This window comes from Macrobrachium nipponense, chromosome 26, assembly GCF_015104395.2.
Source record: "Macrobrachium nipponense isolate FS-2020 chromosome 26, ASM1510439v2, whole genome shotgun sequence".
Classification (NCBI taxonomy): Eukaryota; Metazoa; Arthropoda; class Malacostraca; order Decapoda; family Palaemonidae; genus Macrobrachium; species Macrobrachium nipponense.
The window spans coordinates 61,941,524-62,058,316 of record NC_087215.1 but is presented as its reverse complement, the minus strand read 5'-3'; the positions used below and the strand labels follow the sequence as shown (position 1 = coordinate 62,058,316).

Here is a 116,793-nt window from a genome sequence, read left to right as displayed (position 1 = left end):
CACACTGAATACAAGAGAAGTTGACAAAGTTTTATGTACAAAAACAGAAGGGGAACGGGGAGGGATTACACTTGTTAATATAGACAGCGTGTTTTTTAAGCAAAGAAAAAAAAAAGACAAGGAAAGAGGATCAAGGGACAATCCAGAAAAAATTCAACACAATATCCAATCACACTGTAATGCCACAAGAACCTCTATTCTTTCCTCATGACCAAACCATTTCATATGACTGGCCTCTCCTTTTATCCATTCTCACTTCTTTTACTTATGTACTGATCCCCAAATTTATAAACCTTTTCAATTTCTCTTATGTCACCTATCCTGCACTACATAAGCAATACATGGCAACAGCTGTATTTTTTTTAGCATGAAAGGATCTTCCCAAACTTCTGCATACAAACGGCAGATCCTTCTTAGCTTCACCTAATCTGTGAATCACTTTGTTCTATCATCCCACCAGCTCAGTGGCGGACCTAGAAATCTTTCATAGGGGGTGAAGGGGGTGGGGGGTACTTAGAATTTTCATATAGCGTACACAAGTATGGTACATACATATCAATACTTATATATGTGTGCACATGACCATGTGCGCCATCCTTAATCCAGCCACTGCACCAGTATCCATTATAGATCAGCCTACAAATGCCTATTACAACCAGCCATTTCCATCCTTCCACCATTCACTGGCCATCTTCCTGGTTTCCATTTACCTTCGTTGCCTTAGTTCTCCTCATACCTATTCCCCAATATTTCCTCTTGGTAACACCTTTTACTCTTTCGCTGGCTCATGCAGTGTTAGGACAACGCTTTATCTGCAAATTCATTGTACATATTCCTACAATCATGTTATTCTTACTTCCATCCGAGAGAGCGTCCAGCGGGCTTTCCGCCAATGTAGATGTCATGTAACATCATATTTTGTATACTTTTATATTCATAACTATATATATGCCTCCAAAGAAACACAAATCAGCTGTCGCCGACCCATTTTTTACTCTCCCGCGGGTTGGACACCACATTTCTGCCCGCATGTTGTATATATGAATTTCCCTTACCTACAATAAAGTCAGTACACTTCTACCTGCCTCTTTGTTCACACCCTCACAACTGGTGACCTCCTGGTTTGGACGGTGACCCAAGCGGTTTTGGCTAAGCCATTAAGGGACTAACTACCGCTGCTCACCTTCAGAGATCTTTAGCAGACTCACACGGCGCCTCAATTTAGATCTCTGAAAGCCCCTGCCGCGGAAAGCCAACGCCTCTAACGGACTAAATACGGCATACCTTCCCCAGGTGTGTTTAGGCATTCCTCAAACGGTTTGGCCCCCCATTTACGACTCCCGTCGACTGTTTCTGTGAGAGTGGACAATGGAAGCAGACAGTTCTGCGCGAGCCACCCAGGCCTCCTCAGCCTCGCGCACAGCCGCTGCTCAGCCTGTCAGATTGCCCCCTTTACCAACAGAAGACCCACCCAACCGCCTGGTTCCGGCTTGCAGGACTCCCGGACGAGGTGCTGCAGGCTGATCTCGTCATATCAGCCTTTCCAGGAGACGTATACAAACGAATAACCTCCTGGCTAACCGCACGTGCACAGAACCAACTCAGTCACACTCGGCAAACTCAAGACGAAACTCGTGAGAGCCTACGCCACTCCCATCGCTGAAAGAGCTGCCCGTGCCCTCGACCTCGTCACAAACCCAATGCAAGGTGCCAACCCGGAGGATGCTTGGGACATTTTGATGGGCCTCCTCCGCCTGCCTGACGCTGGTCCCGACAGGAAGAAAATGGAGATCTGCCTTGGTCATGAAATATTCCTTCGGCAACTTGAGCCAGATGTCCAAGGACAGATAACCGACGCCTATACCCTCCCCAATAACAAGCTCGTGGAGAAAGCAAAAAAAACTAACCATGTCAACCAAGTCTGTGAGGCTCGCCCCTCACCCATCTCCTGTATGCCTAGCAGCAGAAAAGGAAGAAGAAGGAGAGGACGCGACGCAGGGGATCTGCACCATGACCCAGAAGAAGACCTCCCACCTGCAGCGGGGCGAAAACTCCTGGTGCTACTGCCAACGAAGATTCAGAAGGCACTCCAAGAAATGTGAAAGCCCCTGCACCTACCAGCAGTCAAAAAACGGCAACGGCAGACAAAACCAGACTCACCCGTGGCAGCGGCCTCGTCGAAACCACATGCCGTAGGATTCTACATCCGCCACGCAATATCCGGCCAGAGGATGATGGTAGGCACAGGAGCGGTGCATTTGATATTCCCACCGTCAGGAGAAGACTGCAGCCGTGGCTCAGACAGCCCAACCACCCTCGTCACCGCCAACAGGACCCTATCCACTCATACGGCACGAAGTACCTTGAAATCTCCATCTTGGGGCATAACTACGTCTGGTCCTTCACCATCGCAGACGTCAAGGTTCCGCAACTGGGGCAGACTTCCTGGCGCTCAGTGGCCTCCTGGTGGACGTGGGCCGCAAGCACCTCCTCGACACGGGGACATGCCATTCCCTACACTCACAACGGGTCCGGACACCCCCACAATTTGTACCATCGCCCCCCACAAATATGGTAACCTCTTCCAGGAGTTCCCTGAAGTCCTCAAGCCGGAACTTCGTCAGGTAGCTGGGGCGCCACCCAACCACGGAATATTCCACCACATCACCACCACGGCTTCCCAACGCACACAAAGTTCCGACGACTCCCTCCGGGCCGCCTTCAGGACGCAAAAAGGGCGTTCTCGGAAATGGAATGAATGGGTATCTGCCGGAAAGCATCAAGCCCTTGGGGCTCGCCCCTCCACATGGTGTGGAAACCTGACGGCACCTGGAGGCCCTGCGGAGACTACCAAAGACTTAACCTCGCAATGATTCCCGATCAATACCCCCTGCGAAACATGCAGGACTTGACCAGGGCCCTCTATGGAGCAAAAATCTTCACAAAAATTAATCTCTTAAAATCTTACTTTCAGTTTCCGGTATATCCCAAAGGCGTTCCCAAGACTGCCATCATCACGCCTTTCGGCTCCTGTCTTCCATTGCTCCACAATCGGCCTGAGAAACGCAGGGGCCACCTTCCAGCGCCTTATGGACAGCATCCTGGGGGACCTGCCCTTCTGCATCTGCTACATCGACGATATTTTGATTTTTTCCAGGTCTCCGGAGGAGCACCTACATCATGTCAGAGCAGTTCTGAAACGCCTGCAGGAAAACGGGTTGGTCGTCCGATTTGGCAAGTGCACCTTCGGCGCCGAGAGGGTGGACTTCCACGAACACGAAATCTCCACAGTAGGCGTGTGCCCCATGGCCTCGAAGGTGGACGCAGTGAAGAAGTTCCTGACCCCAACTACAGTCAAGGCCCTGCAAGAATTCATTGGATGGTGAATTACTACCGCTGGTTTATCCCCGACGTCGCCCAAACCATGTCCCCTCTAACAAAGGTCCTGAAGAGCAAACCAAAGAACCTGACGTGGGAAGCAGAGCAGATACAGGCCTTCTGCAACGCGAAGATGGCCCTCGCCAAAGCCACCACCTTGTCCCACCAGGACCCCACCGAGCCCCTACGCCCCACTACTGACGCCAGTAACGTCGTTTGCGGGGCCGTCCTCGAGCTGATGGTCCAGGGCGTCCCGCAGCCGCTTGTCTTCTTTAGTAGAAAACTGTCGCCCGCCGTGACGAGGTACAGCACGTTCGACCACGAGCTCCTGGATGTATACCAAGCAGTGCGCCACTTCCATTACCTCCTTCACCATCAGGACAGACCACCGCCCCTTGGTGCACGCCTTCACCAAGGCAGGTGATGCCTGGTCAGCAAGGCAACAGAGACACCTGGCAGCCATTGCTGAGTTCGGCTGCACCATCCACTGTGAGAAGAACCATGTGGCTGACGCCCTTTCGAGGATAGAGATAAACACCGTCCACCTCGGGATCGATTACAAAGACCTCACCCGGGAACATGCCACTGACCTGGAGACTGCCACATACCGCACAGCCCTCACCTCCCTCAAGTGGGAGGAAGTGCCCTTCAGACCCTCAGGTACGACGCTCCTCTGCGACACCAGCACTGTCCGCCCCCGCCCGTTGATCCCGGCTTCCCGCAGGAGGGCTGTATTCGACGTTATACACGGACTCTCGCACCCTCTCAGGCCGGACGACGATGTGCCTCCTGGCGGAGAAGTTCGTCTGGCATGGAATTCGGAAGGACTTTCGAGAGTGGGCCAGGAACTGCGTCCCGTGCCAGTCAAACGAAATAAGCCAGCATACAGAATCGGGCTAGGGGGAGTTCCCTCAGCCGAAACGAAGATTTGGCTACATTCATGTAGACATTGTAGGTCCCCTGCCCCCGTCCGAAGGCGCAAGATACCTCCTGACGATAATCGACTGCTCCACCAGGTGGCCAGAGGTAACGCCGATGTCAGATGCAACCACCATAGCATGCGCCGAAGCCCTTCTCTCCAGCTGGATCAGCCGATTCGGAGTGCCAGATGATATCACGACGGACCACGGACCTGTCTTCCTGTCGGAGCTGTGGACCTCCCTGGCCCGCCTGATGGGGATGTCGCTCCACGCCACCACTGCCTATGACCCAGCGGCTAACAGCATGGTGGAAAGAGTCCACCAATCACTAAAGGCATCCCTAATGGCGCGCTGCACCGGTGAGGACTGGAAAAGTCAACTACTGTGGGTCCTCCACGGCCTCCGGACCGCCCTTCGGGCGAATGGCGAGGCATCACCAGCAGAGAAGGTTTACGGGGAACCATTGGCAATCTGAGGTGAGTTCTTCCCGACCAACGCCGACGACGCAGACGTCTCCAACGCCAGGCTTCGGGAATCCTCCGGAAAATTCACGCCCTGCCTCAAGACCTCCAGTAGAACCAAACACTTCCTCTCGAAGGCCCTATCGTCCTGCAAACACGTCTTCATCAGGGAAGATGCCCGCCGCTGACGAGGCCCTACCAAGGTCCCTTTTGCGTACTCCGACGCACCAACAAGGCATACCTCATCTTCATAAATGGTCGTGAGGATTGGATCACAATTGACAGACTGAAAACCGCCTTCCTGATGAACGAAGACTGCGCCGACGCAGATCCCGTAGAGTGCCTCACACCGCCTTCCCGACACGGATCAACACCGTTAATCATCAAACCACCCAGACGTGGCCGCGGCAGCCCTCAGAAGACGGTCGAACCCGCCAAGGATCACCCCAGGAGAGGCATCCCGTCTCTGAACGCCCCCGAGGACTCCGAGGCCGAGGATCTACCGAAGCAGCTGGTCTTGCTCACCCAAGGGTGCCTCTGCCGGCCCTCACGCTTCCGTGAGTAGTAATCAGAAGCTCATTAATATCATCCAACACATATGCCCTAATTATTGTCTTAGGGGGAGGTATTTGTAAGGACAATGCTTTATCTGCAAATTCATTGTACATATTCCCATAATCACGTTGTTCTTACTTCCATCCGAGAGAGCGTTCAGCGGGCTTTCCGCCAATGTATATATCATGTAACATCATAATTTCTGTACTTTCATGTTCATAATTATATGCCTCCAAAGAAACACAAATTGGCTGTCGCCGACCCATTTTTTACTCTCCCACGGGTCAGACACCACATTTCCGCCCGCATGTTGTGTACACGAATTTCCCTTACCTATAATAAAGTCAGTACACTACTACCTGCCTCTATCCCCAATCAACATTGTATCACATGCAAGCATCGCAAGCATCATGGCACACTTCGTTTTCTCATTCCACAACAAGAAATAATGGATGGAAACTAGAACTGAAGAGATACAACACATCCCATTGTGGGAACTTCTTTACATACAAGATAAGTGACACATGGAAAAAACTGCCACCAGAAGTTGTAAATAGCAACAGGACACTGTGAATGAACTGTAAAACCTGCTCCTAGAGATAAGTGAGCACACGGTGTCTCTTCGGATGGACCAGAAAGTCTTTGAGAAATCCTAATCTTTGTAACTCCTTGTAACAACTTTGAACCAACATAGAATATCATTTCTCTAACTTCAACCTCTTGATTGCCTTCTCTGCATCCTCGAGTCACTTTTCGAAGCTTTCTCAAATCTAAACAAACCCCTTTCACTCTTGGCTCATTAAGCTCTACACCTCTACTCTCTTCTACACTGAACACCGATAAAATCATCTGTATTATTACTATTATTATTATTATTATTATTATTATTATTATTATTATTCATGAATAGTTTAACTGTATATCTAGCTATATATGACACACACACACACACACACATACACACACACACACACATATATATATATATATATATATATATATATATATATATATATATATATATATAAATGGTATGCTTAGAGTTGCAATTGTATTCATGTTTCACCAATTAAATATCGAGTGAATAAGACCCGTCCACCGTGATGAGGGTTGGCCTGTCGTGATATTCTACCCTATATATATATATATATATATATTATATATATATATATATATATATATATATATATATATATATATATATATATATCTAGTATATATGTATGTGTATATATATATATATATATATATATATATATATATGTGTGTGTGTGTGTGTGTGTGTGTGTGTGTGCATTATTGCCGACATAGTCATATGTTTACTATTTACACGTCCATACCGAGATAACGTGTTTTTTCACACTGCAAATTTGCCGGAGATAAGAATTCTGATAACGCTTCATTATCTCCTGTTGCTTTTTCGCTCAAGGAATACCGATTATCATACAGATAATGTAATAAATGTAAAATACTAAGCTTAAACATTACACTTTCCGACAAGTCCTCTAAACAAAAATAAAATTCTATAATTTCATGATCACAACTCGGAACTTCAGAATGGGCACAGGCAATAATAGTTTAGTTTCCCATGGGACTACACTTTCTCTCATAACAGAAAACGAACATTTTATGGCTGGACTTTATATATATATATATAATATATATAACATATATATATATATAGATATATATAGATATATAACATATCATATATTAATATAGTATATTATAGTATTCATATATAGAATACTATATATTATATATATAATATATATATAACTATATATCATATAATATAATAGATATTATAATATATATATATATGTGTGTTGTGTGTGTGTGCGTGTGTAGTACATCTAGAGAAGAAAAATGGTCACTGCTCCTCGTATAATACTAGCTTTGCCGTATATCTCCAAAAAAAGCTTATCAGATATTTTCACTCAATTATACCTAACCTACGCAGATCCTTCTACATAGGCCACTACTTTAAAATATTTCTAAACTTATACTCGTATACTTAACCCGGTTTTAAATGGTGTACAAACAATTGTTGTATGTTGAACTACTGTAGCCCGACCTGTATAAATAACCACTTGACATTTTCTTATGTTCAAGGATTACAAAATGCGTTCCAAGGCCCGAAAGAACTCTCTCTCTCTCTCTTTCTACGGTTTTAATTATGATATAATGGATTTAACTAAGTATGATATTAGCTCCTATTCATCAGGGAATAATGTTCTCTCTCTCCTTCACTGGAGTTCTAATTGTGCAAGAGTGAACTAACTTTACTGACTAGCCGTATATTCTTTTATTACAGTCAATCATAAACGTAAATTCATTCTCTGTCTAAAATTTATATTTTAAAATAACAAATTTAACTAAATGTGACACGGCTTTTATATGACTCTGAATGTACTTACGGTAGTTTTTGGTAAAGGTCTAGGCATAGTCTAAGTTTAAGCCAGGGCTATATACCTATAGTACCACAGCTTATAAGAAGGTAGTAAATCCGCGTTTTTAACTGCACGAATATATATAAATTGGATGTAACTGTATGTGGGAGCATATATATACATATACATAAATACACACACTCATATATATATATATATATATATATATATATATATATATATATATATATGTGTGTGGTGTGTGTGTGTGTGTGTGATGTGTGTGTGTGTGTGTGTCGTGTGTGGTGTGTGTGTGTGGTGTGTGTGTGTGGTCAGCAGCACAGTCACTCCTAGAGAATCTTATTCTTAACCAGAAGAGAGTATAGCCTTAAGTCTATGCAACATTTCCACATTTACTATCAAATGTCATACGTTTTATGATTAAATCACGTTTTCAAGACTTACTTAATGAAGCAATGGCACTAAATATAAAACTATTGACGCAATTTTAAATACAGGAAACCAGAAAAAAAATCATAGCTTGAAAGTTAGTACAAATTAGAAGGTAAAATTTAGAAGCATAACCAAGAAAAGATATAAGAAATATATAAGAAATAGAGGAGCAGAGTTATAACACCATCTTAAGTTGAAGCAGGAGGTGTTTTGATCAGTAAGAGACAACGAGGTTAAAAGGAAATTCCAATTTAGGCTGTTTTCTCTGGAATAGAAGTTAAATTGGTGAAGGAGTGGTTGCTTCATTTAATAAACAGATGACATACACTCTTTGACTCTGTGTGTTTGGTAAAGATAAACTGGAGAAATTAGTGAAGACTTGTAAGTGTTTATGTAAATGGGTGATCATATTTGAGAGTAATTGTGACAAATGATTGCAGGATGAGAGAATACGAAGTCTAGAGCAGAATAAAGCAAACAGGAGGCTGCAGAATGGCATAACAGATTTGCCAAAGACTCTGGAAGTCCATCGAAGCCAAGGTAGGAATGTATTCAAGGACTGCTGAGCCAGCTCTCCTTTATGGAAGCAATGTTACCAGCTCTGGCTAACTGCAGCATGAGAACAAAGGTGTATGTTAACCAAAATTACATTTCGGATAATTAAATTCATATATTATACAGGAACTCTGGACCTTTCCTAGATAGTGACAAACAGGCTTTTAACGTGGTATGTATTCACCTTTGTGACGTGTTTAGTACTTATTTGGGATGTCCGTAAAAAATATAAACAAAAGACTGTCAATATCATAAAGATAATGACTCCCTAGAAATATTGGTCTTTGATAGCTACATTTGGCGGGTCACTATCTAGGAAATATCTGAGAGCAGTTATAAGTCAACGGAGTATTGTAAACACGCTAAATTTAGAAAATACTAGAGATAAAAAGAAGGTAATTAAGACTCATGGCCTTACACTGATATACTAGGCCTACAGATAGGGTACTGTAAAGGAAGGACATAATATCCAAGAAAGACGAGAGTGATGGAGGTGATTGTTGATATGGGCCGGGGAAGGGGGTGTTTGGGGTATGTGTATATATATAATATATATTATATATATATAGATTATATATATATATATGTGTGTGTGTGTGTGTGTGTGTGTGTGTGTGTGTGTGTGTGTGTGTTAGGAAATTGGGTACTTAGAATCTTTGTGGTCACTAAAAACATAGCTTCTTTGGTGACTATATATGTATGTATGTGTGTGTGTGTGTAAAATGAATCAATTTCCCTTAGTAAGAGGTAGGTTATTACCAGTTGAAATCACTGTTAAAGTTGTCGCCTGTTCAAACTAGCAATGGTAATGTCGTGAATGAATCCCTTGTGCAGAAAAAAATGTCACAATATCAGCCACTTCATTTCTCACACGCATAGCATTGCGTCATCTACATTGATAACATAAATGTAACTCTTTTAGACCTTTCGCCCAACACTTGATCGGGTTCCGTTCTTCTTCATCAATTTACCGTCCTCCACTTTCTTCTTGTGAACAAACAACCCCAAAATTCCTATTTACGTAGGTCTACCTTTCTATCTATTCCAAGCTTTCTGGTATTACATCTTTTTCTAGCTCCACATTTCTCACTAGATCCGCTATTCTACCATCGCCATTTTTCTCATACAGACAATACGTACATGAAGAAATTCATCAACTATCGAACCGAGTTCGTAAAATCAAGGTAGAAATAAATTTTACTGAGCCAATTCCTAAAGGTTAGAAACCCCTCAGATGGAGTGAGAGGCCAGTTGGGTACATAACCTATGACAAAGGATTTTGACCTGAGGAACCAGTGTGTGACCTATTCCACCTCATTCAAACTTCGCTTCCATGCATATTGGTTAACGATATCTTCATACAACAGAGTTGCTTGCAAAGACAACTTTTCTATCCCTTGGTTCTGCCTTAACTTAGTCTCCCATTAACCTTTACTGTTTCATTTTTTCTTTCTTTCTTTCTTTCTTTATGTCTTAAAGTCTACTGCATGCTTGTTTCAAAATCTAACATGTGCATATAATCATATCCTACACTTAATGAACAAATTATACAAGGCGTGTACCATTTTCTTTTTCTTTTTGCTTAATCTGAACTCCTGACGTCAAAATTACTAACAAGATCTAGCTCGAGTAAACGTTTCAAATCGTAATAAATTTATGCAAAACAATAACTTAATCCATTGAGTAAAATGACTATCAGCCTTCCTAAAAAAAATTTTTCAACGAAAATTACGTAACTCTACTTCAAATAAGAGCAAATACAAGCTCAATAATTTTAGACGTGTTCAGGTGTGTTTTGTTTGACTGACAAGAAAGCACATGATTTTGTCTAGTCATGCTTAATGCTATTCTGTTAAGTAGATAGATGTGACGGTTATGCTTCATCTATTCCATAGCTATAACAGGATGCAACTTAATTATAACTTATATTCGCCCACTTTTCAACAAAATTCTGAGAAAATCGGACTGTAGAATAACAAACTTGAGTAACTCGCAAAATGACGTCACGAGAATACTGCACACTCATTGGTTGTTTTGAAGGTGGCGCTCATGCATCTGAGATCGATGCTGTTTTGGTAAAATTTCCCTAAATGCAGGGAAATTTCTTTGCCTTCGATCTGATAGGTTTTTGCGTACTTTACGATAATTGCAATTTGTCCCAAAACCCCTAGCCATACATTAATAACAGCAAGTAAGCAACTTTCAATCGCTGTTTCCATTTACTTCAATATATGATGCGCCTAAAGTTGAAACGGTTTATCGAAGAAACGCTTGGAGAAAGTAGCGGTAAATCAACGAAGGGGGAAAAAGTTTATGGCGTCCTTTCACAAATTAATCACAGGATCTTGCAAAATGTATCATTTAAATATTCTGCTTTATCCATCAAAACGATGAGTTGTATATGGTCATGAAGAAAGCTTACGGGGTTTATCAGTTAACACAGTAATATGTTCCATTTTGCACGTATTCGGACGTCTTCACCAATGTAATCGAGATCATAATAGATAATAACTAATCAAGTTACCATGAATTCAGGTTGGCAACGGAAGCATTTCTGATCAATTTACACATATATCGATCTTTATTTCTATAATATGTTATACAGTTAATGAAAAGTAGTTCAAAAGAAAGTGTAACCTTGACGTCATACATGTAAACAAACTGGGCCGGGGAATGATGCCATTTCTAGACGATAATTTTCTTTCTGCATTCGTGTCCGCTTGATACTTATTTTCACGAACGTTGTGCACTTGAAACATTATTTTGTCAAACTACTATTTATACCCATCCCTTCTATAAAGAAGACTTTATTGGCCGCAAGACGATGGTGAGAGTTCACAAACAGCCCGAATGACAACAAACATATTTCATCGCTGCCTTCGGTCTGTGCAAGAACAGAGCGATTTGAGCGTCACCTAATACTCACCTTCTCCGGAATACCGGGAGACCCCAGTTACATCCAAGCCGCCATATTCAAAAGACAATTAATTAAGCTGACGGCATCATTCAACGGTAATGCTGTTTATGAGGTTAGGGTTAGCCCTCTGAAATAAGTTTCTTATAAAATGCTTTTGAAATCTTGTTATGGTCCTGCTGACATCAGATATTACTTTCTCAAATTCTCAGTAGTCAGTAGTAGCTGCAGACGCGTGGGTACTGCGGCCAATGAACTAGACGTGAGAGGCATTTTTTTCCCCAGCAATATTAGGCGCAACGGCAATTCCCGTAATTTGAATCGTATGCAGATTAAATGTTCAAACGAAACCACGACCTACACAAACCAAATTTTGTAATACTATTTATATGTATTTAATGTATGCGAGAGAGAAAGAACTGAGTGGTGCAAGAATGGAAAGGTTAGGATGTAAATCTGGAAATGCTTGTGAAAATCATTGTTGGGGATGTCATCAACATTGCCTCTATCGCCGTGAGGCACAAAAGACCACTGAAATTTCACATATCTTTCTGTGTTTTCAGTTCTACATAGTTACACTCACCTCCAGTCTCTCTTTTCATAGCTCTCATCTAAGTATAGGTCTGGCCGTCTGGGTCTTTAACCCTTCTGGTGCCCTCAACAGCCCCAGACCCTGATGACATTATCGATATTCTACGTGGGCTGGTGAGATGCAAAGACGCCAGAACAGCATGATCGAAGCGTGGAAAAACAAGAAGTTTAATTAACTCAAACTGGAGTGCTGCTGAACGGTAGTAACGAAGTGATATAGTGGAAGACCAGGATTTGTAAGGTATATCTGGATATGTGATTATTGGCTGGCCAGGATTGGTAAGGTATGTCTGGATGAGGGAAAGGTTTCAAAGGAATGGGTAAGAGGAATAACTGTTCGTTCATGAGTAAATGCAACAACGTGGTTTGTAAGCATAACCGCATAACATTAGGAGACTGACTAATGTGCATGGTAGAATTTTGGTTGTATAAGAAAGACTAATATTGGGAGCATTGTGTTATTTGGACAAGGAAGAGGCTGTAAGTGTTGGGATTCAACATGACCTTTTTTTTCATATAATGCTCGTAATTTCTGTTTTCCAATCATTCCACCAAAGCTCCAAGCTCCCCTATCCTGTTCTCTATATTAATTAAAATTTTTTGTCATACACATCATTCGTAACTCATATATTACATTCGTAATGTAGAGGATCGTCCAGATCCAGAGGTCTTAGTTTTCGAGCGATGACTTCTATCAAATTCTTCACACTACATTATATGAACAAAATACATGTGCGAGCGAGCACGCACACTCCAATAAATGGGCGCTGGGGCTTAGGCTACTATTAGCCTCCTCTGTAATTATTGTTGCCTGTGTTTGTAAATTCTTGTGATAAAGTCACAACATGGCATATCCATACGTGGACCAATTTGCAGAAAACATGGTGATGAAATACATCAATGGAACTAAAGATGTTTATCTTGAACGCTCTCTTCCGTTCTAGGCTGAGTTTGTCTGTTGTCGAACCCGTTTCAGTATTATTCAAACCACACGTTACATTACTATTACTGATATTTAACTCTCTCTACCATGGTCACCCATCTTAACTACTAACAAAAAAAAATGCAGTCAGTGTCTAATTGTTTTCTTTTAACTTTTTATAGGTTAGTACATTTTGTGATGGGTCATGCTTGGTTGAGTGATAAATACCCACACAATCCTCCTGGTCCTGAGGTCCACACCAAGCTTTTTGTTCCCTTTATAACCTTATGCAAAAGCTAAAGGCAATTTTGAGCAAAGGGCAAAATGGGAGGGTAAATGAAGAACTGCAAAAGAGCAATGAATGTAATCATGGATGATGGAAGAATGGAAACGGTTGAATGGCAGAAAAATGTTGCAGCTTTAGAGATGAATTGTTTGCATAGTAGATGCAGCATAAAAAGATTTGAGAAATGTAAGGATATGAAGTGGTAATAATGTAATCTTGTGTGGAAAGAATGTACCAAAGTATTCTGAGATGGTTTGGTAAGTCTTATGGAAAGAATGGATGGTGATAGATTGGTTTATAATTCACAAGTATATGAGGAAGGAGGCCAAGGAAAGCTAGGAAGTGTTAGATAGATGAGAAGAATGTGTGCTATACTGCTAGTAAGCCTACAGAGTAGGTGTTTGAAGGGGCTGGTGTTGTATATAGGTCTTACTACAAATGCCGTCATCCTTGATTAAAAAATATCTCTCTCTCTCTCTCTCTCTCTCTCTCTCTCTGGAGCTGGGGTACCGGAGTAAACATTATCGCGTCAGGTATGATAACAAATGAGAAAAAAATTCAAAACGTATTCTGGGAATCAAAATATGATAATAACAAATAAAAGTTCCGTAAGAATTAAAGTGAAAAATAATTTAAGCTAAAGCTAGTGTAAACAGTAAAATGAAGCAGAAATGGACAAATACCTGCACGAAAGTCTTAGACCAAAAGCGCAATCAGCTCCGTTTATCTTCCGCTACTACTGACAAAATGTTTGAGTGCCACGGAGACTTGGCGCACTGACTACTAAAGCCTGGCGCCATGGACCATGGTATGTACAGTGGTTCGACTGGAGAGAATAGAATTTAACCATACTATCGTCACTTGTTCTTACGAGTTCACGAATAACACTATGGCGTTTTACTAACGACCTACTTGGATTTAATCGAACTGAGTATTCGCACACGCGACAAGATATTCGTTTATAAAAATGAGTGACGTTATTACTATGCAGCTCATGTCAAAAGAAATATTAAACGCTAAGCTTTTAGATGTTTTGACCATCTGTGATGATCAGTTAGAACAACTTAGCCAATCTTATATTCTCTCCTGGCAGGTGAACACTTACACAATGCGAAGCAAGCGATCTCTCAATAAACGAGACATTTGTCGTCATGTTTTTTATGAAATTTAGACAGCTAATCCAAGTACTGGGGCACTCTTGGGTCATTCAACCCTAAACACAGTTAATGAGGGAAGTTGGGATGGCTGCACAGCGAGATCCAAGGAAAAGAGACGGAGTCCAGGAATCTAAAGGTGGAACTGGGAGAAAACCCACCACAATTGAACTTAAGATGTTTTAGTCAGAGGTGTTGGACAGCAAGAGTGAAGAAAGGAAGCAGAGAGGTTCGCTGTTCAGCACTACGTCCTATAGAGAGTAACCAAGAGATAAAGGAATGATCGAGTTGCATATTTAAACGCACATTATATAAGTTTAAGTAAGGCAGTCCCCAGGTTACAACGGGTTCGGGTAATGACGTTCCAAGGTTAAGGCGCTTCTCAGTTATATTCATCAGACATTATTTCCAGGGTTACGGCGCCTACAATGCTCATCTGGCAGATGACATAAGACACCAAAAATGCAAAATAATCAATATTTGAAGTTTTTTTTCTATAAAAAATGCAATAACAATGCAGTTTACATAGTTTTCAATGCACCCAAAGCAATAAAAGTAGGTTTTCTTAGGATTTTTTACGACGATTTTCGGCTTATGACGCATCTCAAGAACGGAACCCTCATCGTAACCCGGGGACTGCCTATCTTAGTTTTACCAGACCACTGAGCTGATTAACAGCTCTCCTAGGGCTGGCCCAAAGGATTAGATATTTTTACGTGGCTAGGAACCAATTGGTCACCTAGCAATGGAACCTACAGCTTATTTTGGGATCTGAACCACCCTATATCAAGAAACGAATTTCTATCACCAGAAATAAATTCCTCTGATTCCGCATTGGTCGAGCCGGGATTCGAACTTCGGACACATTTTATATATAATAATATTATAATATATAATATATATATATATATATATAGATATAGATATTATATATATATAAAATATTATGTATATATTATCTATTATATCTATATATATATTATATATATATGTAAATATATAATTATATATATATATTTATATATGTGTGTGTGTGTGTGTGTGTGTGTAGTATATGTACTACACATATCCACAGGTGAAAAATAAGAGGCGGGGTATAGGTCCTGACCGGTTTTGACTTTATTTCCAAGCCATTGACGAAGGACTGATACATAGTATTAGAAGTCACAAATATACTACATACTACAGAGACAGTACTGACGAACATACACACAACCGTTTGAGACTACCACTACTGCCCTCTTACTGTGTTTACAATTATAATAATCCTATTTCCATACATCTCTACTGCCTACCTTAAAATTTAAACAGTTTACAAATTTCTTTTGATATTAAAGAATCAAGTTTATACATTCCTTGACTGCAAAAAAGAATAGACAACATAAAAATGTGTGAGATAAGCACAGCGAAATAGTGGCATTCTTGTACATGTTAGTGAGAACAATATGCTATTAACTGGGAAGGGGCAAAAAAGGTTGTGTGTTCTAATAATGCAATGGAAAGGAATATCATTGAATCTAGCTTTATAAAAGAAAATTACAACAATAATATGAACATCAGTCAAGGAATGTATAAACTTGATCCTTTAATATCAAAAGAAATAGGTAAACTGATTAAATTTTAAGGTAGGCAGTAGAGATGTATGGAGATAGGATTATTATATTTGTAAACACAGTAAGGGCAGTAGCGGTAATGAGATTTCCAACCCCGCCTCCTAGACACCTGTCAGGTGTGAACTTGTTGTTTCCTACGGTAGGTACGTTTATCGGTAGTGTCCCTTGAGAATTTATTATAAATCTTAGCCAAATGATTTTTGAAGGCCAGTCCTACCTTGACACTGCCTGTGGCTGGATCTGCAGTCCCAAACGGTTGTGTGTATGTTCGTCAGCACCGTCTCTGTAGTTTATATATTTGTGACTTCTATTACTATGTATCAGTTCTTCGTCAGTGGCTTGGAAATAAAGTCGAAACCGGTCAGGACCTACACCCTACCTCTTATTTTTCACCTGTGAATATGTGGGATAAATGAATCACGTGCTAAAGTAATTATAATCACACACACATACATACATACATACATACATACATACATACATACATACACATACATATAACATACATACATACATACATACATACATAATAATAATATATATATATATATATATATATTATATATCTATATATAGATATTATATATATATATATATATATATTTATATAAATGGATTTATGTGTATGTTCCAGCATAACTCTGAAATGCACTGAGTAATTTCAACCAAACTTGGTATGCATATGCCTTATCACCTGGAAAAGGATACTGAGGAGGTAAAACATCATTGGCACCAAAGGAGTAGGGGTGTGGGAAGGGGTGAAATGTAAAAATAACCGAAAACGACAGATATTAGTATCTAATCCATAGTTTTCGAGGTCGCTGAGATATATAGTGACACTTCCAATGCCCTTTAAGTCCAAATTCAATTGCAATAGTGTGAGTGGGAAGGGGTGACATGTAAAAGTAGCCAAAAACTTACAGATATTAGTGGAGTGAGGGAGAAATTGTGAGTCTATGAAATGACTCAGGGGATAATGTAAACAAGGATTTGGAAGATAAATTGACTGAATGATCACATAAAATGGTGTGGCAGCTGCTATGGTCATCGGCGTAAGATACAGATGATATGGACTACCTTCACACCGTACGCCTATAAAACTATATCAAAACCGATTAAATGTGGTCATACTGAAATTATAATTCTCCAGTGTTGAGTCACTCCGTGAGATGTAATTCCTAAAGAAAAAGAAGGGAACACACTTTTTTTATAAATAAATGTTGCAGGCACAGAGAAGCTGTCAAAATGCGGTTGCTGTCTCATATAAGTGGAAATGGTATGTCTACGAATTTTGGCGCGCGGATGACAGAAGAGAGGCAGAAATGAATTGTGCGTTGGTTGAAATGATTAGCATGAATGCTGAAAGTATCGTGAAAGCATAAAAGCGATAAGGAAGATCGTAGATGCTAAGGAATTATGCGTTCACAAGGGCTATTAAAAATTTACCGGCAGGAGAGCAATTCAGTTATTAATTGGGTTACGTAAGGCACTTCAGGGAAACTCCTGCAAGCACTGAAAGACGCGAATAATTGTTCCTTTGTGCAATGCTTAAGAAAGACAATGTCATAACTTTTTAATATTGCTTAGCATGTAATTTTTTTCACTGAGTGAGCGACACAAAGGCCCAATTAAAGTGTCGATTTAGTCAAGACCGAATGAATTTAGAGCGACATTTAACTTTTATATTTACGAGAAGATAAGATTTAAGACAAAATTCCAAACGATATTATGTTTAAGATACAAATGAAGAAAATTGGACCATAAAGTTTCGTGGTTATTTGATCCAATGAAGAAAATGAAAGAGATTGGGTAAGTGGAAAGGTCGTGTAGTACAGAAATGATGCCATGGATAGTGTTATAACCAATAAGACAAAAGGCCACGAATACAAGGCAACTTGGATATGCAAAAAATGAGAGGGTACAAGTGCTTGAGGAGTCTTTAAGATTGTATAAGTGAAATAGTGTGGGAACAACAAATATATCCAATGCTTCTCTGCAATCTCCGAAAGGAATGATTTACGAGTAAATTATATATATATAATATATATATATATATATCTATATATAGATATATATATAATATATATATATTATCTATTACTAAGTCGTATATGCCTCCTTGTTTTTCAAAATGTATTGTTTTCTGACTAAATCATCTGCTGATCACATGTGGGGGTTGGCTGCGGGCATTTTTTCGTTCCTGTAGAGTGAATTGGACCTTATGCTAATCCTGTAATGTCAGTTTGGATACTAAGCCTACTTGTGCTATGTTTTTGCTCTGCTATGATCATCAGTTGTGCCTCATGTAAAGGGTGTGTACACCGAAAGATCTTGTCAATTCTCGTCTTTTCATTTTCCTCCGTGGCATCACCTTTCTATATATATATATATATATATTATATATATATATATATATATATATATAGATATATATATATATATATACACACACACACACACACACACACACATATATATATATACATAGATATATAATATATTATATATATATATATATATATAGATATATAAATAGATATATATATATATATAATTACACAGCAACACATCATCCACCTTTGAAAGGTTCAATCAGCCAGAGTGGTACAGACAGAGCTCAGTCACATTTACTAGGTCTATAGAACACCCCGCGCATCAGATGATTTAAAAGAATGCTACTTTAATTTTTTAGAATTAATTTTTGGTTAGTGATAGTAGGTACTGTCTAGAATATGTATTTTCTCTGTCAATAGCAATTTTCGCAGATAATCTGTATCTTGAATTTAGACGTTTTTCTGTATGATCTTATCGTGAAGGCAACTGACTGAAGAGGAAATGAGAGGGATGTATATACTTTCCCTGTCAAAATTGTATCCCGGGATAGGTCGTACTCTAAATTCAACTTCCTTTCAGTACTTTTAACTGGATGGTAGAAAGACAAAAAGAAACCTCTATATGTTAATTCTCATTTATTTATTTCGACGGTAAATAAATGCTTCATAACGTTTCTCCGGGAATAATTTGTACCCCAAATACTGAACGCTTTGCGTGCAGGGAAATCTCTAGGGTGGGGGGGGGGGGCGATGTGGGATTTTTATGTTTGTAACGATGTACTGAGTTAAGATGTAATTGGTTATTGCATAAAAATTTCCCTTTGGTCATTTTCATCTTAAAATCAAATCGTTTTCGGAACACCATGCGCCTAGGATGTGCTTCACGGTAGGAGGTGCGGGGAAGGAAATAGGGGGAAATAGGGACGAGTTGCAGGGGAGAAAGTGCTGGTGTGTGCGAGTGTGTATGTGAGTGTGTGTGTGCGTGTGTGTGTAGCTGACGAGAACAAGAGTCGGGAAGAGCGAGCGAGAGTAAAGAGAGAGAGAGGCGCCAACAACACTTGTGGTGGAAATCGCCCCAACACCCACCCATGCCATTAACATGGAGAAGAGGATAGAACTCGAGAAACGGGGCAGGAACCCGGCCAAGGTATGTGCAGAACAAGCTCCTGTTATTGTATGTGTGTAAATATCCGTGTAGATATGTAGAAATATATATATATGGAGAAGGGGCGACGCTTACGTCGTAAGAGGAAGGGAAGGTAGAGGATCGGGACGGGATATGGATGGATATTTGGCAGTTTTGATACCGTTTGGCATGGGCTAAAAGACGTTGATGGGGCGTCTTCTTCTGGGCTTTGGTTCCTCATAAGCAAAGCAATCGTTGCTTGATGGGGAATGGCTACAGAAATTAGGCAGAAGTCTGTAAAGTGAGCGAGAAATTGGGATTTCGGTCGACGGAAAACTTCTTCAGGCTGGGTGAGAGGGGTGTAGGTCGCAAAGGTTACTCAGGTTATCATGTGGCCATGAGGAAATCCTGTCATTGAACGATATTGGTTTGTTCAGGGCAAAACGAACGTAACTGTAGCTCACTGTAGCTGAGAACTGTAATGGATGATCAAAGTCTAATAACGCCCTCGTTTTACTGGGTCGTTCTTTTGCTCCCCGTCGGACGGTCCACCACACTTCCAAGCTGTTTGTCAAAATTAGGTAAAACCTCGTCGAAGTCGTTTATAATTTTGACGTTTTATCACCCAGAATGTGTCCTTTAATCCTTAGGCTGTGAATCCTGCAGAAGGAAGGCATTTACCTGAAAATATTGGGGCAGAAGTGCTGGTGGTCGTGCCAGGGTGGCCATGTGAATGAACCATCCCTGTTGTAACCTGTACCCCTGACCTGGGATGCACCATATGCAGGCCCCCTAAATTGTTATTACAGATTCAAACCATGTGTTTCGTTAGCGCAGATATAACCAATAACACGTTTAGGATTATGAAATTGCTTTGGCAAAAATGAGGGTTACTCCTTGGCATGGTCTTTGTAGTTTTGCAGCTGGAGTTTACGTTTTCCTTGTAATATGGGGCCCATTGGCTAAACTATGTCGAATAGCATGTCTGTGGGGGTTAGACTTCATGTATAAATGGATGATTTCTTGTTTGTGTCCATAATATCACATTTTTTGTAAGGCATTGGGGTACTTGTGTTGAACATGTGGAGGGGTCCATTGTCCACTTCTCCGGAGCTAGCGTAGCCTATAGTTTTAAACAATGAATATGCATTGGATATCTTAATTGAAGTACTGTTTCTTTTTTGTCACTATGTTTTCCTATGCTTTACTTATATATTGGTTTACCTGGGGCTTTTGGTAGTAGTGAGACCCAATATAACCAGTTCCTTGCATACTTCATTGGACATTTTTCTTCTGTTCTCATTCTCTTGGAAGCGTACCTATGTTTTACCTGTTTATAAGAAAACCAAAATGGTTTGAAACTGACAAAAACATAAAATGAAACATTATTATAATTGAGGCTTATTAAATTTATCATGTAAGTTAAATAGAGGCTAAGTAGGTCTATAGTATATCACATTCTTAAAGGTAACTTTTCTGTCGCAAAACCAAAGAATTGAATATATTTCACTATTTAGGTCTAATGTTCCGTTCATCTGCCTCTTGATATGATCACATGTAATTCAGTGCAGTTTATTTGTAGTCTAAGTACTTAGGGTATCATATTTGAAATGGAAACTAATCAAGCATCATTAATCTTGCCTTTGAGCATTGGTAGTGAAGACATGAGAAGCATATGGGCTCAGGAACCAAAAATGTATGACTTAGATTTTTGTGTTTTTCATTACAATTCACTTCTCCAAAGGTTCGTATCGTAAATTACTGGATAACAGTTTTAGAGGATAACTTACGTGCAAGGCTTACAGTAAACTTCATTCAAAACAATTTAAGTTTGTTTTTGAGGCTGTATGGGTTTCCTGGATACCCACAGGCCACACTCCAAAAATTAATTTCAGCACATTCATTGTAGCCTAGTTTTCGGTACAGTACTGCTCATGTGAAATCGAAACCCTCATCTTGAACATTATACTATACAATTATGAGAATTAATCTTCCCATCATCACAGAGATCCATTGTTACTTAGACCATGTGACCTCTTTTGGCCATTCATAGAACAAGGTTGCACTTGCTTGCTCCACCAATTCAGTATGGTTGTTGTGAGATGGACTCGTTTGTTTTTATGTTTGTTCACACTAATGTAGTATGGTAGTTCTGAGTTTGAGTCCTGAGAGAGGAATACTAGAATATTTGCCCTTGCCAAAAGGACCACCCCTCTCTCTTGAGACAATAAAGAAGTGTATGATTTACAGTGCTCCTGGTCAGGTAAGGTTCTGTGTGGTCAGGAGCCAGTGTTAGGATACCCCTGCCTAAATATTGATTTTCTGGTGGATGATAGTTTTATTAAAGATATTTTGCTGGAAATACAGCAGTTCTAGAATTATAGAGTTGTCCCCCACTTCAAAAACTGGATTTACAAGAAATATTAGTATCAGAGTTGTTTGAAACAAAGAAATGCACTGGAAATCCCATATTTCAACCCAGTAATCATGTGTGATCACTTTGAAGTCTGCATTCATAATCCTGTTTTACCTAAGGAAAACCAGCAGCATGTTAAAGCTATAAGATTCAGGGTAGTGTTCCTTGTTTTGAGGAAAAATAAATTGAAAGGATTTGTCATGTAGTATACCTTGCCATTAGCATTTGTAGTATGGTTACACTAAGCTCAAGATTAGGATAGGTCATTTTAGGTTATCTGTCTTAACATTTTAATTAGTGTGTCTTAAACTGTTGAATGTGCTTTTGAAATGTTAGTGGTATTGGACTAGTCCACATACTAGTTTTACTGTCTTGCCTCCATGTTGTTACGCTGTGTCTGATGGCTTGCTCTTTGCTGATGTTAAGAAGTAGTGCTGTATAAGCCAGTATGTAGTGAACTAGCATTGGTATATTGAGCTGAAGCATGGCCAGTAATGATAGCACAAGAGAAGTTGGATGTGTTACAGATGAAAATGCATAGATGGATCTGCATAGTGATGAAAATGGGTAGGATCAAGAATTGGAGAACAGGTGAAACTACAAAAAATGTGGCAAAACTCTCAAAGAAGGTCCAGGAAGGAAGACTGCAATGGTATGGTCACGTGATGAGATGGGAAGAGAATGATGCCACTGGAGGTGCTGGATGGGAGAGTGAGAGGAAGACTTGAGTGAAGGTGGGTGGTGGTAGTTAAAGAGGATCTGAAGGACAAAGAGCTGTCAGAGGATGATGTGTATGATTGAACCATGTGGAGAAAACCAGTCAGAAAGAGCAAACCCTCATAGAAATGGGAGAAGGTGCAGAGAAAAAAGAAGATAGCTGTTAGCATATCCTGCAGGTACTACTACATGTTACAATTTCTTTTAAACATACATACATGAATTCTGAGGATTTTCAGTGCTTTGCTACATGGGAATAGCATATGTTAGTTAAATTACAAATCTTCCCCACAAACTGCATAAGTTTGTGGAGGTGTGAGGATTGTGTTTAACATAAAAATTGCTGCTGTAAACCAAACTGCACATTCTTTGAAATGTGAGTTAAGTCAAAGATCTGGGATTTAGCTAGTTTACTATGGGAAATGTGCATTTTAGGCTAAATGTTTGGTATCCTGTTTTCTTGTCATGGGTAGTTAAGCAGTTCTTGGTTTGGTTTTGAAGCAATTACCCATTGTTTATCACATCAAAAAACACGTCTCGCAAAAAAGCCAAAATGATATTAAATTTTCTAGTAGGTAAACAAGGTCAGTCCATTATTTTTAGAAACTAATTCAGGTATTCACCTTGGCTATCAAAATTTAGTACACTGTCTCTTGACCTACACCTGAAAGAATGCACAAAAAATTCTTATCTTGCCCTGCATCTAATACTGGATTGTCCTTCAAAAGGTAATGGAATGGTCTGTGGGTGGTTTCTTTGCCTTGGATATGTGACTGGAGAAATGAATAATATTTATTTTTGAACAGATCAGGTAATACGTCTTGCAAAATATGATGGTAACACCTAAAAAACTTGTTTTATAAATCAGTGTGTAAAAATCAATACTATGGGAAGGCTTCTACAGAACTATTCAATCAAATGATCAGGGTTTTGCAATTGCTGAATTGAAAGTAGTTTACCAAAATTCTTCTTGAGGAGGTTGCAAGTTTTTGTAATAGTAGGGCACCATTTAAAATGAATAACCCTTCATGGGGGCTCTGCTTATTCTAATTGAATTTCACCAGGCACCTAATACTGCAAGGGCCATGGGTGAATAGTATTGATGAATGTAGCCAAGATGCACAAGAGACATAGGAAGCACTGTCGATCACATGTTATCCATACTAGAATTCAAAAAGTTCCTCCAGGAATTAAAGAGGGAAAAACATGGATATTCAATAAGATTTTGAAGACTTACCTATTTGAAAACAGCTTTGACACTTGAGAAGGAAGTTCATGAGGGACATTGTGGTCTTAGTAAGTTACTTGAAGTACATAGCTTTCTTTTCTATTTACTTAAACCCTCAAAAAGCTCATTTTTTGAGTCGGCTGTAGTTGAAGTGTATTCCTTCTCACATACACAGCTTCCTGCCTTATCAGTCATTTTGCCTCTGATTTTAAGCAGACAAATGTCACCCAGTTGATGTATATACTATTCTGCAGGTACTTGATAATGTTTTGGACTGGAAAGTGGTGGTGTTTTTACTAGTGTTCAAAATCATGAATGTAGTATGAGGACTATCGTGAAGAATTTAGAGAGGAGACTCAGTAGTTTTCAGGTTTATGATACAGTCCTGTAGTAATAATCATCCACCTTCATATTTAATCCCTATGTTTAGGTCATGAATGTAGAAAGTGTTCTGGTAAAGTTTGAGTTGCTGATGACCTCCGTATAGCTTATGTAGGTTATATGAAAGGAAGTAGGAAGGGATTCAAGTAGTTGGAGGGTGAGGTATGGAGGAAGATTTAGGCAAAGGTTAGCCAGTGTTACTTTATTTAAGCAGTAACCAAAAATGTACAAGCTACATTATATATATTTTCTGGGAGATTGCTGTTTTGAGAAAAGTTATGGTTCATTTTTAACAGACTGGAGTTTAATATTACTAAAAGATATTGAAGGCATTACAATAGATTCTCTACACAGTTGATTGAAAATGTAAAAGTTGCTTCCAAGGAAAATTCACCCTTATCAATACATAAGATACTACAAAGAAACCAGTAGAATCATAAGTACTAATCCTCAGATAAGCCTATCCCTTGTTCTTCTAACTAGCGTACCCCTCAAATACAGAATTCCTGAGGGCTTTTGACAAAATCTCAGAACTGATAATGAAGCACCCGGTAGGAAAGCAACATTCAATAGAAGATAAAAGAACCTTCATAATGGACAACCCATGCAAAATTTAATAAAAAATATGGTCAATAATATCCTAGAAGTAGGAATAGCACTTGCATGGACTTACAGTACAGTCTGAAAAAATCAGAGGGGAGGATGCATATCTAGGTATTTAGGGTTTCTCCAGCAGTATTCTTCAGAAAATGTGCAAATATAATACCTGTAACAAGAATATATTAACATATTAGGGAGGTATTTTGAAACACTTTGATAGTACCAGCAGCCTAGATGAACATTTCCATAAAATATTCAAAATGATACCATAACTGTTTTAGATACAGTCTGAAACAGTTATGGAATATTGCAGTAAAGTTCACCAGAAGGGCAAGAGGTGTATAATCTCCACATAAAGTAACACTCCCATATGATAAAAGATTGAATCTACTTGGAAATTATAATGATTAGGACAACCCTTAGCAAAATCACATTACAGTCGCCTTTGGTAACGAGCTTCTTAACAGAAGGATGGTCAATGCCACAGTTATGCCTGTAGAGCGTCTGGGAAGAAGCTTGGGCAAGGCTAATAACTTCTCTAACCTTCTGCTAATGCAGATGTCTTTAAAAACATTCACTGTAATGTAATTGATAGATTAACATGGCATATTCAAAGGTCTTAAACTGTAATCTCAATATTGTACAGTTTGTGTCTCAAGTTGGATTCAGTGACCCATTTTGATAATCATATTAACAGAGGCTGTTGAATATTTCCAGATAATTACTATTTACTTTGATGTTCTAAAGGAATTTGACAAGATTACACAGGAAGATACTGTACTTGCACCCCACTGGCCCAAAAGGGGAAGATGTCATTCCTCTGTGTGTATTTCAGTTGGTTGTGCTGCCCATGGTCAGTGCATTTTTCATATTTAGATGAGCCATTCAGTATTTTTCATTCTTAAGAGCTTTGTAGTTCACTTTGATGTGCAATGATTAGCATTAAGTGCCTTTATTGCTAAATTAGTATCTTTCTGCCTTTATCCGTTGTATGCATGTCCTGTTGTGTCTGAGCATTAGCTTTTTAAATCCATATGATTTCTTGAAGTCTGTATATAAGTTTTGCTTGCTATGGGCATTTTGGGAGCTTTATAGTGACAGCTTGCCATTTTGTTACTCCTTATTAGGGGTTACAAAACTTTTGTGAGTCTGCTGTGTATCAGTACATATTATTTTTACTTGCCTGTTAATGAGAGGTTTTGGAATTTTTGTTGCGATTTCTATACTTATAAATTTTTAGTGTTTACAGATTTATTTTACATTAACCAGTATTTAAATGCAATGTATATGTGCTTGTCACTTGTGTCATCCTTAGACGTGGACTTGACTTTTGGTACCCCTCCTGTAGGGGTCAACTGCATTGAATCCCCTCAATATGCTTCCCTTTTAGGGGGTAGTGCCATCAGTGAACCTCACTCTGTGCACTTTAGGCATTACTTAACCCCTTCTTTACCGGGTGGGTGAGCAGAATGTAAACATTGTGTTCGCTGCCGAACTGAATCTCTCGGTAGTGACTCGAGTTTGGAGGGGTGCCCATCGTAAAAATATTTGCCAAAATACACTAATCAAGACAGGCTAATGAAATTATCAGGTATTATTAGCACTATAATAACGCATATTCTCTGTTAGTTTTATCATCCTACAGGGAAAATAAATGATTTTATGAAAAAAAATGTGAAACTCAGTGTCCCTTGTACAAGGGACACTGGTGGTCGATGAGAAAACTACGGTCTTGAAAAGAAATTCGGTCTTACAGAATGTTGGTATATTGCACCTGGAACATGCACATAAAGTATTATCAAAATAGAACAGTAAATAAGCACGTAATAACAAAAAAAAAAAAGAGCAAAAACTAAAGCGAAAGCCCCGCCAATAAATATGGAAATCGCAAATTTTATAGTATATCTTTCAAAAATTGGGCGATGTCATTTTCTACGTTTTCTAAGATTAGTTTCATCACAGAAAACAACTTTAGGGGCATTAGGGGTATCTAAACTAATTTTTCAAGTTTCTTGTCCTCAGAAAAAATCGCTTTTTTGCTTTTTCTCTGGTTTGGTTTTTTATATATAAAGTTACTATAAGGCTTTATTTCTACCTTCATTTATCTGGTGTTCATATCTTTATTTGTATGTAATAAGTGAATAAATAAATAAATACAGTAAATGATGATACAACTGGTTTTTTACTTGGGTAGAAGCTATTACATGTTTACGCTTGTCTGGTTTTGTGATTTTTTGTTGAGACGCAGTTCATCTGTCACCTACACACTACTATAAGCAGTAATAATACTATTTTTTGGGGTTCATCATACGTCTGGCATCGTGTCATACTGTTTATTTTGCTCCAAACTCTTCAAACCGAAATTACAGAATGATTGGAAGTCCCTATCTGAAAAGAGGAGTTTTGGTGGTACTATGCGTACCACCTTTATGCACCCGGTGCGGTATAGTAGACTTCAATGGTGGTACCCACCTACCTCCAAACAAACTTTCGGTAATGAAGAGGTTAAGGTTCTTTGCAGCATCCCTTCGGGCCCTAGTAGCAACCCTTTTCATTGCTACGTATTTGCTTTTACTCAGCATATCTTTTTTCGGTGTTTCTGTCTCTACCCCCTTCTAACAATTGTTTCATAGTGCAAGTGGGAGGAGGTACTCCTCCTGTTACACCTTAAAAACCTTCTTGCTCTCAATGTCCTTTTGAGTGCTGAATGACCTCATAAGTCCCAGTGCATTACTTATGGCCTAAATTTTATATTTTATTGTAGTGTCTTACCGAACAATTATTCAGCCGTGATTTCCACGAGCGGCAGGAGACTAAATTCAAATTTAGTGCGTAGGCGTCGCCAACACTGGTGGTGATGACGTCATCTCCCTCCACTCGCGGGAGAACCAGGTACAACTGCCCAGGTGAATCCAATTCTTTTCCTGCCGGCGTCCGGTGAACATCGGTGGTCGGTGCGGTTGGATGACTTTGCTTCGCTTTTTTCTAGTGGATTTGATCTTCGGAATTGGTGAAGTACTTTTTTTTGGCGTTGTTGTTTATTTGAATATTATTTAGGCGTTGCCATGTCGGATTCTAGTCCGTCGGGAGTTAGGTTTTGCATCTCAGGATGTAAAACTAGGCTATCCAAATTAGAGTATGATTCTCACACTAAATGTGTTAAGTGTAGGGGACAGGTTTGTTCAGCAGATCGAACATGTAATGAGTGTAGTGATTGGACTGATTCTCAATGGAAGTTTTTTAGTTCATACTGGGAGAAATTAGCGAAAGACAGAATTAGGAAAGCAGCGCATAGGGAAAGAAAGCTTAGCTCTGCTTCTTCTTGCGATGCATCTGTTCCTTCTGTTTCTCCTCAAATTGTTATGTCTCCTTTAACTACACCTCCTATTCCTCCTACTAATCCCACTTCTACGGCTTCCCGTGTAGTTTCTTCCGACACCATTGCCAGTCTTAAATCGAGGTTCGATCAGAAATTTTCGGTACTAACGGATACGGTTATGCAACTTGGTAATTCGGTTAAGCCTTTTTTGGAGAAAGCGGTTTCAGGTAAGAGTGTAGTTGAGGGTGCGTCTGTCTGTCCTGACACGTCTCCTAGACAAAGGTCATTGTCCAGCTCCCCCGCACCGGGGAGAAGACATACCGGAAGTCCAAGGGAGTCGATCGGGAGTTGCCCACAGACAGGCGCCTCTCTTGTTGAACCTGTTGCGCCTCAACAGGACTCAGTTAAGCGCTGGAAAGGTATTGCGGTTACGCCTTTCGACTGATTCAGGCGATTCGTCTCCGATCGCGCGGCGCTCTTGGCGAGATTCGCCCGTTTCGCGTCCCTTAAAGAGGCGTTCAGGCGCCGATTCTTCGCCTCCTCCAGTCAAGCGGTATAAGGAGCCTGAGAGTAGTGTTGCGCCGCGGCCGTTAGCGGCTCGTTTTTCGCCCCAATCTGTTACTTTTTCGGCTCCATCGACTAGTAGAGATTGTGGTAGAGCTGTAGCTAGCCGTTCTAAGGGTGTTTCATTAGGCGCTTTCTCGTCTGTTGCGCCTGTTTCGCCTTGAATTTCGGCGGCTCCGGGCGAGGCGCAAGTAGTTATTCTGCCTCCTGCTGAACATTTAGGCTCTTCCAAGCCTCAGTTAACTGTTTTTGATTCGTCTCTGGTGCCTTTGCGCAAGCAGTTAGAGATGTTAACCAACTGGATGAATGAGTCCAAGGGTGGTTCGAAGCCTTCAGATCCGGTTGTAGTCCCGTCTACTTCTTCGGCGGTATCGGAGAATGAGGAAGAGGTAGAGGAGGAGGATTCACATCACCTTTCGTGTTATTCATGTCTCCTTAGGTTTCTTCTGGTATCTTATCCAGATTATTTTGAGAAAGCGGCTCCGCGCTCCCCAACTTCGACTTTTTTTGATGAGGAGGAAAACTTCAGACCCTCTCCTCCCAAAACTTGTTCTATCTAAAGCGGTTAGACATTCGTTGAAAGAGACGGAGAAATGGATGTCTATGAAAAGAGACCTAGGGAAGGCGCTGTTTGCTTACCCTCCCTCTAAGTTGCTTCGTAAGAGGTATAGGTTTTATGTAACTGGGGAAGCTCCTTCTCTGGGAGTTTCTGCCTCCTCCTAGGGAGACTTCTCCAGTTTAATCGACTCCTCTAGAAGATCTGCTTTCGCCGCAGCGAAAGTTTTCTTTACAGCGCCTGAGTTGGACCACGTTGTAAAGAACTAATTTAAACTTTTGGAAGTAATTAGCTTCCTTGATTGGACTATTGGCGCTTTAGCGGCCAAGATCGAAGACTGTCCGTCTCTTTCACAGGATTTAGCGGAGGATTGGATTGGTGTTCTGTCCTGTGCGGACAAATCCATTAGGGATGGATGTGATGATGAGTTAGCTTCGCTCATCGCCTTTGGTACCCTTAAGAAAAGGCAACTTTGGTGCTCCTTTGCTTCTAAAGGGGTTACTTCCCAACAGAAGTCTGCTCTCTTGTTTGCTCCTTTTGTGAAAGATAACCTCTTTCCAGACGATGTAGTGCTGTCAATTTTGTCGGCACTAGATAAATCTACTTCGGATTTGCTGGCACAGTCTACTAAGAGACCTAAAGCTCCTTTGGAGACTGTTCCTTCTGTTTACCCTTTGGCCCAAGTGCCTTTTCGAGGGAGAAAACCCAAGCGCTTCTTTCGGCCGAAGTCAAATTTGCGACCTCAGTCAAAGACCTCGGCCAAGGTTAACAAACCTTCCAAATGAAAGCTCGGTTCTTCATGCACCAGTGGAAGGCAGGCTGGCTCTGTTTTGGGAGGAATGGGAAAACAGAGGAGCAGAAGCCTGGGTAGTGCAAGTACTCAAGTTTGGCTACCGTATTCCTCTCATTTCACCTCCCTCGCTCTCACCTGTGCCAATTCCATTCCAGGCATACTCTCCGGGCTCAGACAAATTTCTGGCTCTAGCCGCGGAAGTGGAAGCGCTCATTCTCAAAGAAGCTATAGAACAGATAGAAGGGGAATTTCCTCCAGGCTTTTACAATCGCCTTTTTGTAGTTCCCAAGTCATCAGGGGGCTGGAGGCCGGTTTTGGATGTGAGCGCCCTGAACTTGCATGTCCAGAAAACAAAATTTCATATGGAGACCACTCGGTCAGTTCTGGAGTCTATCAGACAGGGAGATTAGATGGTTTCTCTGGACATGCAAGACACTTATTTTCACATTCCGATTCATCGCGAATCTCGGAAGTACCTGAGGTTCATGTTCGAAGGCAAGGTGTTTCAGTTTCGGGTGCTTTGCTTTGGACTGGCGACCGCTCCTCAAGTTTTCACCAGGGTTCTATCCCCGACAGGAAGCTGGGTGCACATATTAGGAGTAAGAATCTCCCTCTATCTGGACGATTGGCTTCTCCGGTCGGAATCAGAGAGTCGGTGCATGAAGGACCTTGGAACAACTCTGGATCTTGCCAGAAAGTTAGGAATTCTGGTCAACAAACAGAAGTCCCAGTTGGTTCCATCTCAGAGCATCCTTTATTTGGGGATGACTGAATGCTCAAGTTTTTCGGGCTTTTCTGTCCCCGAAGAGGGTCCAAGGCTGTCTGGAGACAGTTCAGGAGTTCTTGGACAAAAAGGTAAGTTCTGCCAATCAGTGGATGAGGCTCCTGGGCAAATTGACGTCAGTGGAGAAATTTGTGACGTTGGGAAGACTGCACATGAGACCGCTGCAGTTTTTTCTGAGAGCCTCTTGGTGCAGGAAGACGCAACCAGACTCGATTACCTTTCCTGTCACAGACCAAGTAAAAGAGGACCTAAGGTGGTGGCTGTCTCGGGCAAGATTGGAAGAAGGGTTAGATTTACGACCCATCCTCCCGAACCTACAGTTCTTTTCCGACGCATCGGACACAGGTTGGGGAGCCCTGCTGGGAAATCAACGTGCTTCAGGAGCTTGGTCGGAGAAGGAGAAGAAGTTCCACATAAATGTAAAGGAACTTTTAGCAATTTTCCTGGGGCTCAGACAGTTTCGGAACTTAGTAGAAGGTCAGGTAGTGGCAGTACATTCCGACAACTCCACGGCTCTCTTACGTGCGGAAACAGGGGGGGACTCGGTCTTTCTCTCTGTACAAAGTGGCCAAGGATCTCCTCCTGTGGACAAACGAAGCGAATGTTCAGCTAGTCCCGAGATTTGTTCCGGGAAAGATGAACGTCCTGGCGGACGAGCTAAGCCGTCAACAGCAAGTGTTACCTCTGGAGTGGACTTTGGACGACAAAATTTGTCAGAAACTTTGGCGCCTTTGGGGACGACCGTTCATAGACCTGTTCGCGACTTCAAGGAACAACCGTCTTCCTCTCTTTTGTTCTCCAGTTCCAGATCCTCTAGCTTGGTCGGTGGATGCAATGCTGTTGGATTGGTCGGGGCTGGACGCTTATGCATTCCCGCCGTTCGTTCTAATAAGAGAGGTGCTGAACAAGTTCATGTCGCACAGCAATGTACCACTGACGTTAATCGCTCCATTTTATACATTCAACTTCCCTGCCAGATATATACTTAGCTATAGACTCCGTCGTCTCCGACAGAATTTCAAATTTCGCGGCACACGCTACAGGTAGGTCAGGTGATCTACCGCCCTGCCCTGGGTGGCAGGACTAGGAACCATCCCCGTTTTCTAATCAGAATTCTTCTGTCGCCCGGACCATCAACATTGTTGTTGGTTCCTCTCGATTGGTTTTTCTTTTTTCACCGGCAATTGATCTTCTTGACCGACTTTTGGTGACGTATCTGGATTGTTGGATTGGCATACGCTTTTGTCGACTGTTTTGTGGACTTGATTTTGGAATTTTCTTTAATAATGTCTGACTCTGGTATGGTTGTGAGACGTTGTGTGAATGTAGGCTGTAAGGTGAGGTTGCCGAAAGCTTCGGTAGACCCTCACACGGTATGCAAGAGGTGCAGGGAGTATGAATGTTCTTTTACTAATACTTGTAAGGAATGTGAGAACTTGAGTGAGAACGAATGGAAGAATCTAACTAATTATTTAAAAAAGTTAGAAAGAGAAAGAGTGAGGAAGGCTTCTCATAGAAGTTTAAGTAGTTCTAGATCTGAACTAATTCCAAGCTTGGGATCTTCCCCAAGGGTAAGTATTGCTACTTCTCCTTCCATTGCAGCCCCTTCTCCTATTGCAGAACCTGTAGATCCAGCAAAAGAACTTGCGGATCTAAAAGCAGCCTTCAAGTTGATGGAAAACAAAATGGCTGCCATACAAGGTAAGGCTAGTGATTTTTCAGTGGACAGTGATATGAGTGTCCCCAGTGTAGTGGAGGGGGCATCTGGTCGGCTCAGCAACGCTCCTAGGTCTAGACCTCTTCCAAGCTCACATGCCCAGAGGAGAAGGAATGTCGAAAGCCGAAAGGAGGTTGTGGAGAATCCCCACCGATCAGGTGTCCCTTCGGCGGTTTCTGTGACACCCCAGACTGCCAAGGACCGCTATTGTAAAAGCGTCCTACGTGAGTGTTTCTCGTCGTCGGGATCTTCATCACCGAGACGTGATTGGAGAGATTCAGATCGATCTCGGCCTCTCAAGAGGAGTTGGAAGGCTCCGAATATTGACTCGAGCCCTGAAAACTTCCCTGAGGAGTCTCCATCGGGAGTGAAGAAGGCAAGAAGAGCCATTCTTTCAACCAGAGTGAGAAGGAGGCAGGAGGTGGAGGCTATGGACTCCTCCCCTCCTCCTTCCCCTCCTCCCGAAGAGGATAAAGAAGAGGCTACGAAGAGATTCATGATGGCGATGCAGGAACAGATTTCGTCGTTTGTAGGAGTCCTGTCAAAGGAGCCTCCTAGAAGGAAAGACACTTCCCTTCCTATTAAAAGATCCTCCAGACGTATGGAGGTATCTGCCTCCATGGATCGATACTCCTACTCGAGGTGAGGTTCCGGTACGAACCTGGATGAAACAATCAGACGTCTGGCACCGGCCAGGAGTGAGGAGTCACCCGAGGAGGCAGGAGCCAAGAGCCAGGAGTGAGGAGTCAACCAGGAGGCAGGAGCCCAGAGCCAGGAGTGTAGAGGCATATCCAGGCAAGAGGCAAGAGCCAGGAGGCAAGAACCAGGAGCCAAGAGGCAAGAGCCAGGAGCCAAGAGGCAGGAGAGTCAGGAGGCAGAAGCCAGGAGTCCGGAGTCAGGAGTCCGGAGGCAGGAGTCCGGAGTCCAGAGCAGGACGTCCAGGAGTCAGGACGCAGGAGTCAGGAGTCCAGGAGGCAGGAGTCAGGAGTCAGGAGGCAGGAGTCAGGAGTCAGGATGGCAGGAGTCAGAGTCAGAGGGGGCAAGAGTGGGGACTCGTTCCTGGAGGTTATGACTCTTCTCCAAATAGGAGCTCCTCTCCTTCAGAACTAGGAGGTCTTGGAAGGACTCTCCCTCCAAACGTGAACTTTCTCCTTTGTCTGACTCGAGGGTTAGACGAGTTGTCTGACGACGAACCTCCTGCTAATGAGGGACTTTCTAGTTATAAAGTCTTGGCCTCATTACTACTTCAAGAGTTTGGAGATTCTCTTAGTCCGGCGGCTCCTCCTTCTCCTCGTTCGCTCTTTTCGAGCTCAGCTACGGCTAAATCGTCGGCCTTTTTAAAAAGGAAGCTGCGATATCAATGAAGAAGGCACTCCATTCTTTAGATTCTTGGATGGACAAGAAGAAGGAGTTAGGAAAGACGGTATTCTGCATGCCTCCTTCCAGATTGCACGGGAAGAGAGGTATTGGTATGGGACAGGAGAGACTATGGGTCTTTCTCTACCTGCCTCTGCAGATGCCGACTTTTCCAATTTAGTGGAGGCCTCTAGACGTCACTCCTTAGGATCGGTCAGAGCGACGTGGAGCACTTCAGAGTTGAACCACTTTCTAAAGGGACTTTTTGTCACTAGAGGTGTTCAATTTTCTGGATTGGTCACTCGGAGTTCTGGCCAACAAATCTAAGGATCCGGAGTTTCTGAAGAACCCAGAAATTCTCCATAGCGTCCTGTCCTGCATGGACAAGGCAGTACAGGACGGTTCGGGTGAAGTGGCTTCCCTTTTTGGTGCTGGTCTCCTGAAAAAGAGATCAGTGTATAGATCCCTATTATCGAAAGGGGTTTCTCCGAGCCAGAGGACTGCCTTACTGTTCGCCCCTCTATCAGATCATCTGTTTCCTTCTCAGTTAGTGAAGGATATATCTCGCTCGCTAACTGAGAAGGCGACACAAGACCTACTAACGCAAACGTCCAAGAAAGGACGCCCTGTAGTGTCGACGGTTAAGAAGGAATCTCGTCCAACTCAGCAGCCCTTTCGTGGAGGTGCAGCGGCTCGTCCCCCTGCCAGAAAGAAGAGCTCTGAAAAGAGAGGAAGGTCTTCATTTAGGCCCTTCAAGAAATCAAAGTGACTTGTTGCTCCTCCAAGCACCAGTGGGCGCCAGACTCCTGAACTTTGCAGGAGTATGGGCAAAAAGGGGAGCCGACCCTTGGTCAGTGTCGGTCCTGAAGAAGGGATATGTAATCCCCTTCGACGGACAGCCCGCCCCTAACATCTACGCCTCGGGAACTGTCAGCGAGGTACAGAGACCCGTTAATGAGAAAGACTCTCCTTCAAATGGTGGAGCAAATGTGGGAAAAAGAGGCCATCGAACTTGTGCAGGATCCACACTCCCCGGGATTTTACAATCGCCTTTTTCTAGTACCAAAGGCATCTGGGGGGGTGGAGGCCAGTTCTGGACGTAAGCGCTCTGAATCGCTTCGTACAGAAAAAAGAACGTTTCGCATGAAACGTCCGCCTCTGTAATGTCGGCTCTTCGTCCAGGAGATTGGATGGTCTCTCTGGACCTACAAGACGCATATTTCCACGTTCCCATTCACCATTTGTCAAAGAAATATCTTCGCTTTGTAATAGGAGACAAGATCTTTCAGTTCAGGGCTCTGTGCTTCGGTCTGTCTACAGCCCCACAAGTATTCACCAACCTGATGGCGAATGTAGCAAGATGGCTTCACCTGGAGGGTATACACATCCCTCTACCTGGACGACTGGCTGATCAGGGCCAAGTCGAAGATTCAGTGCTTGGAGGACTTAGAAGTAACAAGGAACATGATAGATTCGCTAGGGTTACTCGTCAACCTCGAGAAGTCACAACTGATCCCCAGCCAGAACTTGGTCTATCTGGGGATTCAGATGGATTCTCGGGGTTTTCGGGTATATCCTTCGCGAGAAAGAATCGCTCGAGGTTTGTCGAGAATCTCGAGCTTCTTAGAGAGAAAGAACAGCTCAGCGAGGGATTACCTGAGCCTTTTAGGGACCCTGTCCTCATTGGAAAAGTTCTTCTCGCTAGGGAGACTTCACCTTCGCCCTCTTCAGTTTTTCCTCAAAGAGTGTGGAGTTGGAAGACGGGTCAACTCTCGGACATCTTCCAACTTCCACAAGAAGTAAAAGATCATCTGAAGTGGTGGATCCCTCCGCTTCAAAAGAACGAAGGCGTATCGCTTGCTCTGCAGAACCCAGACCAAGTGTTATTTACCGACGCTTCGGAGTCGGATGGGGAGCGACGCTAGGGCAAGGGAGGTGTCAGGCACCTGGACAAAGGAACAGGTGTCCTGGCACATCAATTGCAAGGAACTTGTGGCCATACACCTAGCCTTAAAGTTCTTCGAAGAGATAGTCAGAGACGGGGTGATATAGATAAACTCGGACAACACCACGGCTCTGGCTTACATCGCAAGCAAGGAGGCACGCACTCTTTCTCCCTCTATCAGTTGACAAGACACCTGTTAACCTGGACGGAAGAAAGAGGCATAACTCTCCTCACAAGGTTTGTTCAAGGGATCAAGAATGTGAGAGCGGACAGACTGAGCAGGAGAAATCAGGTCCTTCCCACAGAATGGACTCTTCACGAAGAAGTGTGTCGAAGTCTTTGGTCCCTGTGGGGGAGACCTCACATAGACCTGTTTGCGACGTTCCTCTCCAAAAGAATAGAGATCTTTTGCTCTCTAGTGGAAGATCCGAGAGCCTTCGCAATAGACGCGTTTCTCATGGATTGGTCGGGTGTGGACGCATACGCCTTTTCCCCCGTTCAAAAATCCTGGGGGAAGTGCTCAGGAAGTTCGTAGCTTCGAAGAGCACGAAGTTGACACTCATAGCCCCATTTTGGCCAGCCCAGGAATGGTTCACGGAGGTACTGGAGTGGATAGTGGACTTCCCCAGATCGCTTCCAAACAGACACGATCTACTCAGACAACCCCACTTCGAGAGGTTTCATCACAACCTCCCAGGTCTCGCTCTGACTGCCTTTCGACTATCGAAAGACTTGTCAGAGCGAGAGGCTTTTCTCGCAAGGCTGCGGGCTCTATCGCTAGAGCCCGCAGAGCTTCGACGAGAAGAGTATACCAGTCGAAAGTGGGAAGTCTTTAGGAGGTGGTGTAAGGGTCAGAAGCTGTCCTCCTCCAGTACCTCTATAGTGAATATTGCCGATTTCCTCCTCTTTCTGAGAGAGGAATCACACCTATCTGTCTCGACAATAAAAGGATACCGAAGCATGCTGTCTTCAGTATTCAGGAATCGAGGCCTGGACATTGCTAACGACAAAGATCTACACGATCTAATTAGATCTTTGAGACTTCGAAAGCAGCTACTCCTAGAACACCTAGTTGGAATCTAGACGTGGTCCTGAAATTCCTTTCATCGGATAAATTCGAGCCTTTACATCTGGCGTCCTTCCGCGACGTCACTAGGAAATGCTTGTTCCTGGTGGCTCTCGCTACAGCCAGAGGACGAGCGAATTACACGCTCTGGATTCCACGGTGGGGTTCAAAGGAGATGCTGCCATCTGTTCTTTCCAGACAATGTTTTCTGGCAAAGAACGAAAACCCGTCAAAACCTTGGCCCAGAAGTTTGAGGTAAAAGGCCTATCTAACCTGGTAGGCAGAGAGATAGAGAGATCTCTCTGTCCAGTGAGAGCTCTTAAATACTATTTAGAGAGAAGAGACAGATGGGAGCTTGTCAACAAGGTCTTTGGTGTGCGGTGAAGAACCCCAAAGACTCATGTCCAAGAACGCCTTGGCTTTCTTTGTGAGAAGCGTTATTACGGACGCTCACAAGAACTGCTCGGAGGAATCCTTCGGTCTTCTAAAGGTCAAGACTCATGAAGTGAGGGCAGAGTAGCAACGTCTTTGGCGTTCCAAAGAATATGTCTCTAAAGAATATCATTGAGACTACATATTGGAGGTGCAATTCAGTGTTTGCATCTCATTATCTGAAGGATGTGAGAGTGACCTATGAGAAGTGCTTCTCTAGTAGGGGTCCTTTTGTATCAGCAGATACAGTACTGGTCTTGGAGCAAAGACTGATCCTTAATTTTGTGTTTTTAGCGTACATAAACCCTCTTGTCAGATATGTGCTTGGTTTTCTATTAGCAAGCTCACTACTGTCGCACGGGAGCAGAGTGTCATTGCTGGTAGGGGATCAAGGTTTGTATGACTAGTGGGGGAGTACAAAATTTTTTTTTGTATATTTTGTAATGAAAGTGTAATTATGTTTCGAGTTTTTGGTTGTTTGTAAGGAGTTCGGGGATAACTCCTTACAATCTTAGAACTAACATGGATGTTAGGATCAGGTGATCGGGATCGGTTTTGTGCTCCTGAACAAGGTGTATTGTCATGTAGTGGAATAGCACCCAATGACAAAGGCCTTTAGGCTCTGCCGAGTAAGTGGATAAGACCCCATTGGCAGACCCACAAGAACTCTTAGCCATAGAATCAATATCTCGCTGAGGCTCTTGAGGCTAAGCAGACTCCAAGGCAGTAGCCGCGAAGTCTTCAGCCTAATAAGGTAGGCACCAAGGTTTATTAATACCTACAACATATGTTGTTTACCTGTCTATTTCAGTTGTTAGCTGTCTCTTACCCACCACCAATGGGTGCTAATCAGCTAAGTATATATCTGGCAGGGAAGTTGAATGTATAAAAATGATATTGTCATGTTACAATAAAGTTTTATACATACTTACATGACAGATATATACGATTAATGGACCCACCCAGCCTCCCCGCAGGACACGGTGGTAAAGATGAAGAATTCTTGATTAGTAAAACGTTTTTTTTTTTTTTGGGGATGGGTTCCTAGTCCTGCCACCCAAGGGCAGGGCGGTAGATCACCTGACCTACCTGTAGCGTGTGCCGCGAAATTTGAAATTCTGTCGGAGACGACGGAGTCTATAGCTAAGTATATATCTGTCAGGTAAGTATGTATAAAACTTTATTGTAACATGACAATATCATTTTTGGCCCAGGAAAGAGTGGTTCCCGGACCTTCTCCAGTTGTTAGTAGACTTCCCCAGGCTTCTTCCTCCAGAGAAGTGGCTTCTCAAACAACCTCACTTCAAAAGGTTCCACCAAAACCTGTCCGCTCTAGCTCTGACAGGGTTCAGACTGTCCGGAATCTTGTCAGAGCGAAAGGGTTTTCAAGAAGAGCTGCAGGAGCTATCGCTCGTTGTAGGAGAGAGTCTTCTAACAAACTATCAAGGGAAGTGGAGAATCTTCAGAGAGTGGTGTAGAGGTGCTAAAGTCTACTTCTGTGACCTCTTTAACGGAGATAGCAGATTTTCTTCTATTTCTTAGGGAGTCTAAGAAACTGGCTCCTTCTACGATCAGAGGATATAGAGCCATGCTTTCTTCGGTTTTTCGACATCGGGGTTTGGATATTTCCTCCAATTCAGATCATTAGGTCTTTCGAAACCACTAAGCTCCCTCAGGATTCAGTGGCTTGGAACTTAGATGTGGTGCTTAAGTTCCTCATGGGGCCACCGTTTGAGCCTTTGAAGTCGGCTTCACTCAGGAACTTGACTAAAAAGACTTTTTCTTATTGCACTAGCTTCTGCAAAGCGTGTCAGCTAATTGCATGCTTTAGACAAAAAGTGTCGGTTTTCTCTCAAGGCAATGCTGTGTTTTTGTTCCGGTATCTTTGACCCTTTCTTAAGCCAAAAACGAGAAATCCTTCTAGTTCCGTTGGCCTGAGGAGTTTTGTGGTTAGGAACTTATCTGATTTGGTTGGACATGAGGAGGAAGAAAGGCTCTTATGTCCAGTCAGGGCAATTAAGCAGTATCTTCTTGCCACTAAGGAGGTTAGAGGCCAATCTTCTAAGCTCTGGACCTCTGTTCAAAATCCCTCTCGTCCTCTTTCTAAGAATGCTATATCGTTCTTATTAGAGAGCTTATCAGGGAAAGCTCATCGCAGTCCGAGAACGACAATCTTTCCGTTCTGAGAGTTAAAGCTCACGAGGTTAGAGCAGTGGCAACTTCTTTAGCATTTAGAAAGAATTTATCTTTAGCTTCGATTCTTCAGAGTACGTTCTGGAGATCGAATTCGGTTTTTGCGAGCCATTATCTCAAAGAGATAGAAGCGGTTTTCGAGAATTGTAGAACGTTAGGGTCCAGTGGCGGTTTCTGGCATGGTGTTGGGAGAAACGGCACAGGGGTGTCGTACCTCTATGGTAACTTTTCACCTTGAATAGGTTTTGTCAGTTCAAAGGAAAGCTGGGGGTACTGAGTACCTGGGATATCTCACCAGTCTGTTAGGTCAGATTTATAATGGTTGGGTATATATGTTTTTAAATCGGTGTTGATGACAAATGTTTTATTGGATGAATTGCTGGTCTTAGCCCAGGGCAAGGGCAATCTTTGTTATTACTATCCTCCGTCAGTCAGCCTTGACTCGCTTGAACTACGGAAGGATTCCACTCCTGTAGAGGCTAACTTTGGTCAAATTCCAATTCCTCTACAATAGTAAGAAAGCACCGACCAGAGGCAGTAACAGTCTGCTGTAGCTCTCTTACAAGGTAAGGTACAACAGACACCTCGAGTGTTTACTGGTATTGTAATAAATGTAACCCATTTAGAAATACTAGTGGTCCACTGAATCCCACCTTCCCTTAAATGTGTAATCAGCTGTATAATTGTTCGGTAAGACACTACAATAAAAATGAAATTTTCATTATTAAAATGAAGTTTTATTGTATACTTACCGAACAATTATGATTATACCCACCCTCCTCCCCTTAGGTGGACGGACGGGCAGAAAGAATTGGATTCACCTGGGCAGTTGTACCTGGTTCTCCCGCGAGTGGAGGGAGATGACGTCATCACCACCAGTGTTGGCGACGCCTACGCGCTAAATTTGAATTTAGTCTCCTGCCGCTCGTGGAAATCACGGCTGTATAATTGTTCGGTAAGTATACAATAAAACTTCATTTTACTAATGAAAATTTCATTTCTATTCCTCCTCAACATACTTGGCCAGAGGCAAATGTGTGAGTGTTGTTGGTGCCCCAGGTGGTGAGTCTTTCGACTACTCTTCATCTCGTTGCTGGTGACCATGACTGTCAAGTCTTGAGTGTCATCTGATGATGCTACCTCCACATGTTAAAAATGCTCAGCTTGAGACTTGAGACATCTTCCATCTTATTGAACGAAGATTTGTTCCACAAATGTTTCCCTCTCTGGACAATATCCTCATTACCCTCTGGAAGGGACTCATCACCTGCTCCTTCCTTCTTCAATAGTTGCTATAGGAACAAGTAGCTTAATCATACAACAGCAACAAATCCCATCTCTATTTTTGTTCCTCCCACTCTTCTGCAATTCTGCTTACCCCTTAACTGGAGATCCTTCATTTTGGTGGACACTTCTTTCCTGGGTCAGCTCAAGGTAAAGATTGCTTCTATGGTCCAGTACCAGTTTTTATGTGTGTGTGTATATATATATATATATATATATATATATATATATATATATATATATATATATATATATATATATATACATATACATATACATATATACATTACTATACATATACATATACATATACCTCGCAGTCATCTGTTTCAATGATGTTTGTGTTTTTGCCTACTAATGCCCCCTAGACATCTGTTGAAATGCCTACGTACATAATTGCTCTGGTAAATCCTGGCACCTGTGAATGTGGCTGAATCCTGCATCAGTTGCTCCTGCTTACATGATTATATACCTATTGTCGCAGAGTACATGTCGGCATTCATGTACCCAGCTGTAGACAATGGCTGATCTTTGTTTCTTTGAGGGAGAAGTTGAAGCACTTGTGTCCTCTTCATGGCTTGTGAAGGTAATTGGGACTGGAAATAAACTTAGTAAAGCAGATCTGGCCCCTCTTACATTGGCAGTATTCCTATTTAAGCAAATCAACACCAGAGTTGGTCTACCCTTCGTGGGACAGGGTTTGTCACCTTCGACCTACAGCCAAGATTTTGATAGGTCATCTGGTATCGTTTAGAACTTGGTTCCTTACAGTCACTTCTTTATCCAATTCCTCCTATTGCAGTAAGCCGAGTGCTTGAAGGCTGCCATTGTGTCCCTGTGTTTCTCTTGAGTACATTTTTCAGGATCTTCATTAGAGGCAAGATCAGGAGAACCTGTTGAAGGGAATCTTGTTTTTTTAGCTGGAGCTTTTTAGGCAGGGAGCTTACTTGCATTCACAGGTGAAAGGAGTATAGTCAAAGGAGGACAGATGGAGGCACACAAATTGTCTACTTAGATCCCCTAACATTTGTGACCATCTTGGTAGGTCATTGCAGTGGAATCAGACCAGAAACCCAATTGCCATGGGGTACCTGGGGAATCAAGGACGAACAAGGTCAGTTTCTGCATGTTGGCAGTTGAAATAGTCATTGGGACAGAAAGGCACGAAGTCACTATTGCCAAGGTTTATTTAGGGAGTCTGCATTATTGTTAGCAGGTCCCCCCTCTGCTCCTCACCAAGGGAAGTGGGAACTGTTCATTGCATGGTGTAAGTAGAGTTCTTATGTACTCAAATCAACTGTTCCCAGTACATCCAATTTTTGTACATGCAACTTCCCCGGCAGATATATACTTAGCTTAGTCTCTGACGTCCGACAGAAATTCGAATTTCGCGGGCACACGCTGCAGGTAGGTCAGGTGATCTACCCCCCTGCGCTGGGTGGCAGGAATATAGGAACCGTTCCCGTTCTAGAAACCAGATTTTCTCTGTCGCGGTAGTGTCAACATATGTTGTGCTACCTCCTGACTTGATTTTCGTTTTTCATCGCCATCGATCTTCTGGGCTGTCTTTTGCAGGGAAGTAACTGGGTCTTTGGTTCGGCATACGCTTTTATTAACTTTTTAATGAATTTGGCTTCGAAAAATTTCGAAGAATATATGACGTGTAACTACCGAAATTTTCGTAGACACTCACATAGTTTGCAAGAAAGGGAAATATTAATTTTTATACATTCAACTTCCCTGCCAGATATATACTTAGCTATAGACTCCGTCGTCTCCGACAGAATTTCAAATTTCGCGGCACACGCTACAGGTAGGTCAGGTGATCTACCGCCCGGCCCTGGTGGCAGGACTAGGAACCATCCCCGTTTTCTAATCAGAATTCTTCTCGTCGCCCGACCATCAACATTGTTGTTGGTTCCTCTCGATTGGTTTTTCTTTTTTTCACCGGCAATTGATCTTCTTGACCGACTTTTGGTGACGTATCTGGATTGTTGGATTGGCATACGCTTTTGTGGACTGTTTTTTGTGGACTTGGTTTTGGAAATTTCTTTAATAATGTCTGACTCTGGTATGGTTGTGAGACGTTGTGTGAATGTAGGCTGTAAGGTGAGGTTGCCGAAAGCTTCGTAGACCCTCACACGGTATGCAAGAGGTGCAGGGAGTATGAATGTTCTTTTACTAATACTTGTAAGATGTGAGAACTTGAGTGAACGAATGGAAGAATCTAACTAATTATTTAAAAAGTTAGAAAGAGAAAGAGCGAGGAAGGCTTCTCAGTAGAAGTTTAAGTAGTTTCTAGATCTGAACTAATTCCAAGCTTGGGATCTTCCCCAAGGGTAAGTATTGCTACTTCTCCTTCCATTGCAGGCCCTTCTCCTATTGCAGAACCTGTAGATCCAGCGAAAGAACTTGCAGATCTAAAAGCAGCCTTCAAAATAATTGGAAAACAAAATGGCTGCCATACAAGGTAACGGCTAGTGATGTGTCATTAGACAGTGATATAAGTGTCCCCAGTGTAGTGGAGGGGGCATCTGGTCGGCTCAGCAACGCTCCTAGGTCTAGACCTCTTCCAAGCTCACATGCCCAGAGGAGAAGGAATGTCGAAAGCCGAAAGGAGGTTGTGGAGAATCCCCACCGATCAGTGTCCCTTCGGCCGGTTTCTGTGACACCCCAGACTGCCAAGGACCGCTATTGTAAAAAGCGTCCTACGTGAGTGTTTCTCGTCGTCGGGATCTTCATCACCGAGACGTGATTGGAGAAATTCCGATCGATCTCGGCCTCTCAAGAGGAGTTGGAGGGCGCCGACTATTGACTCGAGCCCTCTGAAAACTTCCCTGAGGAGTCTCCATCGGGAGTTAAGAAGGCGAGAAGAGCCATTCTTCCAACCAGAGTGAGAAGGAGGCAGGAGGTGGAGGCTATGGACTACTCCCCCTCCTCCTTCCCCTCCTCCCGAAGAGGATAAGAGGAGGCTACAAAGAGGTTCATGATGGCGATGCAGGAACAGATTTCGAATCAATTTGTAGGAGGGTCCTGTCAAAGGAGTCTCCTAGAAGGAAAGACACTTCCCTTCCGTAAAAGATCCTCCAGACGTATGGAGGGGTATCTACCTCCAGGATCGATACTCCTACCCGAGGGGTGAGGTTTCCTGTACGAACCTGGATGAAACATCAGACGTTCTGGGCACCGGCGGCCAGGAGTGAGGAGTCCCACCCCAGGAGGCAGAGCAAGAGCCAGGACGTGAGGAGTCAACCAGGAGCAGGAGCCAAGAGCCAAGAGTGTGGAGGCATCCAGGCCAAGAGGCAAGAGCCAGGAGGATAGAGCCAGGAGGCTAGAGCCAGGAGGCAAGAGCCAGGAGGCAAGAGCCAGGAGGCAAGAGCCAGGAGGCAAAGAGGCAGGAGTCAAGAGGCAGGAGCCAGGAGCCCAGGATGGCAGGAGGTCCAAGAGGGCAGGAGCCAGGAGTCCGGAAGTCCGGAGTCCGGAGTCAGGAGGCAGGAGTCCGAGTCAGGGAGGCAGGAGGCAGAGTCAGGAGGCAGGAGTCAGGAGGCAAGAGTCAAGAGCCAGGAGTCCAAAGAGTCGGGGACTCGTTCCTGGAGGTTATGACTCTTGCCAAATGGGGAGCTCCTCTCCCTTCAGAACAGAGGAGGTCTTGGAAGGACTCTTCCTCAAAACGGGAACGTTCTCCTTCGTCGGATCGAGGGTGGAGAAGAGTTGTCTGACGACGATCCTCCTGCTAATGAGGGACTTTCTAGTTACAAAGTCTTGGCCTCTTTACTACTACAAGAGTTTGGAGATTCTCTTAGTCCTGCAGTCTCCTCCTTCCTCTCGCTCGTCTTTTCGGAGCTCAGCGAGCTACGGCTAAATCGTCGGCCTTCTTGAAAATGAAGCCTGCGATATCAATGAAGAAGGCACTCCATTCTTTAGATTCTTGGATGGACAAGAAGAAGGAGTTAGGAAAGACGGTATTCTGCATGCCTCCTTCCAGATTGCACGGGAAGAGAGGTATTTGGTATGGGACAGGAGAGAACTATGGGTCTTTCTACCCTCCTCTGCAGATGCCGACTTTTCCAGTTTAGTGGAGGCCTCTAGACGTCACTCCTTAGGATCGGTCAGAGCGACGTGGAGCACTTCAGAGTTGAACCACTTTCTAAAGGGACTTTTTTGTCACTTTAGAGGTGTTCAATTTTCTGGATTGGTCGCTCGGAGTTCTGGCCAACAAATCCAAGGATCCGGAGTTTCTGAAGAACCCAGAAATTCTCCATAGCGTACTGTCCTGTATGGACAAGGCAGTACAGGACGGTTCAGGTGAAGTGGCTTCACTTTTCGGTGCTGGTCTCCTGAAAAAGAGATCAGTGTATGGTTCCCTTTTTATCGAAAGGGGTTTCTCCGAGCCAGAGGACGGCCTTACTGTTCGCCCCGCTATCAGATCATCTGTTTCCTTCTCAGTTAGTCAAGGATATATCTCGCTCACTAACTGAGAAGGCGACACCAAGACCTACTTACTCAAACGTCCAAGGAAAGGACGACCGGTAGTGGCGACGGTTAAGAAGGAACCTCGTCCTACTCAGCAGCCCTTTCGGGTGGAGGTGCAACGGCTCGTCCCCCTGCCAGAAAGAAGAGCTCTGAAAAGAGAGGAAGGTCTTCATTTAGACCATTTCAAGAAATCTAAGTGACTTGTTGCTCCTCCAAGCACCAGTGGGCGCCAGACTCCTGAACTTTGCAGGAGTATGGGAACAAAGGGGAGCCGACCCTTTGGTCAGTGTCGGTCCTGAAGAAGGGATATGTAATCCCCTTCGACGACAAACCGCCCCTAACATCTACGCCTCGGGAACTGTTTCAGCGAGGTACAGAGACCCGTTAATGCGAAGACTTCTCCTTCAGATGGTTGGGCAAATGGTGGAAAAAGAGCCATCGACTGGTACAGATCCACACTCCCCGGTATTTTCAATCGCCTGTTTTCTTAGTACCAAAGCATCGGGGGGGTGGAGGCAAGTTTTCTGACGTAAGCGCTCTGAAATCGCTTCGTACAGAAAAAGAAGTTTCGTATGGACAACGTCCGCCTCTGTCCATGTCGGCGCTTTCGCCCAGGAGATTGGATGGTCGCTCTGGACCTGCAAGACGCCTATTTCCACGTTCCCATTCACCATCGGTCAAAGAAATATCTTCGCTTTGTGATAGGAGACAAGATCTTTCAATTCAGGGCTCTGTGCTTCGGTCTGTCTACAGCCCCACAAGTATTCACCAACCTGATGGCGAATGTAGCAAGATGGCTTCACCTAGAGGGGATAAACATCTCCCTCTACTTGGACGACTGGCTGATCAGGGCCAAGTCGAAGAGTCAGTGCTTGGAGGACTTGGAAGTAACAAGGAACATGATAGATTCGCTAGGGTTGCTCGTCAACCTCGAGAAGTCACAACTGATCCCCGCCGAACTTGGTCTATCTGGGGATTCAGATGGATTCTCGGGTTTCGGTATATCCTTCGCGAGAAAGAATCGCTCGAGGTTTGTCGAGAATCTCGAGCTTCTTAGAGAGAAAGGACAGCTCAGCGAGGGATTACCTGAGGCCTTTTAGGGACCCTGTCCTCATTGGAAAAGTTCTTCTCGCTAGGGAGACTTCACCTTCGCCCTCTTCAGTTTTTCCTCAAAGAGGTGTGGAGCTGGAAGACGGTCAACTCTCGGACATCTTCCAACTTCCACAAGAAGTAAAAGATCATCTGAGGTGGTGGATCCCTCAGCTTCAAAAGAACGAAGGCTTATCGCTGCTCTGCAGAACCCAGACCAAGTGTTGTTTACCGACGCTTCGAGTCGGGATGGGGAGCGACGCTGGGAGCAAGGGAGGTGTCAGGCACCTGGACAAAGGAACAGGTGTCCTGGCACATCAATTGCAAGGAACTTGTGGCCATACACCTAGCCTTAAAGTCCTTCGAAAGATGAAAAGATAGTCAGAGACGGGGTAATTACAGATCAACTCAGACAACACCACGGCTCTGGCTTACTGGCTTCATAAGAAAGCAAGGAGGAACGCACTCGTTCTCCCTCTATCAGTTGACAAAACACCTGTTAACCTGGACGGAAGAAAGAGGCATAACTCTCCTCACAATGTTGTTCAAGGGATCAAAAATGTGAGAGCGGACAGACTGAGCAGGAGAAACCAGGTCCTTCCCACAGAATGGACTCTGCACGAAGAAGTGGTGTCAAAGTCTTTGGTCACTGTGGGGGAGACCTCACATAGACCTGTTTGCGACGTTCCTCTCCAAAAGAATAGAGACCTTTTGCTCTCTAGTAGAGGATCCGAGAGCCTTCGCAATAGACGCGTTTCTCATGGATTGGTCGGGTGTGGACGCTTACGCCTTTCCCCCGTTCAAAATCCTGGGGAAGTGCTCAGGAAGTTTGTAGCTTCGAAGAGCACGAAGTTGATACTCATAGCCCCATTTTGGCCAGCCCCAGGAATGGTTCACCCGGAGGGTACTGGAGTGGATAGTGGACTTCCCCAGATCGCTTCCAAACAGACACGATCTACTCAGACAACCCCACTTCGAGAGTTTTCATCACAACCTCCCAGGTCTCGCTCTGACTGCCTTTCGACTATCGAAAGACTTGTCAGAGCGAGAGGCTTTTCTCGCGAGGCTGCGGGCTCTATCGCTAGAGCCCGCAGAGCTTCGACGAGAAGAGTATACCAGTCGAAGTGGGAAGTCTTTAGGAGGTGGTGTAAGGTTCAGAAGCTGTCCTCCTCCAGTACCTCTATAGTGAATATTGCCGATTTCCTCCTCTTTCTGAGAAAGGAGTCACACCTATCTGTCCTCGACAATAAAAGGATACCGAAGCATGCTGTCTTCGGTTTTCAGGAATCGAGGCCTAGACATGCTAACGACAAAAGATCTACACGATCTAATTAGATCTTTTGAGACGTCGAAAGCAGCTACTCCTAGAACACCTAGTTGGAATCTAGACGTGGTCCTGAATTCCTTTCATCGGACAAATTCGAACCTTTACATCTGGCGTCCTTCCGCGACGTCACTAGGAAATGCTTGTTCCTGGTGGCTCTCGCTACAGCCAAGAGGACGAGCGAATTACACGCTCTGGATTCTACGGTGGGGTTCAAAGGAGATGCTGCCATCTGTTCTTTCCAGACAATGTTTCTGGCAAAGAACGAAAACCCATCAAAACCTTGGCCCAGAAGTTTTGAGGTAAAAGGCCTATCTAACCTGGTAGGCAGAGAGATAGAGAGATCTCTCTGTCCAGTGAGAGCTCTTAAATTCTATTTAGAGAGGAAGAGACAGATGGGAGCTTGTCAACAAGGTCTTTGGTGTGCAGTGAAGAACCCCAAACGACTCATGTCCAAGAACGCCTTGGCTTTCTTTGTGAGAAGCGTTATTACGGACGCTCACAAGAACTGCTCTGAGACATCCTTCGGTCTTCTAAATGTCAAGACGCATGAAGTAAGAGCAGTAAGTCAACGTCCTTTGGCGTTCCAAAAGAATATGTCTCTGAAGAATATCATTGAGACTACATATTGGAGGTGCAATTCAGTATTTGCATCTCATTATCTGAAGGACGTGAGAGTGACCTATGAGAAGTGCTTCTCGCTAGGTCCTTTTGTATCAGCAGATACAGTACTGGGTCTTGGAGCAAAGACTGATCCTTAATTTTGTGTTTTTATCGTCATAAACCCTCTTGTCAGATATGGTGCTTGGTTTTCTAGTAGCAAGCTCACTACTGTCGCACGGGAGCAGAGTGTCATTGCTGGTAGGCGATCAAGGGTATGTATGACTAGTAGGGGAGTACAAAATTTTTTTTTTGTATATTTTGTAATGAAAGTGTAATTATGTTTCGAGTTTTTTGGTTTTTGTTTGATGGAGGAGTTAGGGGATGACTCCTTACATCTTAGAACTAACATGGATGTTAGGATCATGGTGATCGGGATCGGTTTTGTGCTCCTTGAACAAGGTGTATTGTCATGTAAGTGGAATAGCACCCAATGACAAAGGCCTTTAGGCTCTGCCGAGTAAGTGGATAGAAACCCCATTGGCAGACCCACAAGAACTCTTAGCCATAGATCATTATCTCGCTGAGGCTCTTGAGGCTAAGCAGACTACAAGGCAGTAGCCGCGAAGTCTTCAGCCTAATAAGGTAGGAACCAAGGTTTATAAATACCTACAACATATGTTGTTTACTGTTTATTTCAGTAGTTAGCTGTCTCTACCCACCCCCACCAATGGGTGCTAATCAGCTAAGTATATATCTGGCAGGGAAGTTGAATGTATAAAAATGATATTGTCATGTTACAATAAAGTTTTATACATACTTACCTCAGACGATTATACGATTAATAGCCCACCCAGCCTCCCCCGCAGGAGGACAGGTGGAAGAGAAGAATTCTGATTAGAAAACGGGGATGGTTCCTAGTCCTGCCACCCAGGGCAGGGCGGTAGATCACCTGACCTACCTGTAGCGTGTGCCGCGAAATTTGAAATTCTGTCGGAGACGACGGAGTCTATAGCTAAGTATATACGTATCTGTCAGGTAAGTATGTATAAAACTTTATTGTAACATGACAATATCATTTTTCGACAAATTGTCATATTTATTCATTAATATGTGTAATAAGTGTTAGAATTGATTGAGGAAATATACTGACTTCCTACTTTAGGGAGTCAGTAAAGCATGTAACTAGATACGTTTCTTTTAAAAGTTTTTTAGAAACTCGTACTAACGAGCAATTAGAGTATTAACAGTACTAGTAGTGTTGCATCCTCATCACCTTCTTACTTCGCTGAAACTTCAAATTCATAATTGCAATTTGAAGACAAGGATTGTGGCTCAAAATGCGAGCTATTGAAAGGTAAGAAGTGATTACTAGTGTTCCCCATTGCAGTGGAGGGTGCGTCTGATCGGCTCTGTCTCGCTCCCAGGCCTAGACCTCTTTCAAGCTCCCAAGCCCAGGGGAGAAGGAATGTCGAAAGCCGTAAGGGGGTTTCAGAGAATCCCCACCGGTCAGGCGTCCCCTCGGCAGGTTCTGTAGAGCGTCCCAGACTGCCAAGGATAGCCATTGAAAAGGCATCCTTAAAAAAGTGCGTCTCTTCATCTTACATCCGGAAAGACGAAGAATGTATATGTTTTGATGATCTAGCGCGTTCTCTGAAAACTAAGAGAACACTGAGCAAGAGCCAGCCAGGAACTTAGGAAGCCGCGTTCCAGCAAGCTAGCGTGAGCCACGTTCCAACAGCCAGCAGCGAGCCGCGTTCCAGAAAACAGACTAGCGCGAGCCGCGTTCCTACAACCAAACGCGGGCCGCGTTCTAGCAACTGAGCGCGAGCCGCGTTCTAGAAAATTTTTTCTTGGCGCAAGGCGCCTTCAAAGAGACGAAGCGCCAGCCTGGCGCAAATTGCGCCAGAAAAACAGACGGCTAGAGCAAGGAGCCTTATAGTACAGTGGCAATCAGAACGATCCTTCCTTTGAACGTTTCGGGCAAGAGGCTCTTTCTAAAAGGGTCTAGTAGGCGCTCGGAAACTATCAGGGCGCACGGGACCTTCCACACAAGCGAACGTTCCAGGAGCGAGTCTCCTTTCTAGCGTGCGGAACATTCCAGGCGCGCGGAACTATCCAGGCGCTAGGCGCAAGGAGCCAGGCGCCAGAATATTCCAAATCTTCTTAAGAGAGAGAGGTCAGTCGCGAGGCTCCTCTTTGAGTAATGCGGACACACTCCTTCATTCATGCTCTTCCCTCGTTATGAAGAGGCAAGCGCTTTGGGAGTTTTTCTTATAAGAATCTCATCGACGTTTGGGTATGATGGCGGATAGGAAATATCTACTTCCTTCCGTAAACCCTACAGACGAACAGGAATTCTGTCTCTTCCGCGATTTATGAGGAAATCACGAAGATTTAAAGAGTTCCTGGATTAACTTCCTTCCTTAAGGAGATATATATTAACAACGAAGACAGTAAAAATTTTTCCTTTATCTGCCTCGGCAGGGAAAGAAGGTAGTTGAGTTGAGTATCTGCTGTATGAGAATACGATACGGCAAATCACACATACCGTAGTTACTTCTTTGTAGAGCAACTCAATTATCAGTATCCTTCCAGGAATTTCCTAGGAAGGACTACGCTTAAAGGGATTGTTAAGACACCACCTACTTAGCTTCTAGATTTATCGAAGTCTTGTTTCGCTTAAATATGCATTAATAAGAACTTCCTGAAGTTCGATAATTTTATAAGATTCCTTTATTTAATGGAGTAGCTGGCAACTCTGGAAGAGTAAGGCCAGACGGCTAACGGAGACTGCTATCGCGCCTTAGAGAGTCGAGACCAACGCAGTAACATGTAGGTGTCGGTCATGAGTGGTTGGTTACATGTCTCTCTCCTGCGGGATGGAATAACTAACCGTGTCTCTCCCCTACAATCGCGGTTTTAGCCTCGGATTGAGGGGGATAGTTAAGCAAACATAAATAAAATATTGTCTGCCTTTTGCTAAGAAGCTTTCAATAAGAAAGATATTACAACCTTTCAATGCTGTTTACCGTAGGTAACATTATTAAAGGATTCTAACGCAGCGGAACTCTATATTATATGATGCTCTCATGCTTACGAAAGCATGGCTTATTAGAGTACATGCTTAGTGAGAAGATGAATGTAGTAGAAGAGAATTCACTTTAAGACTACGGTATGGTCAAGTCTTATGCGCATACCGAGGTTAACTACAGAATTCCTAGTATCCTTACAAAGGTTTCCTAGATTAATGCTGTTTACCACAATGTGACAGTATTATAAAGGAGTCTAATACGGCAGAGCACGAAATAATATAATTCTCTCATCCTTTCGAGAACGCACACAACCTTTTTTAGAATCGGATATTGCTCAAGAGAAGATGGGTGAGTCGGATGGGAAACATTCTATTAGTGGCAGAAGTTGTTTCCCTGAATGGACTATACTACGTATATAAAAGTTTTTCCTACTAAGAACGGAATTAACACGTGAAGGATGTCTGGGTACCATAAGGGCACAGATGTTCTGGCACATAACCTTAAAAGAACTAGAAGGAAGCGCCAGCCTGGCGCAAAGCGTCAGAAGCGCCAGCCTGGCGCAAATTGCGCCAGAAGCGCCAGCCTGGCGCAATGCGCCAGAAGTACCATCCAAGATATTTTCTCGTTTTAGCGAGTTATTAACCTAAGAGTCCAGTAGTGGTTGGTTTGTGTTTGCTTCTCACCTCGGTGGTCGCGGGTTCGATTCTCGGCCATTCCATTGAGGAGTGAGAGATGTGGATTTTTGGTGATAGAAGTTCACTCTCGACGTGGTGCGGAAGTCACGTAAAAACACCATGCAAACAAACAAACAAACAAACAAACCAGTAGCCTCTCGGAGGCTCGGTAACGGCAAGATTCGTTCCTGATTTCGTTACCCATTTAATCGGAAAGGGGTCGCTTACAAGGAATGATGAAATGATTTTTTTTAATCACTTAGGCCAATTCCACGACTCTCTCATATCGCAAAGAGCATCGAGAATCTCTTTTTTTCGCCCCTGTTCGCGTTAACAAAAGAGAACCTATTTGGGAACAGACACGGAACGTAACGATCCTTAAAGGTTCGATGCAAGATTTTGCATGTCCGTGAGAACCTTCTCGATCGAAGATAAATAACTGTTAACGTATGTCTAACATTTATTTTTTGAAAAGAGTTTTGAGAACCTGCGGAAAGTCTTCATAGATCTCTTCGCAAGGTAGAAGACGAACAGGCTTCCTATAGACTGCTTCCTTTCCTCGAACCAAGAGAGGTAGCACTATACGACATCTTTAATTTAAAGAAGGGGAATAAACTTTGGTCTTTTTTTCCCCTAGTTATAAATTCTTAACAGATATTAAGATAAATGGGCGTCAAAGGAAGAGAGGATGAATGCCTCATTTTGGCCTTAGAGAGGTTGGATTCACAGAAGTCACGTTCTTCTCACAGCATGTTTCGTAAGGCTTTTCCAAGAGTATCTGGATATTCTATCAGAATCTATTATAAATAGACCTGAAAAACCTCTCCACTCTGAGTCTTTCCACGTGCAGACTGACCAGAAGTGGACATGAATGAGAGGATTTTTCAAGGTAAATGACAATAGTCATGGCTAAGACATAGAATTGCTGCAGATCGTGCTAGATGGAATGAGGAAACTGTCCTCTTCCGATACCTCTGTGAACCACATAGCGAGGTTTTTTTTCTTCACTTTCAGAGGGAAGAATCACCTATGTATATATCTGCTATCAAAGAACGCAGTAAAAGGCTATACTCTGTCTCTACAAGGGGAATTAGAGATAACAGAGGATTAAGATCTTTGGGATCTATACGATACCGCAATACGACAAGAGTAGGATATCATGTACTTCGAATGGAATTTTTTTTTTGTGGCCACAGATTCCGTGTTCCGACAAAATGGAACTGCTCCTCATCAAACTTCTTTGAGGAAGTTTATGAAGGAATTCTTTGTTTCTCTTAGCCCTAAACGACCAAGAAGACAAGTGAATTTTTTGTGCATTGGAATCTCGCATCAGATTCAATGGAGACTCGGCAATGGGTCTTGCCAGCATAGTATGTCTGGCAAAAGAACTAAATCCCTCTATTCCTGACGCAACGCTTTCAGATAGAAGTTTAGTTGCCCAGGCAGGGTACTTACATTTTCATCTACAGAAGAAGAGATGGTTTAAACGTTTGCCTACAGAGTCTTCGGGGTGCGATGAGGGCTCAAATGCTTCCCAGAAGGTATTCAGAAGAATACAATAAGAGCTAGAAATCAGGGTTCCGCCCAATTTCAGCTCAGTCTCTCCTTCGACTTCCAGACTCCTTCCCTTCCTTCGGGCAAGGATAGGGAAGATTCTGCAACGAGGAACCTCATCAACATGTAAGAAGAGATCTCGTTAGCAAAAGAAGTGTTCACGAAGGATCCTCCTCGGAGGAAGACTCTTCTCTCTCGTATTGTTAGATATCCTGTCGTCTACTGGGTGTAGCTGACTAAAATCACCTCCCCTTGCCAGGGGCCAAAAGCTCAAAGGGGAAGAACTTTCTTCCACCCTTCTCCAGTCTCCTGATAAAACTATGTGGTTTGTTCAGGACTCTCGGACAATGTAGCGCCAGCCAAGCGCCAAATGCCAATACAGGCGAAAAACGCCAGAGGCGGACAGTTCCAAGGAACTCTGTCATGGCCGGATACTGAGAAGGAGCGGGCCTCCAACCTGGCGCAAATGCGCCAGAGGCGAACAAATCGGACAGATATAAGAGTGTCCGATGTGGACATCGCCAGACAGCCTAGAGACTCTTCCAAGCTCGAAGCTCCAGCAAGTGTGGAGGAGCCAAGCCAGGCACGAGGCGCCAGCCAGGCTCTAGGAGCCAGCCAGGCTCTAGGAGCCAGCCAGGCTCTAGAAGCCAGCCAGGTGCCATCCAGGTGCCAGGCTCCTTCAAGGCTAGGCTCCAGTCAGGATTGAGGATCCATCCAGGCGCAAGGCTCCTTCCAGTAAAGAGAAACCTAAAGCTCTGTCATGTAAGAGGGTGGCTAGTTCCCCATTGATATTGAATACAGGTAAGGCTCTGCCATGTAAGTGGGTCAGCCCCCATTGGCACGATCCGAGAAGGCTCTGTCGTGTAAGCGGGTTAGCCCCCATTGACATGATCCAGAAAGGTTTGTCAGTCATAGGTCCCTACCTCGATGAAACTCTTGAGGCATGCAGACTCATAGACAGTAATCATGAAGTCTTCTGCCAAGCTCCAGGCGCAAGGCGCCAGCCAGACGCAAGGCTCCAGCCAGGCGCGAGGCGCTAGCCAGGAGGGAGGAGCCAATCAGGCGCCAGCCAGGCGCGAGGCGCCAGCCAGGCGCAAGGCTCCAGCCAGGCTCTAGGCGCCATTCAGGCGCAAGGCTCCAGCCAGGCGCGAGGCGCTAGCCAGGCTCCAGGCTTCACCCAGAAGAGATCTATATCAAAGAATGCCCTGGCCTTCTTTGAGACAATGTGATCTCCTAAGCACTTGACAAGTGCATTGATGATTCCTTCAAACAGCTGAGAATTAAAAGCGCATGGAGTGCGAGCTTTTCTGTATTCTTGTTCTTTCCTTAACAATATGTCATAAGGACATATTAGCTGTCACATACGGGAGATGCAACTCTGTGTTGACTTCCCATATCCGAAGGATGTCAAGATAACCTACGAGAGATCCTTCTCTCTTGGTTGATATGTGTCTGCGGATACATTGCTGGGATAGGGAGCCGATACTGATCCTTAACTAGTGAGTTAAATTTTAGTTAACGTCGTGTTTTTTCTTTGGGTTGTTTGAAAGGAGTTTGGGGATAACTCTTTTCAACTTAAGCACTAACCCTCGTGTTAGGATCAGGTGATCGGGATCGGTGTTGTGCTCCTTAATTATGCCACTAGGCATAGCTATTGTCATGTAAGAGGCTCTGTCGGGTAAATGGATAAGACCCCATCGACAGACCCACAAGAACTCTTAGCCATAGGTCACATCCTCGCTGAGGCTCTTGAGGCGAAGCAGATTCCTAGGCATTAGCCATGGAATCTTCCGCCTGAACAAGTAGGAACTAAGGTTTTATTTATTTATTACCTACAACGTATGTTGTTTACCTGTCTATTCAGTAAATAGTTGTCTCTTACCCACCACCAAGGGTGTCAATCAGCTAAGTATATATCTGCCAGGGAAGTTGCATGTACAAAAATGATATTGTTAGAATACAATAAAGTTTTGTACATACTTACCCGGCAGATATACGATGAATGGCCCACCCAGCCTCCCCTCAGGAGACAGGTGGAAGAGAAATCTGGTTCTAGAACGGGAACGGTTCCTATTCCTGCCACCCACCCGCGGCAGGGGGGTAGATCACCTGACCTACCTGCAGCGTGTGCCGCGAAATTCGAATTTCTGTCGGACGTCAGAGACATAAGCTAAGTATATATCTGCCGGGTAAGTATGTACAAAACTTTATTGTATTCTAACAATATCATTTTTTTGATTTAGGAACATTAAAAACACTTCCTGCTATTAAGGCTTAATAAATCAGTCCTTTAACAATTTGGATCAGTTTGCTTTTGTTGATTCATTCCTGCTGGCTGTTCATTTCTGTGTAGAGTAGCCTCACTAGATTGCTGTTTGAGGTCCTAGCTGCTGCTTCCTTGTTGGATAAGACTTCCAGACAGTGTACTTGGTTGGCCATACCTCCTACGAAGAATGCTTTCTTGTATTGGTGCCAGCAAGTCATTTTCCAGGCACTTTGAAGTTCTTACAAGAGGATATCTCGCAACTTGAGGTAAAGGACCAGAAAGTTTGGGTTGTTTCATTTCTTGGTCTTTAAGTATACTGGACCACTGTAATCTTCAGAGTAATACCTGGCATTGTCAAAACATGTTTTCCAGATTGTATAATTATTTGGTATACATAAATGGGATGATGTTTACTTGTGACAGATGTTCACAGCAGGTCACATTTTACTGACTGGGAGGGACTGAGTCAGTTATCCACTTTGTCTTGATTATATGACTCAAGGTTTTGGCAAACATGGCATCTTGGGTTATCTACTTTTATTCCTCATGTGCTTGGTGAATGCTCTACTATTGTTTCTGTACTGCCAGTTTATGTGAGATAATGGATTTTTCGTGCCTAAATCTACTGTCGTCTTCCATGGCTCTTGTGAAATGCAGGTTATTTTATGATGTATGGGTTTGTGAGCACAAATTGATTTTACCACGAAACACAATTTTCTACAAACTTTTTTATGGTTTTATCTTTCTTCCAGATCACAGAGCTGATTTTGGACAACTGCAAAAGCACTTCTATAGTGGGTCTGAGTGCGGAGTTTGAAAATCTCGAGGTCTTGAGTCTCATTAATGTTGGTTTGACATCACTCAAAGGGTTCCCAGCTCTTGCAAACCTTCGTAAGGTTGGTATAGTATTTGTATTCTTTTTCTTTATCTGATATTACATTTTTTATGTGCTGTAAGTGTAATAGAGGTGTCAAAGAAGTGAGTGGAATATTTAATAAGCCCCGAGTGTTTAACACACAGATAATGTACATCTTTCAATGTGTGAATTAATTCGTATCTCATTCCCTTTTGTGTTGATGTTTCTTTTGACTTTTCAGCTAGAGCTAAGTGACAACCGCATCCAAGGGGGTCTGAGTGCACTAACATGCCTTCCTAAACTTGCATACTTGAACCTCTCTGGCAACAGGATTAAGGACATTGAAACACTTGAACCTTTGGTAAGTATCAATTATACTTTGGCATGATTGATATAGTTATTTTCATTTTGTCCTTGATTTTTCATAGTTTTCCTAAGTTGTGGAAGATGCCATTGATGGATATATTTAGGGAAAATTTGCTGGTCATTGAAAGAAATTATCAATTAGGTAGATAGGCATGTAATGAAATGTAGACTTCTAACATGCAGTGTGCTTCCATATGCAGTTTTTTATTGCCTGTATTCTGTTGCAGGTACATCAGCATTGCCAGTTACCAGCATAATATATGTAGATAAATTTTGGAACTTTATTCCATAATAGTTGTCTGTTCATAAAGCAATATATAAAGCATTTTGCAAAAATTACTACGGGTCCACTTTACCACTTAAGCCAGAAGCAAAAATAAATTTCAAGGTGTAAGAAAATAGATGAAAGTTTTTTTTTTTATTGTTATTATTATTATTATTATTATTATTATTATTATTATTGTTATTATTATTATTATTATTTTTTTTTTTTTTTTTTTTTTTTTTTTTTTTTTTTTTTTTTTTTTTGTCTATCACAGTCCTCCAATTCGACTGGGTGGTATTTATAGTGTGGGGTTCCGGGTTGCATCCTGCCTCCTTAGGAGTCCATCACTTTTCTTACTATGTGTGCCGTTTCTAGGATCACACTCTTCTGCATCAGTCTGGAGCTACTTCAGCCTCTAGTTTTTCTAGATTCCTTTTCAGGGATCTTGGATCGTGCCTAGTGCTCCTATGATTATGGGTACGATTTCCACTGGCATATCCCATATCCTTCTTATTTCTATTTTCAGATCTTGATACTTATCCATTTTTTCCCTCTCTTTCTCTTCAACTCTGGTGTCCCATGGTATTGCGACATCAATGAGTGATACTTTCTTCTTGACTTTGTCAATCAACGTCACGTCTGGTCTATTTGCACGTATCACCCTATCTGTTCTGATACATAGTCCCAGAGGATCTTTGCCTGATCGTTTTCTATCACTCCTTCAGGTTGGTGCTCGTACCACTTATTACTGCAAGGTAGCTGATGTTTCTTGCACAGGCTCCAGTGGAGGGCTTTTGCCACTGAATCATGCCTCTTTTTATACTGGTTCTGTGCAAGTGCCGGGCATTCACTTGCTATGTGGTTTATGGTTTCATTTTTCGTATTGCACTTCCTACATATGGGAGAGATGTTATTTCCGTCTATCGTACTTTGAACGTATCTGGTTCTTAGGGCCTGATCTTGTGCCGCTGTTATCATTCCTTCAGTTTCCTTCTTTAGCTCTCCCCTCTGTAGCCATTGCCAATTGTCATCGCTGGCTAGTTCTTTAGTCTGTCTCATGTATTGTCCGTGCATTGGTTTGTTGTGCCAGTCCTCTGTTCTTTCTGTCTTTCTCCTGTCTCTGTATATTTCTGGGTCTTCGTCTACTTTTATTAGTCTTCTTCCATGCACTCTTTAGCCACTCATCTTCACTGGTTTTCAGATATTTCCCCAGTGCTCTGTTCTCGATGTTGACGCAGTCCTCTATACTTTGTAGTCCTCTCCCTCCTTCCTTTCGTGTTATGTATAGTCTGTCCGTATTTGCTCTTGGGTGTAGTGCTTTGTGTATTGTCATTTGTTTCCTGGTTTTCTGATCTATGCTGCGGAGTTCTGCCTTCGTCCATTCCACTATTCCTGCGCTGTATCTGATTACTGGCACTGCCCATGTATGGATGATTTTATCTAATTTCCGGCGTTGAGTTTTGACTTGAGTATCGCCTTGAGTCTCTGCATATATTCTTTCCTGATCGTGTCCTTCATCTCTTGGTGTTTTATATCTCCTCCTTCCATTATTCCCAGGTATTTGTATCCTGTCTCATCTATGTGTTTGATGTTGCTCCCATCTGGTAGCTTTATCCCTTCAGTTCTCGTTACTATTATTATTATGTGGCGCCGTGGAGGAGTGGGTTAGGTCGGCAATACACTTAAGTCAAGTTAAGCAACATTGGGGCTGGTCAGTCGTTGGATGGGTGACCGCTCTCCTCGGCGTTGATTCCTTGGGAAAGGATCTTTACCATAATTTCCTCAGTCTACTCAGCTGTAAATGAGTACCTATCCCTGATGGGGTAGGGTCCAGCTATGGGTTAAATAGCAAAACTCAGCAATGATGGAAAGAAATGAAGGAATAAACGACAACGACGTAAATGGAACCTCTGGCAACAGAGGAGCCTCGTCCGGCAACCAGGTATTCAACCCAATTGTAGGGGAAGACGGTCAGGTACTTGGAGGTCGTCATCCAGCAACTGATCACCACAACGACATTATTATTATTATTATTATTATTATTATTATTATTATTATTATTATTATTATTACAGAATTATGCAGTGGAACAATTATCTTGCTGCATGTTTTTTGGCTTAGGGGTAGTCTTTGGCAGTTGTTAAGGGGTTGCCAGTATCAAATGGTGAAAGCAGAAGTGTGGATTTCAACTTATCAGCAAGCAAGTCAGCTAGTTTTCTTTACTAGAATGAGTGCTGTTTACTCAGATCTATATTTCATGATTGGGCAAAAGAAAAAGCCCAGTTGATTATTAGCTCACCTTAAAGCCCACATTTAATTATGTAAGGCATTAATTCTGGCAAAGATGAATTGGTGGTGAGCTTAATTTGTATGAGCATAAATAGCTTAATTTGCAGGAGAAACTGGTTATCAGATTCCAACACACGTTCTTAGCAAGTATGAAGGGATATACTTCTATATAAAAAAGTAACTGACTTGTATTTATTTAGGTATGGGTATGAGAAGCTTTTATTTTGTATAGCGAAGTGAGTGTATTTGAATTACAGTGGTACCTCGAGATACGAAATTAATCCGTTCTGAGGCGGCCTTCGTATAATGAGTTTTTCGTATCTTGGAACACATTTTACATGTAAAATGGCTAATCCGTTCCAAGCCCTCCAAAAACACCCCATTAAATTTCATAATAAAGCTAAATTGACCTATAAACAATGAAATACTACAACAATTTGGACCATTCAATACCTAAATTAAGAATAAAAATCGAAAACCTGTAAATAAAGTGTATGTTAGTGTACAAGAAATATTATTACTGTAACGTAAAATGTGGAAGCTTACCTTTCGAGTGAGGCTATCTCCGATAGTGGCTGCAGAGGAGGAGGAGGACAAACGGCAGATAACGTACGTACGTACGTACACTTAACTTTACGAAAACACACAAAAAATTTAAGGAAAACCATAAAACTAAAATTTACGAAACACCTTAACAAAACTGTAACACTTAACTTACAAAAATCTAGAAATTACGGAATTTATTTTTTTTTATTTTAAATTTTTTTTTTTTTTACTTTTACGTAGGCCTTTTTTTTTTTAAACAGAATTTCAACTTCATCACCGCTTTCAACGTTCTGTTTTTCATCACTTGGTTCTTCCTTTTTGCTTTCAACTTTGTTTTTTATCACTTGGTTCTTCCTTTTTGCTTACTCCTGCTAATGCTGAAGGCCTCTTTAAAAAATAACGATCCAAGGAAGATTGCTTCTCTGCCTACTTTTACCAATGTTCCTGAAACGACTCAAGCAAACGTCATCGAACTGCGCAAGCATACGACCTGTGTGAGCCTTTTCGGGTGTCTTTTTCGATAAACAATTGCACTTTATGAAAAGCGCCTAGAATATCCTTAATTTCTGCCGTTGTCATAGGCTCCTCCTCCTCTTCCTCGCCGCTGCTAGAGAACTCCTCTTGAACGACGTTAAGTTGCATGGCCTCCAACTCTTTCAGGTCATCCGTTGTAAGCTCTTGTTGCTCCTCGAGAAGGTCGTTGATGTCGTCCTCGTCGACGACCAGCCCCATGGACTTGCCGAGTGCAACGATCTCATCAAGATCTGGTTCCAAAACAGTTTCGGGATCATCAACTGTTTCTGACTGCAGTACCAGCTTCGCCCACGTCGAATCCCTCGAAGTCTCTGGCGGATACGGCATCAGGCCAGAGTTTCCTCCATGAGGAATTCAAGGTTCGCCTCGAAACCTCCTGCCAAGCTAGGTCAATGAGTCGGATGCAAATGACGATGTCGAAATGCTCCTTCCAAAATTGACGCAAGGTGAGGTTTGTGGTATCGGTGATGTCGAAACATCTCTTGAAAAGAAGTTTCGTGTACAGTTTCTTAAAGTTCGCTATCACTTGCTGGTCCATGGGCTGGAGGAGAGGGGTGGTGTTGGGCGGAAGAAAAAGAATCTTAATGAAGGAATACTCCGCTAGGATATCTTCCTCGAGGCCAGGAGGGTGGGGAGGGCATTGTCCAACACCAGCAGACATTTCAGGGGGAGGCGCTTCTCTTCCAAAAAACTCTTCACAGTCGGGCCGAAACACAGATTTACCCACTCTGTGAACAAAAGCCTCGTTGCCCAGGCTTTTGCATTAGCCCTCCACATCACTGGAAGCTTCTTCAACACTTTGTGGGCCTTGAAGGCTCGAGGAGTCTCGGAGTGATACACCAGTAGGGGCTTCACCTTGCCATCCCCACTGGCGTTCGAACAAAGTGCGAGTGTGAGCCTGTCTTTCATAGGCTTATGCCCGGGTAGCTTCTTCTCTTCCTCCGTGATTTATGTCCGACGAGGCATTTTTTTCCAAAAAAGGCCAGTCTCATCACAGTTGAAGACTTGCTGAGAACTGTAGCCTTCCTTGGTCATCATCTCGTCGAACGTCTTTTTAAAGGCTTCGGCCGCTTTCGTGTCCGAGCTGGCAGCCTCCCCATGACGCACCACCGAATGGATGCCAGTCCGTTTACGAAATTTCTCGAACCAGCCATGCGAAGCCTTGAACTCTGGGGTTGGCGTTGAAGTCCCTTCCCCTCCCTCGTCTTCTGCCTGCGCAATCAAATCGCCGAAAATAGCACTGGCCTTGTGAGCGATTGCTGTCTCCGTTACTGTATCGCCAGCGATTTCTTTTATCCAGATGAGGAGCAGCCGTTCCATCTCGTCGTGCGCATGGCTCCTCTTGCTGGACAAAATAGTGATGCCCTTCGATGGTGTAGTTGCTTTGATGGCATCCTTCTGTTTAAGGATGGTGCCTATTGTCGACGAATTACGGCCGTATTCCTTTGCGATCACACTCAATCGCATACCAGCTTCGTACTTCTTTATGATCTCCATCTTTGTCTCCAGAGACAGCATGCGCTTCTTTCCAAGAATTTCAACTTTCTTGGGACCCATGACTACGTTAATTTACGTAAAGTTACACAAATACGTAATAATACAGTCTTCGCACAACACGATAATATGTACTGTAACGAAATCACTAACGAATTTACGTTACTAAACGAAATCGTTGGAGCGAACGAATGCCGATTGCGTACGGTAAAGTTTTGGGTGCGGAGTGGCCGAGCTAAGGGACGCCAGCGTGTACGTATAGAAGATGCATGATGGGAGGGATGCTGTCCAGTCAGAGAGAAGGATCTCATGGCTTGGCTAGCATCAGGAACCAATGGGAGAGCAGGAGGATGGTGGTGAGTCTACTAGCACTAAGATGGCGGCGTGCGGCGCGAGTTTCAAAATTGTTATCGGGCGAATCTCGGACTTTCAGAAACCTTTCGTATCTTGAAAACTTTTCGTATGTAGAGCAGTAAAATTTTTCGCATTGGCTTTCGTAACTTGGATTTTTCGTTAGTTGAGCCTTTCGTATCTCGAGGTACTACTGTAATTGTTGTGATTTTTAATGTACAAATATATAGAACACTCCATGATCTGTCAGTGTTTTAATGTTATTGAATATTATTAAAATGAAGATGTTTGTTCTCTTTGGCTTGGCCTAATAGCTATCTCACTAAATTGTTTTGATTTTCTGTTTTACAGAAGGACCTGAAAAGCTTGGTGACGTTAGATCTCTTCAGCTGTGAAGTATCAGTGCTAGAGAATTACAGAGAGAAAGTATTTGCCCTTATCCCCTCTCTTGTGTATTTAGATGGGTAGGTACAATTGAATCTGCTAGTACTATAAATGTATTTATTTTTTACTTTTTGATACTCTAATATTTTGTAGTTTCTTGCATAAATTCATTATATAAAAGCATGATATAGTACTCGATAATGCAGTATTTTTTCTATGAGATACAGACCTTTGTATTTTACGTGGGTGCACCTTCAGCAATAGTTGTATCTTGTTGAAGCTTGGTAACAAAGGTTGTTATTGGATGTTGAGAACACAAGTCTTTGGGCAGGGTGTCACTATTGAAGGTGGATCGCTGTTGTAAGTCAAGGTAAGGGTGCTAGATTGGACAGAACTGGATTTCCAAATTGTCATGGCAAAGGAATTTTATGGTCCCATGCTTCTTTCCCGTATCCTCTTCCATCCGTTGAAATAAGAGGATGACTTCTCTGGGGAGACTATGGTGAGAAGAGAATGATGTCTGTTGCTTCAAAGCATTCAAGGATTCTAATGACAGTGCACAAGACATTTGCCTCTAAAGTGGGAATATGGCTAAGAAATTGCTAGTGAAGAAGTACAAGTAGTTTTACAAGGATCAAAGAAGTAGGATTTGGAGATTGTGTGGTATCTGGAGGACATGTTTGGAGAAAATCAATAAACTGCCAGAAATGTGGGTGTGGAGGTTAGATGCAATTGGGGAATAAGCTTAAAGTGTGTAAAAATGAAGATAGGAATATGCAAAAGGGGACATTAAAAATAGAATTAGGATAAACATAGGTGTTTTGCCATATTTCCTTGTCCTTTCTGCCTCTTTAGCAACTTAATATTCACTAGGACAGAGGGAGTCAGGAGGATCTCTGGATGACCCTTCAGGATTTTGCTATAGAGTTAATTCTCCTCATGTAGGAACATTTTAAAGAGACCCAAGTCACTCCAAGGTTAGTGAAGAAGAGTCCATGGAGGCACCTGCTGAAGTCTTGGCTGTAAAATCTCTCCCATGAGCAGAGAGAAAGGGGGTTCATAATGAACAAAGTGAAGATTTGGTCATTTCAATACTTGAAGCAATGTGGAGTGTGTAGTGAGGAATTTCTGAATTTTATACATTCAACTTCCCTGCCAGATATATACTTAGCTATAGACTCCGTCGTCTCCGACAGAATTTCAAATTTCGCGGCACACGCTACCGGTAGGTCAGGTGATCTACCGCCACCCTGCCCTGGGTGGCAGGACTAGGAACATTCCCGTTTTCTAATTAGAATTCTTCTGTCGCCCGGGCCATCAACATTGTTGTTGGTTCCTCTCGATTGGTTTTTCTTTTTCACCGGCAATTGATCTTCTTTTGGACACCGACTTTTGGTGACGTATCTAGATTGTTGGATTGGCATACGCTTTTGTGGACTGTTTTGTGGACTTGATTTTGGAATTTTCTTTAATAATGTCTGACTCTGGAATGGTTGTGAGACGTTGTGTGAATGTAGGCTGTAAGGTGAGGTTGCCGAAAGCTTCGGTAGACCCTCACACGGTATGCAAGGGTTGCAGGGAGTATGAATGTTCTTTTACTAATACTTGTAAGGAATGTGAGAACTTGAGTGAGAACGAATGGAAGAATCTAACTAATTATTTTAAAAAGTTAGAGAGAGAAAGAGTGAGGAAGGCTTCTTATAGAAGTTTAAGTAGTTCTAGATCTGAACTAATTCCTAGCTTGGGATCTTCCCCAAGGGTAAGTATTGCTACTTCTCCTTCCATTGCAGCCCCTTCTCCTATTGCAGAACCTGTAGATTCAGCAAAAGAACTTGCGGATCTAAAAGCAGCCTTCAAGTTGATGGAAAACAAAATGGCTGCCATACAAGGTAAGGCTAGTGATTTTTCAGTGGACAGTGATATGAGTGTCCCCAGTGTAGTGGAGGGGGCATCTGGTCGGCTCAGCAACGCTCCTAGGTCTAGACCTCTTCCAAGCTCACATGCCCAGAGGGAGAAGGAATGTCGAAAACCGAAAGGAGGTTGTGGAGAATCCCCACCGATCAGGTGTCCCTTCGGCGGTTTTGGTCGTGACCACCCCAGACTGCCAAGGATCGCTATTGTAAAAGCGTCCTGCGTGAGTGTTTTTCGTCGTCGGGATCTTCATCTCCGAGACGTGATTGGAGAGATTTCAGATCGATCTTCGGCCACTCAAGAGGAGTTGGAAGGCTCCGACTATTGATTCGAGCCCAGACAAAAACTCCCTGAGGAGTCTCCCTCGGGAGTGAAGAAGGCAAGAAGAGCCATTCTTTCAACCAGAGTGAGAAGGAGGCAGGAGGTGGAGGCTATGGACTCCTCCCCTCCTCCTTCCCCTCCTCCCGAAGAGGATAAAGAGGAGGTTACGAAGAGATTCATGATGGCGATGCAAGAGCAGATTTCGTCTTTTGTAGGAGTTCTGTCAAAGGAGCCTCCTAGAAGGAAAGACTCTTCCCTTCCGATCAAAAGATCCTCCAGACGTATGGAGGTATCTGCCGCCAGGATCGATACTCCTACTCGAGGTGAGGTTTCCTGTACGAACCTGGATGAACCGATCAGACGTCTGGCACCGGCCAGGAGTGAGGAGTCACCCAGGAGGCAGGAGCCAAGAGCCAGGAGTGAGGAGTCAACCAGGAGGCAGGAGCCCAGACCAGGAGTGTAGAGGCATCCAGGCAAGAGGCAGGAGCCAGGAGGCAAGAGCCAGGAGGCGGAAGAGGCAAGAGCAGGAGTCAAGAGGCAGGAGCCAGGAGTCAGGAGTCAGGAGGCAGGAGCCAGGAGTCCGGAGTCAGGAGGCAGGAGTCCGGAGTCAGGAGGCAGGAGCCAGGAGGCAGGAGGCAGGAGTCAGGAGGCAAGAGTCAAGAGCCAGGAGGCAGGAGTCGGAGACTCGTTCCTGGAGTTTATGACTCTTCTCAAATAGGAGCTCTCGCCTTCAGAGCATAGGAGGTCTTGGAAGGACTCTCCCTCCAAAACGTGAACTTTCTCCTTCGTCTGATCGAGGGTTAGACGAGTTGTCTGATGACGAACCTCCTGCTAATGAGGGACTATCGAGTTATAAAGTCTTAGCCTCATTATTGCTTCAAGAATTTGGAGATTCTCTTAGTCCGGCGGCTCCTCCTTCTCCTCGTTTCTCTCTTTTCAGCTCGGCTACGCAAAATCTTCGGCCGTTTTTGAAAAATGAAGCCTGCTATATCGATGAAGAAGGCACTCCATTCTTTAGATTCTTGGATGGGACAGAAGGAGTTAGGAAAGACGGTATTCTGCATGCCTCCTTCCAAACTACATGGAAAGAGAGGTATTTGTATGGGACAGGAGAGACTATGGGTCTTTCTCTACCTTGCCTCTGCAGATGCGGATTACTTTTTCCAATTTAGTGGAGGCCTCTAGACGTCACTCCTTAGGATCGGTCAGAGCGACGTGGAGCACTTCAGAGTTGAACCACTTTCTAAAGGGACTTTTTGTCACTTTAGAGGTGTTCAACTTTCTGGATTGGTCACTCGGAGTTCTGGCCAACAAATCTAAAGATCCGGAGTTTCTTAAAAACCCCAGAGATTCTCCATAGCGTCCTGTCTTGCATGGACAACAAGGCAGTACAAGACGGTTCGGGTGAAGTGGCTTCCCTTTTTGGTGCTGGTCTCCTGAAAAAGAGATCAGTATATGGATCCCTATTTATCGAAAGGGGTTTCTCCGAGCCAGAGGACTGCTTTATTGTTCGCCCCTCTATCGGATCATCTGTTTCCTTCTCAGTTAGTGAGGATATATCTCGCTCGCTAACTGAGAAGGCGACACAAGACCTACTAACACAAACGTCCAAGAAAGGACGCCCTGTAGTGTCGGCGATTAAGAAGGACTCTCGTCTCCTCCTCAGCAGCCTTTCGTGGAGGTACAGCGGCTCGTCCCCCTGCCAGAAGAAGAGCTCTGATAAGAGAGGGAGGTCTTCCTTTAGGCCCTTCAAGAGAAATCCAAATGACTTGTTGCTCCTTCAAGCACCAGTGGGCGCCAGACTCCTGAACTTTGCAGGAGTATGGGCAAAAAGGGGAGCCGACCCTTGGTCAGTGTCGGTCCTAAAGAAGGGATATGTAATCCCCTTCGAGAACAGCCCTCCCATACATCTACGCCTCGTGGGAACTGTCAGCGAGGTACAGAGACCCGGAAATGAGAAAGACTCTCCTTCAAATGGTGGAACAAATGTGGGAAAAACAAAAAGAGGCCATCGAACTTGTGCAGGATCCACACTCCCCGGGATTTTTACAATCGCCTTTTTCTAGTACCAAAGGCATCGGGGGGGTGGAGACCAGTTCTGGACGTAAAAAAAGCGCTCTGAATCGCTTTGTTCAGAAAAAGAAGTTTCGCATGAAACGTCCGCCTCAGTAATGTCGGCTCTTCGTCCAGGAGATTGGATGGTCTCTCTGGACTTGCAAGACGCATATTTCCACGTTCCCATTCACCATTTGTCAAAGAAATATCTTCGTTTTGTAATAGGAGACAAGATCTTTCAATTCAGGGCTCTGTGCTTCGGTCTGTCTACAGCTCCGCAAGTATTCACCAACCTGATGGCGAATGTGGCAAGATGGCTTCACCTAGAGGGAATAAACATCTCCCTCTACTTAGACGACTGGCTGATCAGGGCCAAGTCGGAGATTCAGTGCTTGGAGGACTTATCAGTAACAGGAACATGATAGAATCGCTGGGATTACTCGTGAACCTCGAGAAGTCGCAGCTGATCCCCAGCCAGAGCGTTGGACTCTATCTGGGGATTTCAGATGGATTCTCGGGGTTTTCGAGTATTTCCTTCGCGAGAAAGAATCACTCGAGGTTTGTCGAAAATCTCGAGATTCTTAGAGAAAAAAGTAAAAACAGTTCAGCGGGGATGGGATTATCTGAGCCTCTTAGGGACCCTGTCCTCACTAGAAAAGTTCTTCTCTCTGGAGAGGCTTCACCTTCGCCCTCTTCAGTTTTTCCTGAAAGGGGTGTGGAGTTGGAAGACTGGGACAACTCTCGGACATCTTTCCCCGCTTCCACAAGAGGTAAAGGATCATTTGAAGTGGTGGATCCTTCCTCTTCAAAAGAACGAAGGCGTATCGCTTGCCCTGCAGAACCCAGACCAAGTGTTATATGCCGACGCTTCGGAGTCGGGATGGGGGAGCGACGTTTAGGAGCAAGGGAGGTGTCAGGCACCTGGACAAAAGGAACAGGTGTCCTGGCACTCAATTGCAAGGAACTAAGTGGCCATACACCTAGCCTTAAAGTTTCTTCGAAGAGATAGTCAGAGGCGAGGTGATACAGATAAACTCGGACAACACCACGGCTCTGGCTTACATACGCAAGCAAGGAGGCACGCACTCTTTCTCCCTCTTTCAGTTAAAAGACACCTGTTAACCTGGACAGAAGAAAGAGGCATAACTCTCCTCACAAGAATTTGTTCAAGGCATCAAGAATGTGAGAGCGGACAGACTGAGCAGGAGGAATCAGGTCCTTCCCACAGAATGGACTCTACACGAAGAAGTGTGTCGAAGTCTTTGGTCCCTGTGGGGGAGACCTCACATAGACCTGTTGCGACGTTCCTCTCCAAAAGAATAGAGATCTTTTGCTCTCTAGTGAAGATCCGAGAGCCTTCGCAATAGACGCGTTTCTCCTGGATTGGTCGGGTGTGGACGCATACGCCTTTCCCCCCCCGTTCAAGATCCTGGGGGAAGTGCTCAGGAAGTTCGTAGCTTCGAAGAACGAAGTTGACGCTAATAGCCCCATTTTGGCCAGCCCCAGGAATTGGGTTCACAGAGGTACTGGGAGTGGATAGTGGACTTCCCCAGATCTCTTCCAACAGACCAGATCTACTCAGACAACCCCACTTCGAGAGGTTTCATCACAAACCTCCCAGGTCTCGCTCTGACTGCCTTTCGACTATCGAAAGACTTGTCAGAGCGAGAGGCTTTTGCTCGCAAGGCTGCGGGCTCTATCGCTAGAGCCCGCAGAGCTTCGACGAGAAGAGTATACCAATCAAAGTGGGAAGTCTTTAGGAGGTGGTGTAAGAGTCAGAAGCTGTCCTCCTCCAGTACCTCTATAGTGAATATTGCCGATTTCCTCCTCTTTCTGAGAGAGGAATCACACCTTTCTGTCTCAACAATAAAAGGATACAGAAGCATGCTGTCTTCAGTAGTTTAGGTAATCGAGGGTTTAGATATTGCAAGCAAACAAAGATCTACCACGATCTAATTAGATCCTTTGAAACTTCAAAGGCAGCTACTCCTAGAACACCTAGTTGGAATCTAGACGTGGTACTGAAATTCCTTTCATCAGATAAATTCGAGCCTTTACATCTGGCTTCCTTCCGCGACGTCACTAGGAAATGCTTGTTCCTGGTGTCTCTCGCTACAGCCAAGAGGACGAGCGAATTGCACGCTCTAGATTCCACAGTGGGGTTCAAAGGAGATGCTGCCATCTGTTCTTTCCAGACAATGTTTCTGGCAAAGAACGAAAACCCGTCAAAACCGTGGCCCAGAAGTTTTGAGGTAAAAGGCCTATCTAACCTCGTATGCAGAGAGATAGAGAGGTCTCTCTGTCCAGTGAGAGCTCTTAAAATATTATTTAGAGAGGAAGAGACAGATGGGAGCTTGTCAACAAGGTCTTTGGTATGCGGTGAAGAACCCCAAAAGACTCATGCCAAGAACGCCTTTGGCTTTCTTTTGTGAGGAGCGTAATTACGGACGCTCACAAGAACTGCTCAGAGGAATCCTTCGGTCTTCTAAAGGTCAAGACCCCATAGTGAGGAGCAGTAGCAACCGTCCTTGGCGTTCCAAAAGAATATGTCTCTAAAAAATATCATTGAGACTACATATTGGAGGTGCAATTCAGTGTTTGCATCTCATTATCTGAAGGATGTGAGAGTGACCTATGAGAAGTGCTTCTCGCTAGGTCCATTTGTATCAGCAGATACAGTGCTGGTTCTTGGAGCAAAGACTGATCCTTAAATATTGTTGTTTTATCGTACATAAACCCTCTTGTCAGATATGCTTGGTTTTCTATTAGCAAGCTCACTGATGTCGCACGGGAGCATAGTGTCATTGCTGGTAGGGGATCAAGGGTATGTATGGCTAGTAGGGGAGTACAAATTTTTTTTTTTTTGTATATTTTGTAATGAAAGTGTAATTATGTTTCGAGTTTTTGGTTGTTTGTAAGGAGTTCGGTGATAACTCCTTGCAATCTTAGAACTAACATGGATGTTAGGATCAGGTGATCGGGATCGGTGTTGTGCTCCTTGAACAAGGTGTATTGTCATGTTAGTGGAATAGCATCCAATGACAAAGGCCTTTAGGCTCTGCCGAGTAAGTGGATAAGACCCCATTGGCAGACCCACAAGAACTCTTAGCCATAGATCAATATCTCGCTGAGGCTCTTGAGGCTAAGCAGACTCCAAGGCAGTAGCCGCGAAGTCTTCAGCCTAATAAGGTAGGAACCAAGGTTTATTAATACCTACAACATATGTTGTTTACCTGTCTATTTCAGTAGTTAGCTGTCTCTTACCCACCACCAATGGGTGCTAATCAGCTAAGTATATATCTGGCAGGGAAGTTGAATGTATAAAAATGATATTGTCATGTTACAATAAAGTTTTATACATACTTACCTGACAGATATATACGATTAATGGCTCACCCAGCCTCCCCGCAGGAGCAGACGGTGGAAAGAGAAGAATTCTGATTAGAAACGGGAATGGTTCCTATCCTGCCACCCAGGGCAGGGCGGTAGATCACCTGACCTACCGGTAGCGTGTGCCGCGAAATTTGAAATTCTGTCGGAGACGACGGAGTCTATAGCTAAGTATATATCTGTCAGGTAAGTATGTATAAAACTTTATTGTAACATGACAATATCATTTTTAATTGATGAGAGTCTGGTGAGATTGGGATTTGTGCATCCTTTGAAATTAGACAGTATATGATTAATATGGTTGTATTGAAACAACCATTAATAGGTTGAGGTTGACGCCCTTAGATAGCTATGTGTGTTGTAACTGAAAAGTTTGGTCAATCATAATAACAATAATAATTTAAGTGCAAATAAGTGAATGTTATTTAGTCATTAGTAGGATTAATCTGTAGTGGATGTTAACTGTGATGAGCAGTTAGTGCTGTAACCTTTGTGTAATATTCTTGAATGGATGCATCATTTCTGGTTTGGTTTCTGTCGTTAGCATTCAAGAAAATCTGTTATAGGAGGAGTAGATCTTTTATGTTTTTTCCACTAGTATTTGTTTTCTGGTTTTAACTTTTAAGTATTGCCTCAAAGTCTAAAACTTTAGAAATCTCTTCTCTATTTAGGTACTTTATATTTACCTGTTTTAATATTTTTTTAACCGTGCAGCATTGCCAAATTGCTTCAAGTTAGGTGCACAGTTACTGGAATTGTATCACCATAGTTGAAATCAAATGCTCTGGAAATTGAGAAATTTTAATGTAAGATATATATCTTGAAACTGAGTAACTGATTTTTTGTTTTCTCTGTTGCAGGTTTGACAAAGAAGATAACAGTGAAGATGAAGATGGTGAGTTTGATTTTCATTTAGTTCATTTTCTTTTAAGTCTCTTCATCTTAAAAATATCATTTTGTTAAGATTAATTTGGGGAAGGTTACAGCATACGTGAGTTGAATTACACTGTTAGAGAAATGTTTTCTATATACAGTGTTTTCAAAGTGTATCACCTGAGGAGTGTGTATATTTTAATTTGTTTCATAAATCTGTTACTTATGATATATTTTTTTTTTTAAAGAAATGTTCCCGAACAAAAATTCTATGAGAGGAAAAATGACTAAAGGGAAGCTTTGTTCATTACTCCTAACTTTCTTCCAAACTAATTCTTAGTTGTATGGGGAAACTTTCCAAAGTTCCCCAGACTGTCATCTTACTGCTTCATTTTCTCATCCACCTTGTTGATTTCTTTTTGTTTTGGTAATTTCATTTCTTTATTACCAATTTGTATTTTATCATCCAGTGATTTATTCTGGTTCAATGATGGAAGTGTTAAGCCATTTTCACCTTCTTTTGGAGGGGTTAGTTCTTAACAGTACACCTCACACAGAACACTGTAGGCATTACTTAAGGTTCTTTGCAGCACCCATTCAATCCTTAGCTGCAGCTCCTTTCATTCCTTTTACTGTACTTCTGTTCATATTATCTTTCTTGGATCTTATTTTCTACCCTCTTCTAACAATTTATTCATAGTGCAACCGTGAGGTTTGCTTTTAAAAACCTTCTTTACTCTTAATTTCCCTATCAGCACTGAGTGACTTCATAGGTTCAAGCAATTGGCTTGGGCCCAAATTCTGTATTCCAATTCCAGCTTTAAAGAGAGGTTAGAAAGCAGTTTTCAGGTGGTTAGTTTACTTCTTTTTTTTTTATTATTATTATAATGATTATAACCATTTGGTTGTAATCACTATGCTCTACCTTTATGTAAAATTTTTAGTTAGGAATTACTATCCAACTGAATTTTTTCTTATTAATTTGCACATATGCTGTTATTCCTGCTATCTGTTCATGCCTTAGAAAATAATGGGAGAATTTAAATAAATTTCAAATATATTTAATTTATATCAAGTAGTGTGTGTAAGGTATGTCTGCTTAGGGGTTAACACTTCTTGTAAACATTCCAAAACTCACTGTAGATGTTGATATAGAGGCTTTTCACAGCATCCCCCTCATTCTCGGCAGCATTTCTTTCTGACTTTTACTTTTCATCTATCCCCTGTGGTCTTTTCCCACTTAATTGTCCAGCTTTGATTGTACCTTGCTCCAAGATTCACCCCGTGTAAGAATAAATAATTTTTTTTTTTTTTTTTTTGGTCCTGAGAGATTATAGAAGTGAGACTGTGGCCATATTGAATTATAATGGAATGGAGATAATGTTCATTACCTGTTTAAATTCAGTGCTTCCAGAATGTCGATGAATGCAGGTAAAATAATTAATTAAGGCAAATATAAGTCTCAGCCACATGCTAGAAATGAAAACAGGTACCAGTGTCATAAATGCAAAAAAATTTCAATATGTAAATATGTTTTGCTAATGAATGACTGGTATTAATAAATAACATTAAATGACATGACATTGCAAAGTCAGTTTGTCAGTGCTTTGTGTGCTGCAAAAAAATATATATATCTATTACTATGATAGGAGAAAAGGAAAAATATAGAAATGTTTGTGCTTGGCTAATATCAACTGGCTACTTTTACCCTTCCTTTGTGTTATTTTGCTTTTTTGAACATATATTATATTGAACTAGAGTGTAGCTTTAAGATGATACAAAAATGAGTCTTAGCATAAAAATGAAGTTTTATAACAAGAAACAGATTTTCTCTTAAAAAACTTGACAAACAATGATACCTAGGTTGATGTCATGGATACTCCTGGACATGCACTATATTCTGTCTTGTAGATAGAAGAACTAAGAGCAAACGTTCATGCTCCTCATTGTTCATATATATCATATATTTGTTTTTGCACAGCCTACTTTATTTTTAGATACTTTTGTGAAATTAACAATGTGCATATATGGTCAATGTTAGACATGGACCCCACACAGTGTTTGACTCATCAGGGACAAGTGTGCTTCTCTGATATTACCACTCTTATTTGTTAAGATTAGTATAAAGACCAGTGCACTATGTAATGAGGGAACCAGGCCAAGAAGAGCCTCTATTAGGCTCAGAGGTCTGGATAAACTAATCCTTTATGTGATAATAATATTAATATGTAATGAGGAGGAAGATTAATACTCAGATTCCTCCTCAAAGTTGCCTGCCTTCTAGGAATAGATAATACAGCCTCCTGAAGAAAGTAAGAGTCCAGTGGTGCCTTGTTTTTACAAATGATGCTCCATCTTGGATAGTTACTTGCTATTTAGGTCCGTTTTAGCTGGAGAATACTTGCATCTGTTTGCTGTCTGTCATCATTTCATAGCACTACCACTGGCTAAGCAACCAAACCCATTTACCAAGACACTTGCCGCTACAATGTAGGCAAGTCTACCTTATCAAAGATTTATGGGCATAGCAGGCCCTGAGAACACTTTGGCACACAATACAAAATTTACTTTTCTTAATGTAACAAAGGTAAAGATATGAAGCACCATAGAATTTTCGTGCAGAAATAAAAAAAAAAAAAAAAAATACCCAGTACATTACAATTGGAAACAGGGAACATAACATACACTTTACTTCTGGAAGGCAAGCGAACATTACATATATCAGTTATAGGGAGCAAGACATGTTTATATGTGGCAAAAATACATTAAGAATAAAAAAAAATTACTGAAAAATAAGCAACACTGGTACATCATACACACCGAGTGGTAACAATAGTAGTTCACCTCATAGTGCTAACCTCCATGCAATTCATTGGGTATAGCAATGATATATATATATATATATATATATTTATATATATATATAATATATATATATATATATATATATCAGACATACATGCAGTCTGGTCCCGAATTATACGTGTTCGAATAGTGCGATTCCCCTTTTATGCGGTCGCTGGTTCTCAAAAATAGGTTTTCTGTATCTGTGAAGCCGTTCAAAGTCTGCGAGTCACGTGCCGTGAAACGTATCAAATCTATTGTCTTTTCAAGTATTTTAGGTGGGGGAGGGGTTTGCTGGTATGTGAGAGAAGGGGGAAGAGTGCTTGGAGGAAAAAAACTATTATTCCTCCAAGGGGGAATGCAAGAGAAAGATTTCCTGCTCGGCCATTAGCTAAGATGGAAGGCTTTGCCTCACGCATTTGTGACGTCATAGTGCAGTGTGTATGAATGATAGGTATCATCACCATTGTCATACGTATTATTCAGATCTGCGAAGTGTATTCTGAATGATCGGTATCATCATCATCGCCATAGGTATTATTCAGATCTGTGAAGTGTATTCTGAAGGCTGCTGCTCAGCCATTAGCTAAGACAGAAGGCTCCGCCTCATGCATTGTGACATCATAGCGCAGTGTGTATGAATGATCGGTATTGTCATCATCGCCATACGTATTATTCAGATCTGTGAGGTGTTTCTGATCATCCGCATCATGTATGCATCTGCCTAGAGGTCAAAGAGGAAGACCCGTTTTCTCGAAACTAAAAAGCTTCCCCTTAATTAAATTAAAGACAAAGGAAGGAGTAACTTCCAATTTGGCAGCAGTCGACAGCTTTAAATCCATCATTGCTGAACATGAAGGAAGAATAGAATTTTTTTTCTGGGTTAACTTGTTTTGACTAACTTTTGGCATTTGATCATTCATTTTTTCTATTGTTGAAGTAGGTTTTTGATGAAAATGACGAGTAAAAGTGATTAACAGAGAAGCAGATGTGTTTGAGAGAGAATCGTTCAATCTAAGCTTTTCAAGAAACTGTCATTTCATGTTGAATTTTGAAGTTTGTTCATGAAACTTACCTGACAGATATATATATAGCTGTATTTTCTGAAGTCCGACAGAATTTAAAAATTCGCGGCACACGCAGTGGGCGGCCAGGTGGTAGTACCCATTCCCGCCGCTGGGAGGCGGATATCAGGAACTATTCCCATTTTCTATTCATATTTTTTTCTGTCGCCGGTCGGTAAATAACTGTTTACAGACCTCCGCCTAGGATTTTGAAACTTCATTAGCCACTTAAGTATCCTAATTATTCTTTCAATTATTAACTTGGATTGGTGGCTAGGCATACGCTATCGTAAATTTTTTCATTGCATTTGATGTCTGAAGCTAGTTAGCCTAGTTTCAGACTTTGTTGTCTGCATGGTAAGGTGAGGCTACCGGAACTTTCGGTAGACACTCGCTTAGTATATATGACGTTTACATGTTTTCTTTGCATAAGGTAATTAGTGTAATGTGTGACTGATTACGGAAGAAGGAGGATTCATTTACGCATTTTAGAGCGTGTTAGAATCAGGAGTTTTCCTCCACAGTAAACAGAAGTTAGAAATAATGAACCTTCTAACCTCCTGTAGATTTTATTTTGCCTAACCCTGTGGTATGGCTTACGGGCCTAGAAGAAGTGTCTGCTAGAGGATTACATCAAGTAATCTTAGACTAAAGTGCTCGCTCTCCAATCAGTGTTGTGAAGTGTAGTGCCCCTTGTGTTGTGGAGGGGGCGTCAGATCGGCCCCATAATGCCTCTAGGCCTGGACCTCTGTCGGACTCCCATGACTCAGGGAGAGGGCATGTCGAAAGCCGCAAGAGGGTTACGGGGGCTTCCCACCGATCTGGCGTCCCTTCGGCAGAACCTGTTGACGCTTCCCAGGCTGCTAAAGATCGTGCACGTGCACGAATCTTGAAGGATTGCTTCTCGTCCTCCGAGGCGTCCTCCCCACACAGGGGTTGGAGTTCTTGGGAAGGACTCGCGCCCCCTAAAGAAGCTTTAGAGAAGAGGACGCTTCACGTCTCTCTCGTCATGAGAGGATGAAAGAGTAAAAGAGACCACATTTTCCCTTTTAGAAGAATGCACTGGCTCTTTTCCTAAGGGACATTTAAGGAGGCTCATTCATCTTTCCAGAAGAGTGATTTGAGCTCCTGCGACTGAACGCTCATGTATACATCATTTATAATCATTAAGGAGGTCTTCATTGCCAGAAGAGTGATTTGAGCCTCCCGCGTGACCCGCTCATGTATACATCATTTATACTTATTAAGGAGGCTCATTCATCTTGCCAGAAGAGTGATTTGAGCCTCCCTACGAGTGAACGCTCATGTATTATATCACTTATACATTATTTTAAAGGAGGTTCATCCATCTTGCCAAGAAGAGTGATTTGAGCTCCTGCGAGTGAACGCTCATGAGTTAGAGCTGTTTCAACCTCGCTAGCATTCCAAAAGAATTTGGTAATCAAGGACATTCTTGATTCCACCTTTGGGAGGAGCAACTCAGTATTCGTCTCCTCTCCTCATGGCGCTCCGTATACGTTATGTAACGTTCGCTTTACTTCGAAAAAGCAAGCTGATAAGTTTGACGGCCGGCAAGCTGCTTTGCACAGTCAAACAACTTACGTCTCTGGTCGGCATAAGAAGGGCAATTTAGACGTGAGGAAGCTTTTGGAGGTGCTCGACGTCCTATAAGTAGAGACATTCTCCAGGACGCTCGCAAGCACCTTGCGGAAGACGAAAGCCATACGTCTTCCTTTAGTGTTCACTACTCTTCAGGAGCAGCGTGCGGCTCTCCATGGAGACTTCGCGAGGACGTCCCTTAAAAATTTCAATGTCATAAAATACCAACAAGAACGCGGTTCCGCATAAATGAGATGTTGGCAAGGTCTTCTCCAGGACGCTCGGCAAGCACCTTGCGGAAGACGAAAGCCATACGTCTTCCTTTAGTGTTCACACTCTTCAGGAGCAGCGTGCGGCTCTCCAGGAGACTCGCATGAGGACGTCCCTTAAAAATATTCAATGTCATACGCACAACGCGGTTCGTCATAAACGATTGGAGATGTTGGCAAGGTCCCGCTCGCACCAGGACGCCTCTTGGCGGGCCTTGCATGCATCAAGGCGCTCAACGAGTTCCTCTCTGAAACGTCGTTCAAAAGACTTGGTGTTCTCTGCTCAGACACGCTCGTAGCTAAGCAGGACGTTTTGTTCAGGACGCTAAGCAGGACGCTTTTTGAGGACGATCGGCAGGACGGCTTTTGAGGACGCTCAGCAGACGCTCAGCAGGGACGCTTTCCCAGCACCGCTTTGAGGACGCTCAGCAGGACGCTTTTGTGGACATGCGCCAGGACGCTTCGGTGGAAGCTCGGCAGGACGCTTTGCGAGAGAAAAGACTTGTTGAAGGCGTCTTATTTGCTGTTGAGGACATTTCTTTACAGAAATTTTTAAAAGGATTCGGAGTTAGCGGAGAGACATACCCGAATTTTTTCTTCGATCCCTCTTTCCTCTTCATCGATTTCTTTGAGAATCGGGAAGATTATATACTCGGATTCCTGAGTGACTTTCGGTCATGTTAAAGGGTTTTCCCCTATTAGCAAAGTGCTCATAGTTGTCAAGTCAGGACGTTTTCCCCTTCCCCATTGTCATTTAAGTGGGGGACCCCTCAATAAATCGGGGTAGTTTTCTCATTGACATAGATTTTAACGTTTTTATCGTTTAAGCGGATAAACTCATTAACAAATTTTGGAAGAGCTCTCATTCATTTTCAGAGGCTCATCCGGGGTTAAGAGAAAGACTTGTAGACTATCCAGGAAGTCTTGTCCAATATCATAAGAACATTGAACGGTCTTTTTCGATCCTCGGTTCTCTCTTGATGATCTCTATTCGATTATTACTCCCGTTTCTTGGAAAAGTCTTGGCAAAGAGTCAAGGAGTTCTTTTAATAGTCTCGTTCATTAGAACGTGGACAGTCGTTTCCTTTCTTCTCTCTTCCTCGTCGAAGAAAGAGGTAGTAGAGAATTCGATGTTCAAATTACTACAATACTTACGTAGTTTATCTTTGCGTCATTTTGCTAACGCATGGGTCAAGTCATATACGCATATCGTATTTACCTCTGCGGATAGAAGCCGAAAGAACTGTTGTTCTAATGTATTTATTTGACACTCCCTTCAACCTTCCAAGAGTTTTCGGAGTAAGAACAACTCTTCAGGTATTGTTACGACAACACCAACTCAGCTTCTGTATTTAGCGAATTCTGTTTCGTTTAAATAGGCCTGCTTGAGAGTTTCCTTTTGCTCGATAATATCATACCTATTCCTTCGTAAAGGGAGTAGCTGCAACTCGGGCAGATAGTATTCTGTTCACCATTGAAGCTTTCCTTCGAGGAAGACTTCTCCTTCACTCTTTTTGATAGAGATTGAAGGTGGTCGATCTCCAATCCTTATTTTGTTTTCTTGAAGGAAAGAATTTAGGATGGAGATCGTTGTTCAGAATACTATAAATATACTACGTTTATTAACCTCGCGACATGATTCTACTAAGCAGTTGAATTGTCCGAGGGGTAGGCGCATATCCTAGTTATTCTACGGATTGCGACTTAGACGAGAAGTATTCTAATTGAACTGCAACACCAACTCAGCTTCTGTATTTAGCGAATTTTGTTTCGTTAAATATGCCTGCTTGAGAGTTTCCTTTTCTCGATAATTTCATACCTATTCCTTCGTAAAAGGAGTAGCTGGCAACTCAGGCACATAGTGCGAGACGATGATCAAGGCTGCTGTTACTGTGATCTACGCAGTACCGGCTAGCTCGGTGTCATGCGCGGTTGGTTACGTCTCTCTCCCTTGCAGGAATGGCTGAATAAACCGTCTCTCTGCCCTACAATCATGGATTTTAGCTTGGGGTTGAGGAAATTTCTAGTAATCTTGAATGATCATACCTGCCCGTTTTTTACTTAGGGGGGAAAATTTCAACAAGATATCTCTTATACTTGTTAGGTGCGGGTTTACTGCACGGTAACATTCGGTACGAATCTACCGCGGCATAGCACTATAATAATGCTCTCCTGCTTATGCAAAGCGCAGCCTTATTTAGGGAAGGAAGCAGGCTGAGTGAGGGAATGGATGAGTTTGCTGGGGACCATTTCCTCGCTGGAGAAGCTTGTTTTCCCTGAATAAACAGCAATTCAGACCTCTACAAATTTTCCTCACGAAGAAATTGGAATAACATCAAAGATCTTGTAATTCTAATTTTCTCTCAACGGCTTGAGGATCACCTCGGGTGATAGCGAGAGGGTGCCAGACATCCGAACAGAGAACAGATGTTCTGGCACATTGTCTGAAAGAATTGGAAGCCAAATTGGTCGGCTCTCCAGTTCCTCGAAGGGTGAGTTTGGATCGAGTGGCCCAAATCATCTCTGATAATTTCTCAGCTCTCTCATAGCTCGAGAAGAGAGAATTGGTTATGGGCTTGGGCACGGAACGTAACGATCCTCAAGAGGTTCGTTAAACTAGTGCACGTCCGTGCGGGTCTTCTCGATCGAAGGCAACAACTACTGACGTCTGAGTAATCCTCACTTAGAAGTATGTCGAAAGTGAGGAGAGACTGAGGGCGTCCTTTCGTTAAGTTTTTCGTAATTGAAGACGAAGGAGCTTCCTCTTAAGTTGTTCCCTTATTCATGATCCTAGAGGATTAGCTTTAGTCGCCACATGTTGGCCTCTAAAAGGTTGGATTCACAGAGGTCAGGTAATTCAGAGAATTGTCCAAAGACCCTTCCCGAGAGAATCGTTGTAATCTAACATCGTCACTTAGTGAAGTATCTATCTCTCCTCTCTGAGTCTGAAGGCGTTCAGACTATCGAGAAGCGATAAGATCTTCAAGATTATTAGCAGTCTCTTGGCCAAGACAAAGCAGTGCTGCCTATTTTCAGTTTTCAATCGGAGGGGGCCGTTTCTGGAGATAGTGAAGGGAAATGACTGTTCCTCCACCTCGACCTATGTGAATTTCGTTATGGTTCTATCTTTCCGTATGAAGTATGAGATAAGATAGAAGTCCTAACTATTGTGGAATATGCAAATATGTTGTTGACGGCCTCTAGGCTCAGAGATTCGGTTCTGTCAAACAACAAAGCTTCACGATCTTTGAGGTCTGTGGAGATCTTGAAATTCTCTGGATCAAAGGTTCCGGCATGGAACTTAGACGTAGTCTGAGTTTCTGATGCCAAAAGCATTTCGAACCTATCCTTTCTGCGAACTTAATACACGTGACCAGAAAGGCTAATATTCTAACCGCTCTAGCCACGGCAAGGAGGGTTAGTGAGGTTTTAGCCATCATCAGAGGTTTTGGCTTTAAAGGACATAATGCGGTCTGTCCTCTAAGCCTTCCGTTCTTGATAAGAACGAAAACCTGTCTAACCCTTGACCCGAAGGCTTGGAGACCAAGGGTATGGCACAAATTATTGGGCAAGGGCATTAGAGAGTCCTGTACCCTGTAGGGTCTCTCAAGTTTTATCTTGATAAAACTAAAGAAAGTCAAGGTCAACGGACAATCTGCGGTGTTCCGTAAAAAGGCCAGACTGGTTCATGTCCAAGAACACCCTGGCATCATACCCAAGGAGTTCTTTTAAGAGGTCTCATTCATTATGTTTGCATAAAGATTTGAGATTTTTTCTTAATATCAATGCTCAAGAGGTGAGGGCGCGGCCTCGGAAGCATTTCAACAGAGCATGACACTCAGTAACATCCTGAGTGCCACGCTTTAGCGAAGCAACTCTGGGTTCGCTTCACACTCCCGACAATCTGCGGTGTTCCGCAAAAAGACCAGACTGGTTCATGTCCAAGAACACCCTGGCATTATAGCCAAGGAGTTCTTTTAAGAGGTCTCATTCATTATGTTTGCATAAAGATTTGAGATTTTTTCTTAAAATGAATGCTCAAGAGGTGAGGGCGCGGCCTCGGAAGCATTTCAACAGAGCATGACACTCAGTATCATCCTGAGTGCCACGCTTTAGCGAAGCAACTCTGTGTTCGCTTCACACTCCCGACGGGATGTGAAGACGACATTTCAGATCCGTAAGTCGCTAGGACCATACATATCCGTAGATATATTATTGGGTGCAGGAAGCAACACGAATCCTATCCTATAGAAAAGGGATAGGTGTGCTTTTAACTTTGAAGGGTTGGTCGCTTGAGGCGCGTTCCTTTTCTTTAGCCTAGAAGTTATGGAACTAACTTTGATAGGTTAGGTCAGGTGGTGGTTTTAGCTTCGGTGCCCTCAGAAGTATGGTCATATGGTCTAGTCACATTGTGGTCACGCCCCCGTTGACAGATCATCTAGAGCGCACCAGCATTACAGGTCTCTACCTCGCTGGCAACTCTAGTAACGCAGAAGCAGACTTTGGTGACAGTAATCACGAAGTCGGCTATGCTAACAGGTCAGGAACCAAGATGTATATCATCTACTTAATTTAGTTTCCCAAAAATCCTATTCTGTCTCTTCCCACCATCCGAAGGTGGGATTCAGCTATATATATATCTGTCAGGTAAGTTTCATGAACAAAATGTTATTGTTATAATACAATTAAGTTTGTTCATACTTACCTGGCAGATATATATAATTAAAGTGCCCACCCACCTCCCCTCAGGAGACAGTGGCACTGATAAAATATGAATAGAAAATGGGAATAGTTCCTGATATCCGCCTCCCAGCGGCGGGAATGGGTACTACCACCTGGCCGCCCACTGCGTGTGCCGCGAATTTTTAAATTCTGTCGGACTTCAGAAAATACAGCTATATATATATCTGCCAGGTAAGTATGAACAAACTTAATTGTATTATAACAATAACATTTTTATCATTTCTTTTTAAGAAATTGTAATTTCATATCAAATTTTGAATTTGCATCATTTCTTTTTTTTGTAGAATAAATTTATATAAAAACAATTACATAGTAAACGTGTCGGACAAAGAAACTGAGACAAGCACTCATAGCTAAGATTGTTAGGCCTAACGGGAGTGAAACACGCATGATCCGCCAGTCCCCAAAACCTCAAATGGTTCACAAAGCCTTCCTTCAGCAGAAGAACTCTTCACGGAGGATGAGATAGAGGAGATTGAAGGTATTTTGGCAGAGGATAGGTAGAGGAAATTCCATCCATAAAGATTTATTTGAGATGAATCTTACCTACTGTTAAATTTACCTATATCTCCCCGCCGATTAGGCAAGTCGGCATTCAAACAAAAAATTGAATGGCTGCCCGGATGACTGTCTAGTTTACCTGTTCTCCACCAGGTGTGTTTAAAATGTTTTGGCTCATGTCAGAATTCTCCTTTCCGCCATTGCGGCTAGGTGATTGTTGGTATTCTATGAAGTTTGGCTGTTTTACACCTGTTTCCGGTATTGTAATTTCACTTTCCTAGGATATCTTCCACCGGAAGCAAAACCAATTACATCAGGCTATGTAGGAATGTTTTTGGTGTAACCAGGATGTTGAGATTGGAAGTTGATCAACATTCCTTTGTACTTGCAAGGGTACAGTGTGTGGTCTTGGGACTACTAGATGTAAAGAATGTAGGGAATTGTTCTGCAAAATTTATGCCTGAATATGTCAGATATAGGAAAGATAGGAAGCTAATAGATTGTGAAAGCAATTAGTTAGGTCAGGACTTAAACCTGTAAGGCTCTCCCTACTCAGACTAGGCATTTTATTAGGTTAGTATTTACTTCCTTTCTAGCTTCTCCTGCTCCCCATTCTGTTCAGGAAAAGCGTAACGAGAAGTAAGAACATAAACTTATTTTTGGTTCTAATACCAGTTGAACTGAGTTTGTGACGGGAACGTTCCGAATCCCTCCATAGTGTGCGCTCTTTTTCGTGTTCCCTGTTAGAAGTAAGGTGTTGGTGCCCTGCGACAGTTGGTAGTGTCTGCTGCCAGGGAACCAGGTCGGTTCTCGGGACGATGGGATTCTGTGCCCTCCAATACCTACTTCGCCCTTTTCATGGTCTGAATCTCATTTAAAGCATTTGCCAAATGACCGTTAAAGAGATTGCCTAGGACTGCTAAAGCGTTTGCATAAGGACCGTTTCGGTAAGCATTAATGCTCGCTCCGTAGGCGCATTCTGTTGTCTTCAACACCTAGTTTGAGGTGTTAGCATGCATAGGTTTAATAATATACAATATAGGTATAGATATTTTACGGAGATGATGATGAGTTTTACACATTTAGATATGTTGACTCAGTCGATTGTTTCTCTCTCTCATGTATGGGTAGTTCTAAATTCTCGTCTGCTAGCATATTCCTTTTTCTTTGTAATGCTTGTGTTCATTCTTTGCTTGCTTCCTCTTCGGCTATCGGCAAATCTCTTACTACTGCCTCGTTTAATAGAGCAATCCTTTAAGCTCTTATGGTTGCTTCCTGTCGCCAGCTGTCCCCTCCAGTTGCCTGCTGATGGAAGAAGAGTTTGAGGAACTCGTTCAGGCTGGTCGGCATTTGTTGCGACACTATGCCTTGCTGTAGTATCCTCATTTTGTTGAGGAAGGAGGCCACATAAAGAATATGTCTTCATTGTCTTAGCGTATTTTGGTGCCCTCTAAATATTGGAGAAGAGAACCAACGCTTTCTCCAATTAGAGAGCATTTCGTAACTTTTCTTGTCCTCGGACGCACAAATCTCCCTTTGGGTCTGCCTTGGCTTGTCGTCTTGTGGCTTTTAAAGTCATGGAGAGCCGAAGGCCGCCTCTTGCTGTACAAACTCTTATTGACCCTTTAACCGTCTTTAGTAGAAGGTTCACTCTCTTTTCTTTCCTGTGGGGAAATGAACTTGAGACTGACAGACATGCTAATGGATTTTCAGTCTAGTTTGAGTTATTACCTTTTAGCTATGTTGTCTCGCCTCTGCGACTGCTTAGAGAAGTGGAGACGCCAACCCAGCGAGTTTGTGTAGCCAGCTTAGGGTTTGTTGCCAGCGGGAGTTTTTAGCAAGGAAAACAAGTAACTCATTTCTGATGCTGGAGGGTAATGCCCTCATGCTTATACTCGCTCGGTTTGGAAGAAGTGAGAACCCTTTCGCTTCCTGTCTGATTATGCAGCTCGGTTTAAGGCGATAAGGGATTATCTATTGGTAGTCTTGTTTTATACCTTTCGGGGATAAGTGCAGACTCAGGTTCTGGGATATGGACAGTTGCAACCTCCTAACTTGCATGGAGAGACTTGGGACTAGTACGGTACTGGTGGAGACGGTGAAGGTTCAGTTGTGATTCTTTTTTGGTTGTCCTCCACTGGTTTAATCTCCCTCTTATAGTTTCATTTGTCTTCAGCAGAAATCTCTCACAAGTCTCTCTTTAGTAGGAGATTTTTATATAGAGGGAATGATGGTCCAAGGGTAATTTTTTAGGATGAGCTCCATAGGTAATTGGAGATATTCTTGGACGTTTGGAGACTGAATAACATACTTGTTGGTTTTCTAGCATGGTTTTAGTGCCTTTCCAAAGAACAGTCAGACTTGTGTTACACATGCAGAATGTATTCCACTTACCAATACATCCACAGTCATGCAAGTTCCTTCAAGATGTTTTTACTAGAAGGTATTGCTGTTCTGTCCACTTTGTTTTGGTTAGTGTGCAGTCCTCTATAGGTTATGTCAGGGACTTGTTGCCCATTGGTGGATGGTGTCGACTAGGAGCAAGACACTTCTACTGAATCAGTGATTCAAGTTGGCCAACTCTGTCAACAGTATTCCAAAGGCCAAGGACCTGTTGCTTTTTCTGGCCCAATTTCTATGCATTATACTGTAAATTCTCTATATCCCCATTCTTATCTAGTGATTGGGGGATGATACTTAGTTATGCATGCTTGTCGGTCAAGATGAATAGTCATGTGCTGCTTGAAGAATTTTAGGCGTGAAGGAAACTTCCTATATGGTAAGGGCTTATCCTCACTAGGAAACATGGCCTCATGGGATATTTTCACATAATCATGCTGAATTAATGTACAGTTTCAGCTTAAGAATTACGACTTACAAATAAAGTTAATTAAATTTTTAAGTAATCCAGAACCAACTTTGGCTCCAGGACTGTAGGAGGGACTCTGTAACCAAGAATTGTCCATTTTGTTCTTAAACCTAAGTCCAGGTTTTGGTCTTTCCCTCTGTCATGCAACACAGAGTTTAACTAGTGTCATTACACTTTCATGCAACATAGAATGGTCAGCAGTACACCTGGTAAAACTTTTTAGATGTCAGGGCAGTGGAAAGACATCAGGATGCTTAGCAGGTTTATTCCCGATCAGAAACAAAGTTATCATAGGATCTGTCCATAATTTAAAACTGCCATGGCCTGGTCTGTGTATTGCTGAGGGTGCCATTCTAGAGGAATTTTTAGCACCTGGATCCTTGTAGACGTCAATGTTTTCTGTTTAGAGGAGATAAGACTTTTCACTGTCTACTTCCAAAGTTATCATTCCATATGTACTTTCCTCGGTATTGCATCAAGTAGTTTTAGAGCTTGCTGAGGACCAGCACTGTAAGGTGTTGAGATTGAAGCCCCTTCATCTCTATATCAGTCTCTCTTTGGAGTTTAGATACGGGTCTAAACTTTATCTGACTTTACTGTAAGACCTTTTATTTAGCACCAGCAGTGGTTAGTAAGTAAATTTATTGTCAGCACCCTTTTTTAAGCCGGTGTAAAGGGAATGCTATTTTAGCTTTCTGATTTAGAGCTGTGGGTGATGTCAAGGTTATGCTTTACAGTGCCCTGTAAGAATTCCAATGTAACCCCATAGTGGGGAAGAAAAGGAAACTTCTCCATCCTGTTGGGGCATTTAAATTTAAAGGTTAAACCTAGAACTTTTTTATCATCCTTTTAGAAATGCTGGAAGAGGCAAAGTTAACCTTTGGTTTTGTGGTTTTAAGAAACATAGATGTTGTTGTCAAAGGTTAAGTCTGGAAGAGGCAAAAATCAACCTTATGTTTTGTGGTTTTAGAAAACCTAACTGTCTTTGCCAATGGTTAAGCTTGAAGACAAAATTAACTTTTGTTTTGGGGTTTTAGAAAACCTAAAATGTATTTGTGAAGGTTGAGCCTGGAAGAGGCAAAGTTAACATTTTGTGTTGTGATTTTTAGAAACTTTTAATGCCTTTGCCAAGGGTTAAACTTGAAGGCAAAGTTAACTTTTGTTTTGTGGTTGTAGAAAACCTAGAATGAATTTGTGAAGGTTAAGCCTGGAAGAGGCAAAGTTAACCTTTTTTGTTGTGATTTTTTAGAAACTTTGTCAAGGAACACAAGGTCCTCTGTGATGTATTGGATAGGCTAATGCATGAGAACTAGCTCCATATCTTCTACCTTTATTAAGGTAAAGATTCATAATGTGAGCAGCAGTTGCAACTTCATTTAGTGTTAAGTCAATTTGTCGCTCCAGAATAGGATTGGTGTGACACAGGAGAAGTACAATTTGGTTTTTACCCAATCACTACCTTAAGTGTACAGAATTGTCTTTGAAAACAGTAAAGCCCTTAATCCACTACTAGTAGTGGGTAGTTGTTTCCTGAACCGAAAAAAAAAAAAACTATTCTTTAAGCTCTTTTGTTTAAATCCTGGGTTTTAATATTTTGGGGAGCGTGAAGGTACAAATTATTGTGTATAAGAGCGTACCTTTATATCGTAAAGGTATTTATTTTAAGTGACTGTCGTTTGATAGGGCTTTTGGACCCAGGCACAGGGGAGTCTCATACTGCTTGCGTTTCATGCTGGCTGAATCGAAGCAGTTTTCTCCACGAGGCTGTTCTTTGCTGCATATGCATGAGAGCCTTGCTCTCTTAATGGAATCCAACTTCTGGTGGTAGTAAAATCCACCAAGGATTCCAGATCAGGTGAGAATGTTTTGGGTTTTGTACACGAAACCTTTAGCTCAAATGACTGAGCGGAATTTTGTCTAGCTGCACTACCCACCATCCTCTTCTTAATGTGGGAATCAGCTAAATTTAACAGTAGGTAAGATTCATCTCAAATAATATAAATTTTCATATTAAAATATATTATTGGATACTTACCTACAGTTAAAGTAGACCCACCCAGCCACCCCACAACTTACTGGGCTGTTAAGGAGTATTCTGGAGAACAGATAAACTAGACAGTCATCCGGGCGGCTATCCGATTTTTTGTTTGAATGCCGACTCGCCTAATTGGTGGGGAGATATAGCTAAATTTAACAGTAGGTAAGTATCCAAATAAATTTTATTATGAAAATTTATATTTTTAAAGGAAATTACTCTATTGTACAGTATACACTTGCACCCAATGGTGGCATTGTTTACATGTGGGAGTTTTCACCATCCTGTGTGCAATTTTAAACCTTTTCAAGTTAATAAAACCTTTTTAATGTTTTATTTATCCATAAGAACAATTTCATATCAGAAAAAATTACAGTATTGTACATAGAAAGTATTGAAAATGGGTATTATAAGAAAAGTTTGAATGGGGAAGTTGCCGTTTGCCTGGGCCCTAATGGAATTATTCCCATAAGGTATGTGTATCGAAATCTGTGAATTTCCAATTCTGTGAGGCTGTGGATCGACCAAATTCTCGCATAATTGGGGACCGTACTGTGTGTGTGTGTGTGTGTGTGTGTATATATATATATATATATATATATATATATATATATATATATATATATATATATATATATATATATATATATATACTGTGTGTGTGTGTGTGTGAGTATATATATATATATATATATATATATATATATATATATATATATATATATATATATATATATATAATACACACACAACACAAACACACAGTACGGTCCCCAATTATGCGAGAATTTGGTCGATCCACAGCCTCACAGAATTGGAAATTCACAGATTTCGATACACATACCTTATGGGAATAATTCCATTAGGGCCCAGGCAAACGGCAACTTCCCCATTCAAACTTTTCTTATAATACCCATTTTCAATACTTTCTATGTACAATACTGTAATTTTTTCTGATATGAAATTGTTTTTATGGATAAATAAAACATTGAAAAGGTTTTATTAACTTGAAAAGGTTTAAAATTGCACACAGGATGGTGAAAACTCCTACACGTAAACAATGCCACCATTGGAACCTCTATTTAGCACTTAGCAGACTTTTTAACCTTCCTCAGATATGAGAAACCTTTGTCCATTTCTGCCGTTAGAGGCTACAGGGCGGTTCTGAGTTTAGTGTTAAGTCTTAGAGGTATCGACATCTCATCCTGGGAACTTTCCTTGCTAGTTAAGGGGTTTGAGCAATTGAGTTCTAGGGAGCTCAAGTCATTACCGTGGGATGTTTCCTTGGTTAAGAGAAGTTTCACTAAGCCTTTGCGTCGTTCATCTGGCAGGGACTTGACGCTCAAAACGGTTTTTCTCTTGGCCTTGGCATCTTCAAAGAGAGTGGGGGAGTTGCACATTCTGAGCTATGATGTGAAGCACACCAGAGGTTGGGGGTCAGTGGCCTTCAAATTTGTCTCTGGAATTCATGGCTATGACCCAGAATCCCTTGGTGCACGATTATAGGTTACCTCCTTTTCCATTCCATCACTGAATGGCTTAGTGTGTAGTGATGATAAAGAGCTTTTGTTGTGTCCTGTCAGGGCTTTGCGTTGCTATCTTAAAGGACGCAGCATTTTAGACCAGGCTGCCATTGACTTTTTGCTAGTACAGTATGTGCAAAGAGGAGGTGTCAAAGAATACTAGATTTCTTTTTGGATAGGGAAGCCATCAGACAGGCATACTTGACTCTTGATGATTCCGCTGCCATGTCTGTGCAGGCTAGAGCGCATGACGTTAGGGGTATTGGTCCCTCTCTGGCTTTCAAAAAGAACTTGGCTGTACATAAAGTGCTGAGCGCTGGTACTTGGTTACACCAGTCCATGTTCACCTCTTTCTAAAAGATATTGCCCACAGATTGTTTTCCCTGGGTCCTGTGGTGGCTGCCCAACAGATTGTGTAACTCATCTAAGGGCACATTTATATCTTACCTAAGATGATTGTGTGGATGAGAGAATGAGTGAGTTGGCTGGTCTCTTTCTTTCTTTTGTACCTTTCCTTCTTCCTTCGGGCGGGTTGAGGATTAGACACATCATTTGCTGGACTGGTCCGATACAGGTGAGTAAGGTAGTCATATTGATAGTTTGTTCGCTTGGTATGCAAATAACCACCCCTCTATTCGGTAGCATATGCTCCACTCCTTGGCAAGGGGGAGTAGGGAATGGTAACAAACCCTGGTGTGTTGGTTTGTTATTGGACAGTCAAAGTTTTTCTTTAGTTCCTTATGCAATGATTCTCCCGTTTATCATTGTACGTCGCTCAGTGTCTAGGTGGTTGGATATCAATGTATCTTGCTTCTCACAGGCATCAGTCCCTCTCCGGAAGTTATTTCTTCTGGAGCTGGACTGGTAGGTAGGCCCCCAGCCAGTTTAGGATGTCTGTACCTCCCTCCAAGTATAAGTCTATCCTATTGTTAAGACTGAAGGTTTGTTAGAGTATGAACATATGACAAATTTTCTAAGGCAATTTGTATTTTTCATAGCTACAAACCTGAGGTCTCAACGTTTGTACGGCCCACCTCTAGCTGCCCCTCTATCTTGCCAAGACATCCTGAGTTGGGAAAGACTGAATGCTGTGGCGTGAGTGCGTGGTCCTTGACCATTTTTCACGCGATATACACAAGCGTTGCCAGATCTCACAAGATTCCTTGCTTTCATCTGCAATTTAACCAGATCCAGCTAGGTGCTAGAAATTATCCTATCCTATTGTTGAGTATATCTTAGTTTTACTAGACCACTGAGCTGATTAACAGCTCTCCCAGGGCTGGCCTGAAGGATTAGATATTTTTACGTGGCTAGGAACCAATTGGTTACCTAGCAACTGGACCCGCAGCTTATTGTGGGATCTGAACCACATTATATCGAGAAATTAATTTCTATCACCAGAAATAAATTCCTCTGGCTCTGCGTTGGTCGAACTGAGAATTGAACTTCGAACCACCGGATTGGTAGCCGAGAGCGAAATCCACTTGTCCAACAAGGAATTTATCCTATTGTTAAGACCTCAGGTTTGTAGCTATGAAAAATACAAATTGTCTTAGAAAATTTGTAATTTTTTAATGCAAATCCATTATCCATTCAAATTTTCTCACCTAACCCAATGTTTTTGCTGTCTGAGGTTAACTGCATGGAGAATGGGCCAGTTGAAAGCTGAGAACTAATGGGCTTGGTTGCACTGTATATTAGCTGTGCTTGGTGCCCACTGTTCTTCCTACAGTTTTTTTTATAAGAAAATTTCTTGACAAATGTGTTTCTTCAAGTTTTTGGTTTGTATTGGACTAAAAAATAAGTATATTTGATTATTTTCGTTCAGCAATATACAGTTTACTATTGATTTTTTGTGTGTGTGTGACAAATTTTTACTGTTATTTTGTATCTCACAGTGCTTAATTAGTTTTACATTGTGTTGCCAACAGATTTTTCCTCATCTCTCTTGTTGTTTTCTTTGAGCCCGTTGCTCATCCAACTCTACAATTTATAAGATGAAGCCGGTGTTTTCTCCTTTTGTATATGCCATCATTTGAATCATCTTGTTTGTATGATCATGCTTATCAGGCTGAGAATCTTATCTCTTTTTACCAAAAAATTATTCAGGCCTGACTGCTTACGTGTTCAAGTATAATGAGCATTGAGGGTGAGGTTGTTTTCTTTCACTGATGTCAAGATCAGGTGTACCTTCTGATCTCTTGCAGTTGTAATTGCTTTAGATAGTCCTTAAGCTAGCCCAGCATTTTGATTGCCTTTGCAGCTTGTTAATATATATACCATGAATAGTAATATTTGGTCAGGAATTCAAGATAGAGTATTCACTTGCCTCCCCTTTAATCTGTACATGGTACATCATCCATTATCCTCTCTCAGTTGTTCTTTTAAGTTTGAGGGAATATTGTTATTGCTGTTTGTGGTACAGGTACTATCCTACTTACAACCAAGTTTGGTTCCGACCCACTGGTTGTAAGTCGGAATGGATGTAAGTCGAACCTTAGAAAGTGGCCAACATACTGGGTAGGGTATACTATCAAACCTTTGCTATATAAGTGCCTACTTAGTACTGTAATGTAATGTACAATCATTATTTCAATCTTTTTACCATAATGTACTTCTACTAATACATTTTAATCATTTATGTAATAGTATATATTACGTACAATCAGGCATTGAGTTAAATGGGGTTAGGTTCTTGCATGGCATGTTCAGAAGTCGATTCTTACGTAAATTGGTTTTGCAATTCAGTCTACAGTACAGTTAATACCAAATGATGCTGCAGATAGGGCAGGGTAACTCAAACTGATGCTGCCGGAGTGATGAGAGTTCTCATGCCTGAGTGATGAGAGTTCTCATGAGATGGCACAGTGCCAAGTAACTCAATGGTCAACTGTCTGAAGTAAGGTTGTAAGTACGAGTGGTCGTATGTCGAGTAGGTTGTAAGTCGGATAGTACCTGTAGTTGGCTAATCTTAGATGCTTTTCATGGGTGGAGATAAGGTAAATAGTGTTCATAACCCTTCACCAGTTTCAGAGTACCATGACCTTCATTTTATATTTTGTTAGACTTCTCTTGCATTCAGGCACAAATATAGGAATGGGTTTTATCAAAATTTTTGTCAGATTTTTTTATTGTGGGATTAGGTATTACCTGTGTTTTCTCCACTGTCTTCTGCACCTGACCTAGATCTCATTTTGCCTATCTGTGCCCTTAATACATGATTTTCTGGGACTTTTATCATGAATCTTCATCCTTCTACTTCCTTGTTAACTGTTTCTCTGAGTCTGAATAGTACTCATCCTGTTGGTCAATTGTATGAAAATAGAATTTTACCTCATTGGTCTTGTTAACCCGTAATGGAAGGATACCCTCATATGAGTATCAATAACAGGTTTTGGGTGGTGGATGGTTTCACTCATGGTGAGCATCAATATTGCGTGCCATCAATTTGAAGAAGTCTGTCGGGAAAAAGATTCCAGTACTTCAATAGCCCATAAATCCACTAATGGCAACTTTTAGACTAGTCAAGATCAAGGAAGCAGGCAGCTCATGAGTTAGTTGTGATCTTGACTTCAAGGGATCATTTGACTTCGAGGGATCATGTACTGCCTCTCTCTCTAACACGACTTCTTTTTATAAATTTTCCCATAAATATACTCAGGTTGCTGTTGGTTTTAGTTCTTATCTTTATAATTGTAATTTTGCAAACAATAGTGCAAAGAAATATTAGAAAAGACATGTATAGTCCAAAAAAAATTACTGCATCTTTGATCTCGGTAAATTTATGTAAATATTTGACAACAAATATACTTAGAAATTGTTACTGATTTTAGTTATTGCCTGTTTTTAAATTTTTTGAGCTGGTATTATGATTTTACAGTATAAAATAGATTTATTTATTAGAAAGAAAGGTATAACTTGATAAAATTTATTATTGTCTTGTAAAAGAGGCCCCTCAAGAAAGGAAAAAGTTTTTAGAATATGTTTTCTTACACCTTGTTCATTTGCATATCTTCCTCTTTCCATTGATTTGCTTTTTTTTAATTGGCCAACCTCAAAGTTTCCCCGACCTTGGGTGCTGCATATTGATTTTTTGGCCCAGCTCTCAAGGGTCAAACCACCTGATATTGACAATACATAATGATATAATAGTCACAACTCAAAACTGTTTCATTCTTTGTTATCTCAGTCTGCCTAGCAATTTGACACCACATTTTGCAACTAACTCATACTTAGTTGCACTTGCATCATAAGTCTTGAAGTTTGGTAGTCACACCTCTTCAAAATGTACTCCATTTTCCATGTCAGTGCCCATGTGTAAGCTGCACAGAGAAGCAAAGGCCACTTACATGCATCGTAATTTCTTCTGTGAACTAATTTGGTAAAAATGCAAGGAAAAATGGGTAAATGAGCTTTAACCTTGAGTTGTTTTCTATGCCTGGTTGGCAACCAGCTTCCACCTTGTATACACATGAATTGCCAGATGCCACAGATTCCTTGCTTTACAATCTTGGATTGTTTTTAACTGGTTTCAAGCTGGCACAAGAAGATTATCCTATTGTTAAGACTTAAGGTTTGTTTGGTATGAAAAATACAAATTGATTTAAAATTTGTCAGATTGCTCTATTTGTGTTCAGTGTCACATTTTTTTTTTTTGGAATATTTTAATTAATCTATTTCCACTCAGTAAAGTTTCCTGCAGTAGCATTATTTTGTATAGAGTTTACACTTTTGATTTAACATAAGGCTAGTGCTTTGGTTTGTGCTGGTATTGCAGTAGTTTGGTTTACAAGGAATCACTCCATTATTTAACTTGGGAACCATGAAGACAAAAGAAAAAGTTGAATTAGAAAACTATATATGTCAAATATAAAATGTAGTTCTCAGTTCCTACCAACTGTTTAATATTACATCACATATTCATAACCAGTCGGGTGAACTTGTTCTCCATCACATATATCGGAAGAGTAATCTTAATCTGCAGAGAACTGTCAAGTTTCTAGTAATTGTAGGTTGATTACTGTTAATTTCTTAAATTTTAAAATTATTCTTAGATAAATTGCCTGATGAAATATGTGTTAGAGAAGTTACTATTAGTACTTAGGGGACCCCTCAGATAAATATTCGTTAAGATAGATGTTTAGAAGCTGCTTATTGATATTTCCTTAGTTGAAAGGTTTTTTAGGTATTTTTAAAAGTTTAGTTGTATCAGTTATATGCCAAAATGTTATTCACATGTCTGATTTAATGATATTTTAAATTTTGTGTCAGGAGAAGAAGAAGAAGGTGTATTGGAATATGATAATGAACAAGATGAGGACATTGGAGAAGAGGAGGAGGATATAGATGACATAAATGAAGAAGAAGTTGAGGAGGAGGAGGAAGAGGATGATGATGAAGAAGATGTGCCTCTTGATGCCCTGTACAAAGACTATAATCCTGTAAGCTAACCTAGAGTTTTTTTTTATTTTTTTATAACACTATCTGTAGCGCATTTATTGTGCTCACGTTTTTGTATATCTGTATTATGTTTACTTTTCTCCACCGTGTGGTAGGGCTGTAAGAATACTACCACCGTAGGTTCTGCGCGTCATAAAAGGCGACTAAAAGGACAGCTGCTGCCTTGCAGTCGTACTTTTTTAGTAAATGCTAGGCCCACCGTCAATAATTGTGGAAACTGCTGCCTTGCAGTCTTACTGTTTAGTAAAAGGCTAGGCCCACTGCCAATAACTGTGGAAACTGCTACCTTGCAGGTGGACTTTTTTGTCAATGGCAAGGCCCACCACCAATAACTGTGGTTGATGACAGCAAGGGCATACAGTCGTAAAAATCCTTTTGCCAAATAATAAACCATGCCTAATGTTATAAGGAAAGGCGCATCAGGCAACAGACCCCTCAGTGTAGGGATAACGGTGGGAAAGATTATATTTACTGCACTATCTGTCATGTTCTCCAATAAGTTGTTAATTGGTTGCTTCATTTGAGTTCTTGTCATATCAGCAAAACTCATATAAGGGGTGTGCATAAATGAGAAATAATAGTATATTTGTATAGTTGGGTTAAACCATTTGAGTCAACAATGTATTAAGTCTGGGACACAAATTTATGGAATTGTGTTAGAATTATTAACATTTTCAGTTTATCCAAATATTAAGTTTTAAGGTTTCAGTAATGTTACTCACATTCTGTTGGATGTATAAGTCCTATACATTTTATATAATGATAGATTATAGTGTGCACACTATCAGCAGATAAATTTCATATAAAAAATTTATCGCATTAAGAGCTCATAAGAGGTATTACTGCTTGCCTTGTGCATTGCCTACTGACCTGTGAGGTGTACCAAAACTTCACTGCTGCATTATATTATTCTATTGTGAAGACCTAAGGTTTGTTAGCTATGAAATCACAATTAATATTAGTAAGAATGCTAAATTTCAGCTTTCACTGCATTTCCATACTGGACATGAATTTTTTTTTTATTTGATTTTTAGAGACAATATACTGAATTTGCAATAAATAATTTTCTTCACACTTGAATTGAATGGTTTCATAAATGTTATTGGAGAACAATAACTGACATCTAATCTTACAGAGTGGTGATGATGATTATGAGGCAGTTGAAGGTGAGGAAGAGGATGATGATATTGTTGAAGAGGAGGAGGAGGAAGAAGGTAAGACGGATTTGTTGTTAACATTACACATGCTGAATCTTTTCACTGGAAACACATATTTCCCTCAGCTTACTGTTCAATAAGGATAGTTCCTCAAAGTACTACTGTGAATTTAGTGTCTTTGGAAATAGGTTATCAATATTCATAATTATTATCAATTGGCAAGGGGATTCAGCATTTTTTATTTGGTAAATCCAAGTTTCAAGTCATGCATACCAGTCAAGAAGAAATGAGAATAGGAGGTGGAGCAAGCTAAGATGAGGATGGTGTGTGAGGTTGGAGAATGGAGAAATAGAAGCATGGGTGATAAAGATTATTAATATGATAAGAAAGTTGAGATTGAGATGGTGTGGGCAAATGGTAAGGATGAGTGAGGAGAGCTTTTGTAGAACCTGTTAATGACAGAAGGTCAAGAGGGAGGCAAAAAGATTATAGGGCATGATAAATTGAAGGAAGATTTGAAAAAGGAGGATTCAGTGGAAAAGATGCCAGATAGAAAATAATTGGAGAAGGACCATCAAAGCAACCAACCCATTAGCTCAGAGATAGCAGTGAGGATGAAAAAGAAAGAGGTTAATTATATTCTTCTGATTAATTTCTGAAAATGTTAAATGAATTTTGTATTGGACAGACTTCCTCGTTGATTTTGATTATGTGAAAGGTAGGCTACTATGCAAAACAAACTAAGTAAATCAAAAGGAGTTTTAGAAATATTAAAGTTTTGGGAGCTAAAGACAAGGTATAATTGTGGTAAGGCAGTTTTTGGAACATAGAATGGAAAAAATATTACAATTATAAAATGTTGAAGGATTATTAATTTTGTAACAAATTATGGAGATATCAAGAGCGCGCTTGCTAAGTCATTTGTGTGAAATATGATTTGAATGCATAAGTTCATAGTACAATACTGTTTATATACTATAGCTGTAGTAAACCTGGTACAGGAAAGATAAGATTAAGACTTTGTGAGATTGAACTGGTATGACTGTGTACAGACAGAATAGTGGCTAATTATAACTTTTGAAAAGTTGAGTAGGAAGCAATACAAGGGAATAAAAAAAATGTAAAAAGTAAGAATTCAGAAACAGAAATCTTAATCCAAAATATTGATAGGTTTCAATAGATGGAGTACAACAGTCATGAAGACATCAATGAACTTAGCATGAAAGAAAACAGTAATAAAACTACAAACAACCAGTGGCTTTTTAGTCTCACCACCAAAATAAAAAAGTTTTACAAAAAATGTAGTTTTTATAATGTAAATTTTTCATACAAACCCATTAATCACAATGAGCCCTCATTCATGATCCTGAATGTCCTTAGACATATACTCCCATATGTCTTTTATGTGTATGCTGGATATGAAGTTTTAATTCTTTTCTTCCTTGTTTGGAGTACTTTCCTCCTGTGTGATGTACAGGTGCTGACTTGCATCACAAACTCTTGGATAATGATATGCAATAAGTCGGATTTGTTTTGCCAACTCGTAATGTTGACTTGTAATAATAATAATAATAATAATAATATCCTTTATTTCAGCTCAAGGCCATATGCATGGTATATACAAAATACAGACAGTAACATACACTAGATACATGAGACAACATGATAAGAAAATGAATAATCGGCACTTATCCACAAAATAGCTGAGGGAGCATAAAAGATAGTAATCATAATACTGGTAATAACAGTAATAATATTGGTGAGAAAAAAATGCATTGAGAGTTATAACAGTTAGTGCACAGATCATATAACTTAAATTTCAATAGAGACCTTAGGTGGTTACAGTAGTTAGGTCATTGTACACAACAGTGATAAGTCTCATGGTCTCTCGGGTATAGTTCGTCCAGAGGGAACACCCATAAGTACTGTAGCAGTACGAGTGGAAGAGCAGCAGTTTCACGTCTCGGTGACAGAAGGCAAACCTTGCAATCATGTTGCCAGTTGCACAAGTTTACGACGCCTCTGTTCAATGTCTGCATGTGACCCAAATACGGAAATTCGTGCACAAATTCCAGCCGATGGTTTCCAAGGAAAATTTGTGGTTCTGCAATATGCTTAAGTGATTTCGGGAGCAGCGACATGCACTGGGTCTTTGTTTTTTGTAAATTATATCAAAATCCTCTGCATATTGGCTGCAAGTGTCGATGAGTCGGAGACCTTGCACTAATGGGGAAATCAGAACCATATCATAAGCATAACAGAGGTTGTTTATAGCTGTTTCATTGGCAGTGCATCCAATTGGGAGTGAGTTCAATTTGACATTCAAGGCATCTGTGTATGTATTAAATATGGAGAGAGTTTATATTTGTTGCATAAAATGCACCACAGTGACAAACATCCTAGCTGGCTTTGTTTGCAACAGTAGGAAGACTGCTGCTGCTGCAAAAGTTGTTTGTTAGTATTTCGGGTTTAGTACAACCACTCTGTTGGCTATGAGTTTTATCTTGGCTATAACTAAATTGTGGAATAGTTTACCTACTGCAGTTGTGGAATCTTCTTATTTCCAAATGACGAAGTGATGACCAAATTCATGCATCATGCAGCTGACATCCCCTGAATTCAAGTGTAGTAGTTTTATTTTTTTTTTTCCCTCATATGTATGTATCACCTTTCCTTGTAACTTGTCTTTCTCTGTAGGCTGATTTGAAGATTGAAGAGAGAAAGAAAAAAGGTTTGACGTGACAAAATATTCATGAAGTTGTTTTTATGTTATCAAGCAACATGGTCACTGGAGATAGGTGAGAAATGCTAAAGTCTTTTCAGAGTTCCTTCCTTGAATAAAGAAACTTGTTATTTCTGTTTAGAGCAACTCTGAATACAGCATAGCCTCCTTATTCTGGTCAGAGAAATTGACATTGTTCAAAGCCACGAGGCATTATTTTTATCAATAGATTTCCGTAGCTTTTCAATCCAGAGCTTACGCTCGCTATATGTCCTTCATTGTGGTGGCAGCAAGGGGATGGTCAGATGGAAGTGCTGGAATAGCTGCGGTGGCAAAGTAAATACTTGCAAAACAAGACCAGTTGTTCCCAGCACTGCAGGATCATGAAAATTGAGATTATCAGTTACATCAGAACTTTGGATCTTGGTGGTGCATGAATTGACCTGTGTTTGTTAGAGAAGATTGCTGATCCTGGGAACATTCAAACAACTAATTCTGTATGGGCAAACATGATTTAAAAGTTATGAAGCAAGTTTTTGGCTTTTTATAAAGTTGAATCACCTTTATACAATAGAAAGACTGATTTATGTGGCAAATATATTTCATGGAATTGAATGTTAAAGGAAAAAGTTACCCTTGTCATTGTCATCTTTTCATATGTTTTGAATCAATTTTATTATGTTTTAAATTGAACCAATATTATCTTAGGTATTGCAGTGTGATCATTTTGTTTTGTTGCAGGTGCAAACAACCGAGGTCAGAAAAGGAAACTGGAAGATGGGGAAGATTAGTCACTTACACCGTAGAGAGAGAGAGAGAGAGAGAGAAAGTCATGGCTACCTGTTGAGTTTAGGGCATTATAGAGGGTGAGTGAAGGTGATGCTTTTGTGAAGCTTTGCCTATAAAGACAAGGTAATGTGAGGTGTAGTATATTTAAATATTTATGTGTGGGTATAGTATGCATTATATTTATATGAAAATATACTTTCTGAAAGCATTTTTAAGTTTTAAATCTGGAATTAGTGTGCTGAAGTAAATTGTTTTCATCCCCAACCCCAGAATAAGCAAAAGGTAAAAAGAAGTGAAGGTATTATATGCAGTGCATTAGACAAAATAATGATAATTATATTGTCTCTCATGTCTTTGTACAATTCAAGTGCCCTCCCCATCCTTTTACCAATAAGTAGTTTGTAGGAAATAAAAAAACCTATTTTTATGGTTATTGGGACTCTGTTATACTACACCAGCACTATCTAGTGGCACTCACCCTTATTTGGCACGAATGGAATATATCTGGGCTGAACTGGAAGGTTGTATCAAATCTTATTCTTATGACCAACCAGTTACAAAGTTCTTAAGAGGAAATAATTTAGATGTCATTATCATTACCCATATGATATATATTTTAAAGAAGTAAATGAGCCAAAAGACATTAGGCAGCTACTAGACTGCTGCACTTTAGTGCACAGGTCTTGTGGATGCAGACAGGCCAGTAAGTGCCTGGTCATTAAGGGTCCCCCCCCCCCCCCTTTATTTTTTCACTTTTTTTCCAACAAGTTTGGATCCGAAGTTCAGTCTTAGATGCTCTAAGTCATTTAAAGAAATATGTTTTTCATTTGATGTTTGTCTTCACATTTGTTATTATTAGTCTTGGGAATGTTGTCTGGAACTAAGCTTTATCTGTTTGTTGTTCAAAAGAATGGTTCGGTTTTTAACAAATTTAATGCCAGCAATAATAATTTGATTTATGATTGGTGTACTCTATATTTATATGAAGTTATTAAAGGAATGTATATATGAAATAACAGCTAGAGTTAACACACAACACCATTGGTAAGTGTAAGGAAATGTCTAAATGGCTACTATAATTTTTTTTAATTTTCTTACTACATATAGTAGCAAATTGTTATGGTGTAGTGCAAAATATATATATATAAATACACTATATATATTATGCCTGCGAGAGACTCAATATGGCTTGGCAAGACTTATGTCATGGCTGCTGAGGTACAGGTTGGGTCAGTGGCATTAAAGTTATTTGTTCTTGCTTGGCTTATCTCACATTTCCTGCCAAGATATATATTCTCTCTCTCTCTCTCTCTCTCTCTCTCTCTCTCTCTCTCCCTCTCTCTCTCAAGTCCCCTCTCTCTCCTCTCTCATCCCTCTCATCTCGTTCATTCTCTCTCTCTGCCCTCTCTTCCCTCCGTCCTCGTCTCTCTCTCTCTCTCTCTTCCTCTCTCTCTCTCTCTCTCTCTTTGCTCTCTCTCTCTCTCTCTCTCACTGAAGAAAAAATAAGTTTTAAAAGTCGTATATGTATTACTTCCATATTCATTCTTTGTTTCAGTTGAAATGTTGCACGGTACTATTACTCATTTCTCCTTTAGCCTCAGTCTTGTAATTAGGTTTGCTTAGTTCTTCAGTAGCAATGATAAATATATTTCTGATAGCTTTAGGTAATTAAAGTCTAGTTTTTGTTAAGTTTTGCGTATGGTAAAATTTATTATTTCTTGTGACATCATTATTGGTAATGCAGATGTAAAACTTTCAAAGCAGATAATGTTTGATGAAGAAATACTAGAATGCTTATGTTAGGAACAAAATTAAGACAGTCCAGAAGCGAGCAGTTTTGTAGTCCTTAAGGTATTTTTAATTTGTTATTTATATGTGCTTGTAATTTTACTATATTCCATAAATTTTAATGCATATTTTCATGACAATTGTATAGTAAGCATTCCTTTTTTGTCCCCTTTTCTTTTTTACCAGGCTTAAGAAATGATAAGCACGTATCATGTTCTAAATATTGTACATACATTTTTCTTTTAAAAGTGTGGTCAGATTATAATGTCATCCATTTATATATGTAGTTGATATTTGTAGCATATTTTCAAAATAAGGTCATGTGCAACAGTTCTTGAGATGACTGGATCATGCAAGGCTAAGCACTGGCTAATAATCATAAATGATAATAATAATAATTTGATCTCAACTGAAAGGCCACAGCATCCTCGGCCCCAGCAGCCATGACCCCAAACTGTGTATCAGGTGATTATGATCGTAGCCTCTCTTTTCATTCATGTTCTTGGTTTGTGCCACTGCCCCAATTCATTTCACTACATTCATTATTACTATATGGTAACTATAACGTACTTATTTTTTCTCAGCCAGTTCTCAATACAGTCCACACAAAGCTCACTGCCCATGAGATAATTATTAGTCCAGCTGAGCAAGATTTGATGGAAGAAAAATTTATTTTTTTGTTATTACAGTCAGTTTATTGAGGCTGCATTTTGAAATTCTACAAGTGCCACTAACTTAGCATAAAATGCTCATGTCTAGATATACTGTTATAAGTTTATGCGAGGGTCAGAATCTGGCGATGGGAATAATGGTAACATTAGCAATCACTACACAGTTCCAAGAGTACAAAGTACATGGCCTAGCCAGCATTGGGGATCCCGTCATCACGCCGCCTCCACCACCAGGGAACACAGGCTCTCTATAGCTCTATTTCTGAAAGACATCCGTCTGTGTGTGTCTATCGCTCCTTTACTCTCGCCCTGTCACACCCACATTGGCCTTTAATCTTATGTGGGAATAATCATTAGTGTATTGAGGGTTGTATACAAGTAGGTCAGATGTTTTACGTGACACATGGGAAGTATGAACTATTGCAATTAACTTGTTACAAACCATTAAAAATAGGATAAGTAGAAAACTGTTTTAACATGGTGTAGCCGTGTAGAATTTAGAATTTTAGGTATTCAAGTCACAATAGGTTTATGCACACAGTGCCATCAGATTTAATGGAACATCTTAATGCCTGAACTAGTTTGAACCATCTTGTAAGTACAGTAGTTATGTAGGATGTCATATATAATGGGAAGGTCCATTTTTTTCAAGGCTGGGCATGCATGTTTGTCTGTCCTTAGGTTTTAGAGAGAAAAAGTTGTTGAAGAGGCAGATTTAGTTATAGATGAAAGATTTATTTTTGGAAATTGTCATATTCCTGATATAAAGAGGAATTCATTTGGTTGAAGAGGAATGCCCAACCTTGATGAGTTTGGCATGAATGTCTTCCTTTTTGTGTTGACTTGTGTATGTAGTCTTTCTGACCATCAAACTATAACTGATGGCATTGCTCTCATTTGATGCACTTGATGCAATTTGTCATCTTAGACCTCTCAGTAGTACAGTAGTTGCTGCATTTCAGTCAAAGTGCAAAATTTCTTGCACTTATTTATGTATGCTGGATACAGATGAATTGCTGTGTTTCATAGACTACAGGCCCATCTTTCATATATTCTGTATTTGCAATGCTTTGACAGTACAGCCTGTTGATTTTAGCTAGGCACTTGGTTTATAGAAACTTTGTTGATAGCTTTACCTATGGTCCTGGAAAGACAGATTTCATGGTCAGGCTTTGATGAAAATGCAGCCCTCATGTGAAAATGCTCTTCAGCAGAAGACATACCCTTGGTAATCTGGAAAGCATAGTATTTTAATTTGGAAAACTTGCTCAGAGTATCTAACTTGTGTGTGCAGAAAATACATGCCATTTTTAATTTGAAGCACCTGTTTTCAGTGGTAGGTATTCTTAAATTTAAGAGTGCTTGATACAGAAGATAACTGTTAAGCTTGTTAGGTGTTGTAATCTTTGCAGTAAGGGAAGTGCATTTAATAATTACTGAATCTCTTCCTCTGGGATTTCATATGGTTGCCAGCTTGTGATATTTGAGAGCTATGCCAGCTTCAAATTCCACTAGAGTAATTCAGGGTTTGCTGTTTACAATATTTTCAGCCTCAAAGTTTTACAAAAATTATTAAAATCTGGTATCCATTTTGCATTGTAGTTTTAGTGAGAAGTTCTTAGCATTTTATAGAACTGTTGTTGCCCTTCTCTCAATGAAAAATTAAGGAGAAATGTAGTTGATGTAGGAATATCCATACAGAGAGGTGCCTTCCTTGAGGAGGTGCTGTGTGTAGCCCTCCACCCTTGTATTATCCAGTAGTCCCTCCCATTTTCTCTTCATGTTATGTCCTGCAGTCTTAATTTTGAGTACATAAAGGTATTTAATAACACCTCTTTATTACAAGCAGTTTTGATGTTTGTCCTAGGTTTGTAACTTTTTGAAATGCCACAATTAATCCACAGAACACTCATTTTTTCTTTTGATGTCTGATACATAGGCTAATCTTGTAGGTAGTATTTTTAAAAGCATTTAAAGGGCTGTTTTTCACTACTCCCACAATGAGTATACAGTACTTACATAATTATCATTGCATTTCACTTTCATCTTACTTTCATGTTTTGTAAAATGTCTTTCTAAGGGTTTCTTAGTTTGTCATGTACATCTAGGTTAAACACTTTAGTTGTGGAGGTTATATCCTGGTGGTTTCCAATGCATACACATGAGTGGTAGGTTTTATTGGGTTAGAAGTTCTCATTTTGAATTATCAGTTTCTAAAGTTATAGGACATATTTTTTCCTGATTTTCCAAAAGAGAAGAATCTAACCCATCCATGATATGTCTGGTGATAGTTTCTGCTGGGCTTGCATTTATGTGAGTGTAACAGTATTAAATATTAGGAGAAGTCTTATCTGTTGTGAACTCTTTTTGAAGTGTAAGATTTGAATTTAGTGCAGTTGAAGATACAAGGAAATATAACTATGGTTTTTGTTGAAATTAAGAATTTGTAATATAATTATCAAAAGGGATCCAATTACTGCTGTGGCATGAACATAAATTTAATAAATATGAATAGCCTTAAGGACAGGGACATTAGCTTCTTTCCAAAAGAGTTCACAACCATTAGTTTCAGTGAGCCTTTTGTATGTATCAGTGCCCTCAGTCAGGTAAAAATTACACTACATATATGTGTTCTGTGTAATATGAATTTTGTTAAATATGGTTAATGTATTTACAGATGATGATTATGGTTGTTGATTTCAGTTTACTTTTTATCTCAGTTGCATTAATCACTCAAATTAACTAGCGAGGCATACTGACATGCACTTTATATCTTAGTGGAGTTTTCTGATTTCTTACTCTTGTACGGTTTCATGTTCTCAAGTACATTTTGCTTTTGTTTGTTACTCTGCTGTTAATAGTCCTTTATTTTATATAATATTTGTGATATAATGCAAAATTTAGTTTTTCTTTAACTTTACTGATGGTATCATTCTGACATCCATTTAATTTGAAATATTTGGAATGAAATAATCTTGTATCACAGACTCTTGCTATAGGCTGTACAGGAATGTTGCCTCATTGGTAATTGTATGCAGTTAATTCAGTGACAATATTTGTTAAAAGCAGAGTAGAAGGATACCTCCATAGTTAGTAACCTTCAGTTTGACGGAGAAAGAAATGTAAACAAAGCTTCATTGCTTACCCACTAGTTGGATTTAGGGCTTTCAGAGTGGTTACAAATGTATGAATATATAATATATATAAGCATATATACATATACCATTTTTTTAATATAAAGATTGTGGTAGTGTTTGTGTGGTCTTACAGCTTTTAATACTCTAATGCTTGCAAGGTCTGTTTATGCAAATTTCAAGAATGTTGATTTGGGCAAATATTTAATGGATTTTCATCTCAAAGAACACACAGTTTTGTCATTTTTACCTGCATCTTGGTGATTTGTCAAAAAGTATTTTTGTACTTTATTATGCTGAATTGGAATTTGAGTACAATGCTCATTGATACTGTGAACTTGAAAATCTAGTTATAAATACAATGATCAGGAGACTGTGTTCCCAGGAGGTTGTTTTAATGAATATTGTAGAAAGCAAGTTGCAAATACACTTTCATTTTTTTGTAAACTGTGTTGTCATTTTCCATGCATAAAAAATCATTGTTATTGCTGTAGGGTGGCTTTCAAAGTACAGTTAAACCTGGTTTTTTTGTACACCCTGGTGTTTGTACTATTCAGTTTTCATACACTTTTTCCGATGAAACTTGGGTTTTGTACATATCCTTGGATTTCATACACCCAGAAATGCTCCTTCCAGGGCCCACCTCATGATTAGGCCCTGTACTGAGTGCCCAAATAAAGCATCTTGTGTTCTCTCGTGACCCATTCTGCCTTTGTGTCTGTGAATGAGCATCAACTCTCACAATAGTATTCCGCATCACCCACAGTTATTGAATTTTGTGCGTTTTATTCAAGTGCAACTGCTAAATACAAGCCATCATGGGGCCAAAGAAGGTTCCAAGTGCCAGTCCTTGCGTAAAAAAGGTGAGAAATACTATAGAATTCGAGAAAGAAATTGTAGCAAAGTATGAAAGTGCTGTATGCATTGCTGATCTTGATAGAATGTATGGCAAGTCAGTTTCAACCATCGGCTTCATCCTAGTGAAGAAAAAAGAATAATGGCAGCTGATGTTGTAAAAGGGGTAAAGTAAGTCTTTTAACAAGACAGAACTCAAATGATCAAAGATATTAGTGGCAGATACAGTAGAGTCTAAAGCAATAATTAGTTAATTGGAGTGAAGGCAAGGATGTTCCACATCTATTTTGGTAATAAATGCTACTGTTAGTGATTTTAAAGCCAGTAGAGGCTGGTTTGAAAAATTCAAAAAGTGAACGAACATGGATGGTGTCGTAAGGCATGGGGAGGCTGAGAGTTCTGTCAAACTTGCCGCTGAAGGATTCCTCCTTCGAGTCTTCAATTGCGATGAAACTGGTCTCTTGGAAAAAATGCCAAAGAGGACCTACATAACGCAGGAGGAAAGATCATTGCTATGACACAAGCCTATGAAAGATAGACTAACTCTTGTTCTGTAGAGATATCCAAGTGAAGCCCATACTTATGTATCACTGATGTGGAAGGCTAACAAAACGGCATGGGTCAAAATTGTCATTGAGTGGATCAATGATGGGTCTCCCATTGTAAATAAAGTTTGCTCTAAGGCAAAACAAGCAATGCAATGCAATCACATTGCCTTGTAAGGCTCTGTCAGTGTGTATTGGGACTAAGGTATTGCCACTCTCCTCTAATAACCCCCAACCAAAAAAAATTGCACCTCACTGGCATGGTTGGTAAGGTGCTGGTGTGCCACCTTGGTGGTCGCAAGTTCGATTCTCGGACAATCCACTGATGGGTGAGAGATGTGTATTTCTGGTGAAAGAAGTTCACTCTCAACGTGGCTTGGAAGTCCCATAAAGCCGTTGGTCCCGTTGCTGAATAACCACTGGTTCCATGCAACATAAAAACACCATGCAAACAAACCGAAAAAAATAGATATCTTGAACAATGTTTTTGCCAGATATAAGGGAAGCTCTACACAATACACCAAAAGACTTGGGGAACATGTCTGGTTGTGGGAGCTCTCCAACTCTTATCTGAAAAAAAAGATGGGGTGACAGACCCCTCTGTCACTCCAAAATCTAAAGCTTGCTCTTTTATCCAACTCCTGATCAAATACAGTGGTACCTCGTTTGTCGAACTTTCCGTTTTTCGAACAAAACTTTCGAGAAAATTTTGTATCGTTTGCCAAACAAATGCTCGTACTTCGAACAGATTGATTATCTAGTTTATACTTGTATTCGATGGCCTACTGGGTCTTACAAGTTAAACTATTAATTTATTTTTTCATTTACAATATATAGTTTAATGATAACAATATTCGACAAAATACATTAAAGTATAAAGCATTTAATATAAAATTTAGCTTTCAATATAACATTTAGCATAAAAGATGTATAAAATCGTACGTAACCACGGTGACGTCACGCCCAGCTGACTTGAGACTGAACGAGGGAGCGTTGATATGTTGAGGAGAGGAGAGAGTGTTAAAATATTACTGTATGTATTAAAAGCAATAACAATTCAAATAAAAAGGAAATTTCTCAATAAATTTAACGCCGAGAGAGGCGGTCTAGTTAAACAATATTAACAAAATAGTAAAAGAAAGAACAAAGCTTTTCACGGTAAAATTTAGCACAAATGATTAAAAAATCATTCGTCATTGCGGTGATACACAGCTAACTTGAGGTAGAGGGAGGTAGCGTTTATATTTTTTAGGAATAATGAGTGAATGATTTTAAGTTATCATGCATCGTGGTATTGTTGAGGAGAGAAGAAGAGGCTGTAAAATCTTTACTATAATATGTACGTAAAAGCGGTACCAATTCACATAAAAAATAAAATTTTATTTCACAATAAATTGAACGTAATGATAAAATATGAAAACAATCAAATGCAATAGAGAAAAAAAAATGTCTTAATTGAGCCAGTGCTCGGTGTGCAAAGGTCTAGAGAATATAAGGTCTTGTCATGCACAGCTTCAACTGGGGTACAGGATTAAACAACTAGGTGCGTGACGTCACAATAACCGCAGTCAGGCCCCTTAACCTATAGCAATCCTGCCTTTACTTTCTTTTTTTATTTTTCTAAATACTACTATGTTAAGAAGAATAATCATAAGAGATCATTAGAACATTTTCGCCAAATATCATTGAAATTATAGAAAACCTACCTTTGCTTTCTTCTTTTTATCCGTTATTAGGAGGAAAATAATAGTCAGAATGAAAACTATATCTTAATATTTTAAATAATCATGAGCGATTTCTAAAGAACATTCTAAACAATAACATAAATATATGTCTAAATTACACATTTAACAGATCTCCATAAAATCACATTTTGCACAAATATAGCTATGTCGCTAACTTTTTCAATATATGCAACGCTTTTCTGGAACTACTAATGTGTCTGTTCAAATTTCGAATTCTAAAAACTGTATGGCATGGAACAAAATATTTCAACTTCTGAAGTTATTTGGATGTAACTGCTAATTACATCCACTAATTTAATTATCGCTCCTTTTAAGGCTGTTAAAACATTTTCCTCCCATGGTGAGAATCAAACATCCTATCCATACATTTCAAATGATCAAGAAACACCAGGTTTCATTAGTTTCCCTTCACTAAAGCTTATGGCACCAATCTTTGTGTCATCTTCCTTTGTTATTTTTGCTCCTAAATGTTCCAGTTGTGGAAACTTGCGAGCAATGAACCCGCCAACATACGGCATCTTCTCATGTTTGTTCTTCAACTTCCTGGTCTTTGAAGTCATCACTTTGATCATCCTTATTAAATACTGGTAAGCAAAATAAAATTGCGATATACTGGGTTCTTTCTCAAGGGAATTTCCTTCGTCTTCGAATGATGCTTCTTGCTTGTCAGAGACGTGGGAAAATGAGGCGGATGTTACATTTTCACTGTTGCAGTTTTAAACGTTGCTCTTTGAGCTTACAAGTGTGCTGTCTTTTCCTAAAAGGTGGGCTCTGAGACGATGTTTAAATGCAACTGGTGATGGGTGCTGATCGTACGCTCCCATTTGACTTTTGCAACGAAAAAAGTGCCCCAACCCAGCCTGATTTAGTCTGCAATTTAGAGTATAAGCCATGCCAAGTTTTTATTTTGCCATTTTCAGCAAGTTAGATAAAGGATAGAGCATTGTACTTTTCTTCACTTTCATTTCTCTAGTGGTTTTATTCATGTCTTGAAAGATTTTGTCTTGCATTTACAGGTTTAGTCACGTAAGCATTTCTTTATGATTTTCTACCTGTTGGCAGTCGAGAGCAAAACGTATCAAACTATCTATCAACAAGCCGAATGAAATGGCGTGTAATTTTCCAGCCCTTCTCTTCAAATATCCTTGGTTGTCGAAGTGATCAAAAGATTTTTAAGTACTTTTGGACAGCAGTTGCACGGCAAGTTTTAACTTTCATTCGTTGCATACCTATAATAACATTGATATGTTTTTCAGAAAGTTTATAAGCTGTAAGAAGATCACTTCATTCCTCTTTATTAGCTCTCTAACTGAACCATTGTGAGCGTATGTACCACATACAGTTGCCTTAAAGTGTTCCTTTACCCCATCCCCTTATGTTTCATGAAAATGGTCTGGTAACACAGCAGTGAAGCCTGTTTGTCTTGTAACGACAGATGTGAATGGTCGAGATATTGATGCCAATGCTCATATTTTCTAATCACTACTGTAGACAACGTGTTAAGGATATTAATGATATAAGAATAATAGTTTACATTACCAGTGAATTAAGTTGTTAAATATATAGAAAAATCATATAATAACAGAATAATAGAAATAGCAATGGTGAAAATCATATTCAATGCTTACTAACCATAATCGTCAACCTTTGTTCCATTCAGGTGTGGATGCTGCAGGCATTTGCTGGGATCATACTTTTGTCCATGGTAGATCATTATTTAGTGTCAATTTCACACCCTCATCAATATTGCTGTCTTCGTGGACGGCGTCACAGCGATATTAGTGAGGGTGTGAAGAAAGTTATTGAAATCAAACTAACTGTTACAAATATCTCGTTCAATATTTAAAATTTCCCTCCACATGTGACCTAACAAAACATCAAGAAGAAATCATCAATTGTATTTTTATTTTTATGAAAGTAAACTCCATGATGATCATTCTCAGAATAGTGAGGTTCATATGAGTTCATGACAACTATGGTGGTAGTTCGAGAATTCATCGGTTGTCAAAGACCCACTTTACAATGGAATTACCCTGTGTAATGTAATTAAGTGCTTTGTAAGATATTTCACTTTTAATACTGAATATTTATATGTATACAATTAGCAATTTGACCTTGCAACCAGATGCACCTTAAATGGGTAGATACATAGAAATAAGAACTGGATTGAATTGCTTTTGCTTTCAGTATTCGTCAAGTTTTGATTTTATTTCTTTACATTTAACTTAAATGGCTAAATTTATCCCCTCATTTGAGCTGGTCCTTGATCATAATCATTGCTAAAAAGTAAAACACCCAAGCTTTTTGTAAATATATAATTATGAGCTTTCTTTATTAAAATCAGCTGATTTCATAAATGAATTTATAGCACCTATCTAAAAATTATGTAGTAATACACAATTGCCATGTTCAGTGTTTTTCACAACCATAATTTTGTATTAGCCTTTGTAATAGAACTCAAGTATTACAGATTGATTGAAGCTATATGTACTTTTTTTTTTTTTTTTTTTTTTTTTTTTTTTTTTTTTTTTTTTTTTTTTTAGTCAAATTTCCATTCTTGTAAAACTAGAGAGAAAAATTAAAGTCTACCAGAATGTAGATAACTTCTTACTGGAGGCAGTATTGAAGTCTCCAATGGGTGACTTAAATGCTTCGCTCCAGTAAGTAGTGATCTGTGACCTGGAGACTCCAATGCTGCCTCAAGTAAGTAGTTATCTACATCCCTGGAGACTCCAATGCTGCCTCAAGTAAGTAGTTATCTACATCCCTGGAGACTCCAATGCTGCCTTCAGTGAGTAGTGATCTGTGACCTGGAGACTCCAATGCTGCCTCCAGTAGGTAGTTATCTACATCCCTGGAGACTCCAATGCTGCCTCCAGTAAGTAGTTATCTACATCCCTGGAGACTCCAATGCTGCCTCCAGTAAGTAGTTATCTTACATCCCTCCACTCCCTGAGACTACAATGCTGCTGCCTCCAGTAAGTAGTGATCTGTGACCTGGAGACTCCAATGCTGCCTCCAGTAAGTAGTTATCTACATCCCTGGAGACTCCAATGCTGCCTCCAGTAAGTAGTGATCTGTGACCTGGAGACTCCAATGCTGCCTCCAGTAAGTAGTGATCTGTGACCTGGAGACTCCAATGCTGCCTCCAGTAAGTAGTTATCTACATCCCTGGGGACTCCAATGCTGCTTCAGTAAGTAGTTATCTACATCCCTGGAGACTCCAATGCTGCCTCCAGTAAGTAGTGATCTGTGACCTGGAGACTCCAATGCTGCCTCCAGTAAATAGTTATCTACATCCCTGGGGACTCCAATGCTGCCTTCAGTAACAGTAAGTAGTTATCTACATCCCTGGAGACTCCAATGCTGCCTCCAGTAAGTAGTGATCTGTGACCTGGAGACTCCAATGCTGCCTCCAGTAAGTAGTGATCTGTGACCTGGAGACTCCAATGCTGCCTCCAGTAAGTAGTTATCTACATCCCTGGAGACTCCAATGCTGCCTCCAGTAAGTAGTGATCTGTGACCTGGAGACTCCAATGCTGCCTCCAGTAAGTAGTGATCTGTGACCTGGAGACTCCAATGCTGCCTCCAGTAAGTAGTGATCTGTGACCTGGAGACTTCAATGCTGCCTCCAGTAAGTAGTTATCTACATCCCTGGAGACTCCAATGCTGCCTCCAGTAAGTAGTGATCTGTGACCTGGAGACTTCAATGCTGCCTCCAGTAAGTAGTTATTTACATCCCTGGAGACTCCAATACTGCCTTCAGTAAGTAGTGATCTGTGACCTGGAGACTTCAATGCTGCCTCCAGTAAGTAGTTATCTATATCCCTGGGGACTCAAATGCTTCCTCCAGTAAGTAGTGATCTGTGACCTGAAGACTCCAATGATGCCTGCAGTAAGTAGTGATCTGTGACCTGGAGACTTCAATGCTGCCTCCAGTAAGTAGTTATCTACATCCCTGGAGACTCCAATGATGCCTCCAGTAAGTAGTGATCTGTGACCTGGAGACTTCAATGCTGCCTCCAGTGTGTAGTTATCTCTACATCCCTGGAGACTCCAATGCTGCTTCCAGTAAGTAGTTATCTGTGTCCTGGAGACTTCAATGCTGCCTCCAGTAAGTAGTTATCTACATCCCTGAAAACTCCAATGCTGCCTCCAGTAAGTAGTTACCTGTGTCCTGGAGACTTCAATGCTGCCTCCAGTAAGTAGTTATCTATATCCCTGGAGACTTCAATGTTGTCTCCAGTAAGTAGTTATCCATATTCCTGGAGACTTCAATGCTTCTCTCAGTAAGTAGTTATCTACATTCATGGAGACTTCAATGCTTCTCTCCAGTGAGTAGTTATCCATATTAATGGAGCCTTCAATGCTGCCTCCGGTAAATAGTCATCCATATCCTTGGAGGCTTCAATGCTTCTCTCCGGTAAGTAGTCATCTATATTCCTGGAGACTTCAATGCTCCTCTCCTCTAAGTAGTTATTTACATTAATGGAGACTTCAATGCTTCTCTCCTGTAAGTAGTTATCCATATTCATGGAGACTTCAATGTTTCTCTCCTGTAAGTAGCTATTTACATTAATGGAGACCTCAATGCTGCTCTCCAATAAGTAGTTATCCATACTCCTGGAGACTTTAATGCTTCTCTCCAGTAAGTAGTTATCCATATTCCTGGAGACTTTACTGCCTCTTTCCTGTAAGTAGTTATCTGCGTTCATTGAGACTTCAATGCTTCTCTTCGGTAAGTAGTTATCCATATTCATGGAGACTTCAATGCTGCCTCCAGTAAGTAGTTATCCATATTCCTGAAGACTTCAATGGTTCTCTCCTGTAAGCAGTGATCTATATTCCTCAAGACTTCAATGCTTCTCTCCAGTAAGTAGTTATCTATATTCATGGAGACTTCAATGCTACTCCCTAGTAAGTAGTTATATATATTTCTGCATATCTTCCTCTTTCCATTGATGCATTGTTTTGTAAACTGGCCCACCTCAAAGTTTACCCAGCTTGATTAGCTGCATATTGATATATTTACCTGTCTAATAAGGGTTAAGTAGTTGTCCATATTTCTGGAGACTTCAATGCTCCTTGCTCTTCAGTAAGTAGTTATCTATATACCTGGAACCTTCAAAGCAGAACAGTGTTTAGTCTCTGTTAAAACACATCAAATATATTGTGGCTTCAGATTAAATCATCAAGGACATAGAACCCTAGACTAAGTTAATGAGTCATTCGATGAATGTCCTGCTCAAGATGTAGGCCTAGGCCAAGGTCAGAAGAATCTAGCCTTTTAGTATCGAAACCAATGACATACATTATATAAATTGTGGCCTTGGCCTAAATTTTCGAAGGCTGAAGACAAAGAGACTATGTCAGTTTCAGTCATGGTATTCTGATGTCAGACAAAGGCCTAGGTTAAGGTCAGAAGAATCCAGCCCCTTGGTCTCTACACTACTTTCAGTGCAGTGTGTGTATGTAAAATGTCTTTCACTTCTCATATGTAGGTTTGGTTGGCGTTGACCTGCTTAAGATGTTCATGATTGACAGGAAAAGCACCAAAAGAAGGAACAAAAAGTTTGTGCATCTTGTTGCTTTACTTTCAAAAACACTTTCATCTCAATTATATCCTGAGCTGTCAGAAAACTTTATCTGCATCTTATAAACATATATAATAGGTTGTAACGGATTTCATTGCTTCGAAAGGAAAATTAAGCTTGGTGAAATGCCAGTCAAATCAAATTTACTCAGAAAATTAAATAACAGGTTAATAATTTGTAGAAGCCTTTTGGCTACCACGTTAAGGGCAACACTAAATTCTGTTAGACCAAAGTACTGCTGCTTTCTAATTATGAGGAGAATGAATGAGTTAGGTGCTATGACCAAACCAAAACCCCGTCCCAAAAAAATCAAGAACAAGAAACAAGATATTACAATATCAAGGGTTGGCCTTTAAGCAAAGGCAAACAGAACTTATTAGACTGCAGTTCCAGAGCTTTGTAAAAGAGGGGAAAGAATGGTCATGTGACCGTTGAAATTTTAGGAATACTGATTTTTCCACACCACATCTCGTGAGGAGTGACCTGGGAGGTTGCAGGGCTACCTGACAATGGAGGGAGGGTGGGACTGGAGGATAGGTAAGGGACGGGGGGATGGTGGCCGGAGAATCAGTTGTGGGGGTGGGGAAGCCGTTGGCTGAACGGACTCATTTAATTTGATCCTAACGATAAGGAAAGCAAAAATCGACACTGATGCTCTAATGCAATTACTGGAATCAGGAACAATGCTTGTTAAACATGAAAAAGAATGAATAACAATTATAGTGGATGTAGCCAATAGAACTACGTGTTCCCTTCAAGATTAGTTTGGTGCTCATTTTCACACACAAAAAACTAATCAAATTCAGTTTCAATTAAAATTTTATTAAAAATAAAAATAAAATTAATGGACAAGGATGCAAATAGAGCAAAATGTATCTTGAATTCATTGAACGGACAAATCCACGTTATCATAAATAGTAGACAAATTCGAGACTGAAGCACAAGAAATCCAGTCACGAATCCCACGAGACGAAAGGCTGAAATGAAAACTCATATCGACTGCAAACTATTCCTTTTTATCCACTCTTGGGTTGGTATATAAGGACCATCAGGGTGGTTAAGGTGTGTTGTTACTCGGATGACCCGAGTTAAATACCGGCCAGAGAAATTTCCATCCAGGCTACTCTGGTGAGAAGTGGCTCGAATAAAGAACAAGCATGAGTGAGAACACACTAGATACATTAGTTCCTTTATACATCTGGTGGTCTAGAATTTTCCCCCAAAGCCTTCCATATCGTAACCTGTCTATGGCTATCTTAGTTGCCTTTATGAAATTATATTTATAGGTCTTGGTAGTTGCGGTTTATAATTTCATTACTTTATAAATAGATGGATTGTGTAAATCCAAAGCGTATTTCCATTCAAATAACGTTCTGAAATTGACACCTAATAATGATCTACCACGAACAAAAGTAGGATCCCAGCAAGCGCCTGCACGTCACACCTGAATGGAACAAAGGTTGACGATTATGGTAAATAAGGACTGAATATGATTTTTACCATTGCTATTCTTACTGCTCTGTTACTATACTATTTTTCTATTTGTTTAACATCGACTCAGTTCACTGGTAAGGTGAACTATTATTCGTATATCATTAACATATTGTCTACAGTAGTTACAGTAGTGATTAGAAAATATGAACATTGGCATCCAATAGCTCGACCATTCACATCCGTCGTTACAAGACGTACAGGCTTAACTTGATGTAGACTGTAGAGCATCCGCAAACACATATAGTATTTGCTGTTGTCCATTGGATTAATAAAGGACCTTCCTCGTGGTAGCTAAGGCGAGGTTGAGTTGACGTCATGCTCTCGACCTGGCGGAAGCTTATTTTGGGTCAGAGCTGACAAGACCTCCTATACTCTTTGGACCTTGAGTTGAACAATATTAACAAAATAGTAAATGAAAAAACAAAGCTTTTCACAATAAAACTTAGCACAAATGATTAATAAAATCATTCGTCATTGCGGTGATACACAGCTAACTTGATGTAGAGGGAGGTACCGTTTATATTTTTTAGGAATAATTAATGAATGATTTTAAGTTATCGTGCGTCGTGGTGAGAGAAGAAGAGGCAGTAAAATCCTTACTACAATATGTACGTAAAAGCAGTACCAAATCACATAAAAAATTATATTTCACAATAAATTTAACAATGATAAAATATGAAAACAAATGCAACACGGTAAAAAAGAAAAAAAAAACGCCTGCTCGAGTCAGTGTTCGGTGCGCTGAGAGAGAGAGAGAGAGAGAGAGAGAGAGAGAGAGAGAGAGAGAGAGAGAGAGAGAGAGAGAGAGAGAGAGAACGGCTCTGCTTACCATTGACTTATTAGCTGATCTGGATGGTTATTCCCCCATTTCTTTCACTTACACTCGATCTGCCCAAATCACTTTTATTTTTGTTACGGTAAATAACCAATCTAGTGATAATTGCTTTTTACGATATTTTTACTACTGTAAAAGTAACTCAGATCTGTAATAAAGAAACTGGCGCCGCTTTCAGCTTCTGCCTCATGCCTTCGATTGTTTGTTTAAATGGCTTCCTTGTGAAAAGTTATTTAATTTCTCTTTCCTTTTCTTGCATTTTGACTTATTACTTATTTTTTGTAAAATCCTCATTTTTGTTTTTAAAGTCTGCCGTTTGCCAACAATAAGTTGATGTATTGTGGCATAATTAATCTATTTTGTGCAATTAAGAACCAAGTAAACACGCTGATTACTCTCTCTCTCTCTCTCTCTCCTCTCTCAGACACATTCGGACACACACACACACTATCGATTCCTTTAATTATCTATGTGCCTAACGCGAATAAAATGTATTTTGTTATCAACCTTTGCATACTGCAATCAATTCGGTTTGCTCAAGAGGGTTCCCGTCTCCTCCCCCTCCATCCCCCAGCCGGCCGGCGCCATTTTTACCAAACAGTTCGTGTGAATCGTACACAGAAAAAATAAAATTTAGAAAATGTTACTTCATATAATGTACTGTTTTATTACTTTACACTCTTGATTTAACTTTTGAACACATTAGCAATAGAAAAAATGTGAAAAGGGGGACTTTTTGGGTTGGCTGGAACGAATTATCCTGATTCCCTTTATTTCTTATGGGGATATTTGTTTCATATTTCGAACAAATCGTACTTCGAACAGCCTTCTGGAACGGATTAAGTTCGAAATACGAGGTACTACTGTATTATAAAAGTGACTGGTGTGACACTATTTGGAAA

General features: G+C 41.2%; 1 protein-coding gene across 2 annotated transcripts; it reads left to right on the top strand.

Moving 5' to 3' along the window:
* Positions 1 to 19,511: 19,511 nt before the first annotated feature.
* LOC135200332 (acidic leucine-rich nuclear phosphoprotein 32 family member B-like) lies at positions 19,512 to 100,574 on the top strand. 2 transcript variants are annotated; one of them, XM_064228897.1, is made up of 8 exons: positions 19,512 to 19,675; positions 56,773 to 56,916; positions 57,118 to 57,237; positions 63,073 to 63,185; positions 71,643 to 71,677; positions 94,380 to 94,543; positions 95,698 to 95,776; positions 99,183 to 100,574. In XM_064228897.1, exons 1-8 carry the CDS (start codon positions 19,628 to 19,630, stop codon positions 99,230 to 99,232), a joined length of 753 nt encoding a protein of 250 aa, XP_064084967.1. In that variant the 5' UTR covers positions 19,512 to 19,627; the 3' UTR covers positions 99,233 to 100,574. The 2 variants fall into 2 exon arrangements, with proteins under 2 accessions (XP_064084967.1, XP_064084966.1); XM_064228896.1 differs by having other exon boundaries at positions 19,515 to 19,675; positions 94,374 to 94,543.
* Positions 100,575 to 116,793: the final 16,219 nt, after the last annotated feature.

Excerpts from the sequence above, each read along its gene's own strand:
- LOC135200332 (XM_064228896.1), top strand. The coding sequence starts at position 19,628 with ATGGAGAAGAGGATAGAACTCGAGAAACGGGGCAGGAACCCGGCCAAG. Across the intron at positions 19,676-56,772 it reads GGGGCAGGAACCCGGCCAAG|ATCACAGAGCTGATTTTGGA; the intron begins GTATGTGCAGAA and ends TCTTTCTTCCAG. Across the intron at positions 57,238-63,072 it reads TTGAAACACTTGAACCTTTG|AAGGACCTGAAAAGCTTGGT; the intron begins GTAAGTATCAAT and ends TCTGTTTTACAG.